The 144,179-nt window shown below is 30.5% G+C and overlaps 4 protein-coding genes and 2 long non-coding RNA genes across 7 annotated transcripts; 4 read left to right on the top strand and 2 right to left on the bottom strand.

The window, feature by feature from the left end:
- Positions 1 to 10,706: 10,706 nt before the first annotated feature.
- Positions 10,707 to 12,092, top strand: LOC136968831 (uncharacterized). The gene is made up of 4 exons (XM_067262880.1): positions 10,707 to 11,645; positions 11,717 to 11,785; positions 11,855 to 11,944; positions 12,012 to 12,092. The coding sequence occupies exons 1-4, from the start codon at positions 10,707 to 10,709 to the stop codon at positions 12,090 to 12,092; spliced, it is 1,179 nt and encodes a 392-aa protein (XP_067118981.1).
- Positions 12,093 to 18,268: 6,176 nt separating this feature from the next.
- On the bottom strand, positions 18,269 to 77,624 carry orb (polyadenylation element binding protein orb). The gene is given in 13 exon segments (XM_067262866.1): positions 18,269 to 19,696; positions 19,888 to 19,982; positions 22,678 to 22,876; positions 22,946 to 23,079; positions 23,165 to 23,209; positions 23,212 to 23,253; positions 25,656 to 25,769; positions 26,463 to 26,670; positions 28,835 to 28,976; positions 30,844 to 31,081; positions 31,188 to 31,241; positions 31,323 to 31,473; positions 77,473 to 77,624. Coding segments are annotated over 13 exon segments (1,635 nt in total). The 5' UTR covers positions 77,503 to 77,624; the 3' UTR covers positions 18,269 to 19,513.
- Positions 42,442 to 49,363, top strand: LOC136968825 (uncharacterized). The gene is made up of 2 exons (XR_010879709.1): positions 42,442 to 42,670; positions 49,322 to 49,363. It is a non-coding gene; the product is annotated as an uncharacterized lncRNA (long non-coding RNA).
- Positions 49,401 to 70,545, top strand: LOC136968824 (uncharacterized). Of its 2 annotated transcripts, none has more exons than XR_010879707.1 (3): positions 49,401 to 49,575; positions 60,974 to 61,047; positions 70,395 to 70,545. It is a non-coding gene; the product is annotated as an uncharacterized lncRNA (long non-coding RNA). The 2 variants fall into 2 exon arrangements; XR_010879708.1 differs by lacking the exon at positions 49,401 to 49,575 and adding an exon at positions 49,794 to 49,925.
- Positions 77,625 to 83,142: 5,518 nt separating the features above from the next.
- On the top strand, positions 83,143 to 85,487 carry lovit (loss of visual transmission). The gene is made up of 3 exons (XM_067262881.1): positions 83,143 to 84,499; positions 85,023 to 85,198; positions 85,269 to 85,487. The coding sequence occupies exons 1-3, from the start codon at positions 83,143 to 83,145 to the stop codon at positions 85,485 to 85,487; spliced, it is 1,752 nt and encodes a 583-aa protein (XP_067118982.1).
- A 6,795-nt stretch (positions 85,488 to 92,282) lies between these two features.
- Positions 92,283 to 104,073, bottom strand: LOC136968833 (FMRFamide-activated amiloride-sensitive sodium channel-like). Its single transcript, XM_067262882.1, has 12 exons — positions 103,694 to 104,073; positions 103,523 to 103,589; positions 102,748 to 102,902; positions 102,539 to 102,657; positions 102,005 to 102,165; positions 101,837 to 101,938; positions 101,652 to 101,760; positions 97,091 to 97,166; positions 96,784 to 96,838; positions 93,005 to 93,057; positions 92,858 to 92,933; positions 92,283 to 92,554 (listed from the first exon to the last, which is right to left on the bottom strand). Exons 1-12 carry the CDS (start codon positions 104,071 to 104,073, stop codon positions 92,372 to 92,374), a joined length of 1,536 nt encoding a protein of 511 aa, XP_067118983.1. The 3' UTR covers positions 92,283 to 92,371.
- Between the last annotated feature and the right edge of the window lie 40,106 nt (positions 104,074 to 144,179).

Consider the following 144,179-nt stretch of genomic DNA (forward strand, 5'->3'; position numbering starts at 1 on the left):
ATTCAAAAACATTTTTGGCTCATTAAAGTATATTAAGTCTATTATTATTAGCTTATTCTTCCCATTAGTATTTTATTAACTCATTAAAAATATTTTAAAGTACATTAAAAACATTCCGTTTCCATCATTTATACATATTTTCAAACTCCATTAACATTTTAACCCATTTTTAGCCCGTTAAATATCATTAAAACATTTGGTTTTTATCGTTTAAAAACATAGCATTTTTAGCCCTTTATTAGTCGATTAAATATTATTAAAAATATTTTTGGCCCATTAAAACTCATTAAACCATCGTATTAACATTTTAAATCCATTTTTTAGCCCATTAAAATAAGTGCATTATCATTTTAAAACCGTTTTTTAGCCCAATAAACATCACCTAAAGATTGAAAATGATCATAAGCCTGAGATTTATTATTATAAATAAATAAATAAATCTCATGTTAGCGCCATTTTTAATTAAATGTTGTAATAATCGGTACGTACGTTTGTCTGTCAGTTTCTTCAAAATATAATAAAGTAGGCCCACAATTATATTATTTGGAAAAATTTATGTTATATTATTATATAAATATACTTGCCAAGTTATATAAATCATATATATTTTTTGTATTATAAATCTATAACAAGATATTGTAGTTATTATTTTTCTTATCATTCCTTTATGTAATCGCCATTTATTATTATAGATAAGCATTCTGTTTATCTGTTTCCAAACATCAATTTATCTCCGTTTTTTATCAAAATATTCGAATTTTAAATATCAATAATATACAGAATAACGTCTAAAAAACTCACAAAAATAAATTGAAGATAAATAACTTAGTCTTTTGCTTAGGTCCTCGTACATTTAAGACGTTTAGGAACATGAATTTATGCTCGTCTCTACTTTATTAGTTGCAATGATCCTAGACATTGCTTAATATGGAATATCGAGTAATGCGGGTTTTATATAAAATGGGCCTTTCGAGCTTATGCTTGCCTAGGGCCTTAAAAACAAGAAAGAAATTTAAGAAAGATCGCCAAGATCTTCAACTTATAACCATCATTAAGGGTAATGGTTTTAGTTATAAGCAATCTAGGTTTTACTTAGGGCCTACCTTTAAGGCCTCAGACGAACTAATGTACACGTTTGATCTATAGCCTATTCAATCTTGATCCTGCACAATATAAGTATTACATAATGCAGGCTTTAATCAAATACACTTATACGAAAAAGGCCTCGCGAGTCTACCTTTCTTAGGCCTCTCACAACCAAAAATCTCCGCTGAATTTTGTTAATTTTACCGAGAAAAACCTTTCTTATATTATTGAAGTCTTGAAATTCTAAAGAAAACTTACTCGTTGACAGGCATTTAGTGGAGGCCTCACATTTACGGGGCCTTAAAAGAGGCATTTAAAAAACATAAAGTAGTTTTAACGCTGTGTTTTTTTGTTTTTTATTATACCGGGGCGTGATAGAGGAGTGCGGCTGAGGCCTCCCTCGATCTCTACGAGGCCTGGCACAGATATAGTAATTATTCTTAACATTTATAGTCTATAGCATTGGTAATTATACTGTAGTGAGCAACTGCATACATAATATCCTTGATACAATATCGATTCGTTATATTGATTCAAACATGTTTCCATTACTTGGAATATTTTTATATTTTTGTAAACATATTATGACTTACATTTTAAATTTTCTGTAATATATGATAAAGTCAAATTTCAAAAAACATGCAAGGAAAAAATAAATAAATATTTGTATCAAATTTCCAAAAAATATTCAAATTTTAATTATATTTATGTGCATTTTTACCTTAAAATTTCCTAAAAAAGTTTATGTAAATTAACAAAGTATATTATTACCTTTTCAGTAAAGTCCTTTTAGTATAAAAAAAGGCCCTCGTATATATGAATATATAATAATTACGTCCCTTGGATGCTATACTAAGAGGCCCTTTTATCTATATCCATCACGGGTTTGGCCAGGCCACAATGGGGCTGGTTTGGTGGTTAGATTCACTGACGCGTCATAGCTTCCTGGGGCACAAGGGGGTCTTTTTACGGTGTTTATTTTAGACATTTTTCTTTGGAGGAATTTTTTGTTATAAAAGATTGATTTGCCAATCTCCCTCAGATACTTCAATGAGGATTTGAGGAATGAAGAACTCAATACTATCATGAAAACTCACGAGATACGTTACGGATTCAAACCCGGATCCTTTATTAAAAGAAAGTTAAAAGTAATGATAAGTTTATTATTTATGAAATTACTAAGATCATTGTAGACAAAGGTAATGAATGAAACTGAATGCACTGCCAAAATTTTACAAGGAAGTGAAACTTTAAAGGTCTCTTTTTTAAAAATAAGAGGCCAGAAAGCTGCTAGACATTTTTGTTAATTTCAATTTACTCAATTAATTATTGACAACAAATTTCATGGAGTCTTCACAAAGAGGTTTTGATTTTGAGCTGCAATAGGGTCTCCAGCCAAGTACATGGAAGAATACGATGCATCGATGGTGCTATTAACTATAATATTCTGATGGTTAAAATATATATGGATAATTAATCTTGAATTTCGCTATGAGCCAAGTCCATCAACGTGATGCATTCAGTATCAAAATATAATTACTTTATATTAGCGGCCCGGATGGCAGATTGGTTAAGGTGGGAGCCTACCGCTCTGAGGATCCGGAATCGAAAACAGACCCCCCCAAAAAATTGCGGAAGATTTTTGGGTCGTCCATCCGTATCTATCAGGCCACGTCCCATATCATCCGTTCGTCTCACTGTGGACCTGGTCGAACCCATAATGGACTAGTTAAAAAGGCCCTCTTAATGCCCACAGAAAGAACAGTTAAAAAATTACAAGGAACAATAGTTTACACCATTGAAACCTTCAAAAAGTAGCTTTAAATGTTGGATAATGTGAGGAAATTCTTATACATTGTCTCATCCTTTTCGTCTGCCCTTACATCAATTTTATGAAATTACTAAGATCATTGCAAGGAAAAAATGGGAAAGTTTTTTGGGAAGGAAATCAGCATTGTCTCTTTTGTGCTTGTTCTTTACAGAATTGCTTCAGGAAATGATCTCTATTCTTAAATGCTCCGAAGTTTCATCTCGTTTGGTAATGTTTTGGCACACTGAGCAAGATCACTTTTTAGTCTGTGGCAGTGGCGTAGCGTAGTGAGGGCGGCAAGGGCGGCCCGCCCCGGGCGGCACTTTTAGGGGGCGGCAAAATTTCACAATGAATAATATTGATATCTTGTAAAAATGTTTGTGATAAATGTGATTATTATATTGCAAAACATATATACATGACTTTTTTATTTGTAACCTGTACAATACATAATAATGATGATTGTTCTTGCCGAAAAGTTCTTTAAAATTACTGTATATTTTAGTCTTTTAAATTGAGATACCTAAATAAGGGGGCGGCGGAATATTCTTCCGCTTCGGGCGGCTGACTCCCACGCTACGCAACTGGTCTGTGGGTTCTTTCTCCTTGGAAATGAACTGTAATTCTGTTGTTAATCATTTGTTTTGTGAAGGATTTTATACCACAACGCCAAAAATCTGACTTTTTAATGTTATCATGTACGGTTGTATTCCTACCGTTGTATTGCAATCTGTTTAAGATAACACTACACAGTTTTCTAACAGCTGCAAAATCAAATATCTTGATGTACTCATTTGGGTAAATGATTATCACGTGCCTCTTTATATTTTTTCAGATTAAGTTCAAGTTTGGCTTAAGTTCAAGCAATTTTTTCCATGATGGGTCATCATGAAAAAACTCGCCTGAACTTAAAGGATCTTCTTTCAGATCATAAAAAGCTTGAGATGTTAACTTATGAATTGTTTTCTTTGTTAAAACCATATTTTTCTGTATGGTCTGACAGGAGAAAGTGACTTCTGCAGCCAGACATGGTGGAGAATGAGAGTTTTGTAATTAGATTCTTCAAATGCACATAAATTATGAAAACAATTGAATAATCTGTGAACCTGAAACATCCTCGCTTTAAGGTTCAATGGGTTCAGTGAACATAAATGAGTGAGAAATGACAGTTAAATCGTATTATGCATAAAGAATTGTGAAATCTGAAAACCTAAAAGACTTGAAATTGATATCTTATCGTGCAGCCATCTAGTGACGAAAATTCTAACTGATGAGTTAAATTCAGTAAATAAGATATCATTATTTTTCTTTCTATAAATTTTCCATTTTAATAAAGTAAGATTTTTTTAAAAACTTGTAAGTTGGTGCTTGTTGTCGGGTCCTTGGTTATTACGCCATTTAGTAAATGAAGGTCACGCTGATTGGTGGACCGATTTCGGCGAATCATTATTCAATACACATCATGCGATTTGAATTAAAATTCTATAATTATAATAATTTCACGTATTAGCTGGATCCCCAAGAGATTAAGTCTGTCGTCTTAATCTCTTGGGGATCCAGGATCGAATTCGAACGTATCGAGAAAAATCCATGAATTTTTTGGATCATCCCTCAGCACACGGGTGTCCTATTGTGGGCCTGACTGAACTGGTAATGGGCTTGCTAGAAAACAGGCCCTCCTAGTTACAGGGTGGGAGAAGTTTAAAAAATTCATGTATATAAAAATATTTAATTTTTAACATTGAAAATAACTAGCACCTCATTTGCTTCAGGTGTTAAACGATGAGTAATACCACAGATTTTACGGTAATCTTCAAGCATTTTTGATAATCATTGAGTTCCGTTATCGAAAGTTAATTTTTCGAGATAAGCAAATTTCATGAAAGCTTTTCAATGATATGGTTTCAATTTCTTTTCCTCATTATAATAGATTCTGGCCTTCTACTGTAATAACCTTCTAAAAGTCATAACATATTTACTGATGAGAATAGCCCACATACTGTATGTCGATGGTTAATTTTTTTCACGGAGCTAAAGGTAATTCTGTGAAAGTAACAGTATTTTGGTTAATGAGCAAGTAAACTTCGCTGTTCGAGGATATAAATTGTATAAATCTTATGTCTTTTGCCGAAAATTTCTCAATTTTGCAGGGAGGTTTGTATTGTATTGAGGGAAATGTTTCTAAAATTTTTTAGAAAAATACTAAGATGGGAAATATCTCAAAAAACTTTTAGTTATAAAATTTTTTTATCCGTAGATTTTTTAATTTACAAACTAAACCTTCACCTTTAACCTTCAAAATTATGCTGTTTGAATTTTTATCATAATTAATAATATAAAAGTTATTTTTAAAACTAAATTCTGATAACAGATGGCGCCACACACAAATTTTAAACTTTCAAGTTTCTTAAACATAAATATATTTTCCTTTTCTTCTGGGGAATTTATAGAACTCGTTGCTGGATCTTTTTCTCGTAAATGTATCATATTCAATACTAAATTTATTTCTTAACTCGTTCTTAATAAATAACAAATAGGAAAAAAAATGTATGTTTGTTTTTACATCAATTAATGCTTTTAGCTGTTTGTTGTCATCACTTTCTGTATTTCTTCAAAGTTTTTTTTTGAATTTTGTTGATTTGTTTAGAAAATATAAGAAAAATAATAACGTAAACATATCTCTCTAAAAGCACGTGTTTCTCTCATCACGTGACAGCACGTATCGTAGTCATTTTCTGTTACGTTTCTGTGAAGTTATGTCGATATCGAAAAAGAATACCAATTCAAAATACTTAATTTTATCATTATTTTAAAGCGTTATTTTAGCAATTAAATTTACTTTTTGTTGTCGTTATTATTTGTTTGTTATTGTTATTTTTAAAACGATCTCCAGATGGCGTTAAAGTAAAATAAGTACCGGTATTTACATTATTTTTAACTTTGTTTTTCTTCCTTATTTAAATACAGTCAAACCTGTTTTTATGCGCTCTTTTTATGTGCGATTTTTATTTGTGCGATTTTTTTAATGCGAATTTTTAATTTGTGCGGTTTTTTTTTGTGCGATTTTTTATTTGTGCGGTATAGTTGGCGACTAGTCTCGTGCGATTCGTCATGTCTCACGTTGACTTATTATAGCTAAATAAACTTATTATAGCATAAATGCACTTATTATAGTAATATTATTGCATGAATATGCGAAAAATGAAATAATTTACTTTTTAAGTCAACAAAACACCACCTGGACAAAAATATGTAAAACAGACGATAGACCAGACGATGCAGTCAAGTGCTGACATCTGTTGTCAATAAATTCTATTTCGTACGGTTTTGAGTTATTTTCTATGTGAGACTTTTTTTATGCGGTCCCTATTGACCGCATAAAAAATATATTTTTTAATTGTGTTGCGAAAACTATTTTTTACAGCCATTCGTGAAGTTTCGTGCAATTTTTTATGCGTTTTTTTAATGTGGTCCCTATCCACCGCATAAAAACAGGTTTGTCTGTATTTAATTAATTCAATTTAATTCAAAAAATTGAAAAATACACATTTAAAATTTTTAATACATTTATAAAAAGTAAATTAGAAGTAACATTTTTTTTCTGTTATATATTTATTAGTTTAAAAAAAATATATTTCTAATAGAAATGGATTAAATTAATTTAAAATAAATTACTTTCTCGGAGAAAGTAATTTAATCAATCTTTAACGCAAAGATACAAAATTTATAACACTAACACTAACATTTATTAAACGCTTTAAATAATTAAATTGGTCTTTAGTTACAATTTTCATTAAAAGAGGGCATTCGTATCGTCGCAAACGTGCAAGGTCTATATAAGAAGGTCAGGACACGCGTACTGGAGCCGCCATTTTAGTCCTTTTTCAGTCGCATGTTTAAAACAAACTTGTACGAGCAGTCAGTTTTATACGACATTAATTAAACTAAATTTGCATAAATTAGTTTAATTAATGTCATATAAAACTGACTGCTCGTACAAGTTTGTTTTAAACATGCGACTGAAAAAGGCCCAAAATGGCGGCTTCAGTACGCGTGTCCTGACCTTCTTATATAGACCTTGCAAAAATGAAATCTATTTTGATAAATTGAAATGACCGGCATGCCGCATAAAACCGAGGAAGACCTGCACGTCAGATACTTTCAATATTACTTTCAAATTACTGGCTTCAGTAATTTGTTTGACCTTTTACCTTTTTCCCCCCACACCTCGTGGTCCATAATTTCTCTTTATACCATCTTTTAAGGGTCCTGGATTTTTTAACTTCTCGTGTATATGTTTCTGGAACGTTCTATTTAAAAATAAGCTAATTTACTAATATCTTCTACTGCATAGTCCATCATTATATATTTTTAAGTTCATAGCATAATTAAATAAAAAATACATCACAGACACAGACTTAACACCGGTACCATTGACATCCAATAATTCGTATTTAAAGGTGCTAAACTGAAATTAAATAACAAAAAAATTATTAAGTGTTCTTGGATGAAGAAAGTCCGACTGTCTACTAAAGCTTTATGGCTTAATATATTTTCCAGGTCCACAATAGACCAGCCGGGCGGTGGGGGTGGTTTGCTAATTTTTACGTATTAAATAACAATAAGATACAATAAACAATGTATAGTAAATGTTGTTATTATTACGGTTATTAAAAATCAATAATGTTTTATTATTATTGTTTCTAGTAACGAAGTTATTGCTGTAGTTCTTGCTGTAGTTCTTGTAAAACTACAAGCATTAAAATCTTGAAAATGGACAGAGTAAAAATCTGTATATTAATCGTTTTATCATCAATTATTATATTTACAATAACCTGGAAGATCGGAGAAAATCAAAGAATCCGTGGAATTTCTCGACGTATCAGACAGTCTTTTTTTTTGTTTTATGGATTTTGCTTACGAATCAAAAATGATTGCGAAAAATGTGCCAACTGGAATACACCTGGAAAATGCAATTTATGGGAGGAAACATCTGGATCCCTAAACAAAATGATTGAGTTGAAGTTTGATAATTAACGAATTGCCTATTGAAACCAATGATTGAAAGCTTGAAAAGGAACTTTTTGGCATTTCAAAATGTATGTATAATTTGATGTTTTCAACCAATTCATTATCAAAACTTTTACAGTGAATAAAAATCATTTTCCAAATTGTTTTTTTGCTTCTTATTTAATAAAGTAATTATTAATATACATTCTTATAACTTGTGTATAGTATAGGGGAAGGTCGTCTAGTATCGGTAGTTTCTAACACTTGCTGCAAGTGGCAGAACCTGTGAAGACATCAGCATGTTGGATGAATAAAGTAAGTTCAGATTTCGCCATATTTTAGTCAATCAGCAGAGTTGTTGACACGTGGTAGAAAATTTGGTAGTTTTAATAGTGTTTTGTGTGAACGAAGATGACTTCTGGCTGTCATAGCTTGCCTGAAAATGAGAATAAGGTGGGTTTTTTTTTGTTTATTGTCGAAAACAACATTTGTTGTTCTTTAACTTGTAGGCCGGAAATCTCCTTAAGCTTACTAATACGTATGTGGTAACCGATATTTTGTTCTATGATGTTTCAAGTTGTATCGGACAACAATGTTGCGGTTTGTATGAGACATAGGTATTACGGGTTGTATCGTAAACAGTTTAAAATTGGTAAGAATTATATTCTCACAACATGTTTTTGTTTTACGAGACAATATGGGTAAACTACGGCAGAATAAAAGAAAAAAAGAAGAAAAAAAAAAGAAAGAATCTATGTAGCTAAGATAAAACTGTTGGGAGAAAATCGACTACATAAAAAGAAAAAAAGAAAACAGTAAATAGGCCTAAATCGGTTCAAGAAAAGAGAGAAGACCAAGAGAATGACTGCATCATCTGTGGTGAAACCTTTGAGAAAGACTAGATTCAGTGTAGGATTTCTGGCTCACGAAAATTGCTCTGATCTCGAAGGAAACAAATATTTTTATGAATGTGATGTTTGCATTACAAAAAAAAAATTAAATAATAAATAAATAAAATAAACACAAAATGCATTTGTCATTAAAACGAATTGTTAAATTTTCAGACTGATAATTTTTAAAATTTTTCCCATATTTACCACTTTATTATCATGTATTAACTTAGTTTTACGATCTGTAATTTGTACTTTTATGAATTTTTCAATAATAACTCTGCCTAATAATAAAAAGTTGTTTGTGAAACCAAAAGTAATTTTCTTCTTGCTAAATCTTTTCTAAAGATTTTTCTCACATCCGATACAACCCTCCACAATTGAACTCGGTAAAAATATAATAGCGAGGTTGAGGCCGAAGTTTTCAACGCGAAAACGTCTACGTCGGACGTTCAGCGCCGCTTTCCCGTAAGCCTAGAAGTTTCACAATGGCGTTTGGAATGTCGAGCACAATCCCACTGACTTTTCAAACGCCATTGTCAAACTTCTAGGCTTACGGGAAAGCGACGCTGAACGTCCGACGTACACATTTTCGCGTTGAAAACTTCGGCCTCAACCTCGCTAATGTTGCGTTATATCTTCATCAGGCATTTCCGAAAGTTTTTACGTACATCATCTATCACACTGTTTATGGTAAATACCCTCTTTAAAAAAAAAAATGCTTACGATATAAGCGAAGCAACACGCTTTCCCAGATTTTAATTTAGCTTCTTCATATTTCTTCTCCAATGAAGTAATTTTATATTTATTATAATACGAATGTTCTGAAATATTAAACGCCTGATCGGATACCCGATGTTCAGATATTACTGGTATAATACTTGCCTTTTATTTACTTGGAAAACTTCAAACATTTAAGTGAAAAGAATTAAACAAAGACAAATATTCCGGAGAGATCCATACAGAACCTGTTATTTACCATTTAACAATTAAAAAACGATTAGTATATGTGGTTAAAACGGCAAAGTCAGTACTGTATTAAAAATTCCATAGGGTTACTCGGTATTATCATTAATAATGATTTTATTCTAACTGAAGAAAATCGATATAGCCCTTAATTTACTTATGGGTAGTATTCAGCATCTGATCAAATAGATAACTTTCAAATACCTCAACATGAATATAATTTTCAATTTTATTAATTACTAACTACAACAAACTAAAATATTTTTCGTCATCTTTCCAGTAATTAACTTTAAATTAATCCACAAACGTTTAATTAATCCTTGGAAGCTCAGTGAAATGAAATTTTCTGCAAAGAGAATCGCCATCAAAATATGATTAATTAATACGTTTAATGGCTGATCAAATAGATGTTTCGTCCATATTCTATCTTAATAGATGTTTATCGATTAATAATAATCAATAAAATGCTATTGATTAGCTTAATTGATATTTGCACGAGTTAAAAAAATTATCGATTTCCAGTCTCGAGATCTGGTAACAGTACATCCCTCTAATGTAAACGTTTTAATAGCAAGAATTGTACTGCACTGTACTGTACTGTACTACAGGCTACTTACTCTCCTCCTTACATTCAAATCTACAATACGAGAATTAATAGAAAATTCTTTAATTTGACAGCCTACGAATTATTTGTTATTTATTGAGAAGCAATATGCCACGAGACCATTCCCCCACATATACAATCATAGAAAAGAGGTAAGCAGTTATTTAATTTGATATAATTGCAGAAGTAATTAGTGCCTTATATTGTTAAGCCGTTGAAATTCTGTCAGAGCCTAATCCACAAATACTTTTCGAAATCTACAACAAACAAAATCAATAATTAGACAGAACCGCTGAAATTACTGTAATTTAAACGCGAATCGTCACTAAAATTCTGAATTATGGCAACGGATTTAGAAGAGGAGATATGTTTGAGTTGTTTTCTGAAACCGCATTCGTCTACTGCCGCGATATACGGTTGGTCATTTTTCCATCCTTGTTTCTACGAAACTGCGAAGACAAACTATTTCGATACAATTTATACATTTTTAACAGCCTTCATCGAATTTTCCTACTGGGAACATTTCATTTTGGTACTTTTAATGACGATTCCTTACGTCTGCGAAAAAGTACCGTGCTTCTCCTGGTATTCGATCATCAATTATAACAGTTTCGTCAGATTTGCCATTGCTATATTCGCATTGATCGTTGCCCTCAATTTCAGTATCATCAAAAGAACCAAATTAACTCCAATATTGAAGATGAAGGGTTCAAATTTTTTCCCTCGACAAGAATTGCGCGATAAGATTCATTCTCACAGGAAGATTGCCGTGTTCATCGTCATATTTATGACCATAGTGATCCAAGTACTGAATGTTTTCGTAATGTACCCATCCATAGAAAATCGTAAAAAATTCCAATACGAAGCCCTCTTCTGTAGCATGGAAGTTGGGATTTGGATATGTATTTTCGTAGGCGGATTTATTCATTTTACTTACTTACTTAATTTGATCGTGATTACTGTAATGAAGTTATTCAAGAATGTATCAGACGATTTGTATTTCGTGGAAAAGAACGACGATGATTTAAGATTGAAATTACGCGTGACTATGACACAACATGCCGAATTATGGAACTTTACTACACAGTTCAACGGTGTCTTCAATTATCCATTAGCAATTTTATACGGCTGTTTCTTAGTAGAAACAAGTTTACTTTATTACATTACCGCTTTTGTGGAAATGGAGTTTATATGTAAAGTTTTAGCTTACATAATCAATTGTCTCTTCACGTGTGGATGTTTACTGATGGGATTCCGTTTATCCACATTCACCTCAATTGTAAGTTACACACCGAAGAATTTTAATTCCTTATATTTGGTTTAATACACAAATACTTTATACCTTTTCAGATGCAGACATCTTTTCAAGACATTCGTAGATTTGCAGATTGTGATCTTTCACTAGAAGAGAAACTGAAGGTGAATCATTTTATTATAATTATTATTTCATAGAAATTTTGACTGAGGATTTCTATTAATTATCAATAGATTTTGAATTTTATGAAGAGATTCGGTAAAGCGTCGTTATGTTTAACCATTAATGGTTATTTCAACGTTACCAAAAAATTTCCAATTAAGGTAGGTCATTAAGTTCGTATTAAAAAAATATACAAAACATTCGAATAATTGCGTTTTTAATTGTTAGATGGCCAGTACACTTCATTCCATGTTTTCTGGAATTTTGAGATTAAGCGGTGTTTCTGAAGATAAAATTTCTTGTCAATAATAATAAACAATAATAATAACAACACACAACACACATTAGTTTATGCTGGGGCAGTCACAGTAGTGACACACCATGGACTGAAAGTACAATCACAGACAAATACACAGAAAACCCAATTCTATCACAAGCCTGCCTGGCAGAGAAGAATACAAACACAAATAAATGACATTAAACAGCAATTAGGCAGGCTGACACAATACACTAAAAAACAACATAACACCCAAATTAAGGAAACAGCTCAAAAACATTTTCAAGAAAATAAAAACACACACAAAACATGAACGTCACAACACACGCATTACAGAATACATTGATACACTAAAACAAAAACTTGCTGCCAAAGCACGTAGACTCAAACGATACAAAACATGTACACTACGAAAACAACAAAATAAATTATTTACAAACAATGAAAAACTCTTTTACAGACAAATTAATAACAAAGCAAACACTGATACACAGCACAGTGGCACACCAACAGAAGAACAACTCACAACATATTGGTCTTCTCTTTGGTCCAGTGCTGTCACGCACAATGCTGATGCAGGCTGGATCGAGGAGGAGAACAGAAACTTGCACAACATACCAACTATGCCCTGTGCTGAAATAAACATACATGATTTCCAATACACTGTTAACAGAACACACAACTAGAAGACACCTGGAGTAGACAACATTCACAATTTCTGGTACAAAAAGTTCACATCACTGCACCAGCAAGTAGCTAAACACCTAACACATATCATCATCAATCCACAAGACATGCCGAATTTTCTTACTCAGGGCATCACCTACATGAAACCTAAAAACAACAATACCACAGACCCCACACAATACAGACCAATTACATGTCTTCCAACACTGTACAAATTATTGACATCCTGTATCGCAAACAAAATATACAAACATATTGAAGAACACGACATTCTAACGGAACAACAAAAAGGTTGCCGTAGAAATCACAGGGGATGCAAAGAACAGTTACTCATAGATTCAGTCATTCTATGGCAAGCACACAAACAACACAGAAACATACACATGGCATATATAGACTACAGAAAAGCATTCGACAGTGTTCCACACAGTTGGCTGCTACATATTCTACACATGTACAAAATACATCCATCACTCATTGCATTCTTTCAAAACACTATGCAGCACTGGAGAACAACACTACATCTCAGGGTTAGTAATACTTCCATACAAACAAACCAAATTTTTATTAGGCGAGGAATTTTTCAAGGAGATTCCTTGAGTCCTCTCTGGTTCTGCTTAGCCCTGAATCCATTATCCAACATGTTAAACAACACGCAATATGGTTACAATATTAGACATGAAAAAAACAACACAGTATACACTGTCACATCTCATGTACATGGATGACATAAAACTTTATGCATCCACACAAAAACAACTTCATCAACTCCTACAAATCACACATTCATACACCAAGGACATACAAATGGAATTTGGCCTAGATAAATGCAAAACACTTCACATAGAAAAAGGAATCCTGAAGAAAGAAGATTTTGCACTTGGAAATGGAGACATTATTGAATCCATGGAAGAGGGCGAGTTCTACAAGTATTTAGGATTCCAACAGGCCAAACTAACAGAACATGCACAAATAAAGCAAAGATTAATTAAAGAATACCAAAGTAGGTTAAATGCTATTCTCAGAACAGAGTTAAATGCAAAACACACAGTTAAAGCAATAAACACATATGTCATCCCAGTACTCGCATATTCTTTTGGAGTTATACATTGGACTCACACAGATCTTGAGCAACTCCAAAGGAAAACAAGAACTACACTTACTAAGCATAAACATCATCATCCTAAATCCGCCACAGAAAGATTAACCCTTCCACGTAAAGATGGCGGACGTGGCCTGATTGACATAGTTAACCTTCACTACAAACAAATACAGTCACTGCGAGAGTTTTTCTACAAAAAACAAGAAACATCACAATTACATAAAGCAGTAACTCTAGCAGACTCAAATAACACACCATTAAACTTACACTCACATCATATGGACACAACGCAACATATAAAAAGCACAGACACCATTAAGCAATCGTGGGCTCGAAAGGCACTCCATGGCAGGCATCCTTATGATCTGGCCCAGGATTGTTGACAAAACTGCGTCAAACAGCTGGTTGGCTCGGGGATCCCTCTTTGGGGAGACGGAAGGATTCATGATTGCCATACAGGATCAGGTCATAAATACTAAAAACTACAGAAAACACATACTCAAAGATGCAACACTCACAAATGACACATGCAGAAAATGTCACATCATGCCAGAAACTATACAACACATCACCTCTGGTTGCAAGCTCTTGGCACAGACAGATTATTTACACAGACATAATCAAGTAGCAAATATAATACACCAAGAGCTTGCAAAGAAACACAAATTAGTAGACATCCACGAACCATACTACAAATACATTCCACAGACAGTATTGGAAAACAACACGCACAAATTGTACTACGACAGAGCCATAATCACAGATAAAACAATTTACCACAACAGACCAGACATCACACTCATTGACAAACACAATAAAATCACATACATTATAGACATATCCATTCCAAACACTCACAATATACAAAATGCATTCACTGAAAAAATTAGTAAGTACACAGAACTTGCCCAGGAAATAAGGCATCTGTGGAGGATGGATAGGGTGCTTATTGTACCTGTTGTTCTCTCCTCTACAGGTGTCATACCACACACACTACACAAAAGCCTGGGCACATTACAATTGAATAGAAACACATACATCACACTACAGAAGGCCACTATATTGAGCACATGTCATATTGTGAGAAAATTCCTGAATACAGACACACACACTGATACACTTCTTTAATTTCTGTTTTGGTTACTATGCCTTGACTTTGGTCCGGCATAGTACACAGCCACCGAGTGTTAACCGAGTATATCTCACTTAACCAACAACATATAATCAACAACAACAACTTCACCCGTTAGTAGCGAAGTTGAGGCCAAAGTTTTAAACGTGAAACGTACGTCGGACGTTCGGCGCCGCTTTCCTGTAAGTCTAGAAGTTTGACAATGGCGTTTGGAAAGTCGAGCATGAATTCCACTGACTTTCCAAACGCCATTGTCAAACTTCTAGACTTACAGGAAAGCGGCGCCGAACGTCCGACGTATACGTTTTCACGTTTAAAACTTCGGCCTCAACCTCGCTATTGTCTCCTCTCCTCTGTAATTTTAAATTGTCTGCCGACGGAAGGATTGTCACGTAAAAAACTATTCTCGGATTAACACGTAATTGTCGCGAAAAAAAACGAAGCGACTGATTGTAACGGGAACCTAAAGCGTTGTAATATTTGAATATCCTCTGGATATTGCATGTATTGGATTTGAGATTAACTCAACTTAGAGTTGAGAAAAGGAAAAAAACTTTTGTTTCATATTTTATAATGGCGTATCTGTAAAGGGAATACAATTCCCAATCACGTTGGAGAAAAATCTCTAGGCACTTTAAATTTTAATTTAAAAATTGTTTCCAAGTGCACTTCAATTTTGTGTCTAACGTTCCGCTATATTAGAACCCTGCTTAAGTGGCAAACCGCAAAATTCCTCCGAAAACTTACTTTTAATACAGTTGGCAAACTGTTCTAAAACATTTAACAGAATTCAGTACTTAAGTTGAATTATGAAAACACTGATATACTGAACACCTCACTTATGCAGTCACCTATTCCTCAAAAAGGTGACCACGTAAGTGACGTTTTACTATATTTTTGTAAGGATACTTGTCCAGTGTTGGACATAAAAACTCTCGTTTTTTTTAACATTAAATATTGCAACCAGTCATTATGACGATATTACAATTGATCGTTTGCATTATACCTTAGGAGACACTGTAGTAGTATCCTTACAAGTCAAACTACATTTAAACATTTAATAATTTTGTTTTCTTGAATATGTATGTGATAACAAATTGTAAGCTCAATGCCAAAATAATTGGATATGTTGGGCACAATTCAGACAAGATTGAGAATTCCATGCTCCTCAAACTACTGTAATAGGAGTTTAAAGGAGCGTTTGTGTACAGGAGTTTAAAAATTCAACCATGTCTAATTTAACCCATCTTCTGATTCTCTAAACTTAATATATTAAAAAAAATCATGCTGATATTAAAAATGTAAATTTTTTATATGAATGAAATTGTTCTAAGTTCAAAAAATTAGTGTGTGTATATATATTCTCAACATTGTCCATGCAGAAAAAGTAATTACAAACTGATTTGATTTTTACCCGATTTGCCAAACTTTGAATATTCAAGAAGTTTAATAAAATTTCCTGCCTAACTCTCCATGCTACGATGCACAAGTCCAAGACAGGAACTACGTGGGTCCCACCTTACGCAAAATAGAACGCAGACCAATTCTAAGTTGGTCTCCAAGGCTTTCTGATCTATTAACCGAGATGGAAAAAAATAACACACGAAAAATTTTTCAAGGAAACTTTATTAAAAATATTATACAACCTATGAGTAAAAACAAAAATATTAACATCTTTTTTGTTATATATATTATAAATTTAATCTAACTTGCTAATTCCAAAAATATTTGTGGAAAAAGTCACAGAATATCAAATTAACAATTTAGTAAAAAAAGAAAAATTATATTACATTGTAATTACAGAAAAAAATTAAAAACTGCCAATAAATAGATATCCGGATATGTAAATAGAGATTTGGTAATTAGGTACTCAAAAAGGAAAAATGTATTAAGCCATAAAGCTTTAGTAGTCAGTAGGAGTTTGTTCATCCAAGAAAACTTAACTGACTGCTTGCTTTATTAACAAACTATATTTCCAAGAAAACAAAAGTTCTATATAGACAGCCCAGCAAGTTAAACCCATAGACAATGCTTAAAAATTATCTCTGTTGCACTAATTTGAATTAAAAATGTTTCTCAATAAAAAGCTGTTTAAACAACAGCTAATTTAATTATGCTTTTTTTCCTCTGTATTTCGAACTACTCTGTATTTGTTTAAAAATACATAAGGCTAAAAAGTTGAGTAATTGTTTTGGAAGTCTGACTGCTAAAGGTTGAGGATTTTTTTACCAAATTGCATATTATGATTAATCGCTAGGTTTGTAATGTTTAGTTTAATACGAAAGAACCTTCCGTTGGGAGCCTAAGACTAAGTTGGCATAAATAAAAATTGCTCTATGCTCAACGAAAACAGCTTCGAAGGTCTACTATTTCGCAAAGTTTTGAACATCTTACGATTTCTAAAAGAAGGCCACCGAAAGTAAACTCTTTGCTGAAGCTACCCGTAAAGTAATGCACCATCATTTCCTTGCAATTAAGTACAGGATCAAAGGTATTAAGGGAAACTAGAATTAAATATGTATTATTGGAGTGCATAATTAGGAAAATTTGCTATTTTGGATTCTCCGAATTGAAAATGCTACGAGCAAATTCGACCGACTAAACAACAACGAAGCATCTCCCAACCACTTCGATAAAATGCTTTTTAAATATTAAATATATTTAGGATTTACTTTGATATTTTAGTTATTTGTATCTTAAAAATAGTATGTTAAAAAGTTTAAATATTTGAAATCTTTTATAACTTAAATATTGCAAAAATATATATTACTGTTTTTCCATTTTTTTGGTGTGTGTAAATTTAATAAATTACACAACTGAAAAACACATTACTGGAAAAGGCTGTCAAATGACAATTGTCCAGATAATTCATTCAATCTGTAACAAATCACAGCCATTTAATTACAATTAATCTTGCATATATATATGTAGTAGTATGTTTTATTTGAAGTGTTACCAAGGATAAAGCTAAGAATTGACTCACTTTGGCAAAATGGAGCATTTAAAAATATCTCGCAAGTCTAGTTGTCAATTGAATATTAAACATTTTACAAAAACGAGTATATAAAAACGACTTGAATACACATTTAAATATCTATAATGGAAACCTGATTAAAACTGTTTGGGGATTTAAATGATTTTGTCCAAGTATCTATATATATTATATATTATTTAATTAGAATAAAATTGAAGATGGTAGCTTGCCGTGCCTCTCCATAATTCATTATAATACTCTAGATTCATTTTTCTGTAGAGCTTACACTATTTTAAACATTCAACACAACCCATCATCTCAAATTATGCTTTATTTAAACTATTCCCTTACAAAACAGCAAAATTAACATGCCCCTTTTTTTAGAGCATTGACACAAATCAATTTCTTTTTTTTTGGAATGCCAAGTACCCGTATTGGACAATATTATAGCTGCTTGCAAAGAAAAAATAATAAAATTAGTATAGTTAGGTCAAATTTATAATGGGAAATCTGACATATAAACAATTATAGAGCAATTTTACAATCATTTCTTTTTCATCAAATTGATATGAGGATTAAAAAGTGATATTCTGCATAGTTCTAAAAAAAAATTTTTTTTTTATAATTGCACTATGATAAAGTCTATGCAGAACTGACATCAATATATACCAAAAAAGGCCACTGTCACAATTACTGGGCCGTAAGCTATTGCTCTGAATTAAAAATTGACACACCACAGTTTTTTGGTTTGAAGGCCACTCATTTTCAAATAAGATTGGCAGCTCCAGCTCTATCAAAAAACAGTAATATTACATCTGAATGCATTTAAGATTAAGCTTGTTTTTTAAGACCACGTATTAAATGTTTTTTTTTTCTTAAATATAAGATTAGAGTCTGGGTAATACTTGCATGCAGGCTAAAATCCTGTGAACCCTTGACTAGCTGGATCCATGTTAAAACGATCACAGATTATATTAAAGTTGGGAAAAACAGCAATAGGTTATAAACCAGACGAACTGTATAGATAAATCTTACACAGAATATTTGGGAATTGTTTTTTGGGGTATAATAAGGTTGTAAAGATTTCTGCGGTCACTACAACAAATTAAGAACAATTAAGAATAGAAGGTAAAGCTTCTAAAGAGAAGTGACAAGGTTTAAAGTGGGATTAAGAATTTTTTAAGAAGTGAATTGTTGGAATAAGAACATTATGAACACGGGAAAAACAATATGACAACTTTAAGGGACTAAGTAATGGTTAGAGTTAAAAACAAAAAATTAAAACAATGTTAGGAAATGTTGCATTAAACATTGCTTCAGTCTAAGACATCCAGTTAGAGAACTAATAGGGGAGAAAGCAATCTTACGTCTCTGGAGGAAACAAATTTGTTATGACCTTAGTCTAGACAAAGATCAATCAATGCAACAAAATAAAAACCAATTACACTGATCAATTACATAAATAAAGTACAGCTTGACTTGTCAAATAAAGTATTAAACAATATGGCAACTAAAATATCTATTCCAAAAATGGATTAAGATTTAGCCGAGCAGAGAATTAACTATTTGACTTGTTGCGCATGAGAGGCTTGTGATTACGCATGCTTTCGATAGAATGTTGCCACTGCCAACAGTTTCGACAGAAGTATTTAAAACAAGAACCATCACGACAAAATATGGGACCCTGCTGAATCTGGCAGGTCGAACAGATGGCATCTTCCAAGTATGGATCAACTTGTACCTAAATTTAAAAAATTTATGGTTAGATGACATTAAGTTATACAGAACACATAAACTAAGAAGAAAATTTAAGTTCAGTATTCAGGAAAAAGTGGATTAATGTGGCTTTTCTAGGGAGTTTAAGTTTGAAATTTAAACAACAAAAATCCAAGAGAGACATTTTAAATTAACATAAAATAAGCAAAGAATTACCTTCTTTGTAAATCTAGGTGTTTTTATTTCAATAAAAGCAGCAGAAACAGCTTTCATAAAACTTTTGTTGTTGTTAAAAGTCACTCTTCCAGAACCTGAAAGTTAAAACAATTATTTGCAGCAACTCATTGACATGTTTATCTAGCTGAACCAGGTCCAATCCAGATTACTGGAAAAGCCATAAAAATTCATTAACAAAATATATAAATTTTATAATTTATTTCTAATTTCTTCTCCATTATAACTCTTACAAATGTTATTTTCAGCATTTACTTCACAAAAAATTGAAGGCAACAAACTCAGAAAAACAATAGAAGCTGTGGGTATCAAGTGAAAAGCTTATTGTTTGTAACCAAGTTAAACATGTTAACTGGTGAGAAACACCTTCAACAGAAGTAATTTTTTCTAATTAAAAATATTACTTCATCTTATCGAATTTTAGAAAGATTGTGTGCATTCTCTGGGAGTGTTAGCAATGAACCTATACCAATTCATAGAAAAAGGCTATTCTATAACATTGAAACATTACACTCAGGAAAGAATGTATACTTTAGTTTAATTTTTGGATTTGGTTTTCCCATATGTCTACCATACTTCAGAGGGATCATGTTCTGTACTCTAGAACAACCGAATCCAGGTAAAATGAGGTTCAACTACACTCAAAAGGAAAATCTGGAAATGGAAAGCAATCACCTAATCCAAAAACTTAGTTCTTAATATAGTCTAAACTAAAACTTTTCTAAGTACCAATTATTGATTTCAAAACATCAAGGAATGATTATTTCAACTAAAATTGTATAAAAACAAATTCATTTCCTTCTCTAAGTCATTCATTTTTGGAAAATTCAATATAATTACTAAAATCAAAACAAAGCTACAAGGCTTTGAGACCTTAAATATTAAATTAAAAATATCCCTGCTACAGTTGTAGGTTCGATTAACAACAGATTAAGTCATTTGCATCAACAAAGCTGGAAAACCATCCAAAATTTGTCATTAAATTCATTTCTAGAAATTAGAAGGGCTTTAGTGGAAACAGTTTCAGTAAATTCCACTATTGTCATCATGTTTAAGGAAACTAAAGATTCCCATCTAAAAATTACACAGCAGCAAATTTAAGGAGGTTTGGTGATTAGTTACTTTTTAATGAATTAAGAGTTTAAATTAAAATGGTATTAGAATAGTAATTTCAACATATCTAAATAAGATTCTACAGAGCTATAAGAAGTATTTTAAAAAATAAACTCCACACCGTCAACTTAAAATAGTAATAACAGAAATTTAACACTAAAAAATCGGAATGGAAATATGTTCAATTTTATTAGTTTTTGCATACAAAAAAGATACTTAGATGTATGACTAAGCCCACACTGCCATACCAATAAGTACATTAGTATCAATTACATGATAGAAAAATTAATATATAATAATGCAAGTTAAGTTGAGTTTTTTTTAAGTTTAGAAATGTCTATCATCTAAATTTAGAACAAAGTGCTGCTTCAATATTAAAAAGGAAAATGAAAAAAAGGCAATAGAATTTTTGTAGTAGTTGGAGTCACAACTCAAGGAAAGTCAAACCATGTTAGTTCAAGGACATGATTTACTATAAATTCAGCATGTCCATTTTATGTACTATAAACTGCTGCATTTTATGTAAAGCTGAATTTTAAAGTCTTACAAGAGAAACATTCTGCTGAAAAACAAAAAAACTTAAAAATCATTAAACACTGAAGTTCAAATTATGATAAAATTTGCAAACTGCTATTATTCTCTGAATGTTCATCCGATGGAGATTATTTTTTTACAACTTAATAATCTCCATCGGATGAACATTCACAGATGAAAATTCTACAAGTATCGTCACAAGAGGGCAGCTTTCTTAAAATCTACAATTTACAGCACTTCTTTTGGTAGATAAAAGCAGTAACACCCCAACGAAGGTATGATGGATGCAAGCAAGATGTCTGTCACCAGTTCCTTTTTTAGAAATTTTAATTGGATATATTTTGTGTTTTTTAAAAAAAGGACTAACTTCTGGCGACAAGCAGCCTAAAAAGAAAGGTCAGTCCCCAAGAACGTGTATTGTCTGGAACACAAAAATAAATGGTCTCTTTTGGGCAAACTTTGTCTTCAATGTTATAAAATGCTATTATCCTGTTATCAAACAAAGCACCATCAATTTTGATTAAACTTCTCTGGAAGGAGAAAATTAAGGATGCTTTCTACCATTAATGATAATTCTAAGTGACTCCTTGCAAACTTGGCCGTTTTACTACACAAGATCTATTTATTCCACCAAGATACTATTATTGTGAAACTTAAGCATAACAATGTTTAACTTTCACTTTTTCTAAAAGCTTAGACTGCTTTTGCTTTCTATGCCTAAACTGTAAAAAAGGCTACTGAAATAATCAGCTTTAATATCTAATTAATTGTAGCTTTTTTAAATTTTAAAAAAATTTAGGTATCATCCAGGATTGGGACCAATTTGAATTCAAAATCCTGATAAAAAGGTTATGCTATTAAACTACTTTTTATATTAAAAATTTTGGAATGAAAGTCAAAAAATCATTTAAGATGAAGAAACTTTAATTTTACTGGAGTTAAATAGCAAATATAAAAAAGAAGTACAATAAAGCCATATTTATTAATACCACTACTACCGATTTTTAAAGTATAAGCTTAAAATAGTAAATTTTTACTATTTTAAGTTTACTAATATTATAAAAGTTACCTTATAAAAATTAGAAGCAATGAAAGTAGGAATTCACATCAATATTTTAAACTAACCTATAGGATATTTATATTTATCTGTATCTATTCCAGCATAGATGACTCCACCAAATAAGTCATTCATTATATGGGCAAGTCCTTCAGCATTTAGCATTCCATGCAAAGCACCAACAAATACTGTTTTACTGGGATCAAGACGTTGAGAAGGGCATTTAACATAATTACTATCACCAATTACCCAAGGAATAACTTGAACCTAAAAAAACAAAATTTTTATAAATTCAAAATTAAAAAATATTTTGTTTTGATTTAAATTAAAAATTACCTCTTTAGACCTCATCCTTCGAGACGAAATCTTAAAATACCAGTTGCCGCCACCATTGTTGTAGTCATGCGTGCATGCCTGTAGTAAAGATTTAACATGTTTCTCCGAATCAAATATTACATAAACATATCCAGCTGAAAATATTTAAAGTTGAATATAAAGTTCAAGACAGTTTTTTTTGGTTTAAATTGCTGCGAAAAGAAGAAGTCAAAACCAAACCTTTCGGTGGATAAGAATTATTTCTATTTTCTTTTCCGGGCCATTTATCTTGATAGGACCAAAGGAGGAAAACGCTTCCACTAATCCCGCTGACAAAAAGTTAGTAAGTTAGTATTTGAACAGAAACTACATATAAAAATATTAGAAAAATCACTAGTTTCATGTAATAAGAACAGAGCTGATTTGAGGTCTACTTAATACAAAATTACAGTTAAAAACTGCAGTAATTAAAAAAAAAAAATATGCATTTTCTATTCAACACACTTCCAAAACACTTAAAGTTCTGAAAAATTAACAAATTGCATATTTAGCTACATAAATTTTATAAATACGGAAAATTTTTCTGACATTTGGTCTTTCAACTTAATTTGCTTTGCATTCTAAAAAATTCTCTAGAAGCTGTTTTTACTTGAGTAAAACAGAAATGTTAAGATAAATAAAGTCATTTTGGACCAATATATTTGACTAAAATAAAAAATTTATTGAAGTGAAAAAAAAATTAAGAAAAATTAACTCAAAATATTAAAATATTTTAACTAAAATTTCTACAATTAAACTATTAGTTTTAAAATCAGTCATGATTTTTCACCAGTTTCAAGTACTTGATACTAACTCCATTTAATTTTTTCATATTGAAGCAGGACAAATTAAATTTATGATGATATTTTTCTATTATAATAGATTCAACTATTACATTGAATCTTAAAAGCTTCAATTTTCTTACAAATATTGATGTATTGAGCTAATCTAGGTATTATACTTAAAATTTATTGAGTTCAATACTTCAAATCTTTCTAATCCATTTGTCAAAGCATGCTTAAAGTTTCTATGACACTGCTACTAGTAGCAAAAGTCAATATAGATAAACAATAGAAAAATGTCAAAGAGAGCCAGATGACAAATTTGAACTTTCTACTAAAATGCTTAAATGCAGTTTAAAAGCATGTTGCATGAAAATGAAATTTAAAAAACTCAAAATTAAATTATCCAAGGATATAAATTGGCAAGAAACAACATAAATTACTGGCTGAGTCAGATTTATTCTTTAGAGATGAGGAGAAACAAGACTGACCAATGATTCAGGAAAAACAGTTCTTTGCTGTTCTGTAAGCATTAAAACCTTTTTCCAAACACCCAGATTTCACCCCAGCACAGAACAAGGGCAGGGTTATGAGGAATGGACCTTTACATATCCAGGGAACTTTCTGCCATAAATATAAATTTTGAATTGATTGCCAAATTTGATCTCAGGTCACCAAATAAGCCTGGATTTTGGTCCCAGGTTCATGCTTAACCACCTCATTTGACCAACAACAGTATACAGAATGTCAGATTTCAGCCAGATAATTTCAATACTATTCTCACAAATGAATGCATTTGTGAGAATAGTAATAATCACAAACACGAGACATTCAAAATATTTTACACTATCTGATAAATCCTAATATTTTTCACTTAACATTGGTTTTGCTTAAGAGAAACAGGTCCTTAACACTATTGTGCAGCAACATTTTTTGCTAACTGGCAGCTACATTTCAAGAATACAGCATGTAACAAGCTTATATAATTCTAACCTTAATGTTTAATGTTTAAATGCAAAAATATATGTGTTGGATTAACACAAATTTGCACCATAAGAAATGGGTTAACAATGGTGCAAATTTAACAAATTAAAAGCAGTAAAATAGAAAAATTGTATAGACCAATATTTTTTAAATTGAGAATTTTTAAACAGCAAATATTCACAAACACATACAAAATCTCACTAAATTGACAACTTAAATTATTAAAAAGGAAAGCAAGATATAAAATCACTAAGGAAAAAAAAATTGACAGTAAATGGTACAAATTGCAGAACAGAATAACCAAGATACTGCTATAGTTAGAAATAGTCACTTTTATAAACCACTTAACACTTTGGTTTATTCATCCAAAAACCCTTTCTATGTCGTTTGAATCCGATACTCATCCAAGTTCAAGAATTACTCGAAAGACAAGTCTCTTTATTTAAATGCATTTCCAATTGGAATTCTCACCAATCCACTTCAGTAAAGATATAATCTGCGACAGAATTAACACAAATATTTCTGGACTGTTCAAAATTACAGCAATTCTTGTCCTTTGAATCCAGTGCTCACCAGAGTTCAACTTTTTTTTTACAAATAAACCAAAAGACCTTTTAAATGTGCTTATAAAAAGGACTGATTATACCAGACACATTGCTAATTTTGGCTTCGTATTACAAATTGCTGTTTTACATTTCTAAAAAACCCGTATCACCAAGGAATTTGATCAAAATCAAAAAAAATTCATGAAAATTATGCTAGTGTTTAAGATTATATACATATAAAAATTTAGTTATTTAATTCCAATTTAAGTGGCTTTTGTTATCAGATAGTCAGCTATTATATTGCTTAGTCTAGTTACTTAAAGTGCCAAGTAAGTACTATGAATTTATGAATTTCAGCTACAACAATTAAAATTAGCTTACCTTCTGTGATGTCCCAAGGCACTCCTCCTAAAAATACTTTACAAGAGTATGTTGGTGATTTATGAATTCTTGGAGGGAGCTGACCACTCCAAGTGCAGTTTGCTTCACAAAATGCTATAAAAGAAGAAAAGGTTATTGTCAAAAACAAACTTCTTTGATCTCAAATAAGAAAGAAATCAAGAAATTACATTCTTACAAAATCAATGAAGGGCTCAATTTTCTTTAATTTAGAAAATTTAGTTAAAATGTCTGTCTCCAGAACATTTCTGGTGACACTTAAAATATTTTAATTTGTCATTTATACGGCACTAACTGCAAAGTCCAACTTCTATCTTGAGTTTCTATTTCACTTGCAAACAGTAGAATTCCAATCAACCAAAGATTCCATATTATTCAAGGTGAACTTGAGTACTGCTACTTTTACTCACAGTTCAAGTTTAAAACAATATGAATGATTTTATCTAGACATGTTAAAATGTAACCAACAATATACATTTATTCTTCAACTATTTTAGAATTAGCCGTATAATAGTGAATTTTTAATGTAAAATTTTTACACTAAGGTATAAAAAAGAAGCTCCATCATAACTTATTTTTAATCCACACAGATGTGACTGATCTGAGAATTGTTCCAGACTGAAAAATAACCTGTATTCTACTGTATATTATGAAAAGTCAAATTTTATTTCAGGAAGAATAAAATTTGTCAAGTGTGGCTAAAAATTGCTTCCATAGAAATGGGAAAAAAAATTAACAAAAAAAACTTCATAAAAAGAACTAAAGGCTAGCTTCGGTAAACATTCATACCTGCTGCATTTCGGTAAAGTCTTGCAGCCCTTTCAACTGCATCAAGATCTCCATAATTATTATTCAGGAATGAGTTAACAGACCATCGCCTATCAGAGAAGAGAGGTGGAGTGAACAATTGTAAGTCGACATCTGGACGAGAACCTGTAGTTGGAAGATTTAGTGTTGAAGTTAACGTACTGTTGCTGTTACCTAGGTTGAGGTTATTCTGCAAAGAAAATTCAGAAAAATTTTATTGCACATGAACCATTAGGTTTCACAAAATAAAAACTGAAAAATAAAGAAGTAGTTTAGTGAATGATTTTACATTAGGAGCAGAATTACACAAATTTGTGAAGAGGAGTTGGTTTTTGCACATTGAAAACCACGAAAATTGCATTTTCAAGATGTACTAAAACAAAAAAGGTAAGCCTTTGAAAGATCAATTCAGCAAATTAATGTCTGGCATAACTTTTAATAGCTGTTCACTATGTTATCAGTTTTGCATAGGCGCTTTTAAGTATTAAGACTTAACATAAGATACTAGCTACATGCTTAAATACCATTTTAAAGTCAAATTGAAAAAATATGCACTTTTGGAAACTGGCAAGTTTGAATTTAATTGCTTAGGTATATTCTTAATTTCTATTTAAAATCTTAAGAAACAGTAACAAACTTTATCATCAAAAGGATAAGTTATTTGACAATTAGAACATTATCTGATATGTAAAGTGCTTAAATGGAGAAAACTTAGACATTGCTTTAATTATAGGAAAGTGCCTGCATTTTTCTGTGTGTCATACATTTAATAAGTATAGAATTACTAGAAATTTCAGGTTAAGTTAAAATGTTGGATATAAAGACCTAGTTACTGCTTTCGCACAACTTAAGTTTGCCTTTGTATAAATTTAGCTACCAAACTTTAAAGCTATTCAGAAATTAAACCAGTTAAGCTGGAATAGCCACATTACTTATTGCATCAACCTGACATATGCACAAATAAAAATAGGTGTGTTGACTCATGCTGCTTATGCAGTTGGCCATTTTGTTAACTGTTGTCTAGCAAGTACGGAAACATGTTGAGGTGGGGGTATTAACTGTTTTTTGCAAGCTGAAGGACAGTGCAGTCAAGATTCACTGAAGGGAGAGTTACATATAACGAAAACTTCATGAGTGATGGTTGTGTCTGAATGGTGTCTGAAACTTCAGGAAGGACAGATGGTCTTCCTCCACCAGCTTCATGATGCACAACTGCAACAACTGTCTAATTTGAATGAGTAGACTGTGAACAGTCTTCACAAACTTTTCACTATCAGATCAGTCTTGCCAATTTTCTGAAAAATTTCGGATGACCTCAACTATGAGTTAAAGTTTTGTGAAAGGTGGATAAAGCCTCAAAATACAGTGAATAAAGGTCTGTATTGCCCTCTGCATAGTAGCATTTGCGAAAACTGCAACACTTTCAGGACAATCATCGCAGACAACAAAAATGTGATTTGGTTTGAACATGAGACAAAAGGAACAATTGAAGCAAAATGGATTGACACTAACTTTCTGAACCCACCCAAGAAATTCAAGCAATCGTTAGCTAGTTTTTTTTGGGACACTTGCTAGATAAGTGTTGCTGCCAGATTTTATGGAACCTGCATCACAGGTATACTGTGAAACTAAAAAATTGAAGAGCAATTCAGATCAAGAGGTGAAGCACATTGTCCTCATCAGGCATGGTTCTTGTCCATGGCAATGGATGTCCAAAAAGGCATTTCAATTATTTTGATGAGTTGTTTGATCATCCCACCTACAGCTCCAACCTTTGTACCAAGCAATTTGTGTCCAATGAGGAACTGAGGCAAAGCATTTATTGACAGCTGAATTCCCAGCCAGCAAACTTTTTTTGATTAGAGCATAAAGAAAATGCTAGGTCCTACCAGCATCATTTTCTGAATTCCTGGATACAGAATTCAAGCCTTTTGTGCCTGGAAGAATTAGTGTTGAAAAGTAGCTAAGATTATTTTATATACACAAAGTAAATACATGTGTTTATTCTTGGTTTTCCACTGTCTACTGAAGGTTAATTTTGAATTAGTCCCATACTTCAGCATCTATAAAAACTTTTTTTTTTTTTTTTTTTTTTAAAAAAGACATTTTGCAGCCTACAATTTAGAAAATTTTAGTTCCTAAAATCAGATATTCACTTAATGTTTTAAAAAGCATTTCAGTGTAAAAGCACTTGAAATTTTACACTGAAACAAACATCAACAAAAAGTCCTATAAGTTAAAAAAAATTGAAGTGAACAAATCAAGCAAGCAATTTTTAATATTAATTGTAGAAATTTTTATATTTTGTCTTACTAACATTATTACATGTGAAAAGTCTTATCAAAATTCATTACCATTAAGTCAGATAAAGCACTAATATCTGAAACACTGCTGATTCCACTTGTATCAGAATCAGTAGGAGAAGTACTACGACTTGTTCGGTAATCATCACATCCCATTAAAATGGCCTGCTCAATAGTGGGACTTCTTTGTTCGCTGTAAAACAAAAAGCAAAAAATTATAGATTAGGATTGAACAACGACAAGAAAAAGCATTAAACTACAGCACAAGATTTTAAAATTAAAAATGAAAATATTTCTTATTTTTGAATTCTAAGATAAGACTATGTATTTACTCAGATTTAAAAGAGTGGTGGCTAAATACTTTAGTCACCCTCAATGTACTTGAACTTGTTCAAAGTACTCTGATGCAATGCAAATGACTTCAGAAACTGTTCTGAACAAACAGAACAAAAGGCATTAAAATTGAATTTAAAGGCAAACAATTTGTGCTGCTGCCAACATTTATTTCAGCTCTTACACATCAGAAAATCTTCCCTTTGAGAATTTTATCTAAGAAAACAAAAACAGTCACATTGGATGAATAGGGAGGGCAGAGTAGTTTTTGGCCCAAAACAGCAAACATCCAGCATGGTACAAGCAAAAGCATTGTCGGTGGAAAGACCACTCATTTGCCATAACTCTGGACACTTCCGCAAATCTTGATGCAACCTTCTGAAAACTTCCAGAAAAAGACTGGTTTCTAGTTTGACGTGGTAGAACAAGTTACAAGTGCACAATCCCTCTCAAAAGAAAAAACAGATAGGAAAAGCACAAAGTATCCAAAAAGATCATTGTTTGAAAACAGCCTCAACAATGCCATCTGTTAAACTGATGCAGATGAATTTATTAAAAAAAACACTAGTTTGGGAAGCTTTTACTAGAAGGAGCCTGCCATCCAAAAGAGTCTGGTTTTTTTAGGTCCCCTTGACCTTAAGACGACTCATCTTTATCAAAATTAAGCAAATACAAAACAAGTCATTTGTCAGGCAATCAGAATTTTTGGAATACACTTATTATATCCAATCGCCATATTTAGATGCAAACAAACTTGATAATCTTGTTTCAATTTTGTACATATTTTCTAGAATAAATTGATTACTGGAGTCAAATTTATATTTTATGCCTCCAATCTAAGTTTAGCTCAGTTAAACTGGGGACCAACACAAAACATAAATTGTTAAGTGAAACTGTTGCTTAAATATTTGAAATGCAACAGTTACTGTGTTTTGACTATAATGTAAACTGGGCATAGACAATCTGGCCTCAGACTTCTATAGCCCAATACTAAAATAATCAAAAAGGATTTTATGTAAATACTTAAGGATATCACTTTATTGAAGCTACATAAGCTTCAATGAATTAATAGTCTCAGGTGAAAAAAACCAAATCCAAAATTCAGCGATTGGACCTAAACCTATTTTTAATATAGAACAGTTTATAAATAGATAATAAACTTAGCAGAAATAACTTGATAATTTTGTAAAAACCTGAAGACGTATCTTGGAACTTCTATAAATTCACAGTAAAGACAGAGTGAAAACATTTAGTAGAATCTTTTCTGCAAATGAATGAGTCAAATCTAAAATGCACAAGCACCATTTTGACTAATTTAGCAAAGTGAAAAGTAAAGTCAAATAATTACTTTGTAAATATTTGCTTTTTCTTAACATTATAGCTGGAGATTCAAAACTAATCTTAAAGCCAGATGATGGTAGGTTTCCTCTGCTCAGAAGGCAGAGTCCAAAAATGCACTTCCCCCCAGCTTTCAGTGCATCTGCTTAACTATAAGCACAGCTATTAAGCTATTATAAATTGTTTTTAAAACCATACATAATCTGATCAAACATTAACAGCTAAAAATAGAGCATTTAAAGTAAAAAAAATTAGAGTAAGAATTGCTACTTTCAAGACTAAGATGCAACATATAAAAAGATACTGATCAGTTATAATGTGTGATTTTTCTAAGATTTAAGTAGAGATTATATTCATTTAAGATTGTAATTAATCTAAGTGTTACAAACCATTGATAAGAGGAAGCTTTAATTGCTCTGAGACCAGTGGAATTTGTTCCAATGCTTTGTTGTAACATCTTGCTTAATGGGTTATCAGAAAATTGAATGTTGCCATAATCATAGCTTCTTAAATTTGAATTGTTTGTGTTGTAGTTTGAAGACATTATGTTGGATAATCCACTTTGCATAGAATTTGACATCACATTAGACATTCCATAAGATGGATGTAAATTGGAACTTTGAAAAACTGAAATAAGAATCCAGTATTAAGAAACCCACTTATAAAATATTTTGCATGTTTTTAATAATCCATTATATAGTGAATAATTAAAATCAAGAACTACAGCACTTACCCGAATGAGTGTTTCCATTCAAGCCTAACAAGTCTGCCACTGAATACTGAGAGCCTGGAAGAGAAAAAAAAGCATCCATTAAATATGCCACTAAATAAAGAATTTAGCAAAATAAGAGGGGGGGAAAATAGTTACTTTGGGTAGTTTTCCCATATTGTTCTGGTATATTTGACAAGTCAAGTGTGTTCTCCAACATTGCATTTATCCGCTGGAAAATATCCCTATTCGAGTCACTGTTTTGATTGTGAACTTTTCCGTCCAAATCCAATGAATTTTGAAAAGATAACTAAAAAGAAAAAATAAAGTATTTTAGTATAATGTAAGAATAAAAATTTAAAAATTTCTAGCCAGAAGATACTTATTTCTGTAAACAAGAAACACCTGCTAATGAGTATATTAGTTTCAAGTTGAAATATTAGAATTAGTCTATACCATTTTATCTAGTTGTGGTTTAAAGTATAGCACAGTTGTAATTTAGTTGTTAAATCTATATTTTAATCATTGTATTACAGGGTAAAAAAAAATACTTCCTATATTAAAGCATTTGTCTGGGAACAATTTTTTTTAAATCTCAATTAGGACCAAAAAAAATGCACACACATTTTAATAATCCTATTATAAGTTTAACGTTGGCATTATCCTCCCTCAAAGTTAAATCTGTATTGCAAGTACATAAGTATTAAAAAAAAGGATAAAATTTTAAAATGCTTTAAAAGCTAAGTTTTCTAAAACTTTTCTAAAGTTAACCTTAATATGATTTGAAACAAATTTCATGCTTAACAGAATTTCAAAAATTTAGTCAGATTACTGCAAAAAAAAATTTTAATCAAAATTACGTCCTTAGAATGAATCATCAAAAAAGATACTAATAGAATAACAAATTGCTTTAAGATGATTTTCAGAATCATCATCCATAAACAAAGAATTACCTTAAAATATGGACACACTGACTCGTTTAGTATTTAAAAAGTAGGTAAACAATATGCAAGTCAGTTCACAATACAGAAAATTACTTAAAAAAAACAAAAAATTTCCTGATTTTTTTTTAAGAAGAACTGTTTTTAACATTAAATTTAAACTGTTCAAGTTAAAAAACACTTAGGTTTTATCTTAATTTGAAATTAGTTCCTATAGTACAAATTTCTATCAACTTACGAGAAGGATCAACTTAAGAGACTAAAATTTGTGACAGTTTAATTTGGAACCACATTAAATATGCATTAACTGATAAAAATTTAAAGATTTGGGGAGATATTTACCAATTCGTTAAAAAACACGAAGAAAAAAAAATTGCAAAAATATTTTTTGTTCTGTAAAATAATTTCCAATGTATTTGATAAATATATCACAAATCAAAAATTATTGCTCAATGCTTAGAGCGCTGGTATACATTTGGCTTTAACTGTTATTATCTGTAATGCATTGTGGCTGTTTCAGCCTTAATTGGGGCTGAATGGCATTGGTCAGAGATGGGATTAGTTATAAAACAGAAAAAGAGAAGCTTCAGTACAGTATTTAGCTTTGTTTTATGGAAAGTGTAAATTAATAAAATTTAAGTATTTAGAAACAATCTAGTGTAAAGTCTTAGTTTCATATGACTTATTATTTACTTAGTGCAATCTTACGATTGCATGTTAGATTTGTTTATTCCACTTTTTTATATAAAAAGTTAAACTTTAATGCCATTTTTAACAAACATTTGTATAACCTACACTGTAAGTGAACAAGTTCATTCAGTTTTAATATACAAGTAAATTGCATTAGACAATGTTACTTAACCATTCTTTATTGTGTAATCAAAGTTAAGTTTGAATTTAACTAATTCAAGTTGAATATTTAGACCATTCTAGGATCAAATCAGTACAAGTTTATTACACACAAGAAAAGACAGACTTTATTGCTTGTAAGGTCAAGGTCCACTGATATGCAGCATAAATTTTTACGAATTGAAAAGTAAACTAACTTATTCAAAAAAAAAAAAAGTAAGAACGAGCCAATTTAGGTCTTTTTTACATGGTTTTTATTGCAATTAGTACTACTATATAATAAGCTGTCTTGGATTAAACTTCAGTTGTGTCTACAAAATTTCAAATTCCAGACAATGTTAATTTGAAAAGTGGAAAAAAATATGGATTCATGAAGTTAGTTCCTATACCAAATCAACTATTAAAAAAAAAAACATTTTCATTTGAAATAGGTGTTTTTAAGTTAATAGAGAGCAAAAGAAAGCCCAACTAAAGTTTTGGTTTCTATATTTGAAAGGAAAACTGAACATTAAAAAAAAATTTCAAAAACCTTGTTTAATTGATTGGTTGGAAGCACAAAAACCTAGGCAGGCCAAAGAGTGCCAGGTTTAGCCAGTTTTGTTGCCAGGTCTTTAAGGTCTTAATATGCATGTTCTAGAATCCTGTATATAAAAGTTTATTGCCTTACGATACGCCGTTGTAGGTCGAATTTGTCTGTTATCACCTAGTATAGTTTAATTGTAGAAAAATTTAGCACTTGCTTAAATTAATTGTATACAAAACAAAACGATCATATTTGAATTAAGATTATCTACGTATGACTCAGTACTAACAGAATTAAGATTTGTAATTAAAAATAACTGCTTTAGTGCTTTGCAATCAAATCCTTAACTGAATCTACTGAAACACTTGCCATTTTATTTATTTCTTTTAACCAGTATGACTAAGATTTCAATAAATGAATTTTGCTAAAAAAAATGAGAGAATAAACAGCAAGATAGTTATGTCCTGAAGATTCCAAGTAAAATATTCTTTGATAAGTTTAGTCCTATTTGATTCTTTGGGATCAAAAACTATTGCAAATTAAACTCTAGATGAGTACTGTGGGATGTGAACAATTCCATGGAAAGAATTTAAATTTTTCTTCTTAAAAATGAATGCTGCTAAAAACCTGATTTTTCTTTGCTAGCAACACAAGCATAAATTGTTACACACATGAGGAATGTTTCGTTTCGTGATTTTAGCTTTCTTCAGGTTATTATACCCCACAGCATCCAGTGTTTAAATTACAGCAAGTTTGTATTAACCTTTTTAAAACATTGGATTTGTGTTGATAACCATGAAAACAAATCTTAGAAATTCAAATCTAAGAAAAAAAAATCTTTCAAAGCAATTTATAACCTGTTACTAACTATTTAGTTTATTGGATTGATGCTATTTAAGTGAAAATGGCTAGTCCCATTTTGCAAGCATTAATTTTTCTAGAAGTAATGCAAATGAGAGGAAGTTATACTAAAATTTGAAGGAAAACTTCACAATTGCTAAAGACTACTCAATTGCATGAGGTGCAGGTAGTAAAAAATTATACATCTGTATAATTTTTTTGTAAATAATGCTAGTTTATTGGATCTCTAGAAAAAACAACTTATCGTCTGTTTCGAAGGAGAGCTCTAACAATTGAAATTTATTTACCAAATTGAAAGAATATAGTTTTTCTTAAGATTAGGCTGGGTCTCTTATTTGATGAGTTAGAATCTAATTTAACAAAAAGTTAAATTTGTATAATGTAAAAGAATTATTTATGAAAAAAACATTTAAAATTCATTTAAAAACAAGTTAAATCAAATAGAGACTTAATTTTTTCCAGAACAATGAATAAGATTCCTGCAAAATTGACAAAGATGTTTAAGTTATTGCTATAATAACTTTAGAATACCATAGAATGTATAATAAATTTTTCTGAAAACACAAGTTTGAATAATGTTTGTTATATTGGGTTGAGTCATAAATAAGTTCCGTTAGCCAGTAAGTGTAAATGACTGTCAAATACTTGCCAGATGTGTTGCTTCAACTGAGTTTTATTAGTGGCTATTAGCAAATAGTCTATAAATGTAAATTTTAACACTGAAGTGTCAATAATGAATTCAAAAATATTTTTTATTACATTTAAAATAGAACATTTGAAAGTGCATGTACGCCATATCATGTGGTGATTTCTCCTTAAAAGATGAAGAAAGGCCAGGCCGCTCCTCAGACTGACGACGTTTTAAAGGTCCTGATTGAGCAGAATTCACGGCAAACGACGAGGGAGTTAGCAGAGAAACTGCACACATCCCAATCAACCATCAATCATCACCTCCAAAAACTAGGAAAAGTAAGCAATCTGGGAGTTTGGGTTCCACATAACCTCAGTGAACGGAATAAAGTTGACAGAAGGTCGATAGCTGCTACCTTGCTTTCTTGGCAAAAAAAGGAATCTTTTTTTGGCTAAAATTGTTACGGGAGATGAAAAGTGGATCACATACGAAAATGTTATACGAAAAAGACAATGGGCTGACAAAAATTATCAGCCACAACCAGACCCTAAGCCCAGTGTGCATGGAAGGAAAATTTTGTTATGTGCATGGTGGAATTGTCGAGGAATTATCCATTTTGAGTTGTTGCCACGCAATGAAACTGTTACGCAAATGAATACATACAACAGTTAGAGCAACTTCGGCTAAAACTTCATGAAAAGCGTCCTGCACTTGTTAACAGAAAAAAGATCACCTTATTGCATGACAATGCAAGGTTACACAGCGAAGATTACACAAGAAAAAAATTTTGGAGTTTGGCTGGTCTGTTTTGCCTCATCCACCATATTCACCGGACCTGGCACCAACAGATTTCCATCTTTTTCGGGCACTGCAGGTTGCTTTACAAGGGCAATGCTTTCCAAAATGATGACCAAGTCAAGGAGTTCATCCAGGAGTTTTTTTATTCGAAACCACCAGAATTTTATGCAAAGAGAATTGATAAGTTGCCCGAAAAATGGCAAGAAGTCATTAATAATGATGGTGAGTGTGTGTTAGATTAAAGTCTATTTTTGTACATTTTATTGGCAAATAAATTTCAGTTTAGAAAACTGAACTTATTTATGACTCAACCTAATAATTTATTCCAATCCTTAAAAAACTCTAAACAAAAGCACTAAAAGAAATACCATATGCCACATGACAAGATAAAATTCATTGAGCTGTTTTTTTTCTTAAAAATGCATAACACGGGGCTAGCAACACAAAATCCAAATCATTCTTAAGGAGGACAGGGTTAAACATCAGGTAGTGAGTCACATTCAGAGAGAAAGGGGAAGTGCTGAGACAAATGATTTATTAAAAAATATAAAAATTCTGCTAGTTACACTAATGCAGGAATGGGCAACACATGGCCCGCATTGCATAAAATATGAATAAATATCAGTTTCCTGGCTTAAGGATGCAGCAAAAATTCAAATGTTACTTTCTATAACTTATGTACGTGAATAGTTTTTCCACAAATGAATTTAGTAAAAATTAACAAGAAACCAGCTAACAGACATCTAATTTAAAGCTAGCAGTGACTAATATTTAAAATCAAGTATTTCTGATATATTACATTTACATCAGTTCTAGAAACTAAATTAAGTATAATTATAAATTAGCATAGGTATGTGTGAATAAATAATGTGATTTACTGGCATTTTTTTTCTATTTTCTCTTGTATGCAGCCCACGTCAGTTCAAAGTCTTGAAATGCAGCCCTTACATGGAAAAAGGTTGACCATCCCTGCACTAATGAATCTTAGGTTATGCAAATAAAGGAAATAATTACAAGTAGCAAATAATCCATATCACTTTAAAATGTTAAAAAGGCAATTTAAAAACTTAATACTGAATTTTTTTTTATAGTTTAAACATTTGAATTTTGTAGTTTGAGTTTTTAATATATCAACTTTTATCTTTATGAAACCACTTCAGACAAAAATGAAAAAAATGTCTGAAGTATATACAAGTATTAATATAAAAAAGTTTAAGTGATTACTAAGCTTGCTAATGTTATTAGTTATATTTCAATCTACAGACCAGACATTAACATCTATACTGTATCAAATTTACAAGTACAAAACTATAAGCCATAAGTTCATATGTAATTGTTTCCTTTAGCTTTATTTACAGTGTCTATTAGAGGCCTTAAATTCTTTGAAATTTTCCATAAAAATTGTCGTCATCAGAAGTCTGGAAGTATGCAGACATCTGCATCATCGTGGATAGAAAAGTAGTATGGCTATCTTGGACCCCATGCTCAGGCTGTGATCAAGCTTTACAGGTTTTGCATAACTAATTATTAAGATACCAAAACCTAAAGAACAGGAAGATTTAAAATAAAGTTATGCATAAAAATTTGAATTTAAGAAGTAAACTATTGCTTGCTATAATTAAGATTAAGTTAAAACTATTTTAAGCATAAGTGTTCTAAAAATCAATTTATGGAGTTTAATTTCTATTTTTATAACTAAAGTTCAATATTTAAACACCATTTTGAATAAAATATTCAAATGAAATTTTAAAAATATATATTTATCATCAAATATACATTTATTTAATATATTACAAATGACCTATTTGTCCCCATTGGACGAGGCTTTGAGAATAATCAGGGTTTGGAAATTGGAACCTTCCAACTAATTTCATAATAAGTATCAGAAATGCTCAGGTCATAAGCTTTAATTCACGCAAAGTGCAATTTGCTGGCAAAAGCAAAAAAACAGAGCTGAGCAAAACATGTCAGTTACATCATTTCTGGCAAATTTTACCATTTTGCAAATTGCTTTGAAGTTTGGAACTGTCAATTTTTTACACTAGCAAAAAAGCTTACCAATTATATTCCTGCTAGTTGCCACATGGTTCTTGTTTAAGATGGCTACAGAAACTCAAATAGAGTAGATACTGTAATTCGATTTTTTAATATTCCTCTCACCCAATGAAAAATTTTTTTGACTAAACAAACATGGTTAACATGGGTATCAGAAGCAGCCATTTTGTTTGAACGTTCTCTTGCTTGCAAATGATTGGCTGCTTAAGTCACAAAATTTTATATATATAAATCTCATTTGTCAGTATGAACTAACCTTTACAGTAGATTATAATTAAGCAATAATTATATCACATACAATGAAAATAAGTTGAAGCATATCTACTCCCTGAGAAAAAAGTCTTGGCAGACATCTACCCATGTGTGTATATATATATTATATGTATCCTTTATTAAGTTCTCAAAAACCACAAGGCACACTTACCACGTGAAACAATTACTACAATAACTACACTGCAGTCATAATTACAACTTTTAGTAGCATCTCTGTTACTTTACGCAGTCATAAGAAACCTAACAAAAAAGTACCTTTTTAGAGGAAGGGAAAAAATATACTCCTAAGAAAACCATAGATCAGTATACTTAAGTTACAGAAACAGGAGGAGATTTTTGTAAAAAATAGTATAATGTGCAGTTATTCTTCATGTTTATATTTTCCTCTTACATTTTCATTTCAAGAAATGACAAAGATCTACAAGCAAACAATGATTATGTGAAAAATGCCATGTTTTAAAGTGGATTGTGTCTTATTTTCTTGATCTTAAACTAAAAAAAAAAAAAAAAAACAAACATTCTTTAAAAGAACAGCCTAGTGCTATATAAGTGTAAAAGAATCAGGATTTAAAAGAAAGTAGCAAACTGATGGTATTATGCAATAATTATAAAATATAAAAACTGACAGGTAGCCCCAAGTATAAAATCATGCACTATATTTCATTCTGGTTTGAAAAATACTGCAGTTAAAATGGGGGACGACTGCATATCAGATGAAAAAAGTAGTTATACCATTGAAGTCTGGATCAACAAGTGTACATATTGGTGACTTAAATGAGATGAAACTTATCTGCATTGTATTAGTGTGAAATCGTCACTATTAAAAATGTACATATATAACAATATTAAGAATCTAAATTCTTTCCTTAAGTAGTAAGCTACAAATAACATGGAAAAAACTACACCTTATAAACTTAATTTCTTTAGCCCAACTGAAGGTTACCTACAATTGCATCAGTTTTAATTTAAACTGTCATATCTTAAGTTTCATATGAAGGTGAGAAACCATTGTTATAAAAACAGATCAAAATAAGAAAAAGTAACTTCAATTAAATTTACTAGTTATCTATATTGCATTAATTTGGTTATATTAGTTAATCTATTAGCTTAATATATAGCCCAACAAATCCTAGTTTAATGCTTATTAAATTAGCCAAACAATCTGGCAGATAATTTTCAGTTAAAAATTAGGCTATTGGATTTATAAGTAAATATTAATTATTCAGTAATAAAGTAGTATGGTTTTGAAGTCATTTAATTAAGTTCATTATTTTAAAACCAAAATTAAAAAAATCTTTGTTTTTAAAAAAATATAGCATAATATAAATTTGACAACTAATCACAACTGAATAAGCAAAAGAACATTACTGTTGGGGTACAAAAGTCAACGTCTTTGTTACCCGAGAGTGACTCAAGTTATCTTGTACTGAAATGACCCAGTCCATACAAATATGACTCAAAATACAGCAATAAAAACTGTTGATAAATGCTGCCACCTTCTAAAAAAAATCTTTAGATAATAAAAAGATCCAGAAAGCAAAATTCTTATACTAATTGCTTAAAGTTGACTAAGAATGTATTTTTTTGAAGTATAAAAATTTTTAAAGCCTAAATCTAAGTATGAATTTAGGGACATCTAATAATAATTTTGTATTTTAGAAATCATCCAAAAAAGCATAACATTTGATCAAGTATAAAGATCATTATCATACTTAGTTCTTAAGTTTTTTCTAAACAAACTGTTATAATTAAATTTCTTTTAATATTTAGCACAATTGCTAATATATTTAATTTTAAATGATACAGTAAATGTTTTGTTTTTTATGACTATGTTGAACTAAAACAAAACGTATCATTTTAATAATTCTTATATAGAATTTCTATAATTTGGTTTAAAAATTTACACTTTTGGCATTTCTTCAAAATTAAAATACTGCACTGATCGCGGCCAAAATTGATCACTTCTTAGAAACTAAGAAAATTGTATAAGCCACATTAAGTAACGTTCTAAATTAGTGCTTTACACACTTTCCATGAACATGTTTGAACTTAAGGCCATTTTGAATTGAGTTCACAACATGTATAGTGAAAATTAAAAACATGAGCATAAAAGTGTATAAAATTAGAAATACTAGGAAAAGTTTCGAAAAAAAAACCAATTATTAAAAAGGAATTTTTGGTAAAAAACTAGGAAGCGTTAAAAAGAAATTACAAAGCAATCTTTAACCGAAAAGAATCTTTAAACTATTTTAAATAAAAACAAGTTTAAAAACAGCTCAAATTAAAAAAACTTTTCCTTTAAAATCATTACTCAGCTTAAGCTTATAAGTAAGAATTACACAGAACAAGATACATTAAATATTTAGCACTAGTTTATAAACAATACAGCACACTTTGAAGCTCTAATTTCCTGAGAAACTAAATATACAGCATGCAAAATTTTTATAGTTCAACTAGACCCACTTAAAAAAAATTTACATTTAAAGCAAAAATTTTTTTAAAGCATTCTAAACCGGAACCAGATTGGTAAAAACAAGAACAAGACAACCCTTCTAAACATTTAAATTTTAAAATCATTCAAAATAAACTAAATCATATTTAGTGCTTTATTTTCTATTAAATATTTTAAATTTATTTTTATAATCAAACAACGGAGTCAGAATTTGCTAATCTCGATCGTACTGAGAGAGAGTACACAAAAATTCAAATTTTTGCGTATTCACTCGCAGTATGATTAATTAAGGGGAAAAAAAATAATTTAATTTGGCAGAAATTAAAGAATAAATTTAAGAAAATTAAGACGTAGAAATTTAATAATTTAGAGATTATTCTTAAAAAAACCAAAAAAAGTTGCATAAAATAGACAGGCAAGAAACTTCTGAAGTACAGGAAATTAAAGATTTAATCTATTAATTTATTAAGTATGAAGCAAATAGGAAATATCAAAGTATACTGCAGTATGAGCTTCTATACATTTTTATCTTATTATTTTTTTTAAACCAGAAATTAATCTATTTTTAAAAAAAATAGATAAAAATACATATAGTTTTGTACGAAGACATAACCGAAATCAATAGCTGCGGAAAAATAAAAAAGAAGGGATTAACAAATATTGGAATGCAACACCATTTAAGAGAATTTAATATTGTTGCACTAGAGTAAGACAAAAAAATTTGTTTTTACAAGTTTACACTTTAGCACACCAAAAACAAAACATATCCTTATTAGATTAAATGTAATAAATGCAGGTAATTAAATATATCTAGATTTTATTTAAAGCATAATTTCCCGTATTAGAAATATATAGAGCAAACTTTTTAAAAAATATTATTATAATAATAAAAAAACAAAAACGTGTTCCGTAGTCTCGTCCGGTTTTAGATGGACGAGATAAAAAGTTGTTTATAACTTTCTACTTATTGACCATTATGGAAATAGCTTTTTAAGAGGTAAAAATCTAAACGATAAGTTCCTGTAAGAACGAAAAGGAAAGCCGGAAAATCGAGGTTTCCATTTACAATACGCAGAGAGCCGACAGTGTGACGCAGTCAGCATTTTGCGACTGTTGCGGATGAGTAAGCGAACGATACCACTGATGAGTAACGAGCGATATATACGGTCGAAGAACCGAGAAATATTCGAGAAAGGAAAACTATTTTAATAAATAAAATCACATTTATAGTCAAGAATTCGATTCGTACCGGCAGCAAGACCTTACAGTGTAATTACGAGGAAGCACTATGCAGTAAGGGGTGGGAAGGGCGTAAAAGACAACGTCACGTGAATATTTCTCATCGGTTTTTTCCACGTTACGGCTTTGTCTTTACACACAGAAATCTCGTGATAAGACTAGAATTATTATTTTAAAAATACTATTAAACGAAAATTACAATTAGAAAAAGAAAGAAAACTTACGTTTGATATATTCATGGACATAACGTCCGTACATCCAGGTCCCAAATTCTCAGTCGTCGTGATTGTATTTTTGTAGAAGCAGCGGGAATTAAAAAAAAAGGAATGGAAAATTGAGTGAAGAATTCAACGACGTAAATACAGCCCTCGCTAGAACGCACACAAAAAATTGTGTAATATTATAAAGTCACGAGAATATATATATACGTATATATATATATAATATACGAAATGAATAGTTGCCTGTATATCTGGGTAGTTTCCACAATAGAATTTTCAACTTTAAACTCCTTTTTAGAAATTAAACTCTGGCTTCGGTGGAAAAAAAATGATGCTAATCAACCTTATATACCATGAATAGGCACGTATTTGCATAGGCACATGCCGTATCTAGTAGCCACGGCCCAGCAGAGAGTCAATGCGTCGCCATCTAGACTGTCGCAGAATGCTACGGAGTCAGTCCGGCTACCAGCTGTTCACGTGGCTTTTCGCACTATCACATGTACAGTACGGCGCGGAAATTACCCGGCATTCAACTGCACTTCCGAGAAGATTGCATGATGGGTACGATCGATGCCAAGTCGCAAGTGGATGAGCGAACGCAGCGGGTAATACGATAAGGGGTTGGAAGACGCAGACACGCTGCTACACCCTACGACACCAGGTAAGTAGTGGCGCGCTTTAACCTACTTTTCCGCACTATCCGGCTTGGAAAAAAATCGGAAAACATTTTTTTTCACCCTTCGAAACGCGTTAAATTTACTCGGCATTCACCTTATAATCTAAACACTTAAAAGAAGATATATAGATAGATAGAGCGGAGGAAAAAGAAAAAAAAAAAAAAAAAAAAAAATGCTTCCCTGATTCTACTAGACCCCCCCGCTCTTTTTTTTTCGCTACTTGACCGAGTGTCGAAGCATAAATTAAATTTAATTTTAACCAGTTAAGTTCTATAGATAGTATTTCCGCTACCGATTTAAGAAACGAGAGTTTATTTCCTCTTTCTAAATTTAAATCGACCTCAAGTTGTCGTTTGCAAATAGAACTTTTTAGAGTCGATTGTTAAATAGTGTCAATCAAGGCCTGAAGCCATACGGAAGAAAAACATCAATTTCGACCCGATTGTTACATATTTTAACTTTTTGAGCGTAAAAGTAATAAAAGAAAGAATAGATTAATTTTCTACAGTAGTTTTATAAATAAATATCCTTGATTTTTATTGATAATACCAGGAATGTTGTAAGGCTTTTTTTTTCCCTCCCCCTTAAAGTGATAAAAATGAAATAAATTTTTGCATATTAGTCTATATTACATTAAGTGTTATGATTTATTAACAATTAAAACTTTATTTCTTGTATAAAAGCAGAATAATCGCACCATAAATTCATACCTTAGCTAAAATATTTATACACCTTTAATATAATATAATATACACCTTTAAATATACAAAAGTTTTCCTTAAATACAAATGATTGTAAGATTCCAAATGTGTAAACATAGCATGTAAATAATCTTTTAATATTTATCTCTATATATAAATGCAATGTTATGTAGAGAAAAATGATTTACTTCGTAAGCTATGTCGTTAAATATAATTGCATAGTTTTAATTGATAAGCAATGTTTATGCATTTGCAATCTTGCAAATCAATTTATATATAAAAAAATGAACCTAAATAATTAGCTTTTTTTCTTTTGTATAAATTGAATGTATAAAATTTAAACATAAAACAACTCCGAAAAGACTTACAATTAAATTCTAGGGGCTAAGATATTGTTTATTTAACCGGAAGTATTTGATTTTTTCGGCTACAAATTATTATAATTTATTGTGCATATATATATAATGAAGAGCCGGTATTACAGTAAATTATTTTAATTTATTATTATAAATAAGGAAAAAAGAATAAAAATACAAATACTTCAACATTACTAAAGCACGGTATATTTTCTTTGAATTAATAATTAAAAAATCATCTATTTATGTACCGGATCTATAGTTAAAAAGTATTAAAAATTTTTAAATATTTTAAGATCTCTTAAACAAATTCAAATCTAGTAATTAACATTCATTAGTCACTTTAATGCAGTATCATAAATATAAACTCAACTATTTTTCTATGTAATAATGTTTCTTTATTATTATATAATCAAATAATTTTTAACAACAATGTTAGCTATAGGATATCAAATTTTCCCATCATCCCTTATTTTGGCAGCAGTCTTAGATTGAGACCAAGATAAGTGTTAAGTTACGTTTTAGGTTTGTTTGTTTTTCTCGGAGATGGCTTTCGCTCTGACGTCCAGTCGAACTCGGTTTTGGTATGTGTCTGTAAAAGCGGAAGAATTATATCAAATAGAAATAAAAGCATGCGCCGTCCTGGCAAAACAGACCTAGTAAAACATTTTTCTTGTTGCTAATATAAATTGGATCAAAATAAACATTGTTTTGAACTCTTGTACAGCTTTAAACAAAATACATCTAGACTCAAACGTTTCTATTTTTTAAAAGACCAAAATCTTTGAAGTTTAGTTTTTAAAGATTAAAACATTAAAATATTTATTATACTAAAAACTGTGACTTGAAATTATAGTTAAATATTTTAACCACAGATCTATTTTGAGGCAAAAATATAATTGAGACTTGTACGCTGAATGCTTATTTGACCGTAAGTTAATTCTTCTTAATTACAAAGCAGTATTCTTGTATAATCAGTAATATATAAAGGAAGAATTAGTTGTTAGTTTATTTATTAAAATGTTTATCTCTATCTCTAACAAGTATATACTTTTAATATTCTTAAAATAACATATTAATGATTAAATGGCAAATTTCAATGGCAGAGTATACATCAAACATATTTAGACTGATGTACTTCATCTTTGTATAATTAATTTGGTGAATTCCAAGCATCTTTTACTGCTGAAATAGAAATGTTAATTTACTGAAAGAACAAGAGCCAACAAATTGTTTTAGCATTTAAAATTACATGCCACAATACTTGAGTTAATATGTAAGTTTATATGTTAAAACAATTTATTGGCTCTTGTTCTTTCAATGAACTAATGTTTCTATTTGAATAGTTAAATTTGAATCACAAAGATGGATTACAATGATCTAAAAATAACTTTAAAAGAAAAGTATCGAGAAGGCAGGTTTGGTAGACTTTGAGATAAAAAATACAGAGCAGTAGCTACATATTCCTATAATTCACTAAGCTTGTACAGTACTAATCTATAGTTATATAAGGTTACTGTTATCTTAGGTGCCAAGGTGGTGGCTCGCCTCTGATTCCAGCAACGAAACAGTGGGACGCACATTCTAACCTAACCTAATCTAACCTATTTTAATAAATTGCCATAATTATTAGCAACCAAATTATTAGAATAGGTTAGGTTAGAACATGCGTCCCACTGTTTCCTTGCTGGAATCGGAGACGAGCCGCCATCTTGGCACCTAAGGTAACATTAACCTTATATTATAATTAGTTAATCAGCAAGTCTAAAGATAGAAATTTAAATCTCTGTAGATTTTATTAGAAATCTTAAATTATTCATTATAATTTCTTTCCTGAGACTATTTCTGATTAAAGATTACTCTCAAATAATAATATTTAAATTCTTATTCATCTTAATTAACATAGAATCAGTTTCTAGTTTTATAAACTAAGGAAACTATTGTTTTTAAGGTGAAATAAATATAATCAGACAATGTTTTTTTTTGTATGATAACTGTCTTCAGACAAGTGTGGAAATCCCATTGAAGTTGAATCACTTGATGATGTAATATTGAAGAACATTTTTACAGAATTATTGATTCTCAGCTATTTGCTAATCTCATCCTTCAAGTTTAGTAGAAGTATATATATCTATATTTAGATGGTTTACAAAGTTTAATGACATTCATCTATTTTATGTAACCAAATTCAATAATGTTCAATTTAAAATAATTCTACATCTTTTTAGAATAACTTTATTTGTAGTATTTAAAAATTTTAGGTATTTTAATAAATATGTAAATGTATAATTGATGAAATTGGTAAATAAGTATGTTCAAATAGTATGACTGTACAAATTTAAATAATTAGTTATGATAAGTAATACACAGATTTTAAAAATATTAAAAAAAAAATTTTTTTAGGCTTCATCTTAAAAGTTTTTAGACATCTTCGGAACAAAATTTTCATGATTATAGATAAATTAGAAAGGAGGAAAAATTCATAAAATCATAAGCATTTAAAACTTTATTTTATTAACTAAATCAACAGTCTGGCAAAGCTGTGACAATACTGTTTTGATGTTTAAAGTCTGTGTATGTGTAAGATTTCAATCATTTAATTGATAATTGCACAGAGAGAACAGAGATCAGTGTTGTTTACATGCCAAAGGCACACAAACATGAAGTACATCCAATTCTGTTTTTATTCACCTTTATTTTAATGATTGGTTTAATGTAGTTGGGTGAATTCAATTTTATTTTTATCCAAATTGATCTGATCTAACGTTTTTCGATAAAAATCTCCATTTTAATTTGAAGCAAAAGTATTCATACTTGCTTTTCTATGAGATTGCTCTCAATTTTAAAAAATTCTTTGCAGCAGCCTTACATGTAAATTCACATTCAAGTTTTAATATTTGATTGATTTTTTTTTTTTTTTTGACATGTGTAGCAACCATTTTTCATTCCAAATTTATCTCGCGAGTGAAGCCTTCCAGAAAAATTTAATTCAAAGTTTGGCAATTTATTTGCATGATTGCATTACTACTTATTTTTTTTCAATATGAAATAGTTTTTGTAATGCATTGATGTTAAAACTAAAGATATTCTGGTATTTAAAAACTGTGTTAATGCTGTTTTTATTCTAATAAAGAATACAACTGCAATTTAGAGCCTGCTGTTTGTTAGAATAAATATAGTAATACAAATTTATTAAATTTTGTTTTGTAAGTTACAATTGTCCATCCTCTCATTTATTAACTAAAGTTGAAATAGTTATATTAATTAGTTTATTGTATTTTTATTGTAAATTTTATGGAAGCATTTCTATCATGTAAAAAGACAGAATTAAGTGTTTCAAAGAATGAAAACAATGGAGAGATTTTAACTTTTATAAAAATTCTATAAATGTTTACAGTAATTAGAAAGTGGTAAGTTGTGAATGTGATAGAAAAACAAAAATGGAATATATATAAACACTACAGACATGAAGCCAGAAACATTTTGTAGAAAACAGTAACTTTTCCTTGAATGAAAAAAACTTATTTTTATCTCTACCTTTTTGATTTTATTTGTGTTTAAAAAATAACAAATACAAAATATACAAAACAGATTATTTATAATTTTATCTTTCTGGGCTGCTTCATAAATGTTGTGATAACTTTATCAAAGTCGATTGGTTTTCTGGTTCAAATGGTATTGTTATCTATTTTTGAAAGAAATATATGATGTTAAACCTTTGCTGACAAATTAAATTCAAATAGGTTCTTATAATTATTTGATTCTGGAGGAGCCCAGGACCCATGGACCATGTCTGTATATAAATCTGTTCAGTAAGCATTGAATATATATATGTGAAGAAAACTGTAAGCAGAGTTATGCATCACACCAAAAATCAAGAAAAACATTATTTGACATTCTCAATATTTAATTTTTTTAAATTTTAAAACAGTGCCTTGCTTTTGGAGCTAATTTTATCTTCCAAAATTTGTATAAAACTACATCAATAATTTAAATGATGACAAATATTACAAGCTAAACTGTAGTGTGGATTTGTGGTATATAAGAAATGTATCTATGTAATTATGTTTTAATATGTACTGATGATGAATAAAACAGTTGTTTAACATTTTCAAAATTTAACTTTTCATTAACAACTTTGTGATTATTTTTATCTGTTAAGGAAAGCTCGGTGATTTTATTTTCATTTAATATTTGGAGACATAAAATATACTTGTCCCTGTGCCCAAGTATTCCCTCTGCCCTTTTCTTGCTATGTAACTGAATAGACTTCAAAACTGTTAAAATAATCCAATTTTTCTGGAATTTTTTATTGACTGAAACATTAACACACATTTCTCTCATTAATATTTCAAAAAGATAGAACTTGTTTTGGAAAATTTAAATGAAACAAATACAATAAAATTAACTTAATATTTTAACAAAACTTGTAATAGGTCAAAAGGTTTAATGGACGATGTATATAATTACAAAATTAGCACTTTGACTATAAAGATGATTGCTTTTAAGTTCTTTAGATGGAATTTAAAACAAGTATTTGCATAGGGAAGAAATGTTTTCTATAAGTAAGATTTATATAAATGTATATAATGATATGAAAAATATCTTATGCAAACTTGGTATACATTAATTAGAAGATATAAAACATTGTTTAGAATGTTTTATATATATATAATATTTTTAAAATACTATTGGAACTCTAATTGTGAAATATTAAAGTGCATTTTGTTTAAAATTGTTAAAAACTATCATAATTAAAACTATTCGTAGTTTCGGTCTTTCATTTTTAAGTGAAATAAGCAAGTAATTAATAATTTAGAAATTGTTCTTTTTTAAACAGTGAAAAAACAGTTTTATGGTTACTTCATAGATATTCTTACACTTAACATGTTACTTTGGCAATCATGTTTGTTTTAGTTAGGAAGAATTTTTCATTTTAATTACATGTATAAGTATATAAATATGCTTTTTATGATGTCAAATATAGAATAAGAATAAAGCAAACTGCCTTATTTTTATAAGTTAGGTTATTTATAACTTGATAACAAGGTGAATTTCAGCAATATTTAATGATGATTAACTGTATATTTATAAAATTACTTGGTTATATTAGTCTAATTATAATGAAATAATTTGATATTTAGTAATAATACTTTAAATTCTTTATTGTACTTCTACAATATTGATTTAGCTTTATGCACTGTTACTGTTTGTTTTATGCCCCTACTTTTATTATCCAACATTATATGCATCTTATATTTATTTTTATATAAAAAAATACTTAAATAACAATTTAATGTGAATCTTTTAGACTTTCTAACTTTCCATATCCATTGTACAAATATTTTTAAAGTTCGTTAGGCATTTCATTGAATTTTTTTTCTCACTTTATTCCTGTACAGCATAGTTTGATTACAGATATAAATACACCGCTTATAAAAATACTTGAACTTGTTAAACAAGTAAACGTTTTAATAATAATTTGTAAACTACTTTGTTAACATACTTTAATTTTGATTCTGTTACATAATAAATATTTGTATTTATAATTTCTCATTTGATTTATTTCACATTTCAGAAAACAGTTGAAAAGATAAGATACAAACAAAACTGTATAGAATCCTACAAAGCACCAGATAACAATTTCATCAATCTGCGATTAATTATTTTTTTATAAAAAGAGGACGATTTATAATACTTAATGTTTAAAAATGTTTTTTAATATATTAAAAAAGCATTATGCTATTATTCCGGCTGCTTTTCTACAATTATGGGTGGAAAAATATTTTGTAATTGGGGCATAGGCCTACTCTCCCAGCCCACATTTATTGTGTATGTGAATATGTATTAAGTTTTAAACTATTTTAAAGGTCGAAACTGCTATAAATATAGTATTTTTTTTTTTTTTTAAATAAATTTAATATTAAACATTTAAAAATTTGTCTATATTAATTTAAGTAACTATCTCAATCATTAAAATTTTATTGATGTAAAATGAGATATGTATTGATATAATTAAGATATGTAATTAATGTTATAGAAAGTTTAATATGCATAAAACGTTTACATGTACACTCGTGGCATGAAGTTCTAAGGATAATTTTTCAAATTCCAAAGTTTAACAATCTGTTATTAAATGAAGATAATTCATTTAAAAATTCTACAAAGTATTAGATATCCAGGTATGATAATTTAAAATAACTGTTACTGTTTGAATTGTGCAAAAATTAACTCTCTTCATTTAGAAAATATAAAAATAATATCAATTCTAAATTAACATTTTATTAAAATAATGAGCTATTTGAGGAGAGATGGAACAATTTTAGTTATTAAACTATTCCATCTTAATTTATATTTCGATAATCCTGGGGATATTATGACAGAAGATTATTAATCGTGTATCTTTTTAATAAGAAAATTTAGATCAGGTTAAAGCTACAGGAATGCTTTATCTAACTAGGACACTATCAAAACTTTTCTTCAAATCCTTTCGTCTGTCTTTTGTGCGGGAAAAATGTCCAAGGTCGTACCTGATTATTTAAAATATCTCATTTAATACACTGATAAATAATTTAAAAACAAATTATTAAACATATACATTCATATCTGAAAATAAAAACTAATCTTTAATTAAAACAAATATATTTCAATAGAATATTTAAATGGATTTTGAATTATGAACTTTTCAAAATAGACTAAATAAAATGATGACTTACATATGAAAACTTGTACAATTTTAGTTTTATGATTGGTATTTTTAATTGATCTACTAAAATAAGTATTTTGTCATATTGGTTGGAACTGTCAATGTGCTACACCTTAAAATATTGGGCTATATTTCGGTGATGATAATTTTTGAATTACTGAGTGATTTGTCCCTAGAGGGAGGCGTTAGGCCCCAATATAGCCCATTGGTGTAGCTTTAGAGTAATGAATCTGATTTTGTAGGGTGTTTATCTGTCAATGTGTACAACTAATTATGAAATAAATATTTTACATTTTATTGTTGAAATTTATATCTTAAACTATACTAAAGTTTTTTTTAATAAAGAAACTTCAAACTGTTTTTCTTCAGCAAAAACTTGTGCTTTTGCCCTGTACCCATCAGAAGACAATAGAAAGTATTAATATCAATGAGGGGCATAGTCCAAAACCATCATTTGCTAAAATGTTTTTACTCTGAGAAAAGCAGTTTGAATTTGGATTTGTTTTAGGCATTTCCCTAAATGTGTGTGTTTGTTTTAATTTTAATGGTATTAATAAAGGTAAAGAAAAATGCATCAGTTCTTCTAAAAGAATTAATGTACTATTCACTGGTAGCAGCAAACCAAAATCCTTAACTTATTATTGAAAAAACATAGGTAGATTGAAAACTGTTGTTTCAATTATAACAAATTACCCTCAGGTTATATTTGTATTTTGTACACGTAAGGGCCAGTAGACTAAATGCACCTTGACCTAAAAGATCCATTGTGCATAAACTCTCAAATTACAATTTCAATTGTATTCAAAATGCATCATAAGAATTCAAATAAAACACTTGAACCATGTGGAATATACAAAAATTTTCTAAATATGAATTTACAAAATGCAAATAAGTAAAATGAGAAGGAATATTTTATTTAATACATGTAAAATTTAAATTTAAATGGGCACCATGGCAATGTCTAACTAAACATATTCCTACGACAGCTTCTCTTATGGCAAACTTCCACAATAATGGGACTTGCAGTCCTTGGCATTTTGTTTCCTACAATCTTTCATTTATATAATTGATACTTCTTAGCCAAGTTTGCCTGGGTCAGTAATTCAAACTTAAAAAAAATTAACTAAATTAAAATTATCTTCATAGCTTCTTATAATTGGTGTACCAATAATTTAAAGAACAATAATATTTTTTTTTAGGCAGAAAAGATCCATTAATCAAGTTGTTTTTAAAAAAATTTTGTTCCTAACTTGTTCTAGATACATTTGTAGTTTGTGAAATCAAAATTAAAAAAGAAAAGACTAATTTATAGTTTAATTCTCTATCAATAACACCTAATGTAGTTTATCACATTTTTATTTTTGAAATAAAATTATGTAACAAAAACACTTTAAATTATATAATCTCTATTTGACTTAATTCTAATATTTGCTAGATAAAAATAGTAAAACATATGAGAATAGTCAATTTCTAATGTAAAATACTTATAAGAAATGCATTATTATAAATATCTGTTTTACTCTGAGTTTTGAATTATTAATAAATATATATTAATATAACTAATAGTAGAATAAAAGAAATATAGCAAATGGCCTGTAGACTGCATAGGTTTATTTTAATAATATTTTTTACTACAAGTTGAACCTCTTTTTATCTGGCATTCTATGATGGGTACACAACTGGGCAATAGTCAAGTGGGTGACAGAAACTTAAAAATTTTTGCACGCTTAGCAAGCATATACAATTTGGCAGATGTTATTTATTTAATTTTTTGTAAATATTGTTAAAATATATATAAATACCGTATATAGTCACGTAAAAGTTGAATTTTTTAGACCATTTTTTAAGGTCAAAATTATGGGATCGACTATTACCCGGATACAACTTTTGAGGGACTGAAATTCAAGCTAGAATCCAAAGTACCAAATCAGTAGCTCAACTGATCTCTAAATGAAACATTTTCTTCATGACTGGATTAGGGATTACCAGACCATTTCATGACAACTGAAGCACCTCTATATCAAAAGCAGCTGCCTAATAACTGCTTTTGTTTACAGAAACATTGCTAGCAAAAAGAAATATTAGTTGATGGGCGAGAACTCAATACGGAATTTTTTAGAAGAAAATAATAGGAGAAATATAATTGGTAGTTTTTACAAAGGATTAAGGTAAATCTTACACTATTACTCACATTATAAAAATGCAAATTCCATGGCAGACAATCTTTAACATCATAAAAAAATGAGCCACTTGCTTGCAAACCTGGATCTGGTTGCAGGTCTCAAAACATGTCAGAAGACAAAACCTGGTTGAAAACATTGCAGTTCTTGGATTGACAGAAAATCCAATGACTTAGAAATACAATATTTTGCAACAATTCAAATGCTGTATTTTAAATGGAAAAAAATTGTGATCATAAGGAAAAGAATTTCTGTACCAAAGTACAGTCAGAATTAATTGGAAACAATGAAGTTGTGAAATTACATGAACTACTGAAACTTTCAAATGGCTTAATTGTTATTTTGGATGAGTCTTTACTGTCAACAGCAACAACTGTGCTGGAAATTAACAATTCTATCATATCGACAACATTGAAGTAATTCTGTTAAAGTTTGAAATAAACTTCATGTGATGCTTAAGATTGCATATAGGAATATTTGATTTTCTTCCTTACTTTCCATCAGCATGGTGTTTACTTCTGGTCAGACATGGATAGTCCTATTAAATTGGCCATCACCAAGACTGTTCTGGAGAAATACATTTTTTACATTAAATGTGTCAAATGTTCTACAACTTAAAGCAATTGAATGCTTTTGGCCCTACATGAATGAGCAAACTTATGCAGAGTTGGACAACAGAATCAACAATGGAACTAGCCAAAGGTATCGTATCTATGCTGCACTAAATCCTAAAATCAGTAATCTCCCATTTACTGACTTCTGTTAAAACAAAATTTTGAAAGGAAGACCGTACCAGAGTGTGATTTCTATTCTTAAATAACTGTAAACACTATACAATTTTGTTTTGGCTCAAAAGTATTCTAAAAAAGCATTTAAGCTACCAACCTCAATATTTTACCTAAGTCTAAACATAATTACATGTATACAAAGGTGCATAGATGCACAAGGATACCACTTTCAGCATCATATTTAAGTTTCTGTACATTTAATGTTAAAATAAAGGTTTTAATGAATGTCCTTTTCCTGAATTCATTTATATTATTTCAAGTGAATGAGAGTCGATCTTATTAAACACACACAGTGCAGGGTGTTCCACCCTGCAGTACGTGTATTTAATACGTTGACTGCTATAGTGTCACTGGGAACATTGCTTGTCAACATTATTCTCAATTGAGTATTGCATACAATAACAAGTCTAGTTTATAACATTTATTCTTCGTTAAACTTGTAACAAAAGCATATTTTTGCCAAAAACTGTGTGAATTAGCTTGAAGTTCACAAGAGATAATTCAATCAACTCAGATAAAACCAAACATGAGATATCGTGAAGATAATGGAATTTTTAGCAAGATCAAATGCTTTTTTGTTAATTTGTAACCTTCAGTGCTAAGAAAAATTAACAGTTTTCTGGAAAAAATTGCATTATATATATAAAAAATAATTATACGTAGTGCACATATCAAACAACAGGTTTCAACCATAAAAAGTCTAATTCAGAACAAAATCATGGGTATTTTTACCTGAAATTAAACATACAAACACTAACGATTAATTTCATTATAGGCTTATTCTAAAATTGTCAAGGTTTCTGTGTCCTAAAATTTTTCAACTAGAAACAACAAATTAAAACGGTTTAAAGAATATAAAAGTGTAACTCAAAAATTTTTATTGCACATAGAATCAATACTGTAGAATGATAAACAACTTCAATATGTGTGCGTTTTGTAGCACATAAGATTTTGAAGTGATGACCAATTTTCCTCTTAGTGTTATCCAACATTTGCAATGTGACTGTCTACATCACAGTAACAATTCTGAGCTGTTCATTGAAGGAAGTCATGAGGCTCATAAACAATTAGTAAAATCCTTCAATTAGATGCACAGGAAGAAATCATTACAAAATATTGGTTGAGCAGGCTACAGAATTGATCCACCATTCCCAACCCAGTGCCTAGGAAAATGCAACATTGCTATAACTAATGTTGGATAGCATTATCTGAAGGTGGATCTTTTCCATACTAAGTTCGAGAGTAATGATACTAGTGTTTCAAAACAGTATTATCACCATTAGCATGTAATTAATTGTTCCTCATTACTGATTTCTATGGATTTTTTAAAGAACCTAAAGTTTTTGACTTTTTTTCAGTAACTTATCACACAAGGAACTCTTATTGACATAGGCTTTATTAATGGAAATGCATTTAGAGTCTTAATGATCTCTCCTGAGTCCTTAGTTTTTTGTACAGATCTTAGCAAAAGAAATACTGTATTTATAAATTACACCATACATATGTGTTTACAGATATTTTCAAAAGATCTTTTTTTTACTTACATTAGCTAATTATTCAATACAAATTGAAATTAGAAAATTGGGAAGTTGACTGAATATATTATAAAATTTGCTTTAAAAAGGTTGCTGTATAAAAATAAAGTAGATAAGTAAAAAATTAAATAAATAAAATTTTAAATTTTCCTAAAAAATAATGGGTTAAAATTATGGGTTGGATAAGGTTTAAAACAAATTTTAAAAAAAATTAAACAAAGTTTTGAATAAAACTAATAAATATAAGTAAAAAATTAGGTTTAAAAAATTCAAATTAAAAGATCTTAAAACCATTATAAAACTGTACAAATTACACTGTATGAGATCAACATAAATTGACAAAAACACAACACCCCGTCTTATAACCAGATGGGGGGAAGGGGGATTTGTCTGGGATCTCTGATGTACTCTACCTGTCATGAAGTGTTTTCCAATCTCACTAATAGTTAGACCATCATTTACATTCATTTATTTTAATAATTTCTAAATGTTCGTATAATTTTCTTTTAATAATAATTTTTTTCTTTTTTGAGTATTTTAACATTATTAAATGGGGAAGGAATAAAATATAATTACACTAATTTGGCAGTGGCCATACATTGTTATGGGGAATCTGAAGATACATTTGTAATACATCTGTAATAGAAGATACATTCTGATATATTTTATATTTACTTTATATATACGGCAAGTCAAAAGTCTCGGTTAAAACTATATGCTTGCATATTAACATGATATACAATTTGCATAAATGTGAGAATGCATGTAGGTATGTATTCATGTGTAGCATATTTTGTGATTTATAAATGACTGCATATTAGAATGACATACATATAAATAGGTTTTGTTCCTATAAAGCTTTATGGACATTTTCAAGACAAAAACTAAAGTTGTAATAACCTCCAGAGATACAATAAAGAATATTTGACGATAGTTGATGCAAATCCAAGAGAGACAATAAAAGTATTCTCATCTAGCCAAATGAAAATTTCAAATAAATTAGTGCCAAGAATTAAAAATAGCTAATTTTGTTATTTGCCATATTACTTTATATGTAATTTCAGTTATTTACATGTAAAAATAAATTTAAGAAACAAATATTTAAACTACTATAAACAGTTACAGTACTAAATTTAAAAAGTCATGCATAATGCATATACACTGTGTGTTTTGTGTGTTTCTAATTGCAAGTTAATACTCAATAAAGAAAGCTATAAAATATTAATTTACTAGTTACTTTTGTATAACTATTATACATATTACACTAAAAGAAATTTATCTATTTTCTGGATTTGTTTTATGATACTGTAGTATCTATGAAAGATAAATGTTTAGAGTTAAGTTAAATGCAATTAATGTTAGATGTAAGAATAAAACACCAGTAGTTAACATTGTTAGAACCTGAAAATGATTATAAAAGTAATCTAAAGGGAATTACTATACTATACATATACAAATTTGTTATATATTTTTCAATGAATAATAAAATTTTGATAAATTATTATTAGATATATTATTTTTTGAAATATTTTTCTTGTTTAATTTTCAGTTTAAAAAGTTTAAATAGCTTTACAATTGATATAAATTGAATTCATGATGAATATAAACAAATACGTAGGAGTTCATCAAGGTTACATTCACTAGATGATTATTGTTAAGAACTAGATGGCAGAGATTCTTTTATGAATGCATATTAAACTATTCCTGTACATTTTTAATGTTTTTATTATTAAAAATTGCTTATATCAAAAACTCATAAATTAAAACTTTATCTTTTTTAATAAAATAATTTCCGATAATTCAATTCTAGCTTGCTTTACCAATTAAAGTTTATTATGCAATAACCTAGCTGGTAATGAGTAAGAATTTCTAGTCATAATATTAATGTTTTAATTTCGTAAACAGATTATTAATTTTAAAATGTATATAACATTTCAATATCTACAAAAATCTATGAAAGACAAATGAAAAATTTTATTAAATGTCATTGTTTTAGATTATATTAGATAATTTTTTAGAAAGTCAAAACAACCAACATATTTATTTTTATTTACATAGCTGACTGAATTAAATATTTTATTATAATATGAAGAATTTGTAGAGAATAGAATTTTTAATTTTTTCTCAAAGTGTTTCATATATTTTTTTAACATACATAAAATATTTTAATAAACAGTGCCCAAGTCCTCCCAAGGCACTCAACTGGCAGTCGGACGTGGGCGCTTAATGTGTCCCCAGCCGGCATTGTAATGGCCGTCGATGGTCGTAGCATTAATAAACAGCTTTATCATAATCTAATGTTACAGATAACAAAAATATTAATAAGATAGATGGAAAACATATTTATTTTATAAATTTCACCTTAAGAGTATTTCAAAAACATCCTATCAAAAACAATTTGCAATGATATTACATCGGTGTCACTAATGCCAGAATTTCTATTAAATGTAGTCTTATTTAATTTTGTCGCTTAATTCTATCGTCAATATAAGTACGACTGATTACAATAAATGGATTCTACTGTATTTGTAAGTGACCGAAGGGATTAAAGACATTAAAAATATTTTTAAAAAATGGAAATGTATTGAATTTCAATGAAACTTAAACTAGCAATAAATTTATTATATCAATTATGTTTCAGCAATAATATTTAAGCAAATTTTTGTTTTCCTGATGACTATCTCTGCTTAAATGTTTTGATAAGGCATACTAAACTCCCTGTAAGTTTCAATGTATGAAAAGCAGTCTCATGATGTAAAGAACTGGATATTAAAATTAGTCATTGAATGATTTGATGATAGCATGTTAGATATGTTTAAATATTGAATAATGGGTTTTAATAGGGACAGGAATATTTTCATATAAATAAAACATAGACTATATATTGTAGTATATTCTTCAATTGCACTGGTATTTGTGATACTATCAATTGGAATCCAAACTGACATATATATATATCTTTACACCACACTATAAAAACACAATAAACACATATACACTGTTGTGTTTTTATAGTGTGGGGTAAAGATTAATGTAGCAAAAACATTTTTTTCTGGATAGATGAAATTTGATAGTTTGAGTATTAAAACTAAGTAGATGATTCTACACCTTGATGGTTACCAAAGATCAGAGACTATGGTAACAGCAGTGTCTGCAGACTATGAAAAAGAGAAGCACAAGCTATAAAAAGAGCATTGTACATTATGCAAGGAGCTACAAACTCCGATTCAATGTCAGATCAGTGCTCCCATAAGGTGTCACTGGTTGCACTCGGAATTAACTTGGCCTTGAAAACAAGGAATGGGGTTTTGGTCAACATATGATGTAGTTGCATGGGTCAATGGGCAAATATCATTTATTAGTTTTTTATATTTGCAGAATAGGCTAGACGTAACAAATTTTTCTGTGTTTGGGGCTCCCTTGAGGATAGGAAAAGGCAAACCGAGATGAAAAGAGGAGCATATGCCCCAATGTATGGTGCCTCTGTATGGTAATGATATAAATGTTTACCTATGACAATATATTTACTCCTTTAGGGTCTATATATGCATTTAAATATATTTTATTATTTCTGTTGTAATTTAAATTACTTGAATATTTGAAATGATGATATGACAAATTCAACCAAAAAAGTAAAATAAAAAAAAAATTTGGAATGAAACAATATGACAAGTTTGAGAAAAATTACAATAGAAAATACAGTAATACCCCAAACTTACGCAATAGGTGGGACCGAGCGATAACCGCGTAAGTCAAGGTATAATTTCGCACATAAATACATACAAATTATTTTTAATTGGGGCCGGAGACTAAAGAAAACAATAATTTAGAAAAAATGTTTAATAAAATCTTAGATAATACATATAACAAATTATATTATTAAAATCGTAAACCGAAGTTATTTTGATGTAGAAGGCTTCATAAAATCGAACAAATTCGTATGACGGCTCAAAGATTGTTTTTCTCCCGCAAAATTTCCTCGTAGCATGCTAATAATTTTTTAATTTCTCGTTTTGTAGAAGAAATGCGCTCTTCGTTGGGGTCTATATTTTCTAAAATTTGTAACCCCTTTTCAATTGAACTCTCTTCAATTGAACAGTCGCTCAAGTCTCCATAGATATAACAAACACAGAAATAAATAACACAAAATAAATTGTAGCTATGCGTTGATTCCGTGTGACATGTCCGAACATGTAAGCTGAACAATAGTGTGTGGGGGGGAGTGACTCAGCAAACTTGAATCACAAACAACCAAACACCTTGAAGTTGCTGAGAAAACAAAAGATGAATCGACGATATTTGAAAATTGCGTAAGTCGAGGTATCACTGTAATCCAAAAGTGTAAAATGTGGGTAGTGTTGCCACCTTTACAAAATTGCTGACCTGGATGGCAGGTCAGGTTTGTTCAAACAGAAGTCCCTAATGCATGTGCAATGCTATTGTACCATGTAAAGAATAATGTGCATGCCAGTTCGGGACTTGTGTAAGAGCAACTTAAATAAATATTTACTGGTACTTTGTTTCATCCATAATTTCACAATTTCTACGAAATCCTGGACAAAATTGTTAATCCAGACAATGAAATAAAAACTGGACTGTCCGGGTGAAAACACTAAATGTGAGAGAGGACAAAGCAGGGGAAAAGTCTGAAAATGATAATGACAACTTAACCCAATTTCTACTTAAGATGCTAATTCTGATTCTCAGTATCTAGTGCTAACTGGTTAAATTTCTGAATGTTTAAGATTAATTAATATTAAACTAACAATGGAAAAATTTAAATGTATAATTTATTATATATAAATAAATACACACATTTCTGCTTTTATGAAATTGTTTTAAGTCAATGATCTCTCTCAATGTTATAGTATTAAATGGAAGTAAAGAACAATTTTGATTTAAATATATTTTTTTAATCTTTCAGAATTAAAGTTCCATAAACTATTTTTAGTATTGCATTTGTTTGTTTATTTTCCAAATACTTCTAATTTAATTTTCTAAATAATAATAATACTGATCAGAAATAAATAGGTGCAAATTAACGTGTGTTTGGGAAATTTTGTTCAAATTAGAATTTGATAACTTATTAAATCTATATAAATAAAAATGTAATGTGAATTTGTTCCTAGCTACTAATCTCCGAAAGTTTTTCACAGATTCCTTTTGAAATTTTCACACAACGTTCCATTCGAATACGGCCGTGTTTATATATAATATACATGTCGAAATTCCCTCCTCCTGGGAGTTAATAATAAAAAAAAGTTACTTTTTAATGAAATGTCATAACAGATTGTTTTTAGATTTACAAATGAATTTTAATCACCCAGTTAAGAATAATAATCTTTCATTTGTAGTAAGCTATTCTTCCATTGAATGAATGTAACATTTTATTCATTCAAGAATGAACTTTAAATTGATTATAGGCAATCCCAAACTTCCCAGACATAATGATAATGTGTACAAAAGTCCAATAATAAAATTGCATGTTATAAAGAGAGTTTTATTTCCAAAGTAGCAAAAATAAAAATTATAAAATCATATCAAGGTAATAAAATGTTTTACTTTTTTACATGTTACAATGCACACAAATTATTTAGAACAATAAAATCATAGATTAAACAGAAAACAGATGATGATGTCAAAATCACTTGTGAAAATTATCATTGAAACCGAAACTTGCAGAAAGTGTCATTGCAAGATAGCCAACAAATAAGTTTCAAGCTGAAATTCTACAAAAGTCCAAGTTTAGCACACAAAAAAGCTATTTAGAGATATCAAAGTGCCATGTATGAAAGAGCAATTTGTCCAAAAGTCAAGGACTGCCTGGATTTAGTTTTAATTTTTTTTTTCGGGACCATTCAATACAGATATTCCTAATAAGACTTTTCTAGAAGAAGAAATACTAATTTTAGTTTCACTTAAATCAAAATTTAAGTAATTTTTTCCATTTTTGATGTCTTAGAAATGCGCACAAATATTTCAATAACTTATTGTGAACTGATACTCATCTTTGTATTGCAGAAATTTAATGATCTCTACTTCTTAACAATTACTGTAGAAAGACAAACTGCTACAAGTGACATTGAAAACAATGAGTAAGTAAATTCTATTTTATTTTGAATTAAATTAAAAATAATTTTTTAATAAATTCAATTTTAAATAATTTAAAACAACAAAATCATCCTTATAACAATTAAAATCATATAAATTAAGTATTACCATTTACTATTAACCAAATTCAAGACAAGTCTGCCCTAAAGGGACCATCAGTGGTCCCTTTTGGGCAGACTTGTCTTCAGTTTGGTTAATAATAAACTCTCCGTCGATGGAAAAATTTACAAAATTACCATGTACATTAAAATATAAAATATTACAAAATTGTCTTCATTATGCCAATATCTTAATTTCATCTTTTACATTTTAATGTAAATTTTAATATCATCTGCCAAGTTTTTAATTTTACTCAAACAAAAGTGTTAACAATAACTCAACTTAAAGGTATTACATGAGAATATTTTTGCACTTTAATGATAAAATAATGTTATATTCGAAGTACGAAATTATCTTAACACCTCACTTTTTGTTATTCTGCTTTGAACTTCTGTACGAATAATCAAGTTATGATTTATACAGTGAAAATTAAGATTATGGAAGATTCAATTACGCACATTTAAGTATTTAGAACAAGTCAGTTGAAAATGAATTACAATTTAAGAGTGTATCTTATAAATTCTTTTGACAGCAAAGATATCATTGCTGCATTATTTTTTCTTTTTTATAAGTTCTAATAAATAACGACACTGAATAATTATCAGTCTTGTAATTCTGATAAGAAACTTCCATATCACAATAGATATGTTATTATTTATCTAAATTGAATTATTACAAATACATATACATTGAGAGAAAAACTAATTAATATTTTCATCATTAAAATTTGATACTTTTACATTACAAAAATGAAAAATGTTATATGAATTATTGATTTGTGTCATCTTACTCTTACACCCAAATTGGCATCTTGGAACTTTTTTCAGTTAAAAATATTCAATATTTTAACTTTTAATAATACCAAAAAAAAAAAAAAAAAAAATTAACATTGCAGGCTAACTTACAAAATATTAACTAATATTAGAATGTTAAATTCAAGTATTTTTAAGATTTGTATTTATACATTAATTACAAATAGTACAAACATTTAAAATCTAATAAGTTTTATTAATTTTAGTGTATTAATAGTATATTTCCATTGAATAATAAGCTAATTGATAAGATAATTTTTCATTAAGTCAGACTTTTGTTCGATTTTTTATTTTAAATGAAAAGATGCAAACATAATCTCTGATAAAAATAACAATAATTATTATTCGTTTACTTGATTTATTCACATGAAAATCTATAATTTTGAATACTCTGCCCTTTTTATTTTTTTCCAGATATGGAATTTTAATAAGTAAATTAAATTTTTCAATTTAATAAATTATAACAGAATATGGTGCATTAAGGGCATATCATAAATTCCGCAGAAGACTAATAATAATATTATAACATTCATGAGAATATGATGATTACCATTTTGAGACGAGTCACTTGATATAAATAAAAGTATTTCAACATTATAATTTCAAAATCTCTAATATTTTACGTATGTTCTTCTTTATAATATATAGAACAGACAAGTTATAATCAGTTACGAATTCTATATTTCTATATTATTCAAAAAATTTTTAACTTTAGTGAGTTAAAAAATTTATGAACAATTAAAATTAAATTAGTAACTTTTAAATATATTAATATTTGTTTGTTGTTTATATATAGTTTATTGTATATTAGCATTCTTTAATACTATGAGATGATTTAAAAGTATTTTACACTGATTTTTCTGTATGTTGTTTAATATTTTAATTGCTTTATTATTTAAAACAATGATACTAACGTAAATTTTCTTTTTTTAGCAAAAACTTATACAGTATAACACTCATCAGGATAAATTTGTTAACTCTTGATGACAAGCATATTATATCCTAAAAGTGTTCAAATTGTCTAGTAAGTTTTCACTTCAAGGAAACACAGTTAAATAAATTCTTCAAGTAAATTAATTTCAAAAAGTGTGATTTAATTTGAATTTTTTTAAATACAAACTTTGTTTAAAAAGCATTATCTTTATCTTTAACAAGTTATAAACTACTTTACAACTTACTGTCATACCACTGTTTTCTAATTAAACTTTTTTAAAATCTTTATTAATGTGTGTATTTTTAGATTAATTCACTAAACTTTTACTACAATCTCTAAAGATTTCATTCAACTTATAAGTTAGTACAATTATCAAAATCCATTCTGTTGTAAATCTGAATGCTTACCTAATAACTTAGAATGTTACAAAAAAACAATTTGCTATCCAATACTACTTATCTAAAAAAAAATTCTAACTCTAAAAAAATTTTTAATAATTAAATTTTAACTTCTGAATTATTGAAATTATTAACGACATGTGTTTTTGACTTTTGTGTATTGTAGGGAGGTGCTTGTAAAAATATTTTCTTCGATAATTATTTATTATTATTTCCTCTTGTTAGATTGTCAAAATATAAATATTAATACTTTACCAAAGAAAAGGATGGATTAAATAGTTCAAGATTTTTACTACTACACCTTGTAATTTCCAATTATTGATGTTCAACTACCAATGGCATTGAAAGAAAGTAATGAATAATACTCTAAAGAAAAAAGGCTGTTTGATTCAGTATTACACAGAAGTAAGAAAACAACTTTAAAGTTAAGTATTTTAAAGCCTTGCCAAGCTTGTTTCACAAATCTTGGCTAGGCTAAAAAAAATGCAAGTAGCAAGGACCAGTCTATTTACTTAATGAAGGGAATGAATTAACAAATCTTTGATAAAGTCTGTATGTTACCAAAAACGGGACTTGACCTTTTTAAAACTTTCAAAGCCCCAACATTGCACATTATCTGGCCAACATGTGAAACAATCTGTACTTTGAGAATGTTTAGATATCTATTTAATTTACATGTAGAGTTAATAAGTCACATGTCTGTCTTTTAAAAGAATTTGGTATATATTTAAGACTACAAAACGTAATGCTTTATATAAAACTTTGTCACATTTTTTTTAATATGACACTTAGATTTTAAAAATTGTACAAATAAATACTATATATATATATATTAAGATGGGCCAGATTTTAACATTAGTGAAGCAAGACAAAATTGACGGGGAGTGGTTGTCTTATTGAAAAAAACTTCTGGAACAACCAAATTTTATCATCAAAGAATGAAAAAATTGTATTGTATTATATTTTTTAAAATTTCCAACATATATTTATTATATTTGTAAATTTTACATATATACTATTATAAATCTTTAAAATTGTCATAAAGTACCTATGACAAACTATATTTTGATAATTATTTTAATATTTTAATCTCCTGTATTTCTTTTTAAATAATAATAATAATAATAATTTGACAAAACTGCATCAAACAGCTGGTTTAGCTCGGGGATGCCTCTTTGGGAGACAGAAGGTTTCATGATTGCCATACAGGATCAGGTCATAAATACTAAAAACTACAGAAAACACATACTCAAAGATACAACACTCACAAATGACACATGCAGAAAATGTCACATCATGCCAGAAACTATACAACACATCACCTCTGGTTGCAAGCTCTTGGCACAGACAGATTATTTATACAGACATAATCAAGTAGCAAATATAATACACCAAGAGCTTGCAAAGAAGCACAAATTAGTAGACATCCACGAACCATACTACAAATACATTCCACAGACAGTATTGGAAAACAACACGCACAAATTGTACTACGACAGAGCCATAATCACAGATAAAACAATTTACCACAACAGACCAGACATCACACTCATTGACAAACACAATAAAATCACATACATTATAGACATATCCATTCCAAACACTCACAATATACAAAACGCATGCACTGAAAAAATTAGCAAGTACACAGAACTTGCCCAGGAAATAAGGCATCTGTGGAGGATGGATAGGGTGCTTATTGTATCTGTTGTTCTCTCCTCTACAGGTGTCATACCACACACACTACACAAAAACCTGGGCACATTACAATTGAATAGAAACACATACATCACACTACAGAAGGCCACTATATTGAATACATGTCATATTGTGAGAAAATTCCTGAATACAGACACACACACTGATACACTTCTTTAATTTCTGTTTTGGTCCAGCATAGTACACAGCCACTGGTGTTAACCAAGTATATCTCTCTTAACCCAACATAATAATAATAATACCAACTTGTATTACTTTTCCTCTGAATTTGCCTTGAATGTCACTTTATTATTGTAATTTTTTTATTATATAATACTGTCGTAACCAAATTGAACTCAGCCCCACTGCTAGCAATAGAACGATGCAAACTGATGTGCTTACTTTCACTAAGTTGCTAGCTTTCTAAGGTGGTGACAGATGAGAGCCCTGTGCCATGTAACATGCAACGAACAAAATGTTTGCTTGTTTGGATAGCCTGTGAACGTGCACTGCTCTGTTGCTGCAGTTGTGCACCCCAAACCATTTTCTGTCAGTCTTTGCCATGAACACAAAGAGTTTTGTTGGTGCAGATTTCTTTATTTCCAATGCTCATACACACTTGGTACTGATACGTGTGATACAAAATGATCCTTACAAATCTTAAACATAAGACATAAATTTATGACACATAATTGACAAAAATTTAATCTTTCCAAAGCTTGGGACTTTTTTAAAATGCCGTAGGACTTGGGACAAATTGTTAAAAATCGAGACTGTCCTGCCAAAAGCGGGACATCTGGTCAACTTATATAGCCTATATATATATATGTTTATTTATTATTTGTAACACATTTACCTTCATACTTATTTTATAATGTTATTGTCATACAGCTTATGTATATCTTTTTTTTATGATACTAGTTACATTTAAGAAACAAAAATATCATTCAAAATATTTACAGAATTTATTCTGTAATATTTTGAATTATTATGAATTATATTATTAATTCTACAAATTCTATTTAATACTTTTACAACTGAATAGACTAATGTAAGTAAAGTACTGTATTTTTGTGTGTATAATCTGAGTTATGTAGTTAAAAGACAGTATGAAACTGTCTGGATTACAAAAGTATAGATTTTTAAATTGTAATTAAGAAGTTGCATGTACGGAACAGTTATTGCTCCCATAAACGCAAGATATGGAATGCAAAGGCTTTATTTTCATTCTAGAAATTCTCTGCAGATTATACACATGAAAACATAGTATTTTATCTTGAATGGTAGGAACTGTCTAAAAATCTTAGAGGAAAATATTGGATTATCATGAGTCATACTTTCTCAGAACACTCATATGACATTTTCCTATCAGTGTTTTAAAATTTTTAACTTGTCTTTTCTCTGATATTATGACAAATCTCCTTTTTCATACCTATCTATTGTGCATATATATGTAAACTGCACACAATTCAACTGTTTAATTCTATAAACATTTAAATAATATATATTGATTTCTTTTATTAATATTTTTATTAAAAATTTAATATTTACATCTGTACATATCTTTTTCTTTAAATATTTTTAACAAATTGTCATCTGAAACATCAAGCTTTGAAAAATGTATTTAAGCTATTCATTAATGATCTCTCGCAATTCATACTTCTAGATGATAATATAATTTCTAATATGTTAAAAATATATTTAGAAATATTATCTCAAATCTTTCATATCAAAACAATTTTTGGTAAAAATTTTAAGTAATCAAATTAACTATAATAATTGGAATAACTAACTAATCCACCTTTAATTTTCTAGCATTTTGTCTGCTCTTTCAAACAGGTGCTTTCAATCCTTAGTTATTTATGGTGTAAATTTATTTACAAAACCATATTTGGAGACTTAATGATTATAAATACAGATATGCAGTAGAGTCCCACTAGTCCAAACTAATTGGGACTGAGCCCTGTTTGGATTAGCAAATTTTCAGATTAGCTGAATAATTGAAATAATGCAGAAGCAAGCAGTAAAACAGGTCTGGTTTATATAGATCCAACACGATCAATGACTTTTGTTTCTGTTTTTGTGTGTAAGTACAGTATAGATCTGCTGTTTTAATAGGCCATGTCAAACACTGATTTATTAATTTTGTACAGTATTAATACAGTATTACAATAAAATACAATTTTTTTTTTTGTTGTGGAATCCTAAATCTTTTTGTACCATTAATACCATTTAAATTCAACTGGAAAACACAAAAAAAAAAAAAGTATATTTTGCAAGCTAAAAAATTTCTTCTCCATTGACAAACATGTTCAGATTAGCGGTGTTTGGACTAGCAGGACTCTACTGTACTTCATTTCTGATTTTATTTTATTACTCTTATGTGCATCATTTACAAGCTACATACACATTTGTAGCATTTATTTGATGTTTTACCTAGAATCAAATGAATATTGGCATAGAATGAAACATTGTCAAAGATTAAATTCTACTTTAAAAGTGATAATAAAATTTATTATCTTATTAAATGCAAATAAACTTAAAAAGTATCCATAATTAGGAAACACGCAAGGTTTTTTCTCATTTAAATATTGCAATTCGATATAGTAGCACCAAACTTTCTAAACAATAATAGATATTTGTTACTAATTTAATAAGTATGTCCACAAACATAGTCCTGCTATTTAGCAAGCAAGAAACGAAGCTTTAAAAACTGATGATTATTAAAATAATATAGTTATAATTGAAATTTTGAATTTATTTTTTTGAAAATAACAATTACTTTAACCTTTAGAACAACATTCTTCAGGAAAAAATGTAATCTTGATGAAATTTTAATAAGTAAATTTTATCTATATTTATGAATGTGTTGTTCTACAAATACTGAATATAAACTTTATTTTAAATTTTTTTTATACATGTAGTGTTTTCTAAAATATCAGAAAATATATAACAATACTGTAAAGTTGGAAAGAGTAATAATTTAAATTTTGATAGCTAAATCTATAACACACAATCAACTGCCATAAATCATTGGGCTATAATTTGGTAATAATAACGTAATGTAAATTACAAATAAATTTATTTGTAATTTATTGTTATTATTATCGTTGTTGTTAATAAATTATAGCCCGATGATTTATGGCAGTTGATGGTGTGCTATTGCAATGTATTGGGTTTAGTAAAGTTGTTTATAAAACCAACTACTTGCACAATTCCTGGGAAAGATAAATCAACACACTAGAAACCTTTTTTATATCCCAGTATGAACAGCTTTAGATAAAAACGTTTTCGACCAAAAACTTGGTCTTCTTCAGGCTATTGACCAGTGTAAAATTCGAAACTGGAATTCGAACATGTTTAAAATTATTTTAAATTCCAAATTATTTAAAAATTGGAAACTAATTTTTGCCGTACATGCTACTGAAGTGATAAAAATATTGTTACATTCCCACACACAAATAATACGATGTATTTGCTGGTGTAGAAACGTTAGCAACATGCTAGTGTTGCTCATGCTTTTTTCTCATAGCATCACCTCCATGCATATAAAATATTGGTGGCATCTTTCACATTAATGCAGTTGCCGGCCAGGCCGTCTTTGTATATTTCCAATGCTTCCAGGTTGTGAAGGTGTTGAACCTGATCTGACATTTTTACCAATTTGGCCTTATGGAGGTCGGCTTGTATTTCAAGGTCTGTGGCATAGTTAGCTAGGACGGTGGTATGCCTTTGCTTGGCGATATCATACCCGTGTTCCTATATTCTTTTGCTTAGTGAGCGCTTCGTGGATCTGATGTATACTAGATCTCGCTGGAATCTGTGGTTCTGAGAGGAAGCTATAGACACTCAGTGCTCAACTTTCCTCTGTCCTGTCTTTGTCATTGCACAACAGCCCATATACTATGTTAGATCTCTTATATGCAATCTTTGTGCCTTTACGGGTAGCAATTTCTTTACGAGTGGAACTTAGGTGTTGGTTGTATTGCACCACTGTGCGTGATTGGTTGCTACTATGATTATGGGTGTCATTAGGCTTTACATATGTGCTGTGTGTGTGGCGTGCCGTTAGTAGGTTGGCATACCTGCGCGATAAATTATGTATCATGCTTCGACTATACCCGTGCTTTACCGCTGTTTTCAATGCACTTTAGTTCCACCCATCTAGTTAGTGCATGGAATGCAGAGATCTTGTAAGAAAAAGGGTTGGAAACTAAGTGCATGCACTCTGTGGTCTCTGAACCCATGTGACCCATGAAATCATTTATGTTGGGCTCAGTCTTCCAAAGAATGCAGATGTCATCTACATGCCTTTTATAAACTAGGATGTTGGGTAGGAATAGAGGTATGATCTTTTGCTCCAATTGTTGAACTACTAATTCGCACAAGTCCCCTGAGATAAAGCTGCCATAGGTATGCCATGTTTTTGTAAATACATAGAGTTGTTGAAGCAGAAGAATGAGGTATAGCATAAGAGGTGTGTTAGCTCTAATACATGCATACAATGTGTACTTGCCTCTTTGTGGCTTAGTAACAGATCCCTGAGTACACATAAGCAGGGTTGTATTTTACTCGAGGGGTATAGGGAGACAAAATCAAAGACAGTAATGCAAGCAACATCTGTTGCCTTAACTTGTCGTAAACTATCAATTAGATCATTGGAATTCTTGACATTCCAGTCATACCCCTGTAAGCATTCAGATATAAAGTTGTGTACCACATTGTCAAGCAACTTAGTAGGAGATCTGGATTTATCCAGAATGGGTCTCAGGGAAGGTATCAGTTTATGCACCTTTGCGAACGCAAATAGCCTAGGAGTATCCGGCGAGGCAACCACCACCCTGTTCAACTTCCACGCCCTAGCCAAGGGAGTTTGTGTGAATCGTTTCACTCACCTGTAACCTGTTTAGGTATGTATCATTGACTGGTTCACAGTCGGTGTCCATGATGTACTGTACATCGTATTATTTATTTGTGGGGATGTAACAATATTTTTATCACTTCAGTAGCATGTACGGCAAAACTTAGTTTCCAATTTTTAAATAATTTGGAATTTAAAATAATTTTAAACATGTTCGAATTCCAGTTTCGAATTTTATACTGGTCAATAGCCTGACGAAGACCAAGTTTCTGGTTGAAAATGTTAGTTTTTATCTAAAGTTGTTCATACTGGGATATAAAAAAGGTTTTAGTGTGTTTAAAGTTGTTAATTAATTTTAGCTAAATATAAACATTTATGGTTTAAACAGTGAAATTTGCATTGTTTATCCAAAAAACATTTTTTTCCCCTCTCTGGGTCTTTCAGATCTATCATACTTGATTAAGCAATCTATAGTTGGCTATAAAATCCTTGTAAGTGTCCTGGATTAATTGTTAAATATTTTTGATAGGACTTCAGCATGAATACCAGAGAGCACATAATAGGAAAAAGATTGAGTGTTTTCTCCAAGAGAATTAGATGATCATGACCCAATTGACTGTGAAGAAAATTAACAAATTCTCTATCTTATAACAAATGAAGACATTAACAACAGTCATCAGGAATTTCTCTATGACTTATGCTATCAGCATGAAAAATGATATCTAGAACAACTCGGGAACAAAATCAATTTGCAAAGAGAATTCAATTAGCAACATAAGGACTTTGCAACCTCATTAATCCTTTATTTTTATAAATGTGATACTATTTATGGAACCTCAGCTTTAAAATTCTAGCTATTTAATTACCTATAAGGTATTGTCATATTCATGTGTAATGTTTTGTACAGTAAGACCCCGCTTAATGCGGAGGATGAGTTCCTAAATAACACAGCGCTAAGCGAAACAGTGTTAAACAAGATCATTTTAACATAAAATAGGAAAATGAGAACATGCAACCAAAAATAAGCAAATTTTACGTTATTTTTATATTGATTTGTATAATAATATATGTTAAATAACAAACAAACATATGCACACAGAAATGTAAAGTTCATATTTTGTGATGAAGGTCCAGGCTTTTCTGAAATTCTTGTTTTTTACGATAAAGTCATGTAGTTTTATTTGTTGCTTTTTTTCTTTAAGTAAATGTCTGTAGCAGAAAATCGCATCCAAAACACTTCGTTTTGCTTTGGCACTCCTATTAAAATCTGGATCATTTGCTACAATTTGATCAATGATTTTGGTTATTGTTACCAAACTTTTACTAAAGAAATCTGCATAGAAATTCTTTGGGTTCTTCATTTTCAGAATCTTTATTTTCCAGTTCTACATGAATTCCTTGTTCTGCCAGTTCTTGAAGGTTGTCATTAGAAAGGCTCTCACCAGAAACCTGCAGTAACTCCTCAATATCCTGCTCGTTTACATCTCCTAGTCTTGTTGTATCGATTAGGCTGACAATTTGATCAACCTAATGATAGGCTCGTCTCGTTGAGAATTCAATACCTTCAGCCATACCTTCTTCCACACTCCGTTCATGCATTTATCAGTTAATTTTTGCCAAGCGAAGTCAATATTGCCTATGGCATTTGTGATGTTATATTTTTCCCAAAATTGCACCAAACATAAATTTAAGGAAAGTACAGCATACAGCACTAAGACGAATTGCTACCTTTTGCTGTTTGGTTTCGTGTTTGGGAATAATTGTGCATTATCATTCGATTCGTATATAATGTCACGTTAATTTGAATCGGCATCAATTTTGAGCATTTTTTTAGACTTCAAGCAGACCACGTTATATTGAATCAGTATTAAGCAGGGCCTTACCGTAATAACTAAAAAATAAAACAAATTCTTTGGTCCTTTCAATGTTGTTTTATAGTTAAGATTATTAGTAATCAAACATTTAAGATTCTTTGATCATATGTTTTTTTAGATAAGTAATATAATTTATTAAATATAATTACATTATTACAATTTTGATGTGCTGTTAATAAAAATCAAACTCAAGATTTTGATAAAAATATTTAACTTTTTCATTATTATTATTATTAATAATGAACAATATTACATATAATTTAGCTTTTCATATAGAATTTACTAGAATTTTAGAGACTGCTACAAAACAAATAAACAGATTATCAATAGTGTGCATAATGATCAAATATTAGTCATATGATGATTTCTATGATAGCATATCAGCTGTAAAAACATTTTATAAAATAAATTCATATGTAGATTTTTTTTGTATCTAATATCAAATTCCATTCTCTATTGCAAACTACTACTGGTAAACAGAATTGTGCTTTTGGAAAACATTTAGCATATTAGTATAATTATTTATGACACTGTTCAAAAAGGTTTAACATAGATAAAGTAACATAATTGCAAATTATTTTATTATCAAGAGATTATTCTCAGCAAATTTTCATCTTTTTTCTTTCATATGTTGTTCATTCAATATAATTTTTCATCATTACATTAAGCTACTCAGACCAATTGTATATTACTCATTTAAAATTATTGGGCTTCATTCAAATTGAAAAACTTGTAGACCTATAAATTCCCACTGTTGTTCATCTGTCTGTCTTTCCTTAATCTTGAGAATGGAGTTAGATAGATGAAATATGAAAACCTTATGGGCAGGAGTCCCTGATTAACTATATACAAACTTCTGATGCAAACCGGAAGTAAAGTTGTTTCAATTCAAAAATTTTCCCTAACAGGTGTTAGACAGATGTCTAAATCTTCTCACAGGTGATTATATAGTAAATAACACCAATAAACCTTTATAATCAAATCAGCAAATAAAGTTTTTAATAAACTTCGACAAGTGCTTTCAATCCTAATTGGGATCTGCTTCAGGTCAAAACATTCTATACAAAAATTTTGAATGCTTAAATAGAAATTTTAAAATTGCTAACGATTAAATATTCAAACAAATACAAAAGTTCCCATCTGTGCATTAACAGTTAAATATTCTAACATGTATAAAAATCACAACCGTGTGTTAATATTAACAATAAAAGTAAACAAAACTTTTATTTTATTTTAATGTTGTTGTTAATTTTTTTAATTTTAATGTTAAACATAAAAAATTTAGCATGTATATTTGTAACAAATCCCAGAGGAAGTGGTTAATTACTATTTGTTATTAATGTTGTCAGGATTGTCAAAAAAAGTCCTCCAGGCATGTGAGGTGTTCGCCACTTCCTTAAAATTTATGCATTCTCCTTTGGCTCGGCTTTACATATTTCTAGAGCCTTTAAAATTTTGATTTGCTTGGTGTGAACTGTGCGTTTAATGAGGCTGGCCTGTTGTAATTTAGCTTTCACACCAGTTTCAGAAGCATATATTGCTAGGGCAGTGGTCTGCTTTTTGTTATGTATATCGTATTTATGCTCCGCCAGCCATTTTTTTAAGAAACCTTTTGGTTGACCCAATGTACATTAGATCTCTGCTAAATCTGTCATCTCTCACCGGTATACTATATACCCCCGGTGTGCTGTAGGTGTTAATGGGGTCTTTGCCATTTCTTGATAACGAATACACAGATGGGTTACGTCTGTTATTGCCCATCCTCTATTAATAGCAATTTCTTTATATAGAGCCTTTAACCTACAGTCATAATCAATTAGTATATGTTAATGTGTTGCACTAGGTATACCCCTTTTGGTTGTAAACTGTTCCCAGCCAGGCATCAAGGAATCCCTCTGACATGCAGTTGTAGAAGTTAGTTGGACATGAGCTTCTAGCCTATATCACCCCATGGTAAAGTGTGATGTAATTGTCATGTAATAGTAGTTGTATGTGTTTATGATGGTCGTATCGGGGGAAATAATGCCTTCCGGGAAGTCCGTTTAAGGATAACTGGCCCTTATTCGGGCATTACAGACGTGGAGAAAACCCGGAAAACTCCAATGACCAGCCCGTCCTGGCAAAGCACGAACCCATGACCGAACTCCCAGTGTTCAGGAAACGGAAACATTGGCCAATGGTGGGTGTCGTGGGGTAATGCTCAAACAACGAGAAATAACGCCACACTGAGCTGGAAAACGTGTGGGTTGCCCTTTGTTTTCGCAAAATTAGCAGCAAGGTCACTTGGGCATGCTGACGAAATCCAAGGCAATCAACGAAAACCAAGACAAATTTTTCACGAAAAAATCGACGAAAACCGAAACCGACGATAACCGAAGTATTACTGTAAAATAAACTAGAGATTATAAATACTTTTGTAACATAGTTGTGACAAATGAATATATTTGTATTTAATGATCTTGTTTAAGAAAAATTCAGCAGTATTAAGTATCAAATAGTTATACAGTATTAAATTACAAATATTTAATAAAACTACATAGAGCTTAATAATTTTGGTTGTTACATCATTTAAAACATAATGGTTGATTGCAGAGACAATGTTTAGACACCAACAAAGTTTACAGATATTGCAGACTGCATTTGCAGAGATGTTTCTTGTTTGCCACAGTTTAGACAGGTATTAGAAACTGGTTATTTCACTGACTTTCTAGACTCACTGAATTGCAGTTTTAGACAATGTTTTGAGTGGAAGTCATCACATTGATTTGTTAGTGCAAAGTTTATATAAAAATGGATACTATTAATTTAATAAATGTTATAAACAGAATGAATTGACAAAATTATTCGTCTTGACAATTACAAAGGGAGAGAGTAATATGAGATTGGATTAATCCTTTAAAAATCTATTCCAAAGACAAATTTTGAAGTTGTTATAGATTTTCTAAATGTAGATTTGTTCATATACAGTATTAAATTGTACTGAGAATGACATTAAACATCTAAATGGAAAGGCTTGTTGTTCAGGCTGTCTTTAACTGTTATTCGTCAGTTAAGATTTTATTTACTGGAAGCTTTCAAAGGATAACTGGTGACCTTATCTGAGTTTCTGATGTTGCAAACAATTGGTTGAACAACAACTAAAAGATGAAAGTAAAAGCAAAGAAAGTAATAGCCAATGTTCTCTCAAAGTTTGTTTAGATAGTTAGAAATAGACTATCATTGTCTTTTGCAATGACTCTCTGCACCATGGATTAAAATGCAATGTCTAGACATCATTCAACTGTTAATCGTCATTTAACGTAAACAGTGTCTCTACAATCAGCCAATAAAAGCCAACCATTTTTGGTGTAAATGCTAGGGATCAATTAAAACCTCCAAAGCTTTGGGAAAAAAATGAGCCAAAGTTACAAATATTTTAATTAATATTCAAACAATAGTAAAAGTAAATTTCAAAGCAAATTAAAATGTCTACGTCGGTATGAGAGTGTAGTGAAAATGTAGAGAAATTTTGCTTAGTGCTCAAAACCATCAAACCTACATCAACCAATGGCGTAAGGGTTTTCTCAATTTTTGGTGACATTTTAACAAAAATAAAGAATTGTCTCACCGTCTTTATAATGCTTTTGTGTGCTAAATTTTTCATTTCAAAGAAAATCCCAAATGTGTTTAATAATCGGATTTTAAATTCTAAACTGAATTTGAATAAAGCTTGTTTCTAATATTTCTGGTCTGTATTTATGTATTTAATTTTAAGAATTATCATTATAGTCATTTCATCAATTCATAATAGACAGAATTCATTCATTTCTAGTAACAATAAATCACTATGGCAAAAATGTTGGCATTAAAACTTCGAAGTTTTGAAGCTTAAAAAATCGTTTCAAAACTTCAAAGATTTGATATCCCTAGTAAATGCAATAAATGAGAGTTGAAAATAATCATAGTTGTACATTAGAGTGTTTCTATCAAAAACTAAGATGATGGTAATATATTGAAAATCTGAAACATTCAGTTTTTCAGAATATATCAGAATGAATTATAAAACATCATTTCTTAAAATAAGAGATAAATAATAAAACTCAGGCCAAAATTGTATAGACTTCTGCTAATTATCACTGAGTTCAGCGTTAACACAAAACTTTCCTTTATATCGCAAGTACTTTCGACGAAATTAAGCTCGTCATCTTCAGGCGAAAAAAGAACAACAAATTTTTTCGCCTGAAGATGACGAGCTTAATTTCGTCGAAAGTACTTGCGATATAAAGGAAAGTTTTGTGTTAACGCTGAACTCAGTGATAATTAGCAGAAGTCAAAACATCATTTATATATTGTACTGTACATTCAATACAGTTCTGTTATGAATTTCCACAGAAAAAAATTAATAAAGTTGTAAATCACTCTTAACAGACCTTTTCAAGTTTGAAAAACATTAAAAGATTATTTAGGAAAATATTATCGACTCGACATATCAACAAAAACAGGTCAAAGTATACCTAGGTAATGGTAGCACTATGGCTGCGCTTCCGACTGTTCGTGCTCCCGACTGACCTCCCGGAGGGGAGTTGCCGGCAGGCCGCCGTGTGCTAAATGTCATTAGTTATTGATTCGTGGTAGTTATTGAACAAAAGAAGAAAAGGAAACGTCTACTAAAAATATGGTTAATCTAATCTAACAGAAGCACCGCCATTGGCGTTACCTAGGTACTGTACACTTTAACCTAAAAATATTAAGTAAAAAACATGTGAAATTTTTATATAAAAATAAATGGAAGAAACCTTTTATATATTTTTTAAAAAATGTTTAACAAAATTTAAAGATCCAAGCAAATATTCCTAATGCTATTTATTATTTAAAATTTGATTTTAGGAATTATTTTTTCTTATATTTCACAATCATATTGTAATGAATTTCCACAACCTTATATAAATCCTGTATGTTTTCTATGTAATATTTCCTGGATCATTTTAGCTGATACCTATTTGAGTTAATCTACACAATATTATAATAATAATTCATATTTAGATATTTTTCTTACCTTGCACAAGAAATTAAATAGCCCACACTCGTATAAATTTTATATACAACGTATCACAATGCGGATTTTTGTAATTAAAATAATTTTTATACACGTGTCCAGTCTGCACGTGTTAATGCGTGAAACGCACGTGCGAAGAAAAAAAAAATTGTACAAATCATAAACATTAAACTGTTCGAATACCGCAATGTTTTAAATTTTATTAAATTAATAATAAAACTAAAAAATCGTGATAAATAAAAAACAGTTTTTAAAAATTTGGGCGCCTCGTCAAGCATTTAAGTAATGACGTAATTCGTTTATAGCAGACATTAGCCTTGCTCGCAGCGCCATCTGTCGTTCAATAGTAAAATTTGACAGAAGGGCAAAGCAATTTTGAATTTTTTTTTCTCTATTAGCTGGATTCTATTATTATTGTAATTCTCTGTATTTACGTGTGATTAATGACCTAATGTATTTTCGATAATAAAAATTGAATATGCCATTTTCAAAACGAATCGATTTAAAATCCATTCTAAAAAAAAAAAAAAAAAAAAAAATACACGAAACTTCGAAAATTCGTGTTTTAGCATAGTTTATTACCGTAATTAAAACGTAAATAAGAGTTTATTTCTGTGTAAAGCTGATAAAGGCAATCTCTGACATTTTTTTTTTTATCCCGTTAAATTCGCGATGATGATAATAATAATTAGGCAAACCTTTCGACATTCGATTCTTTGATCTTGCATCTTTTACGAGAGGACGTTCGTTCCGGTGACGTCTGTTTTGGAACGCTTTTAGAAAACATCGAATGGCAACGAACGACAACCATTTTAAATTTTCTGCTTCTCTCAGCGTCAAGCTTGTTGGTGTCACGTGATCAAGTGTTGATTGTAAACGCGGTTATATAACATCCAATCGCTAGTTTAAAATCGTTTGTTGTTTTAAATCTTAACGCGTGTACTCGAATCGCTAAAATAATATATTTATTTTTTATTTTGTGGAATATTTTACAATTTTTATTCGTGGTGATCATCTGTTTCGGATTTTAAAAAAAGTGGATGACGGGAAATATTTTGGGGTGGCAACAGTGACGTGTTTTCTAAATTTAGATTAAGACCGTAGCGACCTCTTCTGTCGAATTATTTAAAGTTCGATTTTTTTAAATTTTTTATTTTATATACACGTTTTATTTTCTTGTACATAATGTTACGGATATAATCTTCGTGGGTAAAATGGGGTCTAGTTTTAATTTGCCCGTTGCTCGAAAAGCTGTTAATACAGTATCAACAGATAGGTGAATTTACTTCCGGTTTCCAAAGAAGAATATAAAAACTTTAATGAAAATGTAAAATTAGTTCTATTACATTCTCCTTTAGATATTATTTAAGAGTACAAGACAAAACAAGTAATTATAGAACAAGTGATTGGTTATTGAAGAAAGCATTGGAAGTGGTCGCAAACGCGATGCGAAGACGAATGACGTAACGGATCCGGTGGAATGTCTGCCGGGAAAGATGGAACTCTGACACGAGTGGTCATAAACAGTCTGTCTAGGTTAAAAAGTCGAAAAAGGGGGAAGATTAGATGGTTAGAGAAACATTACGTGCGATTATTAAAATCCAAAAATTGACAGAAAATAGAAACAACGGGATAAATTATGAGCGCGCAGCTTATAGTTCTGTCAATAAACTCGATAAAAAGGTATCGGACAGACGCCACGAAACGGATCTTTCTCGTGACCCGATCAAGTCTCGGGTTTTTACCTAGAAACGAGAGAGACCAATCGGGAAGCGAGGATTGGGATACAGGACCAATCAAAAGGGAAAAATCTTATAAAAACCCCGAATCTCAAGATCAAGAGAGGCAGCTCTCCTCAAATACCTACGGCATTTGATCTGTGTCGCACACGCGCGGGATTACTCCTCTCCTCCGACGCACCCCGACATCACATCGAGAAACTCGAAGTTTGCCGGACTACCTCTCCTATCATATCTCTTCCCGTGGCCATCGCCATCTCCATCACTATGGAGATGGTCTCACATGACCGTGTCACCACCGTTCATTCCGGAACTTCGGGATATCGCCACTCCAGATAATGGACGAGAGACCAGGCGCTGTCGTCCGGTGTTATGATGACCACCCGTTTAACGTGGGGTGTATGCGACTCCTCCTCCGCATCTTTCGGAAGCACTCATATTACACGAGGCAAAGACGAGGCGACTTCGTCGGGCTCGGCATGGCCCGAAGTGCATTCCTTCAATTCTTTGAAATTGTCCATTCTGCAAGAAAAATGAGCGACTGTTGTGAAAACAAAACTTGCATTAATTAACAATTCGATTGGAAAATTATCAATGAAAAGACCGATCGGCTCCCTCCAAAATAAATGAAAAGATTCGATTCCTCTGAAGGAAACCGATCAATTCTTATTGAAAACCTGAGCCGCTAATTGTAATAGTTTGTTTATCAAAGTTAAAAAGTACTTAAATCTAAAAATATCGACTCAATTTAATGTTTTAAAAATTTGGATTTTGTAGTGAATTTCGTGATCTCTGTAAAGAGTGGGATTTCGACGGATCATTGCACGATTTTGTCTCAAGCCTTCAACTGGTCCTCACAGAGACGAGCTGCTGTAACCATTTCACATAGAGTTAGGATATGTTCGAACACTATCCTTAAATAAGGAGATAGTATGAGAAAAGATAAAAAAAAAAAAAAAAAAACGGAGTTAGAATTAGAGGAAAAAACGGTAAAATCTTGCAATACAAAATTAAAGCAAAGCAATATAAAGCAAAAAATGGAGCTCTGAATAATGGCAGTTCCTTTTCAGAGCCAAATTCATTAAAAAATAGTTACTGATCGTGGATTCGCGCCTCACTAATAAGCTAGCCACGTAGAGTATTTTTGGGTCGTCTTCGCGCGTATAACACTTGTATAAGTCCAGTTTCCTCATAAAGATTTCTCAGGATGCTTCTTGCCTTGGAAGTCTTGCTCTATCCCACGAATTATCCTTAATCAGTGGCATTCCGAAATGGTAAGGACTTGGGAGAACAAGAGATAAATTTTGCTGACTATCCTAATGCCCAACCGTCCCAAAACTTTGCTGTTTAAGAAAATTTTAAAATTCCTTTTTGTTACATAAGACTAAAAGTGAGTTCCGGGCGTACAGGCATCCCCCATCCTGATCCTGAAGTCTCTTCAGAAGATGACAACAGAGATCAGGCAGGCTCATCCGAAAGAAAACAATGCTGAAAGTGCGAAACATTTTGAAAAAAAAACATTACAACGACGGTAGTGTAATGTGCCATATTATGGCAATGGCCAACATGCTCGGAAGAATTGGCGAGAGGAAGAAGCAACAGACGTCGACTGATAACTTCTTCAGCCCTAGCAATTAAAGGTAAGGCATTAAACACGAGTTATCTTTTTATGAAACATATACGTAATGCAGTAAACGGTTCGAACTGAGCATAAGGAAAGTACGAGTATACGCTCTAACCAAACGATAACATCTGAGATGTAAAAAAATCTAGCTACGAGTTGCGTAACTTTCCCGGCTTTTATGAAATTTTATTTTAAAAATCACTTTTTTTTAATTACATTCATAATAAATAAAATTATATGTGGCGCCATCTATTATGAGATTTTGTTATAAAAACTTTATATATTTTTAATTTTTGATCAAAGATATATAACAATATTTTACAGTAAAAATGGTTAGATTTCATAAAAATTTATTGAATAAATTGATCGTTTTTCATAAAAGCTTATATTAATTCTTCACAAATTTCTGTTTCTTGTGTTATATTTACAGACAATCGATTGGTATTCACAAAATTGTAATTGGCATACATACGTATATTTCGATGTAAGCATTTATATTATTGCATATAAATTCATACTTATTAGTTAAATAAGTTAAATACAATGTTATATAACCTTTATAAATGATAATATAATCAGAAATTGGACTCTTTATCATCGACCTCTTGATGATGATTAGAAATGAAGAGGCGTTTCGTATTTCTTCTTAAGGATAATTCAATTGAGAATGTCTCATATCAGACAAATTCCCAAGATATTTTATCTTTAGATTAATATAAAAAAATGTATTTATAGTTTTATAAATTAATTTAATAAATAATCTTACTTAATAATATCAGAATTAATAATATCAGAATTATTTTGAGAAATAAATATTTAAACTTAGATTTTATTTTACTTTAATTTTGAAAATGTAATTGATTTAAACTTATATTTTGGATCAATTTAAGCAAACTTTTCAATCTTTTTGGAGAAATATTGATTCATTCTTTAAATAATATCGTGGTCCTTAAAATTTTATAGTTATTTACTCACATTGGTTAATGTGATGGTGGTTTTGAAGGTTTGCTGTACATCCTCATCAATGTTTATCATCGTCGACAGATTTAGGATGATGATGAAATTTTCAACATCATTGCCATTCCATAAAACTTAAGCAATTCTATATTAATGAATGACAATGATTTATTAATATTTTGCAAAAAGTATTCAAATGTTTATCTTTTGAACTGTACAATAGTTTTTATAATTTTGTGTTTTAAAGAACCTAAGGAATTTTTTGGGGGGTGATCTGTCTCGGATTTGTCCGTCGACATTCAACCAGGCTCACAATGGCTCCCCATTACAGGCCTGACAAAGTCCACGACAGACTTAAAAAAGGCCCTATTATTGCTCACAGAGCGGGACAAATCCAAAAAAGTGGTGCCACAAGCTGTTTACGACATTATAAAATATTATAATAAACCCAATCCCCAACAAGAACTTGTAACAATATTAGAAGATACAGCTGATTGAATGGTGCATCGATCATTGACGTCACACGTTTCCACCAATAACACCATCTAATACATAAATTACTTACAAGTTAAATACGACTGCACTCCCAATTCGGTCATATTAGCTGAAAGAACGTCCACAAACTGCAAGTATATAAATTATATATAAATACTGTTAAGCTTTAATATTTAAGTAATATTTATTATTTAAAATGTATTTTAAGTATTTTAAGACATACATTTTGGTCTTTGATAAAATCTTTAATAGGATAAAATGAGAAGCCAGACTTGTGCTTAATTTTTGCAGTCTGTTAGCTCTAGAAATGACTTGAAAATTAGCGATTTTTTATGTTAAAGTAGTATTTTCGAGTAGTTAATTATGCTTATATTGAAAAATATTAAATTTTTAATATTATTGAGGATGATTGATGATTAATTAATGATGATCATCACTCATGAAGATAAAGAAAATCGACAGGAATCACATTAGAGCGTAAGAAACGAGTTAATTTGAGGATTAAACGGCTAAAATAATTAATGTTTTAATTATAAGGTAACTTTCGAAAATATTTATGGAATTTTTCATAATTTTTTTTAAGATTTTTATTAAATTTATTAACATGTAAGAACTCTATAATAAATATTACTGAATTCCTTACATTAAAATATAAGAAACAAGCTCGATTTTTATCTACCCTGTCTAAGTATGGATTTAGGGGCATGCAGAGAAAATTGACAAGGCACCGAAAAAAATGGAGCCCAAAATTTAATCTTTAATCTAAAAAAAAATACGATCGTTTTTTTTATACTTGGTGAAAATGTATTTTATTAATTTAATTCATATATTATCGGAGATAGGTAGGACACTTTTGAAACAGGATCGGGCCTCATCTCTCTTCTCAGATCCTTCTTCTGTCGTATTTTTTCAAACAAATTTTAAAATTAAATTTAAATTTTTTGTTTTTAATTTTAAAAAGGTATTAAATATGGAGAATACCGGGTTCGAGTTTGCCCCAAAAGTTTGAGAATGTTCATCACGATATATAAATTCTCGTGGACTGTGATTTCAGGATGGATTCAGATCCCAACAAATTTTTCCTGAGAGTCTGCTGGGCCTCGTCCCTCATCATCCAGCCCACATACGTCCAAGAGAATTTGACATGCCCATAATGAGGACCTGAACTGATTTTATGGTGGACCTAAAAAAAAGGCCCAGAGGAAAAGAAAAGGATCAATAATAAAAACAAAATGCCATAGTGACTCAATGAGAGAATGGCTAAACTTCCTCTTATTGGATTAATGAAATAAGGCAGCGCAACGCGTGAGCAATTTGAAGGGTGCATTCCGGGAGGATTTCTGTAGGAAACTTGCCCATATTTAAGTGTTAGACGCGTGAAAGAAACCCGGTAAACTACATGCGATTATGCGCGAACCCGTGATCAAAGTATTCTGTGGTGTTATGTGCAGATCACAATTCCTTTTAGATCTACGAGATTATATTTTAATGTTTTTTTCTTTTTTTCAATTTTCAGATAAAACAAAATTTAAAATTTGTATACACTTGCGAAGATGAATTTAAACATCAATTATCTCAGTCTTCTAAGAGAATTTAAAGACAAAGCAGCATGCTCCGTTTCTCAAGCAATGGAGGTAATTAAAGAGAAATCGAAAAGTAGTTTGCATCTTGCTAAAGAAAATATTCGCTTTCACTCGAAAACAAAGTCGTACGAAGATATATTTAGGAGAAAAACAAGCTGCGAATTGATGATATTGAGTGGAGCCGTTTGTGGTATCGAGTTTTGTTACGCAGCAGAAACCGCATTCGTTACCCCTATTCTTCTTTCCCTTGGTTTAGATGTCAAATATATGACTATGATATGGTGCTTAAGCCCTCTTATTGGATTCTTCACGACACCTTTACTAGGTTCATTAAGTGATAGTTGCACTTCGAAATATGGTAGGAGAAGACCTTTTATCATCATGTTTTCGGTTGGTATAATTCTGGGACTGATGTTAGTACCAAATGGCCATTTACTAGGACTGGCTATGGGCGACAAACAATACAACGAGAGCTTTAATTATACTAATATAACCGAGACGATACACTCTGATCATGTTAGCACTTACCCTATTGGAATCACTTTCACAGTTATAGGAACCATTCTTTTGGATTTTTGTTCTGATGCTTGTCAATCTCCAGCACGGAGTTACTTGTTGGATGTCACTATTGAAGAGGATCATTCTCGAGGATTGAGCATCTTTACAATAATGGCTGGATTAGGGGGTGCCATTGGTTATTCAATGAGTGCCACCAAATGGGAAAATACATTCTTTTCTTCGTTTACAGATAATCACGTTCGGATAGTGTTCCTTATGGTGTCTGTTTTCTTCTTAGTAGCTGTGACAATTACAGTCACATCATTTAAAGAAATTCCTCTAAGTTTTTTTCAAGAACCAGATTCAATTAGCTACCAAACTTTTATAAACGAAGAAGAATTGCAATACATTCGTTTACATAGTTTGCAAACATGGCGTAAAAGTAAAACTGCTGAGTCTGCGGAGGTCGAAGGTTACGAATCGAATCATGTACTTGATGAAATTATATCTTCAAATTCTGTAGAAGAAAATATTATCGAACCTCCTACAGTAGTGGAGTATTTTAAATCCATAATCAAGATGCCAAAATCACTTCAAATTTTATGCCTGACTAATTTGTTCTGTTGGATGTCATTGGTTTGCTATTCTTTGTACTTCACAAACTTCGTTGGAGAAGTAGTTTATAATGGTAATCCCACTGCAGCGCACAGTTCACCAGAATATATTCGCTATCAAGACGGAGTGAAATTTGGATGTTGGGGAATGGCTCTTTATTCTCTTTCCTGCTGTAGCTATTCGTACTGCATCGAAAAATTAATCAGCAGATTTCGTGAGTTCTTTTATATTTTCTTAATCTATAGTATCATATACTGTCTGTATCAGAATGGAAATATATGTAATTAAACTACAAATAGAAAATAACTTGAAGATCCGCAATTGTAGGATGGTTAGATGGATTGACGGAATACGCAACTCAACACAAGGCGATCTGCCAAGGGGTACATCTCACGAGGACTTTTTAAGTTCCTATTTAGGTATTAGAAACGCGAAGAAAACCTGGAAACTCCGTTGGTCAAGCGCAAACCCAAGACCAACTACCAAGAATTTTACCCATTTGATGGGTGCAATTGTAAGGAATTTAATAATGTAAATGTAGTTAGAACAATACAGAAAAGGTTAAATTACGTGAAAACCAAGAAAAATAAACCTTTTGGGTGTATTATAATTAATTTTCTATTAGATTTTTCGCCTAAGTTTCAAGCCGTTTTCTATCTGTATTGCAATTCATATATTCCATATTTTTGTAATCAATGAATATATATCAATAACCAATACATAATTTCTTTTCAAAGGTGCAAAATCCGTTTACATATGTGGCCAGTTAGTTTATTCTTTAGGCATGGTATTTATGTCACTTTTTCCCCATCGAGCTGGCGTCATTATATTTTCGACTACAGCAGGCATCATGTATGCCACCCTCTTTACCTTACCATACATACTGATAGCCAGATATCATTGCGCGGGTAAGGTAAGTAAAATTCCGTATTTTGTTTAAGAAATATTTAAATAATAATAATAAAAAAATTCATAAATTTTAGTTTGAGGAAGAGGAAACTACAAGAAATCAAGTGAGAGGTATAGGAACAGACGTTGCAGTAGTCGGTAGTATGGTGTTTCTGGCTCAGTTCATCTTATCTTCTTGCATGGGAACCATTGTAGATGCGTGTGGATCGAGTGTTGCCACCGTTTGGGCTTCAGCTATTTTAAGTTTCTGTGGTGCTTTATCTGCAACACAAGTTATGTATCTTGATTTATAAAGTAAATTGTTGTACAAATTAGAGCTTAACTGATTAAATAAAGAATAAATTACAAGTCATTAGTTTTAATTTTAATAAAGCAAATATCCAGGGCTGTCGAGATTAGGAAGATCGTTTACAAATGTTCATTGGCGCTATATAAGGGTGGCACTTTATTGAGATTTTGATATATATTATTTTAAAATATTAATTATTTTAAAAATTAAACGCAATGTCTAATTTAAATTAACTTGCAAGTTAATTTAAATGAAATCGCAAATATCGAACGAAATTTTTTAGAGTTATGATAGTTTGTTGAACATATTTAACATATTTTATTAATCGTTTTTATTTTAAAACATAATATAAATCGTTATTTATATAAATGCTTTGAGAACAGATTTTCTGATGCGTTTATCACGGATTCACCCATAAAACTGGAATTCTTCTTATGATTAAAATTCTAAAATAAATTTAACTTGAATAAAAAATATAATATTTTTTTATGTATAGAGTATTTTTCATTTATTTTAATAATTTTAACAATACTTTAATTTAATTTATTTTAATCATTGTTTACTGTTATAAGTTTGAGAATAAATTTTTCCATAGTTTGTCTATGATTTTACATATAAAAGTGTTTTTTAATTAAAAACTGTATAGATAAACATTTGTTTATCATTATTTATATAATTCTATTCATAATTTAATGTTATTATTATTATTGGAGTATTTCCTACACGGCACATACACCGGTGTCTAGCACAACTAAAGAAAAAATATTTTGTTTACATGCTGTTTATGTACGTATGTGTTTAAGAATTTCTTGATTATACGACTAGTGTTGTGTATATGCACTGTTGTAAAGCCTTAATGTTTTTAGACTCATGTGTAATGTATGTGGTATGATGCTGTTCAAGAAAGGACTACTGGCACAATAAGTACCCAAGCTTTATTTTTCAGAGGAGTCTTAAGTAGTTACTAACTTTTAGTGTATGTATTCTGTATGTTGTGGGTGTTTGGTACAGTCACGTATGATGTGCGTAATTTTGTTTTGTTTGTCAATAATGTGATGTCTGGTCTATGATGGATTGTTTTAATTAACTATAATTTTGGCACGGTCTTCAGCTAGTATATTTTGTGTGTATTTTCTACTTGCGTAAGCAGTCAGTATGTGTTAAAAACTTGCAACCCGATATGATGTGTTATATAGTCTACAAGTCCTACTATGCGCAGCTAACGCAAGTATCGTCGTAACAGTGGCGTGCCGTGACATTTGATGATAGGGAAGCTGTGTTTCTGTAAGAAGCCGACTTTCAGGGGCAATCAATTAATTGCGCGTCAGGGCCCGTTCGTATTCGTTTGTCCGACAAGCCAGTAAAAACCGTATACTTCTTTAAATGTATTTTCAATAGATTATCTGAAGTACTTAATAAATAAGAAAGTTCAATATAATTACCTCCGTTATTAGATTCAATAAATTTCCTATGCCCTCTAAATGCCAATTCTTGCTTTGAGAAAAAACATATAACATCTATTAATTTAGATATACCTATTAATCCTAATTATCTCGTTATAATTTTCAATATTTATTTTATATTGTCTACCAATGTTAAATTCTATTCTATTTTGATATCCAAATTGCTTCAATTTTACGAAAGAATCGTCATTCGTCATTAATTTTATCGTCAAAATGTCGAAATTTTTTGTTGACGTATTTATATTTAATTTAGGCATTGGTCTTTCTCTTTTAATAATGTTTTCTTTTTCATTATATGGTCTTGAGCCAAAACTTTTTTAAAATAAATTTTTGAATCACTAGCCACGATATAAGGGCTAAAATTAAAATTATCAGAAAAACTTACTTGGTAAAACAAAATGTGTGACGAATATACATACCTAGTACAAAAAATTCTTCAATTGTATGAATATACTTTTAATGAAACTTATAATTAAATATAACTTTGTGAAGAAACGTACATAAAAATAACAAAATATTCTTTACTTTTTAAATCTTAAAACAATCCACTTAGTGAAATACTGTAGCTCCCTACGAGTGGCTAATGAATGGAATCAGAGACGTCCTGGTCAGTGGCGTAGCGAACATAACTGGCGCCCGAGGTACGACACTTTATTGGCGCTCCCTCCCCCTTCCAGAAACATATAGTTTGTCTTAAAGACCATTTGGGCGCCCCCTCCCCTTCCAGAAACACGTATAGTTTGTCTTGGAGGCCATTTGGGCACCCCTCTGCGAGTGGCGCCCGGAGCATGATACACCCCCTTGCACCCCCCTCGCTACGCTACTGGTCCTGGTAGGTGTGCGGCGCGTGCATGCACCAGGTTGCCAAATTCCGAGGGTGCCGACCAATACCGGTCAATGTCAAATGCCTCTTTTGTCGCGTCATTAGTATATCTCAAAGGACGCCACAGGGCTGTTGTAAATTTTAAACGTTTCTCACCATAGCTGTAAAAATCTAAATATGTTAAAGTTAATAGTCATTTGTTTTCTAACTAATTCGTTTTAATACCAGGTGTACACGGAAATCAGTTCCCCACTGTACTGAGCTAGTGATTGGTTCGGTTGAGCTTTTGTTTAAGTAAAATTCTGGCTCTTTCAGCAGGGTTTTATTTATGTCCCCATTCCCTAATTTCTTAATTATTTAACTACTTCTTAGTAGAAATAAAGTCGAAACCAGTTACTTTGTACTTGAATATCTGTAGTCTTGGGAAAACATTGAAAAGACACATTTTTATGACAACGGATACATAAATCGTAAATTTAAAGAAAATAAATTCTAGAGCTTTTTTTGTACCTTGTACGTCTCATTCATTAAATTTGGTTGTAAATGATGCTGCCAAAGTAACAGTTAATTTTTTAACATTATGCAAGAATTGTACACGTTTTTTCTGCATTCCCTTACAGATGGGACATACTATAATCGTAATATCACCGGTTTAACATTGAAATTCGTAAGTAATATAAGATGGGAGAGCAGAATAAACGTAGAATAAATATATCAAATATTTTAATGGATTTTTTTTTAAAAACTCCTGTCAACTATACAGAACTATCATAAAAACATGTCAGTAAACTCCTATCGGTTAGGTTAAGTTATAAATCTAGTCTAGGATGAGCAACCGTTTTTATAACATGCGCCAGAATAAATTTTACGTTTTTTCCGCGGGCCGTAGTAGTCAATTGACGCCTTCTTGTGACTTGTAATTTTTTTAGTCTGCAAATATGAAATAAATAAATAAAAAGTTTATTAGTACATTTATTTCTCTTATCGTTTTCGAAAATTACAAAGAATTGGAAAAATAACTATTAATTAGTTATTTTTCCAATTCAATAATCTATTAAAGATCTCGCGGGCCGGATAGAAACTTTTCGCGAGCCTTAGCTGGCCCGCGGGCCGGGGGTTGCCCGCCGTTGATCTAGTCTGCTCATGATTCACATAATCGGGCGAGGGTGGCCGATTATCTAGCAGGCGGCTAACAGCTCAGAACCGGTCCGGGATATAAAGTCGGACTCTTTACGCGTGTGTTGCTTCTACCAGCTAAACCGGGTGAGGTTGGTGCACTGTAAACCGCATGTGCTAATGCCTATATAATCTGGCTGATTAGAAACTGACCCGGTTTCGACATTCCTTCCGCCACTGAATTATTCGAATACACAATAGCAATCTTATCGTTTTTTTTCACATGTAGTATAGAAATTTGTAAAAGTTACATAATGCAGTTATAATAAAATATTAATTTTAATTAATGCAAAGTACGTTAAAATATGAAAATTTATATTTTATAAAATACAAGGGAAGGTCATTCGAAGGTGGAAGCGGCGCTTCCATCGCTTCCAATGACGGCACGCCACTGCGTCGTAAGCGTTGTGTCTATTAAGATATACTTTCTGTAAGTTATAGTATTTATGACCTGGACTTGTACGGCAATTATGAACTCTAATAAGTATCCATGAGTTAGCCAGCAGTTTGATGCAGTTCTGTCAACGTGATCCTGGCTGAGATCTTTGGGATGCCTACCATGGAGACCTTCTTAGCCCAAGACTGTCTGATGGTGTCTGTGAATTTTGTGTACTGTGTTAGTGTGTTTAATGTTTACTGTTTTTGTCTGCAAGAGTTCAATTTTAAAAAAACTTTAAGTTAAAACCAAGTAGAAAAACTACTCTTTAAAATCCGACTTCGAGTGAGTTAAAAACAAATAAACGGAAACGAAAAGATGTTATACTTTTTTCATAACTTTATTGGTACTATTCCCCAAATGCATTTCGCCAAGCCTCATCAGTGGGTAAGTAGGTTCCGACAATCTCCGTTCCTTTTATGCTGGGTGATGTTTTCCCAGCATGCATCTATCTGCATACCGTCATTCAGGTTGATCAAATTTGCATATTCTTTTATACAAAAATGTTCTATTATTCTACGTTTTATACAATTTTCTTCTTTATACAATATTTTTATATTATTTCTATCGATATTACATAAATTATTTTTATAGTGTAGATACCACGGCGATTCTTCTCTTTTTAATCTTATTGCTGCCTCATGTTCTTTTAAACGTACTTCTAACTTCCTTCCGGTCTCCCCGACGTAAGATTTCGTTTGTGGACAAGTACAAGACAATTTATAAATCACACCTGCAACATCAAGTTTGTTTAACGTATTGGCATCATCTTTGTTTATAACATTAATTATATTTAACAATCTGTTTTTTTGTTTTGCCACAATACATATAGAATACTGTTTGAAAATTAATTTATATCTTTCATAAAGTTTATGTACATACGGAAATTTAACATATATAATATTTTCATTATGATTTTTTACGTTGTATCTGTAATCTACAAACTGATTGTACCACTTACATAATAAATTCTTTGGATAATCATTCAATAAATATTTTTTAAAAAGTTGTTTTATTTCTTTATCTATATCTTCTTGTAAGGATGTCCTGTTCACTATTTTTTTAAGGTCCATAGTAAAGACGTTTTTCTTAGTTTCTACGGGACAGTATGATTTGTAATTAATAGTCTTTTTTGTATTACATAATTTTTCGTACTTACGGAATAGCAGTCGGTTTTCCTTTCTTAATATAGTAATATCCAAGTAATTTAGTTCCTGATTTTGTTCTTCTTCACTGGTGAACTCTAAGTTGTTACTCAAACTGTTTGCATAGTTTTCGATATCTTGGGATGAAGTTATTTTTGAGTCATATATAATTAATATATCATCAACGTAACGTGCGTAGAAATTTATACCTGGAGCCTGTGATATATTTTCATCAATCGGTATCATGCAAATATCAGCCAGTTTTGGTCCGACAACCGATCCCATCGGTTGTCGGACCAAATCTGTCGTCGGACAAAATCCCATCGGTCATCGGTTTTTAAATTATTTAATTAGTTTCTGCAAGAGTTATTGTTATTAATTAAAGTGGTGTCAATGGAGTGTATCCTACACGGCATAATTGCCTTTATACCGTATAGCAGGGGTGGCCAACTTTTGTGTACATAAAATCTACTTTTTATCTTAAAAATGTGTCGCGATCGACTTGTCATAGGCATAGTCTAAGTGAAGAGGGGGAGGTGTGTAATACATACAACGTTTATACACTGTATTTCAGTACGAGGTACACTCCCGCGAGCTATGGGTAGATAAGCAAAATATATTCAAAACTATTTTTTCTATTTTTTAAACCACTTATTAAGTTTTCGAGATATAAGGCTCATAAAAAAATAAATTTCCAGACTCAACTTTTGATATTTGCAGCTACCAGTTCATTCCGTACAGGCGGTACCTAAAAAAATCTTTCACGATAGATTTTTAGTAACTTACAATATAATTTAATTTTTTTATCAATTGCAATGTATAAGTTGTGGTACTATTTGTTCGGAAATATGAAAAAGTACAGTATGACTGATAATTTGATTGAAGACTATCATGGAAGAATGATATAAGATTTTTAGATTTATTCTTTGTTAATCTATCGATCGCGGGAGTGCACGTCATACTGAAACACTGTATATCTACCTACGTAAAAAACAACATAATTATTTAACGGGCCAAAAGATTCACATTCAGGGGAATTAAAACAACATGAGTAATTATTAACAATATTTATTAATTTGAATTAGCTATAGATAAAGACAGATTTGGAATCTATTTTATTACCTTAATAATAATGGGAGAAATAGTAATAATATTGTTAATACATGTACTAAAGAAAAGAAGCTACCGTATGACAGTACCAAATATTGAAGCTAAATGGCTGTGTTTTTCTATGAGTCGAGTCATAACTGCATGCATACTATTGCGTTTGCTTGTTACGTTCAGGCGTTGCGTTCAGTTACAAGTGTAAGGCCACTCCACTAGCCGTAAAAGGGCCGTAAAACCCCTCACCGTAAAAGCTTTTAATCACGTGACCATGATATTTTACGCCTGAGCAGGTCGTAAAAGCTTATACGGTGAGGGGTTTTACAACCCTTTTACGGCTAGTGGAGTCGCGGCCTAACACATAAAGTAAAGACATCGCGAGCGGTCGACTAAAATTGGCTTCGTGATCGACCGGTCGATCGCGATCGACTTGTTGGCCACCCCTGCCGTATAGGATACACTATCGGTATATTCTATATACTCGTATGTTAAATTTAAAAGATGTCAAATCGGGAACATTATACGGTAAGTGATTTTGTGTTATATCGAATCGCGTTATGTTAAATCTATGGTATAATACGGCATATTTACAACATTCAACATTTATTTAAAATTTTAAACATTTTATTTAAACAAAATTGTTAATAAAATATTCAAAAATAGCATCATCAATCGAGGAAACAACGCTGCATCTTCTTAGACAGGATTAAATTTTTATGAAAAATAAATAAGTAGCACTCTTTATCTATGAATTTGTGAGGCCATTATGTGCCTTACTTTAGAAGATTTTCTTTTTCTTCTTTTTTTATTCAAAGGAAACATTAATATTAAAATAAGTCGCTCCAGAAACTCATAAAATGCAACTAACGATATCCCCAACCATATGCCAACATATCCTCCTAAATAGCTGAATAATTCAAGAGGCTAAAAATAAATAAATATAATAAAAAATTTATATATAATATATTATTTATAATCAATTAAAATGTATAAAATTCAATAAACCTATTCAGTAAATCTAATTAATCTCGCATGACAGCTACTACAAAATAGTTTTGTGTAGTAGCACGCAATGATAAATACAGGGAAAAAATTTTATTTGATTATTTTATAAAATTACATTATACATGCATTAAAAATACTTTAATATTTTATTGAAACAATTATATTTTTTTATTTATAAACTATGTTAATTATATAAATTTACATTCAAAAGTATGCACTTACTCTATACTTTGGGTAATTTTTATATATAGTATGTTCCATTGTAGAAAAATAGATTCTAACACGTACCAAATTCTTCCTTTAAAAAATTAAATTCAGTTAAATTTTAAAAAAGTAATAATAAATTTAAAATATTTAATGAAATCTCACGTGATAATTTCTATTTTTTCTTTTCTCCACGTATCCAACTCCGATGGAAGATTCTATAAATGTTAAAGTTAAAAAAATTAAATTATTTTTCTATATACTTTAAAAAAACTTATTTAATTTAAATATTTATAAAAATATTTTATATAATTTTAGACTTATAAAGAATTTTTCAGCAATATCAATTATTAATATCAATATCAAAACTGAACAATTCCCAAGTTCTATAGGATTTGAATGATATGAAGATTTTTTTTTTTTACATTGCGAGCGTATATTAAGTCATTGTAAACAATAGAACATAATTTTTTAATGCTTGTATATAAAATTTTATTAATAGAATTTTTTACAATCGATAGTTCTTGTAATAATATTGTTTCAGTTCCATGTGCAACGATACGTTGCCAGGACACGCACATAATCGTTAATTTTATGCGAAAAAACTAGTTTAAAATGTTTACAAACAATTTTTATAAACACAAGCTTGAAAATATAATAATACCACAATATTTTCATCGTTTTCAGTTAAGGCGATTCACACACATTGATATTTCGTGCTTGTTGCAACGTGGTAAACCTTCAGGTTACTCTTAAAACAAACACAATTTTACTTGTAAAAAGTGTATAAATGCAAAATTTTTATGATTTTTTTTTCATAAATTTTAAGTTTAAAGTGTTCCATTTTATTTTAGACTCGAATTTATAAGGAAGATTAACAATAATTTGATATAATATTCATTTTATAGAAATGAGATTCTTATATTTGGATACAATGTAAGTTAATTTCGTTAAAAAATTAATAAACAAAAGAAAAAATACAGTCAAACCTGCCACTGACAGGAACACAAAAAATGGCCGGTGGTTATTTTATATGCATTATTCATTCCCGAAATATGGTGGCAGTTTAGAGGTTCGACTGTATTATACAAAATTATATAATAAACTGAGCCACACAAATTGAATATGTGTTATATTGATATTAATCGCGAAGCAAATTAACAGGGAAAAAAACCTTTTAACACTGACATGACTTTACCATTAGACCTTTTAAAATTTATAGTAAACTCAATTTTTTTTTATTATGATAGGTTTATGACTGAATTATTTACTATATTACAAATTGAAAAATTTCTTAGAAATGTATTCTATAATACAGTAATGGAATCTCTTATATTGTTATGAATGAAGAATTAAAAGAAGTGAACTATAAATTTGAGTATTGATTTATATACATTTATAGATTTTTATATATGAAAGCTGTTAAAAATTGATGCAGGATTCTTTTTTTCACTGGACAAATGTATTGATTTCATGATTATATTGCTTTAAATGCAGAAGTTTCTTTATAAACTTTTTAAAATATTTGAAATTAAGAAAAATGAATCGTAAATAAGGTAAAAAAAATGGGTATTCATATATTGCTGTTGAACCTCGATATAACGAACTGATAGAGGAAGCAATGTAGTTATATACTTGGCTGCAATATCCGGGTAAATTATCTTTTGCCTGGATTTGACAGGGATTGTAAATAACTTGTAAAGTCACATAAATAAATAAAATTTTATAATAAACAATGTGAACATAATAATAACATTTGCATCTTCTCCAAGTGGGTCAAGTAATAAATATAATAGATTACGTGTATTTTAGGAGTCGCAACTCTCATCTAAGATTCAAAATTTTCTTAATTTGACAGTGATCCGATGTCATAACCAACTAAAAACTGCTAATTATACGAGATATGATAAGTAATACAACCTATATTGTGGTAAATTGCAAGAGATACAAATACTATACTTTCAAACAGGGAGGTCAACAATGACTGCCGACGCGCTCCCTAACGGATATTCCAAGCACTAACAATAACAGTTTGAAATTTTTAAATACCGTATTTCAACGGATGTCTTGGAGCAAGCAGACTTGGTGCATTGTTTCTGAAATTCATTATAAAGCGGCCCTTAAAATAAAGAATCGGCAATAATTGATAATTTTACAAAATTTGGAAAAAAAAACCTTAACAATTTTTGGCGTATTCAGAATTCATTTATTAGATAAGAGTATCTTTATTCATTTTTGGCTGGTTTTATCCAAGGGCACTCTAATAAGCCTCAGGCCTGAGGGCCTGTTTTCCATACTCATCGTAAGTTCGGTCGGACCCACAATGGAAAAGACCGAGTGGTGATGGACGGGGTAGAACTCAGTTTTTCAAAGGGTTGCTTGTCTTTTTTATTTTTATCCATTCGCTGGATGCATAAAATAATAAAAAATATATATGTAGAACAAATGATGAATATAGCGTGACTTGTATCAATACTTTACTTTCAATGAACTAAAATGGATGAAATTAGTAATTGAAACAAATCGAAAGTAGGTGAAGGTTAAAAGCCGAAATCGCAGCCCATAAAATCTAGATTTTACTACCTAACAGTTATTTTTATAAACAGGTTTATATCAATTCATTTATTATTTGAATCATTATATACTAACCGACAGATCCAGCCTTAATGAATTAGGAAATCAATTAGAAGCATTAAAAACACGCAAAAAGTAGACTATTAAAATATTTACACTGCATACAATTATACTAAATTTAAATTTTCTACTTTTTACGAAACAAGGCATAATATCCTTTATACTGTAGAATGAAAATTTTTTTCATTCGGGGAGGTCCCAGCTCTCCAAGAGGCCTGATTGAACCTAATCGGTCCACTCACCTTAAATCAGGGCAACTGGGCCTTACATAATCTCGTTATATAGTATTTGTATGTAAGAGATAAGTACTATGACTTCTTCCAAAATTAGAATTTTATGTAACTAGAATAATTGATCCCGCGATGCTAAAATTACAAAATTCATAATACGTCCTACAGCTATGCAACATAAAAATTGATTGCATTTTAAACTCTTTCCGCCCTTGGCCACCAAAAAGGCCTTTTCAGCAAGGTCATTTTGGATTCGGTCTAGCCCATAATGGGATGACGGGGGATAAGAAACGAGGCCCGATATACATAACATACCCATAACCCGTGAAAAATTCCTAGGATTCACCGTTATTCGATTCCGGATCCCCCAGAGTGGTAGACTGCCACCTTAACTACTCGGCCATCCGGCCGTCGATTTTTATACATTAGAAGATGTAAAACACATATTATTGTATAGATTTGGTAGAAAATTGTTACATTATATGTGTGACAATATATTGATATCACATTATCATATAAGAACAATAAAAAAAAATTATTTTACTATATAATTTATGACTCTCATTCACTCTATATAATATCCATGCAATTAAAACAATTTAAATTAAAAACTTATTAAAGCTGAAAACTGTAAACATAATCAGAACAACAATAGAAACATCATGAAAAACTGTTCTATCAAATAACTCTAGCCTGAACTAGAGTCATAAATTGTTTAAATTGTAGTAATTAAATAATCTTTACTGCTCTACATAGCAGAGTACACAAAAAATATTTACTCTATAAATACATAATATTGGAATAAATAAGGTTACTATTAATTAGTAGCGTAACTAGGATCGAATTACAACATGCATTAATCCCTTAACCTACATTAACCTGTGAATGTAGTCATTAGCAATGTGGACGAAAAGCAAACTCTTAGATATTGCATATTCATGTGTATAAGTTTGCCACATTTTAATCCTTTTCATGTACTTATTTACTTTTTTCTTTCTTTATTTATTTAATAAACAAAGAGGTCTTTTACCTTTCTTGGTTACGCTAGAACTATTAATAAATTTACAAATTGTTGATTACCTTATCTTTGCGAGGCCAAGCGGAGGAATCGGAAGTTACTTTAAATGAAGTTTGTCTAAAAAAATTAATTTAAAATTAATAAATATATTAATTTTCAAGAATTTCAAACAATTCTATAAAATTTTAATTTTTGTAACTGATAAATTAATAACGTCTTTTCCCTCATTGTTACTAGAATTGACAATCTTCTAGATAAAACTTTACACTAGAAAATTATGACACTTTTATGATAAGATTTGATATTTAGTAAATAAATAAATTATAATAAATTTACAAATAGAAAATATACTGATTTAAAATTTCTTACTTGCACGGAACTCTACACAAAGAACGACAATAATCCATTGTTAAGTTACTGACATTTTCAGCACATTCTTCTTTTTCTAGAGTTGCAGAAGTGGAAGGAATGTTTAAAAATAACGAAAAATGTGGTCAAAAATAAAGAAAAAAATTTAGAAAAATTCCAGTGCAAACAAAACTAGATTTATGACAACATTCAGTGCAGAATTCTTGCAGTGAAATTGCAGAAATAACAGAAATGGATAAAGCTCATCTGGATACATTTTTTTTTTTTTGTCTAATCTAATTAAGTGATTGTGTTGAAAATAATAAAATAAAATGCCAATTGTTTTTTAATTATTAGTTTTAGCTTCTTTCTATATGCAAAAATTCAGCCCTTTAAAAAAGAAATTACTATTTTCTGTATCGTTTAACTGGACAGCAGCATTTTCATTGGTTTCTTCTTTCTTGTTTCCTGTATTCACTCCATCAAAAAACGAAAAAATATTTCAATTGATTTATAGTTAATACCGGTGATCAACACTATTTAAGACTGTGGGCCTATATTTATATTTATGGAATAGTTTTCAATATATTTTTTTGAATGCAACACATTATTCATGATTAAAAACCACTTGAACTGCTTTTCAATTCAGGAAATTCAAAGAAATTAGTTTTAGAAGCACATATTTTATATCTAAAACTTATTTTCTATAGTTTTATTTAATATAAAATGCACAAAATTTGCAACATTTACATGAAATTATTTAAGTTTTATGCAAATACGTGTTTATGATTTCGTTGCAGAATAAAAGCACTTTCGAAGATTAATATTTCTGATAAAATAAGTCTTGAAAATTCATCCAAGAAACTATTCAAAGCATTTCACAACATAATTAAACATTATTGAATAATAAACAGAATTAATCATCATTATTCAATGTTAACAAGGCTAAATGGCATTGAATCACAAACAAGATAACTTCAATCCTGAAACTACACAGAAGACAGGTTATCTCATGAACGGTATTATGTACAGATTTACATAATACATAATTTGTATAATTTATCAAAGAATATGTATATATATATATATACAGGTAGATAACTAATGGAAATGCATATGATATTTTAAAAATATAAAATATTTAATAAGAATTTATTCATATCAATTGTTTCTACAATTAAATATTACAGTCATTGACAAAAAAGTTACACACGAAGAAGAAGGTCTTAAAATCGAATCAAACTTTATTAGTGCAAACGTAATAGCCATGATCATAAATGATTGCAATACGAAGTCAAAGAAACAATTTCCTGTAGAACAGCAGAACAATTGAAAACGAACCTATAGTACCTTATACAACCTCTTCTTGCTTGGGACCTGGATACATGCGACGATATGACTGAGCATGGAGACATACAGGCACTGTATGCTATCCTGAACAGATTTGTCCATTCATCTTGATTCTCCAGATTTCTCAAAGTGGCCGAAGCTGGCATCTTTGTGGCCATTTGATTCCACGAATGCTTGATTTGTCTTCAGATCAATGAACCGTAGCAACGTGACTGGGCTAGGGTTTCCATTCTTGAAAAACCCTAGCTGCGTGGCCGAGCATTATCTTGCTGGAAAATAGCTGTTTGCATTCCTGCCACACATGAAGGTGCAAGAGTTTTTGAACATACCGCTGAGTTATCAATCTTCCTCGCACTGCTACTAGGGGTGACCAACTGTCATACGAAATGGCTCCCCAGATCAGCAGTGTGCTCCTCAACATTAAAATGAAGTTAAAATGCTCATCAATGGTCCTCCACACTCTAATGTGATGAGTATTCATTCATAAACAGTACTGGGATTCTTTGTTAAAGACTATACGTTGCCAGTCCATAGAAATTTATGCTTCTCTGTCACAGCAGCAAATGAAGTCTACGATGTTGGTGTGCTAATGACAAGATGGCTAAAGATTGCCGTGAATGCAAATTTGTCTCTGCTACTCGCTTGTCAATGTTACGGGAAGAAAGGGCTTTGTAGTGAGGTTTCTAGTTGTCTCTGAATGGTGGACAAACGCCATTGCATCTGTCTGTGCTTGTCTCACAATCAGATGATCAATTGTGCTGGTAGTGTGTCTGGAGCATCCAAAGCCTGCCTCTCACGTATCTTCTGCCTCTAATATCTCGTCACAATCCAGTCAGACTAGCTCAGATAGCAGGAAATTGGGCAAAGCAGCTATTCCGCTTCCCTCAACTGGCCTTTGTCAAGTATTATGTCTTTGTGTTGTATAGGCCTCTAAACAACAGATACACTAAAACATCTGCGAAAGATATACTGAAATAAAGTATGCATTTGCCGGCCGTTTTATACGATACTAGGGTAGTAATTTCAAGATAATTTGGTGGTATTACCTGGATGACAACGAATCACAACTGTAATCATTAACATATCTGTCTGAGGCGTAGCAGTTATCGTATAAATCTATCTGAGTTCGTAACTATTTTTGTCAATAAGTGTATTTAAGATCATTCAATAAAATTGAATTGTCTTTCAACTTTGTTAATTTAGGATGATCAATTTGACTATAGATAACGTCATAAAAATAAGGAAACAACATAATGATTAGAGCAATGATAAAAAAAATGATCTGACCCAACCTATCCATGTATAATATTTTATGCACTTAAGCATATTTTAGATAAATATTAAGTTATACATATCCAACGAGCAATTATCTATTGTGACATCATCACAATGCAGAGCTGCAAATTTTTAAATCTCGGTGCAAAATGCTCTTAATTTTAGTGGTGTCATTCTTCTGTATATCATACTCTTCCTGTTAACAAGAGAGTCATGCCTGTCATCTATCAGTTCAGGTTCAGGAGAAAATTTTTGGATTCAAAAACGTGTCTTTTTATATAGTTAATTCGGGCCTCCGACTCCTAAGTTTTCCAAATATACTGTTTACATTCATCTATCTAACTTCGTTCTCCAAATTAAAGAAGGACAGACTGGCAGACAGACGGGCATCAGTCAGAATTTTAAAATTGCAGCCCAAAAGTAAACTAAACATTAATTTCAGGAAAACAGTATTTGTTATTTATTAATGAAAATAAACTTAGATAAAATATTATTCTACATATAAACTAATTAAAAATTAAGTGAAATAATGGTAATTCATGTTTAAAATATGTCACTTCATTTGATCAGGTTTATTGTGGCCTACAGTCTTAAAAACTGTCGATCAATAATATTTATATTCTGTAGTTTCTTCTAGCTACTTCTAATATCTTCTAACTACTGTACAGTATTAAACATATACAGGCAAATATATATATATATTTTCCAATAAATATAAAACATTATAGAAGCAATTTAATTGCAAATTTAATATGAAATTATATGAAACTGAAAAGTTTGTTAAAATAATGGCAAAAGAAAACAATGTTGAATTTTTGAATTGAAAACTGTGCTTTTTTTAAAAAAATAATTTAAATATACAAGGTGTCCTAAGAGTCAGTTAAGCATTAAATTGCTATTTTATTCAAATACTTCAATACTTACAAACTTTGCAAACATTTTTTGAATTTCTTGCAAAATTATGGTTAACTGATTTTAGACCACCCTGTATATTCTTTTGAATTTTCTTAAAATGAATAATTTTCCATATTGTTAATACATTTCATAAATGCCAAGAATATGCCCGCTTCACTTCTGTTGATTATTCGATTAAATTCATCGATTTAATAGCGAGATTGAGGCCGAAGTTTTAAACGTGTACGTCGGACGTTCAGCGCCACTTTCCCGTAAGCCTAGATGTTTGACAATGGCGTTTGGATAGTCAGTGATGGGATAAGACAACACAACTCCTGGGCAATCTGCCAAGAGGAGATACCTCGATGGCACGTTACAACTTCATGGAGCCAAAGCAAATTTGAATTAGGGAGCATCATGTACAGTGTTGATTTTCTACGAGAGAAATTTTTGGGGGGATATTTTCCTTTGAAAGATTGGTTTGGAGATCCTGGCAATTGTCCTTTTTACCCAAGGATAACACGCCACTGGTGTGCTTCCTGGGATACTCAATAGGAAACTAGCCTTATTTAGGTGTTAGAGATGGAAAAAAAAACCCGGAAAATTTCATGTGTCTAGCCTGTTGGTGTAGCATAGTTCTGCCACCCAATACCAATTTTCAGTAGTTTTATCCACCTGGCCACTGATGGGACTGGTGCATTACGTTATCAATCAATTAAATGGCGAGGTTGAGGCAGAAGTTTTAAACGCGAAAACGTGTACGTCGGACGTTCTGCGCTGCTTTCCTGTAAGCGTAGAAGTTTGATAATGGTGTTTGGATAGTCAGTGGAATCATGCTCGACATTCCAAACGCCATTGTCAAACTTTTAGGCTTACAGGAATGCGGCGCTGAACGTCCGACGTACACGTTTTCGCGTTTAAAAATTCGGCCTCAACCTCGCTAATGATGATGCTTTTACGTGAATAATCAACAGAAGTGATTTAAAACGTCTTGTTGAATATAATAGGTTGTTTAATTTATTTTTAAGGATATTTAACATGCTGTTTATTATAGGAGATTTACCAGGATCGTTAACTTTATCGGACCAGTCGTCGAAGAAGAGTCTAATGTTGTTCGTCACGTAATCACACTGTTCCAACTGTTCGTGTTGGGAGCATTCTGCTGTGCACATCTGTTTTAAAGCAATTAAAATATTTAATAAGTTATAAGATAACTTAATAATTTAAAAAATGTTTCTTTAAGCTTACTCTTGTACTAAGTTTTCTATCTTCTACTCTTCTTTTCCATGGTAATTTATCATAATCTGTGCAGTTAGTTTTATATGGAAGAGTTAAAAGCTCATTGGTGAACTATATAAAAAAAAAATGCAATTTAGTATATCAGTCTGTTATTGAGAAAAAATAAATTATTTATACCTTTTGCAAGCCAAAATTATAACTAAAGCCAGGTCTTAGTTGGAATCCATCAGAAAATGGATCCGGATAAATTCTAGCTGTGTGAAATGTTATAAGAAATCCAGGATCTCTTGTTGATTCCAAATATTCATCTTCTTCGGTATTTAATATTAAAATTAACTCTACAAACAGTAAAAAATAACGCTTTTAATTAAAAAATTTAAATTAAAATTTGTAAAATTTGAAGAAAAAAGTACAAAAGAAAGCAAAAAATATTAATTATAAAGCAGGAAGCCTGATAATCCAGTAAGATATCGCTCAAAAATATTTTAAATTAATTTAAAGGATGATTGGACGAAACAAGAAAAAGCTACACCTACTTATTTAAATTTTCAACTCTTCAACCAATCATCATTTAAAAAAATTTTTTAAACTATCTCTTTAATAATATCTTTCGTATATCGCGGAAGACTACCTATAAGTGTTTTATGTATTAATTAGTAAAAGATTAAATATTATTGGAACATTTTTAGAAAATTAAAAATTAAAAATTACCGCTAAGTTCTTGCCAAACGTCCGATTCCGTAGCTTTAAGATAGTCGCCATTATCGTCTTGAGAAGAATCAAAACTATAGCAGTTACCAAAATCTGGATCGTAAAAATGGGCAAAACGGCTAAATAAAATAAAAATATAAGAATTTATTTTATTTTTTTTAAAATAAACTTATTAAAATATATAATATTATTAAACATTTTTTACTTACTCTACACATTCTACTTTACTCAATTTGGGATCTCCTTTGAAATCACAATAGAGAATCATTTCTGTTTTATTGTGTCCTAAATGTTTTCTAGTGTTTAATTTATTTTCTTTCAATAATTGAATTTGTAATTTCATAATTTCTTCGTCCGATAAAGACTAAAAATAAAATAATTATTTAAAGCTAACTATAACTTAATATTTTATTTAAAAATAAGTATAATACAATAATACACAATTTAGATTTTTAGCTTTCTTCAGCGTACATAAAGACTTATACCTATATATATATATAATGTTTAACATTGCTCTAACTTTATAAAACAAGATGGCAAGGCCGTTAAGGCATCAGCCTATCCGGGTGAATAAGCAATTTGGTACCTTGTGCCAATATAATTTTGAATTTAAAGTTCTACACATTAAAAAATTTCTCTGAAATCACATCTTAATTCTCTCTGAATAGAAACTTTAATATCATCTCCACTCACCAAAAAAAAAAAAAGCGCTTAAAATTTACATGTTGAAATATGATTATATTTATAAATAAATATATATAAAATAATATTATTTTTTTTAAAAAGTTACGGTACTTTCTACACGAAGACACTTATTAAAATGTATATGACCATCAATGATAGCTGAGGATGGTTATAGTATAATTGATCCTAATTAAAAGTACATTTTAACAAGGTGTGCTTCTTCTGTTTCTACATTTTTTCTACTTTTTTAAAAATTAAAATATAAATATACATTACATCATAATATCCAAAATACATTACATCGGGACAGGTTTTATTCATATTTGGTTTGCTTTCCAAGTATTTGCAATATTGACTTTTGCGAATCCTACACGAGAAAAAAATATATTTATGTATATAAATATATTAATAAGCAGGTAAAATAATACAATTATTTTTAATTATTAAAGTAATTTTTCTTAATTTCTTTACCTATTAGAATTGCAAATGGTTACAGATGGAAATTCCAAAACTCCTTCATTCAACACAAGAACTTCAACAGTTGTTGGATAATTCGAAAAATGAATTAAGAAACTAATGGTTTGAAAAAGGAATCCTGCCATACATCCAGAAAAAACAATCACCCATAAAATTTTTCTATAAATTTGCTTAGTAGATGCTATCTGACTGACTCCATTGATACTCGAACTTCCGAATATGACAGAACAATGATTCCAAAAGTCTTCTTCTTCTTCGTTCTTCATGTATGAAGAAGAAGGATTGGAAAATCTTGCTGCTTGTCTGGCATAACCGTGTTTAGGACAGTTGTAACAATAAGCAGTACGTACTTTAACTCTATGATCGAAGCTCATTGTTATGCTGTAAAAAAGAGGAAAATGTAAATAAAAATTTTAAAATAAATTATCGATTTTAAAATTTTTTAAGATATAATATTAAATAAATTTGAGCATAGAGTAACATTTTTGGATGAGACAAGGCAACGCAACGTATGGATGATTTTTCAATAGGGGTATACCTTCCGGTTGGACTTTCTATGGTAAATTGGCTCCTGTTTAAGTGTTAGATTGTTTTTGTATAACAACGCGACACATGGGCGATCTGCCGAGAGGGACTGACTACCTGGAGGCTTTTTTATGGGAAACTGGCCTCTATTTAGATGTTACAAACATGAAGAAAATCCGGAAAACTCCACGTGGCTAACCTATTGGCGAAGCGTGAACCCACGACCAGTGTTCAGTGATGTTATCTACTCGACCACTAATGAGCACATCATTTGTTAAAGTAAAAAAAAAATTAAAAATTAGCATCAAATGACAATTTATAGACTGAATAATTTGATAGTTTTCGATTAAAACATCAAATCATTTAGCACAAATGGCATTTTTGATAAGAAAAAAATTAACATAAAAGAAATGCATTTTTAATTAGAATAAAACATTTAATTCAATTAAATTATGCATAATTTAATTGAAAAGTGTAGATTTGTTTATTTTTTATTCTATGTTTACTATAAGGACGTTTTCATTATAGTGTGAAAGTTCGAACCCACCGGAATTAGGCCGGTAATGATAAATCATTTTATCGCTTGGTTCCCACGAAAAATATGAATCAGAAGGGAAAAGGGATGTGAATCAGAAGGAACAACCGGCGAAAAATGCTGGTTGGTGAAACTGGTAACGTGACCGGGACGATAAAAGGGCGACGAAAGAGGAAAAGGGGGTCGGTTACGTAGTGTCGTGGAGACTGGGTGTGTGTGCGCCGAAGTCCGGAGAAAACCCGACCGAAATCCAAAGACTATTTCGACCTAGAGGAAACCGACCCGGATCACGAGGTATGACCCAAATTCGTGTAAACTCTTCCTCCGCGGATCCGAACTTAGGCGACAGTCGCTCGCCTCTTTTGTAATTGTAACGTTAGCCTTAATAAATCGTTATTGTTGTTACTATCCGTTGTAATGTCCTTTGTTCAAATGTCCTTTGTTCGAATGTCGAAACTCCACGTGGCTAACCTATTGGCGAAGCGTGAACCCACGACCAGTGTTCAGTGATGTTATCTACTTGACCACTAATGAGCACATCATTTGTTAAAGTAAAAAAAAAATTAAAAATTAGCATCAAATGACAATTTATAGACTGAAAATAATTTGATAGTTTTCGATTAAAAACTCAAATCATTTAGCACAAAATGGCATTTTTGATAAGAAAAAATTTAACATAAAAGAAATGCATTTTTAATTAGAATAAAACATTTAATTCAATTAAATTATGCATAATTTAATTGAAAAGTGTAGATTTGTTTATTTTTTATTTTATGTTTACTATAAAGACGTTTTCGTTATAGTAAAAAAAAAATATTCAATAGCTGCTTATGTTTATTTGTACATACATAAAAGTCCTTTCTATAAACACGAAACGTAATCAATAAAATAGCTCAAAATTTTAAAATATAAATTCAATTTTTATTTTATCTATTTACCAAACGAAAATCTAACATTATTTAAATAAAATTTACGGATTTTTTCCCTTAAATATTTACTAATATTTAAAATAAAATCCCCCATTAAATGCGTTAAAATAGCGAGATCGCGACTGCATAAACTTCGTAAACTTGCTCATAAAATACATTTTTATGGTAAAAATAAGCTTAAATGTACTCGTAGGATTTTTATTATGCAAGTTACTAAGAATTTTTAAAGATAAATTTGCGTGCGAATGCATTTTCTGAGTGTTAACTTCTGTATATCGATTATTATCTGTATAACGTTACTTGTAACGTTATTCATTCGTAGCATAAATTAACTGGTGCATCGATCTTGCAGCGACACGTGTCAACAATGAACTATACATTTAAAAAAAAACAACCGAAAACCGAGTAGTTTAATGTCCTTGCTATAATCAATTAGAGTTGTTTGTATAGTAATTAAAACTGTTTGAAATTTTCGGCATTTTGAATAGAGTAACTAGCTTCTGAATGTAGTTACACTGTGTAATATATAGAGCAGAGCTGTCTAACATAGAAAAACCTTTCATTTACATTAATATTTTTTGTTTAAAGTTAATTTAATATTATATTTTGATATTCCGAAAAAATACAGCGAGCGCTTCTATCACAAGAGTGAAATTTGATATGAAATCAACATCGTTGGGCCTTGCTGTATTCGAAACCATTAGAAATGAAACACGTAATGGAAAAAAAACCTGTTGAAATTATAAGTTGTTTAGTATCGGAAGGCCTGAATTCAGAAAATACAAAAACTTTCTCTTAAACAGGACGAAGAAGGCCTTCGGCCAGGCCCACAATAAGGAAACCGAATGATGATCCGTATATTCAGAACCACTCGTGCCCCGTTGTGGGCCCGACAAAGCTGGACCTTCATGAAGTGTTTCTACTTAGCGACAAGTATACAGAAATCCCTTGTCAACTGATTTTTCGAACTCCAGTTTGAAAATAATATCATTTTTATGTAGAATTAAGCTAACGAACACTTTATATAATATTGTATTATTTTTTAAATACAATATTATATAAAGTGTCTGACTTAACATTGAACCCTGCCCACTATTGAATTGGACAATCCTGGTGTACAGAAATATAAGCAGATGAAAGCGCACAAAAATTATATAAGCATACGTAGTAGTATAAACGTATGAAACAATAAAAGAGTATGGACCATATTTAGGCCAATACTCTGAAGTATAACGATTCATTATTCCACCAGCTTACATTGAAACTTATTATACTCTAGGCCAAGTTAAATTTTCCTAAATTCTTGCATAAACGTTTTTTATTTTCACTTTTTTAACATTGCAGAATTGCCAGATGTACAATCTTCTTTAAGATGTGGGTCCACCAATGGTCGAGTGGATAATATTGATGAACATTGTGTTTGTGCGAACCCTTAGCAGTTAGCCACGGATTCGCGCCTTATCACACGAGCTGTCCACGTGGAGTTTATCGTGTCTAACACCATAAACAGGAGCTAATTTTCCATAGAAAGTCCCTCCGATAGGCACTCGCCTTAGTAGATCGTCCATGTGTTGAGTTGCCTTATTCCATCAACTTAATCGATAGTATAATAATTTCCCATGGCTTCCTTATATTTTTAATGTTTCCATGGAAAATTATTGCAATTATTTTTAAGTGAATAACAATTTATAAGACGTAAAATTTTTAACACGCAAATACAAACACACAAACATGATTTTATTATATTTGTACGTGTAAATCATATTTATACGTTTGCGTGTTAAAATCTTAAAGAAAAATCACTATTGTGATTAGTGACATTAGTGATTTTCATGAAAATCTCGTTAAATCGAAATCATCCGATATATTTTACATATCATCATATATTTATGCGAAAACTATGGTAATTTTAAGTTTTCCATAAAATCTTCATCAACTATACTTAAAAACCACCGTTTAAGAGACGTATAAAGATCATTAAAAACAATAGAATTTTATTCAGCCTTTATACATTTTACATTCATCTGCTTTCATAGGGTATAAAATTGATTTTCATGTAAATTTACATATAAGATTAGTTTCTCACGCGAAAAAATACCGAGAATATTGAGCGTAGATTACAAACTTCTCTTACATGACTGAGTTTATATTATTATTTTATTATTTATGTCGCTCCTGATCTCTTGAACCGATAAAGGACAGTATAAAGGCAGCATAGCATTGATTACTTACAAAATTTTAAAAAGTTTATAAACTTTTCACACCTCCTAAAGTTTAAATTATCACTTTTTAATATTATAAAAGTATAAATTTTAATTTAAGAGGTGTAAGAGATATATAAGACAAGAGATATGTGGAATGTATTATGTAGAAGGTGTTATTGTCCTAAAATCACTATACAGTGTCAATTATTCAAGTTAAAGCTCGAATTTAGGCATCTACATCTACAAAAACACCCAAAATTTATGGGATAAACTATGAAGATGTAGCCTTAAAGAAAATATTATCGATCACAGTAGAAAATAATTAAATATTTTTGCATTTATCCAGGTAAATATTATTGTCAAACAAACTCACTCAAGCTACAAATCACCACTAATTTCGTGTTATATAATATGTTTACATAAATTAAAATTAGATTGTCTTTTTATTTTCCTGTTGTTATCTTTAATTTTTGGAGTTTTGGTTTCATTTGAGACCTTAAAACGTCGAGAAATAAAAGTATCTTTTCTGTATACATGTGTATAGGTCACGATTTAGTTCACCTTCTTTGAAGCTTAATAACTTCTGTGGTTTTCGTTAAAAATTTCTAAAATTTTGCAGGGAAGTCTGTGTATTGGATAGATTAATGCTGCTAAATTTTGGTGGTTAATGGTCAAGTTGGTGGGAAGCTAGAGGGAGAATTACTTGTCGTATCTCAAGGGGATCGGACTTTAATGAAGGTTTTAGTCGTTATTATCATTTGCAATTTTTTATAATGATCATCCATATCTTCAAAATTAATCTTTTCGCAATTTTATAATAATTAATAATGAAAAAAGTTTTTAAAATACAATCTCAACAGATGGAGCCAGACTCAATTTAAAATTTTTTACTGGGAAAGTTACGCAACTCGTTGCAGCATTTTTTTAAAAAATATTATATGTTCTAATTGAGTTTAAGTTTAATATTATTTAAATTTAAGATTTAATACTTTCAAATTTACCTAATTTATTTATCTTTCTCGATATTATAAGTATTCCCCAACCTTTTCCTAACTGTGAAACAATAGTATTGAGTTAGTCGCTCGCGAACTACTTATTGAAAAGTAGTATGTACAATCAAGAATTTTAAGCAAAAAGTTAATTTTTTAATATTATTATAGTGATAATTTTGTATAGACCTTAAGAATAAGAAAATTATTTTCGAAAGAAATAGATTTCGCAACAGATTTACTCGAATTCAAACAAACCATCAATAGACAATTATTGATGATTGTTACAAGATTCTGAAGAACAATTTTCCAAGAAGTTTATGTTTTGTTTTTTTTTATTTTCCTTCAGCATGCGATTAATTAATTTTTTTTTTTTTTTCCTATTTATTTTTTGATTTTTCTATACATTTTACACAAAAATTACATATTATACAACAATCTAAAACTTCAAATTCTTAAATAAATTTTAATAGAAAATGAACTATAATAATATCCAAAAAATTACCTTTATCACGTATTTAAGATTTAATAAATTGCAATTTATTCAATTTAATAAACTCGAGCACGATAATGTTATATTTGCGTTTCCCAACCTCTTCCAGATAAGAGCGCACTACTATACAATAACGTTAAGTAAGTCGATCGCGTGCTACTGATTGAAAAATTACGTACTAAATGACAAATTCTTTCGATTTTTTTGCTGGAATTAATAATCGTATCGCATTATAACTCAATTTATTAATATAATTTTAAATCATTTTTTAAATTATATAACAATATTAAAATTATTTTTTTATTTGTAAATGAAATTTATTGATTTTTTGAATAAAAAAGGATTGAGTTTGTACACGAATGGGCGCAAAGTAAACACACTCAAATAATTGATAATTTTTTAAAATAATTTTATATAATAAATTCACATATATAAATATAATTTAAAATAATTTAATTTAAATAAAATGTTTAAAAGTAATAAAATAAACAATCAAATAGATGATGGACCCTTGGAGAACAGATCTCTTGATCGTCTCACCGGGGATCCATGAGATAAGGGCCCTTTAAGCGTAATAAGACGACTCTCATCAGAAATCCCTCACTATATCGATCCTCTTGAATTTGGGGAGATGATAGGTCCTTTGATCCTCCCTATCCCTGATCAAGAGATCTCGATCCTCGATCCTCTGAGATCCCTGAAATGATAGGTCCTCTGGCCCTATATCGTGTCCAAAATCCCTTTGGCCCGTTGGACACGATGAGGTCCTATAATTAAGCCCCAACTACGGACCCTAATCACAGAGTGTCGGTCATAGGCTCTCCGATAATTTTGATGGCAGAACGGAACTTCCACCACGGGATTAATTTCTCGGGGAGTTCAAAATTATACATAATCGATAATCGAATATACATAACCGATAATAGTAGAAAAATATATCTAAAATATAAGATAGAGGCCTTATTAAGGCCAACTATTACTGTGACCAATATCTTAATCATTTCAGAGGGAAAAGTTGGAGTTGATCAAAATAATAGTCCAAACTTGGTGGGTCTTACCAGGCCCCTTACCTTCACTTAAAATTAATGATTAAATTAAGGAAAATACCTTAAAACTTTAAGAAAATCGTTAAAAAATAACTTACCTTGTAAATTAAGCTTTCTAAATCTCCAAAACTGACAAGAAAATCCCCCAAAACACAAGAAAAACCTTTGTTTAAAGGGTCAAAAGAACGTATTGAAGTGATAGCTGGGGCTAAGGACAAGGAGCAGCATTTATTGTGGTGCTGTTTCCAACTCATTCACCCTTCTCCTTACAACTGGCAAACAATGATGTTCTTTTAACAATTCAACATCAATCGAACCGTTTTGCTTCAATCGCACGCGACGTCGCATGTCATTACAAAACCTACCTTTTTTTCCACTTCTTTCAGGTGTTTAGAAGGAAACGAGAGAAAGAGAAAAAGACGAAAACGTCATCGATAATAAATAAAACTAAATAGAATATTGATGGAATGATTGTTTGAATCACTTCTTTCGATATTGATTTAGCAACTTTAAATGAGATTATAATAGCTATTTTATGTTCGTTTCAATCGCCTATATAAATTCCTAGCGTATGAAAACAATTTTCTCGTATTTAAATTATACGATTGGCGCTTAATTGCAATTAAACTCGATCAATTAATTCAATAATTCTACGGGCCTTTTTTTTTTTTTGGAGGATTTTCTTCATCCTTCCTACATCGAGTTTTAATGATAATTAAACACGAATTTTATGTTTTTAATATGAGAAAATTGTCTTTAAGTTATATGACAACACAATTTCTCATGCTAAACTCATTAAATTAGTGCTTAATTAGCATTAAAATTCATTAATTAACTTCGTAGTTCTACGGATATTAGATTTTTTGTGAGGATTGGGCTCTCAAACTATGTAATTTCTGTATATAAATTACAAACAAACCATTTCTTCGCATGAAATTTATTAAATTAGTACTTAATCATCATTAAAGTTAATTAATTAATCTAATTATTGATATTTGTATGGGTAATAGTTTCATAAGCCTATATTCCGCCATCTTTTCGCACTCTTACATTCAATTAATTAATCCATTTTAATAATAATTAAGCACTAATTCGAAGACTCTAATGTGAGAAAATTGTGATTAAATGCATCTAAATCATAAAATTCAACTGATTAATTATCTTAATATTTTTATGGGTAATGGTTCATTCAGGGGGACCTTTAATACATTTACATAAACTCCACACATAAATTCATAAATAATTCAACATAGAATGTAATTTTCTCATATATAATTATAAAAATTAATGCTTAATTACAATTAAAGTCCTGCTCAAGTTCCTTCTAGTGATATTCGATTTTATACATTAATTTCTTATGCATATGGTCTTAATGGGCTAGCAGCATGTTAAAGTTAAGTGGAAAATTTAATTTCCGTTTTCATGAAATATGTTTGAAAACGTTTTTTTAACTCCATTAATTCTCGGAACTATGGTTTAAAATATTAATAAAGAATTGGTTCCATTGATTTACTATATTAGAAACACAGGTGTTTCGAGTAACGGATAGAAAATTCAAGGCTAATTTGGCATGTTTGTCAGGAAAATAATTGCCAAAATTTAATTGCTAAAAGAAGATATTTCGCTGTACATTTTTAAATTTGGAGGCAATTAGATAGGCTGATTAGCTTCAAAGACAATTTAATTATAATCAAAATTATTAATTAAGCTGCAATTTGAAAAAAAAAACAATTGCAGATTTAGGAATTCTCACTGTTGGCTGTCTGGTTGTCTGTCTTTCCTTAATCTCAATAACGGTGTTACATAGTTGAAAATCGAGACCAGATGTTCTCCAAAACAAAAACTAGAGGTCCCGGTTTAAACCCCTTAAGATTTTTACATTTATGGAATCAGAGGTCCTTGAAATGCAAAAAATTTCGGGAAGTTTTCTGTATATATGAATGTGTTCGCCCTCTTTGAAACTTAATAACTCCTGTGCTTTTTGTGGAAAATTTCTGAAATTTTGTAGAAAGGTTTCTGTATTAGGAAGGTTGATGATATTAAATTTTGGTGGTTAAAGGTCGACGGGGTAATAAGATAAAAAGGGGTCGTGTGTCGTATCTCGAGTGGGGTCACACTTAATAACGATCTTACTCGTTACCAGCACGTAGTTTTTTTTATAAGACTCTCAAATCGAATGGTAAAAACTCTTTAAGCTTTTTGTCATTTTATAATAATTAAAAAGGCTTTAAAATGAAATATAATAATAGATGGCGCAACCGAAATTATATATGTTGGCTGGAAAGTTAAGCAACTCGTTGCTGTATTTATTATTATTTTTTTTTTTCAAACCGGTGCTTAATGCCAAATCACGTATCGGGTCAATAAATTTTCAAGAATATTTCGGGAATAGTCCGTCCGAATATGACGGGGCCCCGTCCCTCACCATCCGGCCGCTCCATTATGGGCCTGACAAAACCCATAATGTGCTTGCTAAAAATGGCCCTCTTAGTGCCCACAGGGCAAATAGCGTTTTTTAAAAAAAATGCTACTATACTGGTGTAATATATATTTCTGTCGCTTCGAGCGCTGCAATCGTGTCAAGGCGTAAGTTTGGCTTAAGCATAAAGAAAGTCAGCTATAAACATTCGAAATTCTTTTTAAAAACAAAATTTTCTCGTTTTTAATTCAGATATTGATTTTGTCTTTTTTAAACGACCGCTTATAAATACTACTTTAATTCAGTTTTGGATATTATTTATTCGTACATATCGTTAATATTAATATTTCTATTAATAAATATGTCTTGTAATATTTCCGTAAAAATATGGAAAGTCTATAAAGCTATTCGAAAAAAGTTGAAAAGCAAAATGCCTGGTTAATTCTTTAGTTGCTTCGCTTCTGAAACAGTTTTAAAATATTTTAAACTTTCCTATGGTTTATAAAAGTTTTCGTTATGTTAATATAACTTATATATTGATTCTTCTATCCCCTGTTTCTTTTAGACTGTGTTTCGGCAATTGCGATTCTACTAACCGCGCATTTTAGTTGTATTCTGAATAGGCAATCTCTCTCTCTCTCTCTCTCTCTCTCCCACGTTAGCTAGGTATGGATTATATAGTGCGATGGTAAAGGTCTTCGCCCCTAAGTGGCTGGGCTGATTTGCCGACGTCATGATTTACTTTGTATCTTTGGACGCGCCAAGTCATTATTTCGTTCCTGGAAGCGCCTGTCGTTTCCAAGTCCAGTGCGGACGGATTTTAAATCGCACTGTGTTATCAGAGTGTCTACTAAATCTTCGAACCGTAAGATTTGTGTCGATTTTTGTTTATTTCTTTATAGGCAGATAATGGTTTTGAGTAAAGCCCCTTAAGGAAAAAATTGCGGAAAACGTATTTAGAGAAATTTTCCCTTTCCGTACCACAAAACCAGTGCAGAAAATCGTGTCTAACTTTCCTTTTACGCAATAGGGAAAAGGACTTTCTTGCACCGATAGCAATCAAGTATAGATTTACGTCATCACCACTGCATAATAAAGAGTTTCGAAAGAATATAGTATTTGAAGTAAAAGAGCAATCGGAATTTTATGCAATCGTCTATAGAAGAGATTCCATCCATCGACACGCAGACATGCCAACTAAATGCTACAATAACGTTTTCCCCCATCTCGGCCGTGACGTCATTACAATAATATCCGATTGCGTAAATTCTTTTCCGGATCTGACGAGGACACGATGTATATTTCGCACAGAACCACTATAGAATTACTTTTCTGTATTCTTTTTCCGCATTACTTTTTCTTGCGCAAGAGCGGTCTTAAGAAGAAACGCATGGAAATTATTCTAATCGTAAACACCAGAAATCAGCGACAAGTCGCCAAAGATTTGACAGGCTGCATTTAGACTTGGCCCGCGGCAATTTGGAGAAGAATTTCCTGCGGAAAACGGATATTTGAATACGAAAGAAAAACTATTTTATATTGATTTTATTTTAGATACATTTCAAATATTCAAGTCTCAAAATATATTATTTATTACAAAAAATATTACGCGTTTCTTCGAATTTAAATTTCGGCAGTTGGTCGACAGGAAGGAGTTGAAAATGTTTCTCTAAGCCTACAACACAATAATACAATTGTTCTTCTGGCGGATAAAGCAGAATAACTTAGTTCAGTTGCTAACGAATGGGAAAGAATGACGATTTTATAGAACTAGAAGAGTGTTCCACAACTGAAATTCTATCAAAGAGTAGAACGCATATATTAGAAATTACATTCAAAACTCATAAACCCGAAGGGGGGAGGGAGCAAATGTAGACCGTTAGTACATTTTCGCAATTCTACTTAGAAGAATATCTTGTAAAGAAATTACACGGTGGCCCGTACTCGGATTACAGAAAAACACGGGCAGATGAGTTAATTAATTAACGGAATATTAAGTGCGGAAGAGAACACCGGTGATCCGTTCGAGTTTAAATTCAAAAATACCGAATCGCAATGCAGTAAAAATAATATTAAAATTTTATTTCTACAACACCATGTATATCTACAGAAATTTGTAGAACATGTAGCGATTAAAAATAATTATATCTTAACTAATTTGAATAGCAGAATGTTAATAGATGACGTCATATATAAAAATAAAAGACGCGATCGCGACAGGCCCAAAATATCGGTGTAAACTCTGTGGCGGATTGTACCTTTGTTAAGTTATTTTCGTATTTTACATCTTTGTTTAAAAAGCAAAATTATTAACTGTATGCTAGAAAACAATTTTATTGTTTATAGACTGAAGAGAGATGGGCGAAAACTGTAAACTGCAATTTTTAATTGTATTTTAAATTAATTTACGGTAAAATATGTGCTCTCCGCCTGAAATTACCAGTGGCTTATCCGTGTACATCATACTTTTCCTTGAACGTCTATCTAACACCTTTGAGTGAAAACGTTTGAATTGAAATAACGCGACTTTCGGTTTGCATCGGAAGTTCGTATATATTTAATCGGGGCCTTCCGACCCTATAGTTTCCACATCTGCTCACGACTTATCTATCTAGCGCTGCTGTTCCGGATTACAAAGGAAGACAGCCGGACAGACGGCGGCGACAGTGGAAATTCATAGGTGTACAGTACAATTTTTTCAAATGCAGCCCGTTTCAGATGGAAATTCGAATAAAACTTTTAAAATTTGAGAAGCAGTTTTGTAAATAAATGGTTTAGACTTGTGAAACACCAGGAATAAGCGCGAAAAATTGTTTGGCTTTTATTAAATTCATTAACAATTCCGCGCGCCAACAATAGACTTATTATTGCCAGTTGCTTACAATCTGTAATGCAACAGGCATCCGAGCTCCTTTGCTCGGCCGGGGGGGTTCCCCGGGACAACTGCCTGCTTGTTGGGCCGATCCGGCGCCCTGCGCTAATCTCGCAGTTGGTCGATTTCATCCGGATTAAGATACGGATTCCGGTTCCGCCCTGCAGGCCCCTTTTTGTAGCTGGGCAGCTCTCCAGTCTTATTTCGTTCTTAAGCTGCCCTACGGGCCCCCTGTGGGATTTTCGCTTTATCGGCGGCCCTGGGGCCCACGTCCCGTTGGAAGAACCCCCTTGGATCACCAAAAAACCAAAAATAGAAATAATATAAATATGAACGCTGCACCGGACCTTGCTCCAGTCCGTTTCACGCGCGTCCATTCATTTATTCTTACACACACACACAATCGCACGCTTCCTGCACTTCCCAATCAATTTTTCTGCTTTACAACTATGTAATCCCTTTCCAACCCCCGTGAAATCCCCATTTTTATTGTAAAATTCGTCATTTAGCCTTCAACAATGCAAACGACAATGTATTTCGTAACAACGATAACAATTGCTTAACGACAATAAAAGATAACCGTATTAAATTTTCCATTCGACATAAATGTGTGTATTTTTTCATTTTACGTGGCCAAATTATGCAAAAATGATTATCGTCCACTTAATTCTCTCGAACCTTACTCTATTCGTCACATCTAAGTACTGAAATCTTATATAAATTCCTTTATATAGCAGTGTAGCCCCGAAATTCGTATATACATTTTTCGCATAACACACGAGGCATTTCTAATTCAATTATCATTTACACCGAAATATTACAAGACTCCATTTTCTTTAATGGTAGCATGTTATCTGTCTCTTTTACGATTTTAAATGTTAAATTGATTAGACTGTATTTTGCTTACAGTTTGTGTTTATTTTTTAATACTTTTGGAAGTTTTCGTTAAGGGTAAGAAAACGTAGTCAAAAAATTTATATTTTAGTCTGTATATACATTATTAATATTAGATGCTTTCGGAATTTTCGAGAACTTAGCATTAGGGAGAAAAGGGGTCGATGAGAATTACATACATTTGATTATGGAAATGTATAGAAACGTTTAACCATGTGTTAATATAGGATAGATTTAAAGTGTTACAAAAACGAGGTTTAGGATTTAGAGTGGCTTTGGAGTTTATCAAAGTCGTGAAGCTTACCATTTACCTCCAAAAATGTTGTATATATACTTCATCATGTATTTGTCAATTGTTATTTACATTACCTGTATAATTTTAGTTTGTTTTAATTCTTTTGCTTATAATGTATTCGCTTTAATTAACCAGTTAGAAATTTTATTGTATTTTAAACTCTATGTTTTTACAAAAGATTTTCAACACAGAGTTTAAATCTCTTTATTTTTATTTCTCTCTATTGTATTTTAAACTTTTTTTAAATCATTTATTAATATTAGGTGAATTATTGTAGTTTGCAGTGAGAATGGCGCTCTATTAATAAACACAATATAAGTTGTGAACAACACATATTGTAAAGAAATTGCTTTTAGCCATTGGTATAATTAAATTAATTAAAAATCTATTAATGTGAGGTAGATAATAAGGACTTATCACACCAGTGATAATGAGCACAAACATCCTTCTATCAATAGTGTACATTTAATAAAAACAAAAAGGGTGTACATGAGTAATTAACATAAAATAACCAAAATGAATTTCGGACTATCGGAATAGTCCCTCTTCAGTTGTTATACATATAAAAAAAAGTTATAATACTTAAAATTATATAAGATAAAGGAACCGTTATGAAGGTATGATTATTGAACATTAAATAGGTGAAGATAAGACGGGCTTAAAGCGGCTTCATAATCTTACACGGTAGCTTGACGTAATGGTTACTAATATAAACACATTATTTATGTTACATTAGAGAAGGGGATTAAGTTAGTAATTTAGTTCTTGAATTTCAAATATAGACTGTTATATGAGAAATTTCCAACTGTTTAGACAAAATATTTAACATATTTACTGGCACACATAATAACTTAGATATGATTAGAGGATAATGAGTTAGAGGTTGACAAATAAAATAGGTAAATGTTAGGTTCCCATCTTCTCGGTATTTACCTTTTATTTAGTCTAGTATGTAGTAATAAATAGTATTTTAAAAATAATTTTCACATATAGTTTTATTTTGGGCGTGAATGAATTAATGCAGTGCCAAAATAATATATACGAGGGTACTTGTAGTTATGTAGGATGTTTTTATTATTGTACACATTTAAGTCATATTGAATATTAAAATAATTTATAACGTTTCGTATTTATATACGAAACGTATATAAATACGTCTTGTGTATACTGTTTTTACACTGTAATATGGTTGCTGTCTGTTTGTTCTTGTATATAAACGTCTCTTTAATCCAAAAACTTGTTCGGTAGACTATCTCAAAGAATTTCGGTTAGAAACATCTTTATTTTAAAAATTAGATTACAAATGCATTTCGGGTTGGTTTACACTTCCAACCCGTCTTCAGTGCATATAAAGGCATAAATTTCCTTCATCACAATTATATCATCCATAAACATACATAACAGTCTAGTATTCTACATAAAAATAAATTATATTTTCATACACTTAAAGTGGGTGGATATTAGTACATTTTAGTGGAGACTTTACGGTTGTTAATATAATTTAACATAATAAGGACAATAAGTTTTATCTTATACTTCTGATTCATCTCGGATGAAGTTTTTGGATTAAAGAGATGTTTATATACAAGAATACTCTGTCTGCTTTTAGCCTGAATCCTAACTGCAGTGCTCCTAGTCTGTACGTCGATCTGTCCGTGTTTAATGTCGAGAATAGAGTAGCTAAATGAAAATTGAGACCAGATATAGAAAGGATAGAAGTAGCTGATCCCGATTAATTGTATATGTATCTCTGATGTAAATTAGAAATCACGTTATTTCGATTTAAATATTTTCTTTCGAACAGAGTTACATACATGACCAGCATGACTCTATTGTTAACAGGAAAAGTATGATGTACAGAGGTGAGACACTACTAAACTTGAAGCATTGTGATGAAAAATTGAAGCCCAGCATTGTAATGACGTCACAATAAATCATTTATCGTTTGCGATACTTTTCGAGCAATATATTACTAAATGCCGTGAATAACAGATTGATTCTGATTTCATGAAGTAAGCTAAGGCTGCCATTATAAATTACAATGACTATCGTTGTAATAAGTAATATTTTTAATCCAAAATGTATCTGGACTGTTGTATACCTACAAATATATTTAACATGTTTTGTAGCTTTATTCTAGTTAATATATAAAGTGGTTCAATGTCTATACCGTTGGTTTCCAGACTCTGTCTTTTCATGACAACCTTTGAACATTAGCGATTCAACATTAACTGCTTTCAGAGGGGGGAGTTTTAAATTGAAAAAAGCGCATTTTCGGTAGTTTCATCGATAGTTTATATATACTTAATTGGGGACTCCTGCCCCTTAGGTCTCCATACATAGAAATAAACGTAACATTCCTCTAAAAGCAAAATTGTCGTATTGTAAGTAATGACGATACAAAGAAAAATTTTTAGCTGTTAGAAAAGAAAATATCATGGCGTGAGATAGATGAGAAAGTTTCAAAGTTGGATCAACACTCGCGGACCAAGTCGAACGGGTGTCAAATTGATTAAGTTAACCAATCAAATTAAGAATTTAAGATAGTGATCCTTTAAAAAAAAACAAAAAAAAAACAGAAATTTAAAGAGATAGAATGGTGGCTTCTTCCCGGCTAAATTTGTTTATCCTCTGTGCCGGTTTTCCTGTTGTCTCGAACTTCATTTTCGTACCGCCGTATTATAAAGGTTTTTCGGTTTTTTTTAAATATTAACTTTATCCACTTTCATGTTGTATTAATATGCGAAACGCGCAACCCCGACGGCGACCGACGAATATCTCGAAAAAGCAAAATAACATCAGCCGAAATAAATCGAAATCCTAAGATTTTGATTTATTTCATGCAATGGCCGAAAATGGACGAAAAAGATATTTATCAACTTATTCAAACGAATTTCGGGCAATTTTCGGAGATGGTCAAGCCTCAAGACGGAGAATGTAAGAAGATCATCTTTTATCTGTCCACGGTGGACATTCTGCACCATGTAAATGCAGAAGATAATTTATTTATCAAATTGCGAACACAAGAAAATGATTGAGCAAAATTTTAAAAAAATATATAAATAAATTAATTAAAAAAATAAACAAACATCATCACTAAACCCTATATATTATAAAGCTTGTTCTTGTGCTAGAGGCGTTTATGGCAACTCAGGCCTGTACGCCGGAAGAGAACAGAGTGGGAAGAGTCGGCCTTATAGAAGACAGCCAATCCGAGAAGACAGGTGAGAGGTCACGAACGCGACCAAAGTCGGCCTTATAGGAGGCGGCCCCCGCAAGAAAGGGAGATAGAAGTGCCTTCCGGGAAAACTTGGGGGGATGCTGGCCCTTATTCAGGCGTCATATGCAAGAAGGAAAACCCGGAAAAACTCCCGCTGCCAACTCGTCCGAGTGAGGTTCGAACCTCCGATCGAACTCCGGTGTTTAGGGTCTGGTCTCCGCCAGAATGAGCGGAGACGGAGTATTATAAAGCTATACACCAACCAGTGCCGAATATTATTGGGCTAGAAACGGCTATAATAATAATAATTTATGAGACAATTTGGCACTAGAGTTAGGCATTAGGCGCCATCTGTTGATAAATTTAATGCTGAATTTTATAATTATAACGTAACCTTATATATACTGGAAGAGGAGATCGGACCGGAGGTTCGGGTAGCGTAATTGGCAACGTATCAGCACGGTTAGAATCCCGCTCCGGGCCGATTATTTCCTTCCAGTAGTTCTAAATTATTTAATTAAAATTATAATTATTAAATTTATCAAGAGATGGCGCCTAACGCCTAACTCTAGTGCCAAATTGTCTTATAAATTATTATTATTATAGCCGTTTCTAGCCCGATAATATTAGTTTATAGCAGTGTTTCTCAAACTTTTTTGTCTGATGGCACACTGAAATTACTAAACAAAATTCACGGCACCCCTATTATTATTATTATTTTATTTTATTTTATTTTTCGCTTTTTTACGGTTAGTAAAGATATGAAGGATGAAAAGTCTTTGAAAAAAATAAAAGTTTTTTAAAGTAAGTTTATTTCCAAACAACACAAAAACATTCAAAACAACAGTTATTATTATAAAGGTATCTGGTGATAAAATGAACTCTCAATTTTTTATGATTTACTAGTGCTAATTGATTCCTTAGCTTTGCTACCAGTAACCACTTCTTGATCATTAGAATCTTCAGGTTTTCTTTTTTTAATGAAAAAATTATTCATGATATTGAACAACATAATTAACTTCAATATTTTATTATAAAATTTAATTACACGTTAATAATTTATTTCTTCTTGTTGTAAAAAAGAAAAATATTTTTATATGATGCTTTTTCGTTATTGTCTGAACATATAACAATAATAAAAACAATTACTGCATTCAAAGCATTTATATTGCATTTCTACTCGCTGCAGGAACAGAAGAACAGACAACTAGTAACTAGTTCGTTTTTTTTTTCCTAGTATTTACGTATCGCCAATTACCGAGTCACTGAGACAAGTGGCGACGTAACAAGATTAGTAGAAAAAAAACCAATATTCATTTTTTATAATTGTTTTAATTATTTATTTAATTTAATACTTTAATTCCATTATTTTAAGTAATTTTAATTTAATTATTTAAAAATTTCGCGGCACCCTTGTGGCGTACTTGCGGCACGCCAAGGTGCCGCGGCACCCGCTTTGAGAACCAGCTTTAAAAGAATAAAATTCATCTTTTTTTATTTTTATTTTTACGAAATTCGAATATTGTTGACGGGTCTTTTAACGTTTGAAATTCGTCACACATGACGATTCGCAGTTCGTTTCTGTTCCTGTTTGGAGTCGGGCGTGTTTTTCTTGCGCTGTTGAACTGTGCGCTTTTTTTTCTTTTTTTTCTTTCCGTTTACGGAATTTGCGAAAGACAAAAGATTTTTCAGGTGTCTTAGTCCATATTCACCCCAGACATAAGAATTTATATAAGTCTTTCATATTCAAACATTGACGTCTGTGAGTGAGGCAAGACAGTTTATTGTATTAGATCTTCAATCTTAATTTTACAAGAAGGTGGCTTCTTGGATGCTAAAAGTTCTACAAAGACAGACATCGCTGAATACATGGCACTCAGATACTGTAACGGAATATTCAAAAATCATTATATCAATATACCTAAAGACATTATATTAATACGATTTTTAGGAATACGAATTGATTTATATGCATGCAGTTATAAATTATAATAATCTACAAGTTAAATAAAGTAAGAATGTATTGAATGAACTTACTCGAATGAAGAAGTTCTTCTTAATATAAAAGAATCCGCCGATGCTTAATCCAAATGGAGTTTTACCAAATCTTTTCATAAAATTCAGCATCTTTTTTAAAGAAATAAAATTACTTTTAATAAATTCAATTAATAGACCAATTGAAAAAGTTGAAATTTATTTGAATTACCTTCAGTTTTGTTTCTAACGGTAGATCGGCGGAACACAATTTATCGACTTCAACGAACTTTTCATACAACTTGAAAAATTAAAATTAAAGTCATAAACAATAATTGCATCATTCGTATATATACTGTTAATTTATTATAATAATAAAATTACGTTAAATTATGTTCGAAGTAAAAACAGAGATGCTTAACAAGTGAATGCTTTAGAAGAAAGGAAGAATGAGATATAAAAACATTACTTAAATATCATTTAAATTATTATCTCCTGCCTTTCATATCACAATACGTACAATATATCTGCCCTGTATTTTAGTGAGCTTTGGATTTAATAGGGAATTAATGTTTACGTTAGCAAAAAAGAAAATCAACACTGGCCAACAAAGAGAAATAAAGTTAAGGATAAAAGTATTGAACAAATTTCGGTTAATGTTATTTGTTATATACCTATGGTAGCGAACATGGCGGCGCTTCGGTTAGGTTAGTTTCGTTTCCGTTAGATTAACTATATTTTTAGTAGGTTTTCTTTTTTTTTTTTTAGTTTGTTCAAGAACTACCGTGAATCAATAACTAGTGACGATAAACACACGGCGGCCTGTCGGCGGCTCCTCTCCGGGAGGAGTCTGTCGGGAGCACGAACAGTCGGAAGGGCCGCCATGTTCGCTACCATAGGTAATATTAACCTAAATTTCAAATCATTATTATCAAATCATCATATATTATTATTATTAAATGATTGATATTTCAATATGATCTTCATATCGCAAGCTTCAGTTACAATCAGTGGCGTAGCGTGGGTGTCAGCCGCCCGGGGCGGAGGAAAATTTTGCCACCCCCTTATTTAGGTATAAGTAATGAATAATTCCATGCTTCGTATACTAGATTTACTTCTTGTATATAAGTCCATAAATCCCAATGAGTTTGAATCAAGCTTTCGATTTTAGTCTTGAGTAAACTTTCTTCTTTTGTCAGTTCATCGACTACATTAGATAAATACTTGAATCTCTTCGAGACCATGGCGCCCCATGCACAGAAAACAAAGATACAACAATCTACTTGTCCAGTTCCGTAAATGCACATTAATGTGATATTCAGATAACAGAATGCCAGCTCAAACTGTGATTCGGTTATTTGTTTTAATGTAGGGTATAGAAGTAAATCAACTACGATAATAGCTGTGATCATTGAAAAAAATAAAAGTGTAAGACCGACTATAAAAATGATTTGAATACTATCTGCTATTTTTTCTTCTCCTTCATATCCACTGTTACTTCTAGGAAAATAAACTCTTTTTCTTTTAAACACACTAAATTGAAACGCTATAAAAATAAGAAATGTTATTAGAATAAATTTTACAAATATTTGATTCTTAGGGAACATTCGGATCCATCCGACACAAACCAAATTGTCTGTTATCCCTTGAGCAGAAAGTATTATATTAGTCCACATGAATACCTCTAAAGCAGTTTGGTACAAAGGATATAACTTTGACAGATATTTCGACTTTTCGGCAGATTGATTACAGTCACAGTTCACTATCGTAATTCCAAATATTTCTAAAGACGAGAGGACTGGTCGTAGAAAACAAACAACGCACAAACTACGCTTAGCGTAATCTGAATACATGTTTTACTCTTAACTATCGAAGGTCATAATGAAAATACGAAGTATTTTAGGTGTAGATTAAGATTATATTTGTGGTTCTATTGCAAAATATTTCTTTAAATAAACCAAATGCAGCTTTACTTAAAAGAGAGAATATTTCTGAATAGAATGTTACGCAAACGATTGATTTCAGTGTTTGTATTGAAGTCACATGACTGAAACTACATCAGTGGGCTTCACCAATAAGTGTATTACGTAAATTGCTTCAATGCATTTGATTTTATTTCTTGGATTTAAATATAAGTATTCTAATTATTCTAAATTTAATATTTCGCTTGGTTGAAGACTTACAGATTTATAAGTTCTTAGTTGGAGACTAACAACACACAAATGATTGGAAGAATTACGTTTTGTAAAACTGATTAATCACTTGGTCCCTAACACACACACACACACACACACACACATATATATATACCGGTATATTCTATATACACATATATAGAACTATGCATATTTAGTTAGATTATTATGAAAATTTTCTGATATTCCAAATTAAGTTATTTAAATTTCAGTTTTTACCTTCAAGAATATAATGTTAAGATATCTAACCCCAAATTAGTTTAGTTATTAAAATTCGAGTAATTTATTCTATTTAATTCTTTATTAATGTATTAACAGATGACTAAAAAAAGTCGTGCAGTTTTTGCATCAGTCACTATTGAAAAATCACATGAAGTTTTTTGGTCACTTGATATACAAAGATGATTAAATACGATATAAATTTTTAAAAAATACATTCAAAAAATTGTGATAAAATATTTTAGATTCCCTAATTTAATAATAAATAACGTAAAAAAAAACTTTCAATAATTGTATAAAGTTAACTTAATTGTTTATTATACGGCATTAACTTTTGAAAATTATTTCATTTTATTTGAGTTTTAAATATTCTTACTTAAAATTATTTATTATTGTTAATAATTTAAATTTTCATTTATTATTATTGCTATTATTATTACATATTTTTCAAATTAATTTATGTTACTTTAACTGCTTGTATTTATCTTTGCATTTTAAATGATGGAAAGTACTGTACTTATAATTATTAAACAAGCGCAGTGTAATTTATTTTGTTAAACATAAATTAACATAATAATCCTATTTTTAGTTATAATAATGTTTAAAGTATTTTACTATAAATCGGTCCAAATCGTAGGTGCGACAAAAATATGAAATGAAATGGTTCAAATTTTTACAAGATATTATTATTTATTGTGAAATTTTGCCGCCCCTTAAAAGTGCCGCCCTGGGCGGGGCGCCCCTGCCGCTCCCACTACGCTACGCCACTGGTTACAATAGAATATTAAGTTTACATTCGCTTATAGACAAGTCTACCAATATACATGTAAAAGGTAAAGAATATTTGTCTTTCTTCAACAGAACTGGGCACTGATTAATTAAGCAATTACAATAGAAAACAGAAGATTTTTTTCAACCGTTTATCATTTTAACAAAATTGTAACTTAAAATAACTGATTAATTTAGTGTTTATAAACAGGTTATAAACACTGTTGTAATCCTATTTATAAAAATTTCAATTCTGTATTTTTCAAGAATGGTTCTAACGCTATTTACTTAAATTAATAAGATAGGATAGATTTAAGTTTAACTCACCAAAGATGTAAACCGAGATAGTTGGAAAGTCACAACCGTACTAACGACGGTAAAAGCTAATAAGAAAATAGAGGTTGCAAGACGCGTGAAAGCATCAAGTTCGAAGAAAAAGAATGCGCAGATAAAAAAACATGTTTGATATATTCCAAAACAGTATAGTGCTGGTGTGTATGCTTCATATACTAGATTTACTTCTTGTATATAAGTCCATAAATTCCAATGAGTTTGAATCAAGCTTTCGATTTTAGTCTTGAGTAAACTTTCTTCTTTTGTCAGTTCATCGACTACATTAGATAAATACTTGAATCTCTTCGAGACCATGGCGCCCCATGCACAGAAAACAAAGATACAACAATCTACTTGTCCAGTTCCGTAAATGCACATTAATGTGATATTCAGATAACAGAATGCCAGCTCAAACTGTGATTCGGTTATTTGTTTTAATGTAGGGTATAGAAGTAAATCAACTACGATAATAGCTGTGATCATTGAAAAAAATAAAAGTGTAAGACCGACTATAAAAATGATTTGAATATTATCTGCTATTTTTTCCTCTCCTTCATATCCACTGTTATTTCTAGGCAAGTAAAGTCTTTTTCTTTTAAACACACTAAATTGAAAAGCTATAAAAATAAGAAATGTTATTAGAATAAATTTTACAAATATTTGATTCTTAGGGAACATTCGGATCCATCCGACACAAACCAAATTGTCTGTTATCCCTTGAGCAGAAAGTATTATATTAGTCCACATGAATACCTCTAAAGCAGTTTGGTACAAAGGATATAACTTTGACAGATATTTCGACTTTTCGGCAGATTGATTACAGTCACAGTTCACTATCGTAATTCCAAATATTTCTAAAGACGAGAGGACTGGTCGTAGAAAACAAACAACGCACAAACTACGCTTAGCGTAATCTGAATACATGTTTTACTCTTAACTATCGAAGGTCATAATGAAAATACGAAGTATTTTAGGTGCAGATTAAGATTATATTTATGGTTCTATTGCAAAATATTTCTTTAAATTAACCAAATGCAGCTTTACTTAAAAGAGAGAATATTTCTGAATAGAATGTTACGCAAACGATTGATTTCAGTGTTTGTATTGAAGTCACATGACTGAAACTACATCAGTGGGCTTCACCAATAAGTGTATTACGTAAATTGCTTCAATGCATTTGATTTTATTTCTTGGATTTAAATACAGTCAAACCTGTTTTTATGCGGGGGATAGGGACCGCATTAAAAAAAACGCATTAAAAAAAATCTCACGAAACTTCACGAATGACTGTAAATAATAGTTTTCGCAACACAATTAAAAAAATAATTTTTTTATGCGGTCAACAGGGACCGCATAAAAAAAGTCTCACATAGAAAATAACTCAAAACCGTACGAAATAGAATTTATTGACAACAGATGTCAGCACTTGACTGCATCGTCTGGTCTATCGTCTGTTTTACATATTTTTGTCCAGGTGGTGTTTTGTTGACTTAAAAAGTAAATTATTTCATTTTTCGCATATTCATGCAATAATATTACTATAATAAGTGCATTTATGCTATAATAAGTTTATTTAGCTATAATAAGTCAACGTGAGACATGACGAATCGCACGAGACTAGTCGCCAACTATACCGCACAAATTAAAAATTCGCATTAAAAAAATCGCACAAATAAAAATCGCACATAAAAAGAGCGCATAAAAACAGGTTTGACTGTATAAGTATTCTAATTATTCTAAATTTAATATTTCGCTTGATTGAAGACTTACAGATTTATAAGTTCTTAGTTGGAGACTAACAACACACAAATGATTGGAAGAATTACGTTTTGTAAAACTGATTAATCACTTGGTCCCTAACACACACACACACACACACACACACATATATATATACCGGTATATTCTATATACACATATATAGAACTATGCATATTTAGTTAGATTATTATGAAAATTTTCTGATATTCCAAATTAAGTTATTTAAATTTCAGTTTTTACCTTCAAGAATATAATGTTAAGATATCTAACCCCAAATTAGTTTAGTTATTAAAATTCGAGTAATTTATTCTATTTAATTCTTTATTAATGTATTAACAGATGACTAAAAAAAGTCGTGCAGTTTTTGCATCAGTCACTATTGAAAAATCACATGAAGTTTTTTGGTCACTTGATATACAAAGATGATTAAATACGATATAAATTTTTAAAAAATACATTCAAAAAATTGTGATAAAATATTTTAGATTCCCTAATTTAATAATAAATAACGTAAAAAAAAACTTTCAATAATTGTATAAAGTTAACTTAATTGTTTATTATACGGCATTAACTTTTGAAAATTATTTCATTTTATTTGAGTTTTAAATATTCTTACTTAAAATTATTTATTATTGTTAATAATTTAAATTTTCATTTATTATTATTGCTATTATTATTACATATTTTTCAAATTAATTTATGTTACTTTAACTGCTTGTATTTATCTTTGCATTTTAAATGATGGAAAGTACTGTACTTATAATTATTAAACAAGCGCAGTGTAATTTATTTTGTTAAACATAAAGTAACATAAAAATCCTATTTTTAGTTATAATAATGTTTAAAGTATTTTACTTTGAATAGAAGTACAAAATGTAACTGTTCTAATGATGCAGATGACACATTTTTAATTTATAGATCGAAAAATTATTCTACATTGAGAAGAGAAAAAGTTCGAACAATTCTTAGTTTAAAACTTGATTTAATTGACACTTTACTATTATTTTAAATGCTTACATACATTAATAATTATATTAAAATAATCCATTGAAAAATCATTTGTATTAGATGGATTAAAAAGCTTAAATAATAAATAGGTGTAACAAATATAAGTTGATAATTGCATTTTATTATTATTATTCTCCTTCTTTCTGTTAGCAAATGGAAAGAAAAACGGCAAAAAAGTTAATCATAATAAATTACAGGTGATTAAATCACAGAATAGTGATAAAATTTTAATTTATTTTAAATTGAAATATTTTTCAAAAACAAAATAAATTTATAAATAATTTTAAAGAAATAAATAATCCATGAATTTATTAAAATGAATATGATCAGTTTTAAATATTTGCTTGGCCCCATAAATAGTGTTATTTAATTTTTAAAATCTTCGTGCTATACATGTTAAATAAGAAATAAATAAGTTAACTTATATAAATATCTGTTTATTTATTATATGTAAGTATTATACCAAGATGTTGAGAAAAAGATAACTTTTATCAGTTCAGATGTGGCCTTGTCGTACTCTATCTTCTTTTTCGTAAAAGAGCAAAAACAAACATACGGACAGTAGGACGATTCTGATTCTAATTGGACCATGTTTACAGAAGTAAGATTCTTTTAGGGACTAACATTACTGTAATTGATCAGGATTATTCTTAAAATCGGTATGTAGACTAGAAGATGAACGATGCAAGCTCTCGGATCTCAGGTATCCACAGTGGACGTTATAGATTTATGGAATTTTCAGACAAATTTGAATCAGAGGTCTCATGTACAGCGTTGAATTGAAACATTTTTGTTTGAGCAATTTTGGGGGAACCTGCGCTTGCACTATACCGGCAATCTAGGTTCCTCAGATATAGCCCAAATTTAAATTTCGATGTCCTGAGTACAATAATGAGTTCATAAAAGATTAGTTTGGGCCCTCTGTTGGTGGGAACCCCAGGCAATTGTCGTTTTCGCCCATAGAATAATGCGCCACTGAGTATCCACAAGCTAACTGAAAATTAGAATCAAACTATTTATTCGGATAAAGTGTTTAATTATGGCAAAATACTGAGATTGGAGAGGTAGCACGTTCAATATCTATCGAATCTGTTCGAAAAAAAATTTATCTCAGGTTTTAATCCAGATTTTTATTAACCCGAAACTGTCTTACACGCGTGTGTTTTGTTATTCGTATTGCTGTATATTTATTTATAATAAAATTTATATGCAGGAGAGCATATAAATTTTATTATAAATAAATCATATAAAATAACAACACTGTGCATTTTAATGAACCAACGTCGCCATGTATTTATTTATTAGCACTGTTTTCAGACATTTTATCCTTAAGACAAGAAAGGAAAATAAAAGATAAAAGATTTTTATTGATTACGTAGCAGATTTGATATATAATAATATTGTTTTTATTAATGTAAACTATATTTTATTTTCTGGTATATTTCTGTTTCGAAATCAAGATTGATAATTTGCGGCTTATGCCACAAATTATCAATCTTGATTTGCAAGACATGCTTATTGTGCCACAACGCTTGCTGCAAACGATATCGTATAAACTATTGGAGTTTTGTTATAAAATAAATAATCAAAATTAAATGAATTATTGAAATGTTTAATTTAAATGTTTGCAATAACATTATTGTAAGCTTAGATTTTAATCCACGTGATAAAAATATATCTAAGATTTTAATCCAAATGTTTGGCCAATGATGAAATTCATTATTACATTAATACATGTAATAATAGATTTCAATAATTCAACATTGCAACAAGTAACGCTAAAAGTCTTTGTTATACGAGTAAAAGTATATTGTCATCGAAAACATGATTTTCATTACACCTCTGTTTGTTCTGCTCCAACTATTCGCATTTAATTGCAAGTATTTCCAGGAAGATAATATTTCAGTATCCCCAAGACATGTTTTGGCTAAAAGAGAATGGGATAGACTTTTCCTGGCAAGTTTAGAATCATCGAATAAATGGGACTTTTGCGTAAATATAATTATTTTCGTGCTCGTTGCATTTTGCATAGAGAAGAATTTAGGATACTACAAATTTAGTATTGAAGTTTTTGAACTTATAATTTACACCAACGCAATCCTAACTATTATGAGTTATATTCTGTCTCTATGTTTTCCTGAATTTTATGAAAAACAATATTTTGGTCTTTCTGGATTGAACGCCGCTCTCTGGATTTTAAATCATTATCATTATCATCATTCTTACGAAATTTATGGATTCAACGTTAGAGGTGTACACATAATTATTGCAGATGCTATAATAAAGTCCTGTTTTGGAAATATATTTATTGTAATTAATAAGACAGCTGGAGTTTTAGCTGGATATTTATTTATATTAACTAGAGAAATAAACCACGAAGGCAGAACACCTACTACTATTTGGAGAATTCGAATTACTGCTATAATAATTCTTCTTATTGCCTTATTTAAATTATAATAATATTATTGACAAAATTAATAATTACGATTTTCAAATAAATAATTTTCTAAAATGATTTGTTTTGTATTAAGTAAAAATACTAAATACACAACTATCTGATATATTTCTGTTTCGAAATCAAGATTGATAATTTGCGGCTCATGTACTTAGGTTCAAATTTAGTTTAAATTTCCATCATTATCATTTAGATAAACTAGTTTTAATTTGATATTTTTGAAAGTTATTTATGAAATTGATACATATTCTACAGATATGTTCACATATTTTTTTTTTTAATTTTGATATGGATAAAAGTATAAAGACATGCTTATTGTGCCACAACGCTTGCTGCAAACGATATCGTATTACAGTTTTGTTATAAAATAAATAATTAAAATTAAATGAGTTATTGAAATGTTTAATTTAAATTTTTTCAATAACATTATTGCAAGCTTAAATTTTAATCCAAATGATAAAAATGTATCTATTTTCTTAATATTAATTTTGTCGAAGCAATTCAATCAGTGGCATCAGGGAAAGCAGTAATTCGTCCGGATAAAGAATAAGCTTTAAAATCTCTAATTTTGGAGGACCCTGAAGTAACTTTTTTGGATATTGCCCTATTGTTGCTGATTCGAAGAAGCCCGTATAACAATTCAAGCTTCAGAGTATCAAAAATGTAGATCCGCCACTAAACTTAATATCAACAATATTAACTACTCTTACTTTTTCCTCATAATTCGAGTTCTTATCTTTTAAATTTTGTCTAGAATTTCAGTAGAAACACTGAACAGTCTGTAAGTCTTCAACCAAGCGAAATATTAAATTTAGAATAATTAGAATACTTATATTTAAATCCAAAAAATAAAATCAAATGCATTGAAGCAATTTACGTAATACACTTATTGGTGAAGCCCACTGATGTAGTTTCAGTCATGTGACTTCAATACAAACACTGAAATCAATCGTTTGCGTAACATTCTATTCAGAAATATTCTCTCTTTTAAGTAAAGCTGCATTTGGTTTATTTAAAGAAATATTTTGCAATAGAACCACAAATATAATCTTAATCTACACCTAAAATACTTCGTATTTTCATTATGACCTTCGATAGTTAAGAGTAAAACATGTATTCAGATTACGCTAAGCGTAGTTTGTGCGTTGTTTGTTTTCTACGACCAGTCCTCTCGTCTTTAGAAATATTTGGAATTACGATAGTGAACTGTGACTGTAATCAATCTGCCGAAAAGTCGAAATATCTGTCAAAGTTATATCCTTTGTACCAAACTGCTTTAGAGGTATTCATGTGGACTAATATAATACTTTCTGCTCAAGGGATAACAGACAATTTGGTTTGTGTCGGATGGATCCGAATGTTCCCTAAGAATCAAATATTTGTAAAATTTATTCTAATAACATTTCTTATTTTTATAGCGTTTCAATTTAGTGTGTTTAAAAGAAAAAGAGTTTATTTTCCTAGAAGTAACAGTGGATATGAAGGAGAAGAAAAAATAGCAGATAGTATTCAAATCATTTTTATAGTCGGTCTTACACTTTTATTTTTTTCAATGATCACAGCTATTATCGTAGTTGATTTACTTCTATACCCTACATTAAAACAAATAACTGAATCACAGTTTGAGCTGGCATTCTGTTATCTGAATATCACATTAATGTGCATTTACGGAACTGGACAAGTAGATTGTTGTATCTTTGTTTTTTGTGCATGGGGCGCCATGGTCTCGAAGAGATTCAAGTATTTATCTAATGTAGTCGATGAACTGACAAAAGAAGAAAGTTTACTCAAGACTAAAATCGAAAGCTTGATTCAAACTCATTGGGATTTATGGACTTATATACAAGAAGTAAATCTAGTATACGAAGCATACACACCAGCACTATACTGTTTTGGAATATATCAAACATGTTTTTTTATCTGCGCATTCTTTTTCTTCGAACTTGATGCTTTCATGCGTCTTGCAACCTCTATTTTCTTATTAGCTTTTACCGTCGTTAGTACGGTTGTGACTTTCCAACTATCTCGGTTTACATCTTTGGTGAGTTAAACTTAAATCTATCCTATCTTATTAATTTAAGTAAATAGCGTTAGAACCATTCTTGAAAAATACAGAATTGAAATTTTTATAAATAGGATTACAACAGTGTTTATAACCTGTTTATAAACACTGAATTAATCAGTTATTTTAAGTTACAATTTTGTTAAAATCATAAACGGTTGAAAAAAATCTTCTGTTTTCTATTGTAATTGCTTAATTAATCAGTGCCCAGTTCTGTTGAAGAAAGACAAATATTCTTTACCTTTTACATGTATATTGGTAGACTTGTCTATAAGCGAATGTAAACTTAATATTCTATTGTAACCAGTGGCGTAGCGTAGTGGGAGCGGCAGGGGCGCCCCGCCCCGGGCGGCACTTTTAGGGGGCGGCAAAATTTCACAATAAATAATAATATCTTGTAAAAATTTGAACCATTTCATTTCATATTTTTGTCGCACCTACGATTTGGACCGATTGAAATAAGCATGGAATTATTCATTACTTATACCTAAATAAGGGGGTGGCAAAATTTTCCTCCGCCCCGGGCGGCTGACACCCACGCTACGCCACTGATTGTAACTGAAGCTTGCGATATGAAGATCATATTGAAATATCAATCATTTAATAATAATAATATATGATGATTTGATAATAATGATTTGAAATTTAGGTTAATATTACCTATGGTAGCGAACATGGCGGCCCTTCCGACTGTTCGTGCTCCCGACAGACTCCTCCCGGAGACAAGCCGCCGCAGGCCGCCGTGTGTTTAACGTCACTAGTTATTGATTCACGGTAGTTCTTGAACAAACTAAAAAAAAAGAAAACCTACTAAAAATATAGTTAATCTAACGGAAACGAAACTAACCTAACCGAAGCGCCGCCATGTTCGCTACCATAGGTATATAACAAATAACATTAACCGAAATTTGTTCAATACTTTTATCCTTAACTATATTTCTTTTTGTTGGCCAGCGTTGATTTTCTTTTTTGCTAACGTAAACATTAATTCCCTATTAAATACAAAGCTCACTAAAATACAGGGCAGATATATTGTACGTATTGTGAAATGAAAGGCAAGAGATAATAATTTAAATGATATTTAAGTAATGTTTTTATATCTCATTCTTCCTTTCTTCTAAAGCATTCACTTGTTAAGCATCTCTGTTTTCACTTCGAACATAATTTAACGTAATTTTATTATTATAATAAATTAACAGTATACAGACAAACCTGTTTTTATGCGCTCTTTTTATGTGCGATTTTTATTTGTGCGATTTTTTTAATGCGAATTTTTAATTTGTGCGGTATAGTTGGCGACTAGTCTCGTGCGATTCGTCATGTCTTACGTTGACTTATTATAGCTAAATAAACTTATTATAGCATAAATGCACTTATTATAGTAATATTATTGCATGAATATGCGAAAAATGAAATAATTTACTTTTTAAGTCAACAAAACACCACCTGGACAAAAATATGTAAAACAGACGATAGACCAGACGATGCAGTCAAGTGCTGACATCTGTTGTCAATAAATTCTATTTCGTACGGTTTTGAGTTATTTTCTATGTGAGACTTTTTTTATGCGGTCCCTGTTGACCGCATAAAAAAATTATTTTTTTAATTGTGTTGCGAAAACTATTATTTACAGCCATTCGTGAAGTTTCGTGAGATTTTTTTTAATGCGTTTTTTTTAATGCGGTCCCTATCCCCCGCATTATTATTATAATAAATTAACAGTATATATACGAATGATGCAATTATTGTTTATGACTTTAATTTTAATTTTTCAAGTTGTATGAAAAGTTCGTTGAAGTCGATAAATTGTGTTCCGCCGATCTACCGTTAGAAACAAAACTGAAGGTAATTCAAATAAATTTCAACTTTTTCAATTGGTCTATTAATTGAATTTATTAAAAGTAATTTTATTTCTTTAAAAAAGATGCTGAATTTTATGAAAAGATTTGGTAAAACTCCATTTGGATTAAGCATCGGCGGATTCTTTTATATTAAGAAGAACTTCTTCATTCGAGTAAGTTCATTCAATACATTCTTACTTTATTTAACTTGTAGATTATTATAATTTATAACTGCATGCATATAAATCAATTCGTATTCCTAAAAATCGTATTAATATAATGTCTTTAGGTATATTGATATAATGATTTTTGAATATTCTGTTACAGTATCTGAGTGCCATGTATTCAGCGATGTCTGTCTTTGTAGAACTTTTAGCATCCAAGAAGCCACCTTCTTGTAAAATTAAGATTGAAGATCTAATACAATAAACTGTCTTGCCTCACTCACAGACGTCAATGTTTGAATATGAAAGACTTATATAAATTCTTATGTCTGGGGTGAATATGGACTAAGACACCTGAAAAATCTTTTGTCTTTCGCAAATTCCGTAAACGGAAAGAAAAAAAAGAAAAAAAAGCGCACAGTTCAACAGCGCAAGAAAAACACGCCCGACTCCAAACAGGAACAGAAACGAACTGCGAATCGTCATGTGTGACGAATTTCAAACGTTAAAAGACCCGTCAACAATATTCGAATTTCGTAAAAATAAAAATGAAAAAAGATGAATTTTATTCTTTTAAAGCTGGTTCTCAAAGCGGGTGCCGCGGCACCTGCGCGTGCCGCAAGTACAGTACGCCACAAGGGTGCCGCGAAATTTTTAAATAATTAAATTAAAATTACTTAAAATAATGGAATTAAAGTATTAAATTAAATAAATAATTAAAACAATTATAAAAAATGAATATTGGTTTTTTTTCTACTAATCTTGTTACGTCGCCACTTGTCTCAGTGACTCGGTAATTGGCGATACGTAAATACTAGAAAAAAAAAACGAACTAGTTACTAGTTGTCTGTTCTTCTGTTCCTGCAGCGAGTAGAAATGCAATATAAATGCTTTGAATGCAGTAATTGTTTTTATTATTGTTATATGTTCAGACAATAACGAAAAAGCATCATATAAAAATATTTTTCTTCTTTACAACAAGAAAAAATAAATTATTAACGTGTAATTAAATTTTATAATAAAATATTGAAGTTAATTATGTTGTTCAATATCATGAATAATTTTTTCATTAAAAAAAGAAAACGTGAAGATTCTAATGATCAAGAAGTGGTTACTGGTAGCAAAGCTAAGGAATCAATTAGCACTAGTAAATCATAAAAAATTGAGAGCTCATTTTATCACCAGATACCTTTATAATAATAACTGTTTGTTTTGAATGTTTTTGTGTTGTTTGGAAATAAACTTACTTTAAAAAACTTTTATTTTTTTCAAAGACTTCATCCTTCATATCTTTACTAACCGTAAAAAAGCGAAAAATAAAATAAAATAAAATAATAATAATAATAGGGGTGCCGTGAATTTTGTTTAGTAATTTCAGTGTGCCATCAGACAAAAAAGTTTGAGAAACACTGCTATACAGTCAAACCTGTTTTTATGCGGGGGATAGGGACCGCATTAAAAAAAACGCATTAAAAAAAATCTCACGAAACTTCACGAATGGCTGTAAATAATAGTTTTCGCAACACAATTAAAAAAATAATTTTTTTATGCGGTCAACAGGGACCGCATAAAAAAAGTCTCACATAGAAAATAACTCAAAACCGTACGAAATAGAATTTATTGACAACAGATGTCAGCACTTGACTGCATCGTCTGGTCTATCGTCTGTTTTACATATTTTTGTCCAGGTGGTGTTTTGTTGACTTAAAAAGTAAATTATTTCATTTTTCGCATATTCATGCAATAATATTACTATAATAAGTGCATTTATGCTATAATAAGTTTATTTAGCTATAATAAGTCAACGTAAGACATGACGAATCGCACGAGACTAGTCGCCAACTATACCGCACAAATTAAAAATTCGCATTAAAAAAATCGCACAAATAAAAATCGCACATAAAAAGAGCGCATAAAAACAGGTTTGTCTGTAAACTAATATTATCGGGCTAGAAACGGCTATAATAATAATAATTTATAAGACAATTTGGCACTAGAGTTAGGCGTTAGGCGCCATCTCTTGATAAATTTAATAATTATAATTTTAATTAAATAATTTAGAACTACTGGAAGGAAATAATCGGCTCGGAGCGGGATTCTAACCGTGCTGATACGTTGCCAATTACGCTACCCGAACCTCCGGTCCGATCTCCTCTTCCAGTATATATAAGGTTACGTTATAATTATAAAATTCAGCATTAAATTTATCAACAGATGGCGCCTAATGCCTAACTCTAGTGCCAAATTGTCTCATAAATTATTATTATTATAGCCGTTTCTAGCCCAATAATATTCGGCGCTGGTTGGTGTATAGCTTTATAATACTTTGTCTCCGCTCATTCTGGCGGAGACCAGACCCTAAACACCGGAGTTAGATCGGAGGTTCGAACCTCACTCGGACGAGTTGGCAGCGGGAGTTTTTCCGGGTTTTTCCTTCTTGCATATGACGCCTGAATAGGGGCCAGCTTCCCCCCAAGTCCTCCCGGAAGGCACTTCTATCTCCCTTTCTTGCGGGGGCCGCCTCCTATAAGGCCGACTTTGGTCGCGTACGTGACCTCTCACCTGTCTTCTCGGATTGGCTGTCTTCTATAAGGCCGACTCTTCCCACTCTGTTCTCTTCCGGCGTACAGGCCTGAGTTGCCATAAACGCCTCTAGCACAAGAACAAGCTTTATAATATATAGGGTTTAGTGATGATGTTTGTTTATTTTTTTAATTAATTTATTTATATATATTTTTTAAATTTTGCTCAATCATTTTCTTGTGTTCGCAATTTGATAAATAAATTATCTTCTGCATTTACATGGTGCAGAATGTCCACCGTGGACAGATAAAAGATGATCTTCTTACATTCTCCGTCTTGAGGCTTGACCATCTCCGAAAATTGCCCGAAATTCGTTTGAATAAGTTGATAAATATCTTTTTCGTCCATTTTCGGCCATTGCATGAAATAAATCAAAATCTTAGGATTTCGATTTATTTCGGCTGATGTTATTTTGCTTTTTCGAGATATTCGTCGGTCGCCGTCGGGGTTGCGCGTTTCGCATATTAATACAACATGAAAGTGGATAAAGTTAATATTTAAAAAAAACCGAAAAACCTTTATAATACGGCGGTACGAAAATGAAGTTCGAGACAACAGGAAAACCGGCACAGAGGATAAACAAATTTAGCCGGGAAGAAGCCACCATTCTATCTCTTTAAATTTCTGTTTTTTTTTTGTTTTTTTTTAAAGGATCACTATCTTAAATTCTTAATTTGATTGGTTAACTTAATCAATTTGACACCCGTTCGACTTGGTCCGCGAGTGTTGATCCAACTTTGAAACTTTCTCATCTATCTCACGCCATGATATTTTCTTTTCTAACAGCTAAAAATTTTTCTTTGTATCGTCATTACTTACAATACGACAATTTTGCTTTTAGAGGAATGTTACGTTTATTTCTATGTATGGAGACCTAAGGGGCAGGAGTCCCCAATTAAGTATATATAAACTATCGATGCAACTACCGAAAATGCGCTTTTTTTCAATTTAAAACTCCCCCTTCTGAAAGCAGTTAATGTCGAATCGCTAATGTTCAAAGGTTGTCATGAAAAGACAGGGTCTGGAAACCAACGGTATAGACATTGAACCACTTTATATATTAACTAGAATAAAGCTACAAAACATGTTAAATATATTTGTAGGTATACAACAGTCCAGATACATTTTGGATTAAAAATATTACTTATTACAACGATAGTCATTGTAATTTATAATGGCAGCCTTAGCTTACTTCATGAAATCAGAATCAATCTGTTATTCACGGCATTTAGTAATATATTGCTCGAAAAGTATCGCAAACGATAAATGATTTATTGTGACGTCATTACAATGCTGGGCTTCAATTTTTCATCACAATGCTTCAAGTTTAGTAGTGTCTCACCTCTGTACATCATACTTTTCCTGTTAACAATAGAGTCATGCTGGTCATGTATGTAACTCTGTTCGAAAGAAAATATTTAAATCGAAATAACGTGATTTCTAATTTACATCAGAGATACATATACAATTAATCGGGATCAGCTACTTCTATCCTTTCTATATCTGGTCTCAATTTTCATTTAGCTACTCTATTCTCGACATTAAACACGGACAGATCGACGTCCAGACTAGGAGCACTGCAGTTAGGATTCAGGCTAAAAGCAGACAGAGTATTCTTGTATATAAACATCTCTTTAATCCAAAAACTTTATCCGAGATGAATCAGAAGTATAAGATAAAACTTATTGTCCTTATTATGTTAAATTATATTAACAACCGTAAAGTCTCCACTAAAATGTACTAATATCCACCCTATAGTGTATGAAAATACAAATTATTTTTATGTAGAATACTAGACTGTTATGTATGTTTATGGATGATATAATTGTGATAAAGGAAATTTATGCCTTTATATGCACTGAAGACGGGTTGGAAGTGTAAACCAACCCGAAATGCATTTGTAATCTAATTTTTAAAATAAAGATGTTTCTAACCGAAATTCTGTGAGATAGTCTACCGAACAAGTTTTTGGATTAAAGAGACGTTTATATACAAGAACAAACAGACAGCAACCATATTACAGTGTAAAAACAGTATAGCCTACACAAAACGTATTTATATACGTTTCGTATATAAATATGAAACGTTATAAATTATTTTAATATTTAATATGACTTAAATGTGTACAATAATAAAAACATCCTACATAACTACAAGTACCCTCGTATATATTATTTTGGCACTGCATTAATTCATTCACGCCCAAAATAAAACTATATGTGAAAATTATTTTTTAAATACTATTTATTACTACATACTAGACTAAATAAAAGGTAAATACCGAGAAGATGGGAACCTAACATTTACCTATTTTATTTGTCAACCTCTAACTCATTATCCTCTAATCATATCTAAGTTATTATGTGTGTTTAAGTGTTATTGTGTTATTAAGTTATTATGCTGTAAATATGTTAAATATTTTGTCTAAACAGTTGGAAATTTCTCATATGACAGTCTATATTTGAAATTCAAGAACTAAATTACTAACTTAATCCCCTTCTCTAATGTAACATAAATAATGTGTTTATATTAGTAACCATTACGTCAAGCTACCGTGTAAGATTATGAAGCCGCTTTAAGCCCGTCTTCTCTTTACCTATTTAATGTTCAATAATCATACCTTCATAACGGTTCCTTTATCTTATTAAAAAGTAACAGAGGAAAGAAACTAACTCTTCTTTATCCAATAATCTTTAAAAACCATTTTTAGATTATTCTTACGTTATAAGTTACAAATTAAATTTCCAGAACCGAATTTTTCTGGGATCCTAATTTATTTAGCTATTATAAGATATAATTCCTTGTGTATTTAATCGTCACTACATCTTCACTAATGATACATAGTGAATGAATTTTTTTTAAAATATCTTTTTAATTTTAAGTCTTTTTTAGTGGTGGAATTTAAAAATTACGTACATGGTAATTTAAAGGATTAATCTTACTAATTTAGATAAACAATAGTTCTTTATAATTTATCACAAAATTTTTCATGTTTGTGACTGAAGGTGAGAAATTTAAAAACATTGTTTACATTATTAAGCTATTATGAATCTTAAATAATGAATATAGATATATTTTTTAAAATTTTGTATTCATTTAAAGCATTTCTTCATTTGTTTATTTTGCAAAATCATTAACATTAATTATGCCATTTTATTTAATCATTGTTATTAGTATTGGATTAGGATAAACGTTCTTTTCTTCTATTAATGCATAAATGAGATATTATGATAATTAATAAATAAATACCGTATTTTACAGACTATAAGATGCACTTTTTTTCTTCGAAAAATTGCCTCCAAAATTCAGGTGCGTCTTATAGTCCGTAGTGTCTTATAGTCCGTAAAATACGGTATATATTTATTTATTTATTTACTGTGTATTATTGAGTTTATATTGTTCGAATGATCCGCCATTAAGAATTATTTTATGCTAAAATTTGTCGCAGAAAAAATTATATGCCAAACCCAAACTGCTGTCAAGTGCATGCAGGATAAAAGCGTTCGTAAAGGACACTTTTAATTAACGAGCATTTTAAACCACGTCACAACGCTTTTACGGGGACAAAATTAAAAAGCTTTCGACGAGCTTAAATTACATTTAATAGCTAGAGTATTATATATGTTAAAGCTTTTTAGATTTTCTTTTATTTGTGGTTTCAGGCCTTTTACTACTTTTTCTTAGAGTATAAAAATGTCAGTTCAATAAAGATTTTTTAAAAATTATACATGTATTCTATTACTTTTAGATTATTTTATGAAAATTTCACTAATTTTATTGAAATTAACACAAATTAGAGTTCAATTAGCAATTGTTGCTAGTGGTAATCAATGGTAAAAATGGTGGATATTCGAGTAAGCTCAACCACTTCGCCAACGTCCTTGAATAGCGAGTGGTATCACCGGAGTCTATAATGGTCTTTGTGTCTAATCCTACGATACTGTCGTAATAAATATTTCTGCCACTTCGAGCGGTGCAATCGCTTTGGGGCGAAGTTTGACTCGAGCATAGAGAGTCAGCTGTAAACATTCGAAATTCTTTTTAAAAACGATATTTTCTCGTTTTTAACTCAGATATTGCTTTTGTCTTTTTTTAAAAAAGTAGCTTTTATTCATTGCATGAATGTTTTACATGAATTTAAAACAAATATACAGTAATAATTATTTATTTTTGCCAACTATCAACTTCATATTTTGCAAGTTTAACAAAATTGAGCCAGTCAAACTTGAGTCACAGGCATCAAAAAACATAGACCACTGCACTACTTCTGTCAATGAACATAGATCTGCCGATAATTTGCATTTAAATAATGTTACAATTGCAATATTTCTGAAACAACCAATTATTTTAGCCTCACTTTAGATTATTTTGATCTCATTTTAGCCTGCAGTAATCCTATGAATGATATAAAGTGCTTTTCTAGTTTTATTTACGAACCTTTGCATTTTGTCTACAATGGCCAGAGGAAAAGCTGTTTCAGAAGATTTAAGGAATGCTATCATTGCTAAACACAATCGTGGCATATCTGAGAGAGCTATTAGTAAAGAGCTAATGCTAAGCGAGACAACAGTGCACCAGATTATTTTTCATTACACTAACCACGGTCATTCATTCATTCAATATCTTTATTACGTACCAAATTTGTACATATCCGGGTCCTCGTGGCACTACCGGGAATAAAAATACAAGAAGTTAGATGACAAAATGACCGAATGTTATATTTTAGTGAATACAGAGTTATGTAAGATTGAGTAAGGTTGAATACAATATGCACGATAAACACAATTCAATTCATATTACAAATCGAAAGAGATGCGCTGAGATTGGGAGTTAAAATAATACACAGGTTACAGTTAATTAATTAAAAGTACAGGATCAAATCATAGAATGACTACACTATGACTATGGATGTGAAACAGCACGTAAGTTACATTGAGATAATTACAATTATGCATACATATACAGTAGAGCATCGATAAGTGGAACGTCGGTAAGTGGAATGGCCGGAAAGTGGAACGATTTTCAGTCGGACTGTGTTGTGCTGAATCGAATGTTTTTGATACTAAATTTACTTCTAAAGTATAATTTTCATGTTTTTTATATTCTTTAATATATTTATTTTGTTTGTACAAAATGCAGAAATAATTTTTAACGATTTGATAGCCTCGATGATTATTATAAAAATTTTCGTTAGGCTTAAAATCGACGAAAATTCAACACGAAGCGATACGCAACGGAGAAAAATTCAACAGGAAGCGATACGCAACGGAGAAAAATTTGAACATCGGACAGGTTAATGTATTTTTTCGTACAAAGTCGGAAACTGGAACAAATCATTAACTGGAAGGACCCCAGTCCCCAATTGGTTCCACTTTTCGACGCTCTACTGTAATTAAGATTGAGATGACCTACAGTAGTTAATACAATTAGTACACTTAATTGCATGAGCGTTGTCGCAAGGTGTACCAAGGACACAAAGTAATAAAATAATGTTGATGAATGTTAATAATCGAGGAATAGGTTACATGCAGGTAATTGTGTGTACAATACAGAACAAAAGTTGCAATAACAAAATGGTCATGTTATACCTAACAAAGCTGCTGGACATCAGCGAAAAACTTCAAAAGTTGATGATAGGAGTTTGAAAAGAATCGTAAAAACACCGCCGTGCCACAACATTGGATGTAACTACAATATGGAATGATACAACTGAAAGGAATGTATCTGTTTCGACAACACGCAGGAGACTGCAAGAAATGCATTTCCGGTTCTATGCAGCACGTGAGAAACCTTTGTTAACAGCACATCAAAATAAGAAACAGGTGCAGTAGGCCGAAAAACATTTTTCCTGGTTTCAATAAAATTGGCATGAAATTCTGTGGTCTGATGAAACAAAATTTGAATTATCAGCAACAGACAAAAGCAAGCGTGTGATTCGATCTGCCAATGAAGCTAATGATCCGTCGTTGTTAAGTAAAGTTTCCTGCCAGCGTCATGGTTTGGGGTGTATGAGCGCCAGTGGTATGGGTGAGTTGACATTTGTTGATGGAACACTTGCTTCAGAGCAATGCATTAACATTTTACAACAGTGTTTACTTCCGTCCATAGCCAAACTATATGCAAATAGAACTGCATTTTCAAGCAGGATGGGACCACGTGTCATACAAGCGAAAAAACAAAACACTGGCTCAGAAAAGAACATAGACGTTCTATCTAACAGCCCAGATCTTTCACCAATTGAGAATGTATGGAACATAATGAAAAAACGTCTGCGAAAAACACGCCCTTGGATAGTTGAAGGACTAAAAGCTTCCATCCTAACTATCTGGAATTTCATAATGGCAGATGAATGTGAACACCTAGTCAACAGCATGCTGAAACGTATGGAAAGTGTTCTGGCCACAAAAGGTGATCCAACAAAATATTAATTGAACATGCAGTGGTCTTTCATTGACGAGGGTAATGCATCAGTATAAAGTTTGACTGGCTCAATCTTGTTAAACTTGCAAAATATCAAATTGATATTTAGCAAAAATAAAGATTAATTACTGTATATTTTAAATTACGTAAAACATGCAATGAATCAAAGCTATATAAATAATCTAGTGTCTTATATCAGAAGTCACGGTAATGACTCTCTGGCAAGAAACTACACTACATATACAGGAATAGAGTTGCCGATTTTCGGGGATCGAT

The sequence above is a fragment of the Centruroides vittatus genome, unplaced genomic scaffold (assembly GCF_030686945.1).
Source record: "Centruroides vittatus isolate TY-2023 unplaced genomic scaffold, ASM3068694v2 contig_1620, whole genome shotgun sequence".
Lineage (NCBI taxonomy): Eukaryota > Metazoa > Arthropoda > Arachnida > Scorpiones > Buthidae > Centruroides > Centruroides vittatus.

What these genes read in the sequence shown, in the direction of transcription:
- LOC136968833 (XM_067262882.1), bottom strand. Translation starts at nt 104,073, where the DNA reads ATGAGCTTCGATCATAGAGTTAAAGTACGTACTGCTTATTGTTACAAC. An exon ending in AGTAAAGTAGAATGTGTAGA is followed by an intron (nt 102,658 to 102,747) that starts GTAAGTAAAAAA and finishes TATTTTATTTAG; the next exon opens with CCGTTTTGCCCATTTTTACG. An exon ending in AAAATTACCCAAAGTATAGA is followed by an intron (nt 92,555 to 92,857) that starts GTAAGTGCATAC and finishes ATTTATTTTTAG; the next exon opens with CCTCTTGAATTATTCAGCTA.
- LOC136968831 (XM_067262880.1), top strand. Translation starts at nt 10,707, where the DNA reads ATGGCAACGGATTTAGAAGAGGAGATATGTTTGAGTTGTTTTCTGAAA. An exon ending in TATCCACATTCACCTCAATT is followed by an intron (nt 11,646 to 11,716) that starts GTAAGTTACACA and finishes ATACCTTTTCAG; the next exon opens with ATGCAGACATCTTTTCAAGA. An exon ending in CCAAAAAATTTCCAATTAAG is followed by an intron (nt 11,945 to 12,011) that starts GTAGGTCATTAA and finishes TTTAATTGTTAG; the next exon opens with ATGGCCAGTACACTTCATTC.
- lovit (XM_067262881.1), top strand. Translation starts at nt 83,143, where the DNA reads ATGAATTTAAACATCAATTATCTCAGTCTTCTAAGAGAATTTAAAGAC. An exon ending in AAAATTAATCAGCAGATTTC is followed by an intron (nt 84,500 to 85,022) that starts GTGAGTTCTTTT and finishes TTCTTTTCAAAG; the next exon opens with GTGCAAAATCCGTTTACATA. An exon ending in GATATCATTGCGCGGGTAAG is followed by an intron (nt 85,199 to 85,268) that starts GTAAGTAAAATT and finishes CATAAATTTTAG; the next exon opens with TTTGAGGAAGAGGAAACTAC.